The sequence below is a fragment of the Polypterus senegalus genome, chromosome 9 (assembly GCF_016835505.1).
Source record: "Polypterus senegalus isolate Bchr_013 chromosome 9, ASM1683550v1, whole genome shotgun sequence".
Lineage (NCBI taxonomy): Eukaryota > Metazoa > Chordata > Cladistia > Polypteriformes > Polypteridae > Polypterus > Polypterus senegalus.
In genome coordinates, this window is record NC_053162.1 from 137,596,004 (window position 1) to 137,740,182 (window position 144,179).

Below are 144,179 nucleotides of genomic sequence, written 5' to 3' on the forward strand. Positions count from 1 at the left end.
CGGTGCCAGATTTTCTTGTTTGAGCACCGATCCATGGTGCTCAATTATAGTAGTTTGGTTTTACAACAAATGGATTCTGACAGTTACCTTAATGAGGGTAAATGAGACTTTCACGAAATGGAATGTAAAATTCAGTGTGTATATATTTTATTTAATGGTTAAAAGCTAAAGAATACAAAATGTAATGATTACTCTTAACAAAGCCACGACTTACCATTTCAAGGTCCACTGACTCCCAAAACTCTTCCACATTTACTTTACCATCATAATCCATTGGGGTTTCTTCTATTTCACTGGCTGCAGAAAATCAGGCCAACATTAAAATCAATAAATGCTAAGAAACTAAGAAGTACACTACAGTTCTACACTTGTCATCTACCTACCAGGCATACTAAAAACTCCTTTCTTGTGAAGGTCCATCACTACTGCTGAAGGATGAAATCCACAACATATTTGCAAGAGTAGTTACATTCATGTGCTAAGAGTGCCTCAAAATGGAGGTATCCATGCAAAAGACAGTCTCACTTGGGAAACCTTTGGTTTGCGGTCAGTTCAGGAATATCTATAGCATTTCCAATGGAAGTGTGATTTTAAATGAAAATATAAAAAAAACAAACCATAATGCCAGCCACATAATTAAAGAAACTAACTGTGCACAGAAACCGTTGACATATTTTACTGTTAGGAGGCAGTTTATCTAACCTTTTCTGAATGTAGCTAAATTTAACCTAATTACAAAAACACATAATTATTCAGCAGTAGTCTAATCTAATACACACTTATATACAATTGTATCCTGTGTTCAGATTGATTGTATTGATGTTCTGCAACATAGGCGGGAATGTCCATCATTAGATTATATGAACAACGTGACACTAATAGAAAACACTGGTGGAAAAAGGTCATTTGTGTTAAAATATAGGAACCGTATTTGTCAACCTATGGTGTACATTCAGCCTTGAACAGATGAAACAGGACATAAGAACCCTCATATATGTATGTATGTTAACTCTTAACTTGGAGCAAGCTCCTTAAGAACAGACATAAATGAATGCTGAGAAGTTATGAAGACCTCCACTCCATTCCTGAAATCTATAGACCTGGCCACACAACTCACACTGTTTGCAATATGTGGTTACACCTGTAAGGGAAAAAAAGTCTAATCAGTGTTTCTCAAAGCCACCCTGCCATCACCTGAACCTGAAATACCATTGTCTTTGTTTGATTAAGTATATGCTTAAAAGGAGAAAAAATATCAGTCAGAGAATCAAATAGTTACAAATGGTGTTACATCAGTGCATAGGAACAGAATTAACAAGTACTATGTCAATTTATAAAAAACAAAATGGCACTTCATTGATCAAATGCAGCTCTATTCAAAAAGGTGTGCAAGATTTACCTTCAACAGTGCCATAGAAGGTTACAATTTTGGCTTTTGAAGAAATTAGGACAGGATCAGTTAGTGTTACAATTCCTGGACAGAGGCTACACAATGTCTCGGCTGGTATTAGGTGCTTGGGAAGGTTATAAAAGTCAGGTGGAGTGCATACTTCAGTAGGTAGGACTGCTGGAATTTGCTTTTGTGATATAGCTATGTAACCATTTTAATAAAACCATCTGCCTTTGGTGGATAAAGGGGTTCCTTTCGTACACTGTCAGATTCTGACCAGCTGGTGTCTTTTGTATTTCCTACTTTGAATTCTTCTGAGTCTTCTGTGCTCTTAACTCTCTTAAAATGTTCCCTGATAGTCTGAAAAAGATGCCATTTTGCAATATATTTATGCAAACATGACATTCGTGGTTTGGAACATGGACAGTGCCAGGAATTACACTTGATGTTATAGTATGCAAAATCCCTGGCACATTTACTGTAATAGGGCACTTTGGGCTCATACACTAATATGAACCTCTTTGAACTTTTATCATTCAGTGTGACCTCATTGCTTAAGGTAATGTCATGTTCTGTAGCTTCATGTTGCCTTTTCAAGCATTGTTCTTTTTTATGTTCACCCATCCACTTTTCCCAAACCATGTTATTTATCACTTCCTCAGTTAGGACCAGAATCTGTGTTGCCTGTTGGGAGACAATAGGAAAGAAACTGAAAGGCCATCAGTCCACTCCTTAATGCAAAATCCGAATTACACCGGCAAACATTCATTTCACATAGCATTTTATGTGTAGAACCACAGGTCTTCTTCTGAATGTGGACTGGTATTGATTCACCATGGAAAGCTTTTTCAGCAGCAAATATTCCTCTAGCCTTGTTAATACACATGCATTTTAAGATGATGTTCTGTACTAATCCCTTGCTTACAGCTTGAGTGTTTTCTCTTCATGAGCACTCAAAGGTTCTTTTTGTTCAGTCTGAGATTACAAAGAGAACATTGCACCTTTCTGATCTTGGCTTGGACACCTTATGGAATTCAGAGGGCAGAGGATGGGCAGCGACTGGTGTCATTTGCATGGAGGGCAGAGACTCGGTGGCGACTGGTGCATTGGGCATGGAGGGCAGAGGCTGGGTGCTGACTGGTGCTGTGGGCATGGAGGACAGAGGCTGGGTGGCCACAAGTACTGTGGGCACAGAGGGCAGAGGCTGGGCAGCCTCCAGTCCCATGCTGTTTTCTGGAAATAACAGCAATGGTAGTGGTCTGATCTCTGGCAGTTCAGTGAACACTTTTTGAAACCTGAAACAGTTCAAAGAAAAAAAAAGGTCAGAATTATTTTGCTAAACATTTAAAACTGTTCAAAAGAAATTCAGATAATCCTTATATTTAATAAAGTTAAAACATGCAAATCATGTCTTATTATTCTTTTAAACAGAACAAACTAATAAAAGATTCAGTCAATGATGCTTTTAAAAATTTATGAAAATATACTATATGTTGCCTGTCAATTGTAGGTAATGTAATTCCACACTTACATTCTGAAAAACTAAAGTATTTTACTATGATATTTGTCATATTCTACTAAATATTTTAAAAGAGAAAATTGGTAATACAAAGTCATGAATTAATTAATCTTAAATTATTCAAAGCTAGCTTTTCAAAAGGTGAAAAAGTTCAGAGTATACTATTTCGTCAAATAAAATCATGTATTTAAGGTGAACATCTAGCTGCATTCGATTGTATTAAAAGTGTCAATTAATCAAATTTTACAAATTACAAAATATATTCTAGAGAGCTTCACGTATCTCCATAAACCACTACTGTCCTTTTGTGGCTCTGTAAGTGGCTGATGATGCCTGCATAATCTGTTCTATTATAGCAAAAAATATAAGCATACTCCTGAGCACCAAACACAACTGTAGGTTTCTATGTGGTCTTCGATATACTTATGTGTTCCAGGTGAATATAAAATAGATACAGTATAAAGTTCTTAAAACTGACAAACATGCACGAGAACAATCATTTCACTTTATTTCAATTGAAAAAAACTTCAAAAGCAGTATTTTTGAAGAATGCAGGAGAGGTAGGCATGAAACATTTAATATTGTTTTAAGAGATCAAACAAACTGCACTATCATTGAAAGAACTTTATAAAATAATAATAATAATAACAACATGATTCTATCCTGGCTGTTCTTTTCCCCATTATTGTCTAGAATCTAATTTGAACTTTCTTAAACTGGAGGTAATTTAATATTGCATTCACACTTGCCTTTTCTTTGTAGCTACTTAATAAAATTTTCAGTTATGTACTGCAAATATATACAGCATACATAACTATAAAAAAGATCATCTAATGTGACCTAAGTATATTCAAACTTTTGACTAGCAACATTACTATAATTGAAAAACCATTATATCCACTATTAAGCGCTGCTGCCTCGCAGTTAGGAGACCCGGGTTTTTTGGTTTGAGGATTGTACACCGCGGTGCTTTATTTTCAGTAACTTGGCCGTTTCCCTGAACATCTCCGAGGTAAAAGGTGTTCCTTGGTCCATTAGGACTTCTTTAGGAATGCCGACATGTGCAAATACTCCTACTAGTTCCCGTGCGATTGCTTTAGTAGTAGCTGAGCACAAGGGAACAGCTTCCGGATAACGGGTCGCATAATCCACGAGGACTAATATATATTTATGTCCTCAGGATGAGGGCTCCAAGGGTCCTACAATATCGACCCCGATTCGTTCAAAGGGGGCATCAATTAAGGGAAGGGGAACGAGAGGAGTGCGGTCCCTCCTAGGAATTTGTCGCAATTGACATTCTGGACAAGAAATACAAAAACGGTGAACCTCCTTGTTAATTCCTGGCCAATAAAATCTGAGCTTAATACGCTGTAAAGTTTTTTCGGAGCCTAAATGGCCTCCAAGGAGGTGGGTGTGAGCTAATTCACAAAACTGCCGCCGATAGGTTCATGGAATTAACAACAGTTTCCGGACCTCCGCCCCATGTTCCGCGACCCGATATAATAGATCATTTTCTATTAAAAAGTGAGGTCCTTGTGGCATGGACTGGTGTGTGCGTTGGCCGTTAACAAGAACTACTGCAAATTTTAGGGAGTCATTATTCCACTGCTCCCTTTTAAAAGAAGCCGGTGTTTGTTTAAACTGAAAGTAAATGTCGGAGAGAGGGTCCGGTCTGACCTCAAGGGGAAGGGATTCCTCCCGAATCGTTGAGGCGCGGGTGGATGACATATTTGCCTGCGACAGACCAGGAATCTCCCCATTCTCCTCGTGGGCTTCCATATCTCTCTCCGCCGGCTGTGTACACGGTGTGGAGACAGCTTGAGACGAGTTATCCCCCTCTATAACGAGGCCTAAGTTTTTGTCAGGAGTAGTCAATAGTTTACCACATTTATTTTCTGACCAGTCCCGCCCTAGAATCGCTGAAAAGGGAGGATTGGGGTGGACTGCCATGGGAAATTTTTTTAGCGATCCTCCCTGACTCACGAAACACATGGCGGTGTTGTACATCCAGGTGTCTCCGTGAATACATTTAATACTTGTCTTTTTTTTAATTCTCTGTCACGGTTAAACATATCGGCAATCAAGAATGGAAACGCTGCTGCCGGAATCAAACAGGGCAAGGAGTTTATAACCATTAATGACTACTGATCCTGTATTTGCACATGTCAGGGAGTTAGCAAGAGCACACAAACCCCTTCCACCTACATACCGCCCCGCTCCCGGGTAGGTCGCATAACTAGTGGCCCGGGAACTCAGAAACAGGCTCCGATGTATGTGCAAGAGACTTATTCAGTAGGACATGATCTCTAGGAAATCCACTAGAGGGCCGTTCTGCTCTCCCAGATTTTGAGACTATCTCGGGTGTTTTTATGAGCGTTATAAGCTCTTCCATAGAATGGAATTCACCCCAGTCCAGCTTGGCAAAGTTTTTAGGGAGGCCTTTTAAGAAGAGACGGCAGGCTACATGTTGAACTATCTGGCAGGTGGTTAATTCAAATGGCCTTAGCCATACAGCCACCTGCTCCCAGAGGGCCATAGCCTGCTCCTGGACTGATCTCTCTGGATCAAGTACCCCATTCTTTATTATTTTTGCCTGCTGGACTGGGGATAGCCCATATTTATCTGGGACCTCAGTCCCAATGGGCGGCTCATCTCTAACCTCTGAGAGAACATAATAAGCCCTTTTTGTTTCATCCCCAGAAACCAGCCTACGCCTGTACGTCCCCTTCACATTCTCCATTTGGTAAGTTATAAGCCTGGGGTTGTATTTGAGGAGCGGAGCCTGTACTGAGTCCTTCCTGACCCCCAAACATACCCCGCCCAGAATCTTGGCCCCGGTACTTTCCCACCTGGTTATTTACATGTCCGAGCTCCGGTTTCTTCTGGGACTTCATCCTGCTGACTATGCCACTGTCATAAAAATTAGTCCAAGACATTATAAAGGTTTGGGGCAGCCACCAGTATATTGTTCTTCCCAGCTGCAAAAGGGTTTTCAAAATCAAATACACGATGTGCATATCACAGAGTCAGATACAGAACTGGCTATAGTAGCCCAGATGGAGACTTTAAAGGACTGGAGAGGAACTGATGTCAGCCAAGGGGTTGGTTTCTTTTACTCAATGCTGCTAGAACTCCTCTTCCTGCGATTCTGAATTGGAAAATTAGTTTTCAGAAAATAAATGAGTATACAAAATAAGTTAATTGGAAAATGAAAAACTAGACGTTCAAGTTCCTTTCATTAAACTATATAGTGCAATTAAGTGGTGTAACAATTTGCATAAGATGTAAAAATGACAATATACTGTAGTATAGCAATAACTAAACAGAGGTATTATAAATAATATAACAGATAAATATGAATAACATCTGTTTCAAAAATATGTATATTAAATACTAAAATGCAGGGTGTGCAAGTAAAGCTAGACAGCAAACCTAACCAAGATACAGATGCAGTTCCACAACCATTTTCTATATTTCTCAGCATTTGCAAATCATGCAGCTAAGCTATATTGTATGATACTTATTTCCAAAGAAAATTTACTGTCATTTTTATTCGACATATCACATCTGCTGTTAGCTAATGGCTAGAATCTATCAGCAAAACACTTTTATCAGCACAGTGAACAGAGCACAAAGACACAGGCTTAGCTTCAAGTTGGAATTTAGCATCACTATCAGGAAGTGCATGGGACAAAGAGAATCTCAGTTCTTTTCTACCTGGATATCAAACAGAATTTAGCCATAATACAGGAAATATTGAATTTAAATGAGCAAGTATTCTATTAAAAAGGTAAAAATTAAGATATTACTGAAAGGAAAATTTTGCAGCATTTGATAATCTGCCTACTTTGCCAACATTGATCATCATAACTTTTTTATTTGGCTGCAGATATAGTGCATATACACCAATCACTAACAGGATTAAAACCACTGAAATGAATAACTTTGATTATCTCATTAAAATGGTACCTGTCAAGGTTGGGCTTTCCCTGTGTTTCCAGTCCTCAAATCCTTAGGGCAAGGAGAAATGAACCTAGATTATATATTCAAACATGAGGTTAATGGCCATGCAGCCCAACAAAGCTCAGCAGTCCTATCCCCTGCCAGCTCTCACAACAATGTCTCATACAATGTTAATGTACCATATCTTTTTACTTTGTGACAAAAAATGTTTGTATCTTATTTCTCCTCAGAAAGAGAACAAATAGCTTTAAACTTTAAACAGTGTTTGAGAACCAATGCCAACACAATAATGTGATATAAATAATTAGAATTGTATACAAACTTTACTAACTCCTATTTAAATGTACAATACATACAATATACAAAACCCTTAAGTAGAAGAAACATGCTTTAAATATCCTATATACAAAGATGTCCTACATTTGACATAAATATAAGTCTCTTATGTACAGTTTAAGGATCCAAAGTTAACTTTAGTCTCCGGATCAAACTGGTTTACTGCCCCCCAGGCCTGGAATAAATGATGTCTAGTAACTCAATAATCTGATCCATTATTTGTGTTGTCTTTGCTTTGTGCTTAAGGTCATTATCCTGCTGGAAGGCAAACATTCAGCCCAATCTAAGGTCCAGGGTGCTATGGAGAAGGTTTTCATTAAGGATTTTATGTACTTTTCTCTGTTCAGCTTTCCCTTGACCCTGACTATTCTCCCAGTCCCTGCTGTTGAAAAGAAATTCCCACGGCATGATACTGCTAACATCACCGTTGGAATGGTATTGTGCACTTGATGTGTCATGCCTAGTGTCCTTCAGATGTGACTCTTAGAATTGAGACTAAACAGTTCAATCTTGTTTGAACTGATCAGTGTTAGTTTTCTAACAAGCTTTGTTTTTACTTTGGTTTAATCAAACCAGAGACTCTTGTTTCTCACAGTCTGAGAGTTCTTTAGTTGCCTTTTTCCAAGCAGACTTTCGTGTATCCTTTACAGAGGAAAGGCCTCTGTCTGCCCCCCCTGTCATAAAGTCCAAATTGGTCAAGTGTTGCAGTGATGGTTGTTTATATGAAAGTTTCTCCTATCACCATATTGGTTATCTGGAGTTCAGTCAGAGTGACAATTGGAATCTTGGTCACCTCTCCTACCAAGGCTTTTCTACAATACTTGCTCAGTTTGGCTGGGCATTGTGGACGAAAACTCAAACCCGACAGTAGGTGTGGTTATAAAGCAGCTTTATTTTTCAGAGTCACGGTGAGAAGAGTTTCAGAAAAGCTGACAATCAAATGTACATGACAGCGTCAGGGCTCTTCTGAACCCCGTCTGTTGGGTGGGGTCCAGTTTTATACCCCTAGAATGCGTAATTTAATATCATTATAAAATGCAACAGTCAACACTTTATTATACACAATCTTTGAGCCCCTTCAATGTCCCTTATGCAACTTGATTTCTTGGCCCCTTTTGTTATGGCGTTCAGATGTAAGCTAAGGGAAAACGTGATAAGGCAGACTCATGTGTGGAATGCTTAGACCTTGAGTCCTTTGCACAAACATTTTTCTGTTTGCTAAAACAAAGCATGCTGTTACTTGGTTTCGTAAAGCTTACTTCTCAGACATGAATTAGTACAAGGGAACGAAGAGAACATTCGTCTTCCACAGCATCCAGCTCTAGAAGGAGTCGTGGTTGTTCCAGACTTCTTGGGGACATCCAATGCTGCAGAAAACCGGTGTTCTCAGATCTTTGCCTAGACACAATACTGTCTCAAAGGCAATTCCTTCAACTTAATGGTATGGTTTTTGCTCAAATGCACATTGTCATCTATGGAAACTTCTATAGACAAGTTGTAATCAATTGAATTGGTCACTGGTGGACTCAAACAAGCTGTCACAAGTGTCATAGAAAAGGAGCTGACTACTTGTGTCAATGTGATATTTCAGTTTTTAATCTTATGTATAAAGCAGATTGTAACCATCATGCAGTCTTGTATGTATGTTATCATCCAGTTGATGCTTAGTAACCATAAGGGGGTGTCAGAGAGCCCCAGAAACAGCAATACAGTCCACAATATAAGAATATAAATACAATAAAGAGTTTTTCTTCCACAAATCACCTTCCACTGAACACCTCTCTAATAATTAGCCACAATCCTATATATAAAGCTAGCTGTAACAATCTTGCAGTCTTGTTATGTATGTTATCATCCAGTTAACGCTCTGAAAGTTTCTACTGTGCTCCATAAAAGCAACTGACAATTTTATCATGAAAAATCCATAGTATTATTAGTTTGTCATTTAATATTTGTTTTTGTTAACTATATTTTCATCTTGCATTATTCTTATTGTAACAATGGTGAAGTGGTAATAGAATAAAATCAACCTAATAATAATATTAATTTAATTGACATTTTTTTTTTGTTGTCAAAAATTCTGTGTGTAGAAATTTATTACTACACCACAAAACAAAAATTAATCTGTCAAGTTGGTTTTTCTTTTAATATTTTTCTCAAATGATTTAAAAAAAAACAACTTTATATTCCTCTCGGGCATCGCCAGGTATTTCAGCTAGTATTGATATATTTGCAAACATTTCTAAAATCCTGTTTTCAATTTAACATTTTGTGCAGTGAAATCGAGTTAAATTCACTTGAGGCCTCCAAAGGTCCTCTCAAATCGGGACAGCCACCCTATGCCTGCCTGGATAAGACATCACATCAAAAGGATTTGATCTCCCAACCCCACAGACTTGCTTTGGCCCACACAGAACTAAAGGAGTTAAAGCTTCAAAGTTACATTTAAATATTCCAAAAATATCCAAATGCCTTTCAAGAGAAGGAGAAACTGTAAAAACTTGGCTTGGAAAGACAGACTACAAAAAAAAATCTTTATAACAAAGAAGGTATTTATTTAGCAAATAGAAAAATAACCAATGCTTAAAAAATCGGACTTGCCTAAAAAGCAGACCAAAGCTAACAAGTCTCAAAACATGATCCATATATCATAAAACAAAGACAAAGTAGTAAAATGCCAAAAAAGCCAGTAATTCCAGAAACAAAAAAACAATACACTTCAATGCACAATGGTGGATTACTGTTTAAAAGCAATACATATTACATTTTAGTGTCAGTTATTTTTAAGTATGATTCATTTTAATCAATAAGGATAGAAACAAATTGTTATAGCTAACTTTTTTGGTGGTGACACTTTCAAAACAATTAAGTCTCTGAATGCACTGAATGTTATTGCAGACATACGTTCTCTTACGTGTGTGTTGTTAATTTGTAATCAACAGTAAGATGACTAGCAGCAGTGGACTCTTTACACTCCTGTTCAAAATTCATAAGCAGTGCAGTTATACAGTATATGCCTGATGTTTCTGGCTTAGAAAATATGAAATGAGGACAATGAATTGCAGTAAAATGTCTATGCTCTGTGCTTGATAAGAGAGAGATAAAAATTTATTGAATCTGTAAATGTTATTGTTCATTACAGAAACCGTAATATTACAGAAATATGTTTACTGTATAGGCTTAATGAAGTGAAATAGAATGCACATTTTAAAATATTACACTGATAATTCATCAAGCAATCACCACATTTTATATGAACTACTGGATCTCTTTATTTATGTCAGACAGCTTGAAACAAGAAAAAAATGACAGGAAGACATTCATTGAGAAATTTAATAATTAATGCAGTACAATTTTCAACATCTGAAACTTGATGGCCTTCTCTTCAAGATTATATATTGAAGAATTATATGCTAATTTTGGTTTTAAAAGGCTAATGGCTTAATCTCAAAACAAAACAAAAAAAAACACTATTAGGATGTTTGTGCATGTGTTACATTTTCCAAGCAATGATTAAAAATTTTCCATAGCAAAACAGGCAAATATTGCCATCATTTTTAGTAGATAGATTCACTGCCTCCTTAAGTTTCATGTCTATTTCCAACACGCTTACTGTAGTTTTGAACATGGTCGCTGGAACCTGTCCCAGCTAGCATTAGGCGAAAGGCAGAAACAAACTCTGAACAGGGCACTAGTCCATCACAAGGCAAATACACACACCACACATCAAACACAAATTAGGGACAATTTAGTATCTCCAATTCACGTAACTTGCATGACATGCTTTTAAACAGTCGGTGGAAATTGAAGCACCCAGCGGAAATCCACAGAGACACATGGAGAACATACAAATTCAATGTAGGGAGGGCCTAGGACACAACAAACCCTGATCACCTTACTACAAGGCAGGAGTGCCACCACCATAACACCATGCTGCCCTATTGATTGAAAAATCTCACTAATTTCCATGGCTGTCCCTAAAGGGGCATTGTGAAAATGTGGGTTCAGCTCCATACTCCTACTTTTCTTCAGGGAGCCTCTCGAACCCTACACAGTCAGTAATGTAACTGGATGAGCTGGACAATGAGGACACTAAACAAAGCAAAGGGGATGGTGCTAAAAGGTGCAATGGTGCTTTTATTTCAAACTAAACCATAAACATCTCAAAACAGTGTCCAACTGAAGTGCAGTGCTTCAAGAATGTCCATACATAAATTATCCATAAAATCAGAGTGAAATGTGGAGGTTAAAATCCCAATAAATAATCCATTAAAACGAGGTTAAAACAATAGCTAGAAGCAGTCCTTTTAAAAATTGGTGCCTTCTTTAGTTGGCTGCTCCCCTGCTTCTCCCATCCGGGCACTGCAACAGGGGAGTCGCCTACCTGCAGCTGTCTTTCTCCTGCTGGTCTGGTAGCTTTCAGAAACCTGGCTCCATACGGCTCTTGCTAGACCGAGACTCGGGTTCCCCAGTGACCAGGGTGCTCACACTGCGACTCACCCTCCCAAACCTCCCCGACTCCTGCTGTCTTCCACAGCCTTATGCGGAGATCCAACCACCTTCTGGTCACTTCTGTTCCTCTTAAGCACTCAGCAGGAGAGACCACTTCTTTCTGTCCCCCTTCTCCCAACTTCCTGCAATCACCAGTAAGCCTGCCCTCGCTAATTCTCACCGGCTCTCCTCCAGCCTTCTTCTCCCTTAACATCCATCCTTCTCTTTTTTTATCTCTTCCCTCCACACTCACGCTTCTCCATTTTATAATGGGGACGTGGCACAGGTGCACAGCTTAACCAGTTTGAGGCCCCCTAATATGGCTAAATACATACATACATAAATATATGCAGTCATTTTCTAACTCGCTTTGTCCTGAACAGGGTCACGGTGTTCTACTTTAGCCAGTCCAAGCTAACATAGGACAGAAGGCAGGAACAAACCCTGGACAGGGTGCCAGTCCATCACAGGGTGAACACACACACACACACACACACACACACACACACACACACACACCTCAACAACGCACTCAGGCAAAATAAGAATTGTCAGTTCACCTAACCTCCATGTCTTTGGGCTGTGAGGAAACCCTCATAGACCCTGGGAGAACATGCAAACTCCAAGGAGGGAGGATCCAGGACGCTAACTCTGGTGTCCTTACTGCAAGGCAGCAGCACTACCACTGTGCCACTGTGTGGCCCTGTTGATTGGAAATCTCACAAATTTCCCAAATTGTCCTTAGAAGGGCATAGTTGCTTGTGTCAACTTAGCCAGTTTCAGGTCACCTATTAAGAAAATAAACATATACAGTATATCTATAGTGTAAAATTGAAGTCATTAAAAAGTATTGCTAAATAGTGTCAATTTTATTTTCAGATAGACTGCAGTAGAAATAGTAGGAAATTTACCAATTAAGTGATGGTGGCTTTAAAATGTTATTTTCTTCCAACTCACGAAAAAAAAATGCAAATGATTGGTATTGTTAAAGATAGAAATTTCAAAACTGATATGTTATTATATTTAGAAAGGAGGGGTAACGTGCAGATCCACACGGATCCCTCAGCAAGTGTTGAGCCCAAGGCGACCACCCCATTTGTTCTTCCTACGGGATTGGCCTCCTAATTTATATAAAAGATTTGAGGTTCATGGGTACTGATTATTTAGTAAAGCTTGTGCTGTAGAAAATAAATGCAGCTCAACAACAGGTTCTTTCTTACTTATTTTATTTCCATATATAACCAAAAAAGGCTTTGGTATTTGTCCAACAAACGGACATGTGCTTTGGTTTACAACATTCCAAATCAATGAGACTTTCAAATAGTGTTCCAGTATAGTACTGTAAGTGGAATTTATTGTATTATAATATACAGCATTTCATGACATTATCCCATGAGAGTGATTTTTATAAGAGAATTACAGAGGTCAACTGAAAGTATTTCTTACAGACAGACGGAGTTTAATGTACATAAAACAAAATAAAAAAGTACAAGTGAATACAGCAAAAGAAAGAGGGGGTAATGAAAGTCTCAATAAGTATGCATCAGTTGTAGAGACACTTGACTTTCTTTTTATCAATGTAATTAGAAGAAATGGTTTCTGTTCTGAAGAATGATGAAGGTGGGGTAAATATATCCAATCATATTCATTTATTGCATTTCAATAATGCTTGGTGTCAAATAATCCTCTCTATTCTTAGAAAAAGACAAAATGGATGGAATTGTAAAGGCTTGTTAAACATTAAAAAGTGTTGCAGAAGGTTTACTTCTATAAAAATTGCTTTTTACTTAAAAATCTAAAGATTGGTTCACCAAACAGTCCATAGTTCCCACAGTTTTAAATCAAAGGACCTTAATACATATTTTCCAACCACCCATCCTCACTACACTGTATGTGTTGGTATTCACTATACTAAAAGTAAAAACAAATGAGAGCTGAAATTTTACTTTATAGATTTCTTTTTCAGTACTACCATCAAGTGAGCAGTGACAATATGGACTCACAAAAATGATTCATACCATCATGATATTATTATCTTATGCTGAAACAACTCATGCTTGTTAGTTGTGAACATGTTGATATATAACATCAATGACTGGCTTCTCAACACTGCTGAATGAAATCAGGAAGCAAAAATATTTTAAGAATCCAAGAGCAGAAATTTAAGTGACAGAGATGCAATATTCAATGTTTTTCATTCAGGATTCATTTTCTTCTCCATCATCTGGAAAAAAAACAAGAATACTTAAAAAAAAAATCGTCACAAATATAGCTTTGACACACTTTGCATGCTTGCAACATATGTCTTTAACATAATTTAAAAATAACCAATCCACCTTAATAAAAGGATAAGTGTCTGGGTACCTGCCTGGTTGCTATGTCTCTGTCATTACAAAAGATGGGGTACCATAAAACATTTTTAGTAGTAATTTGCGTTGCATTTGTAATTCCAATTCGCATCACAAACATTTACTGCTTTTTCAAACCCCATAACAAATGGCACATAACAGAGGCGTATGCATTGCATAGTGCAGTGCAAACATTAATACTGAAGTCTATATCGATTAATTAGATTTCAACCCATTTTAGACAGGTAGCACAGCTAGTTTACTATAAATACAATGTATATATGCCTTGATGTCTACTGCTAACATGCAGAAAGAACTTTAAGCAAAACTGGAAGTAAACCTAATACTAGTCATTTTGCCAGCCACAATTCTACTAAACCTGCTCATCCAGTATTTTGATGACAGTGAGATGGGGAGCAGCACTGTATACAAGAAAGAAACTTACACTGCACACATTTATACTCAGTGTATACAGGTTAATTAACAAAAAATACCATCTTTGGGAAATGGAAGGAGACACAAGACAGAACCACTTCATCACATGGCACACTTTAGAATATTGGCACAGCTGTGACATAAGCAGACCATTCAGGGCAATAAGTCCATCCATTCTATTTGCCTTGATTGGCAAAAATAACATTAAGTTAAGATCTGAAGTTCTATTTTCCATCAAACAATTTGGCAATGTATTCCATGTGTATATGGTTCTTTTTGTGAAGAATAAAATTCCTACATTTGTGCCAAACTGCAGTTTGCAACCTTCATGGTTTTGTTGCAGGTTTTATTTAAAATAACAGCTGAGATCTGCTATGCTAATTCCTTTCATAATTTTAAACACTTCAATCATGCCACCTCTTAATCTCCATTTGTTTAAACTGAAACTTCTAAACACATCATTGTTTGTGAATACAAGCCAATAGTTCTTCATAGAGCACACTCACACACACTCATATTAGTACAGTTCAGAGTCAGCTATGAACCTAACATTGTGTGCCTTGTGCTCAGTGATAGACTCTGTACCTCTTTGATCCTAAATTCAATTAGGTGGGTTTGAAAATGACAGACTCCTTGACTATTAATCTAACATAGAAGTATTTGGGTTATGACAGGAAATCAAAGTACCTGGATAAAATGAACCCCAAAATTAACCGGTGCAGATTCCTTCTGGCCATTGTGCATTAAATTCACACTAAAATATGTTGTACGGACAAAACTGGAAATTCAGATGCATAAAACTGTGCATACGCCAAGTTCCACGCACTTCCCCTTTATAAACCCCAACAAACGTGAACTTTAACGTACATGCACACGCCTACAACTCCATCTCTACTCCTCCCATAATTTTGCATATTTTAATTTGCAAATCAATATCAATAGCTTCCGTGTTCTGTTAAAAGACAATGGCAAAAGCATGTGAAAAGAAGAATGTCAGCAAATGTGAAGTGGAGACAAGGAAAAATGTACCATTTGTTGGCTTAAGCAATGGTATAAACAACAAAAGAAAATTGATGGAATGATACAGCGTGGTGTATACACTTGAAAGTTCAAGTTCAGAAAGTCGCACAGTGCCAAAATCAAAAATTAGTGGTCAGATATTAAAGTCACAGCTCACAGTCTGTTTATTCTATGTTAGATAATATTTCAAACGTTAACCCCCGTGCCAAGGAAGCAAATCCATGCAGTGATGGTGCTACTGTGCCCAGCACATCTTCAGGTGCTGGCTGCACACACCTCTGCCTTGGAACCCGCGGAGTAATCATCTGGCTGTGTGCTGATGGACACTGTTCTGGAGTTACAAAATGCAACAGAGATGTGGCCAATGAACTAAGGAATTTAAGCGCTGTACTATGTGTTATTGACCACAAATTAAGTGAATTGGTTAAAAAAAAAGATACATCTGATTACCTGTTTTTACATTCTGCTAATTATATTCAAACAAAATTGTAACACTGTCTGATTTGGCTGATCATTTTGTGGGTCAGGGTCAGGCTCATCATACTGCATCTTTTCAGCTACGATTGTGTGCCACATTATGCAGCTACATCCTTGCACAATGCTACACACTTTCTGTGGGCTATTAAAGTCAAAATGCTTTCTATTTACATAAGCAAATTCATGCTCTGTCGGCGCCAAGTGCCACAATGAATCGATTCTCTACTCTTTACTTAGCTCTTTGAGTTGAGATATTTTTAAAAGTACTGCTTTCCTTTTCCACACTAGATGCAAAAAGCACCTGTCTTTTTTATTTTCTCTCCTGCTATAGATAATGTAATGCTAGCTCATTCTTTTAGTGATTCATCCCTGGCTGATATAACTTGTCCAGCACCACTGCCTTAGCAAATTGATGTTTCCCAGTTCAATCACAGTGTAAGGCAATCTTGTATATCTGGATGACAAGCGGAATAACACCACCCCATTCAGCTTGCATGGTGCTACTCAGTGATGTTTGTGAAATACCTGATCGGCCGGGAAGTTCACACTGAAAAGCTTCTGTGGCTAAAAACCCAGAGAGTGGACAGAACTTGCAAAGAGCACAATTCCTCAATGTCTGCCTTTGTAAAGTCAACACCAGTTCAGCACACATTTCCAGAAGGATAGCTATTGGAAATCTAAATCGACTTAGAAGCTAGTCATCATTACCTATAAATTCTCACCCTCTTCTAATTCTTTGATTTGCAATGTCATCTAACAACACCAAAGCAGCTATGGTAGTTGGAATAATTTGGCCATTCCGTGCACCATTATATTGTTACAGAATAATTACAATCAATTGAATTCAATTTGTAAATTATATGCAATTAATTTCAGTGTATTTGATAAATCCTGTGTCCACACAGAAACAGTTGCACTGCTTTGATGCTGAGTGCCGCCAGTTTGCAAAACTGAGCAGAAAATTGTCAATGCACAGGGTGAGGCTGAAGGGAGAATGTACACGGCTTTAAGCCAAGTTTAATTTTCATACATCTCAAAGTGTGCGTGGAAATTGGCGTACACAACATTTATACAATGTGCCCCAGATCTGGAATTAAATCCTGTTCCTTAGAGTTTTATGGCAGTACTGTACTGCTAACTGCTTATACCGCTCCAACCAAAAAAAAAACAACTCATGTATGCCAATTAATTTTTATACCTGTACTGCAAGGAGATTTGTATTCAGATTCAGCATGGTCATCTGCAAAAAAAGAAAACAAGAATGAAAGTGGTTTCCTTTTTCAAGCCTCAGAACCCAAGATAAACATTTTAAGGGAGTCAAATACATTACACATTGTATTAATTGTTGTAAACGAGCCATGTCATAATCTCAGTTGCTCTTTATTACAAAACAATTTTGTGAACATCATTGCATCTAAAATACCTGGAAATACTTGGAGCAACAGTAAACAGACACATACATTAATAGAGAAATACTTTGAACAACATTAAATTTAGAAGAATACAACACTGATTACATGTTATATGCCATATTACATATGTATTTTTCTTTTTTACTTCCTGTGATGTTTTTAATCATCATACTTTGTGAAGTACTACTTTGATATTACCTGTCAATAAAGGAGACGTCACACCAGCATCAACGTTTAAATCAAAGCCGAAGACATCTAACTTACTCAGAGTGTACTCTTTTTAAATCTGCTGGCGAGACAGTTCTTATTGCATTTATTGTGATTGGTTTTATTTAAGGTTTTTATTTGTTTTTCTCAAATCACTGTCCTGTCCTGTTGTAATGCTTACTGTTTCTGACTTTCAGAGTAAGTGACCTTTCTGCATCTTGAAATGAATGGATTGAAGATAATCAGCAGCACCACAGATATACCCAGGGCTAGAGATTTGTCAGATATCACCACACCACAGACACTTGTCTGCACTCCACTTCATTACACATATAAACAGGGCCTGGGTGGTCAATTGCCTAAGGTCAGGTAGGATTTTTCAAGTGACTCTGGGAATGTACTCTATTGTTGGACCTGTGTAGAGCAGAGATGTTGCCAGCTGACCTTAAAAATAATATTCTTACATATTAACATTTTATCCACCAGTAGGACCACTGATAACCTAATCAAAAACATGAATGTCTCCAGATTAATGAATAGTTAGATGTACATGTTGTTTTTGTAAGAATTACTTACTGTATGAACACTTTGAAATCAAATCAGGTTTTCTTTTTTGTGACAATGGAACATCCTGACTCATCTTTACCAGAAAACATCCACATATGATATACTGTTTGACTTGCCTTATTGTTCATTTATTCAAGACATTAAGGATTTAGGGGATCCTTGCTAACATCTGCCCCCTAGACACTACTTTTTAGGCAACTTTTAGTAAAACATTTGTGCAGGAAATAACTAAGACAAAATCAATAAGTGTCTTTAGCAAAGACTTGAAGTAGTGCAGGCCACATCAGCAGACCTCTGGGATTCACCGCCTTATGGGATACGAGGGGTCACAGTTACTCCTTTTCACAAAACTTTGAAAAAATATAGGCATATAGAGTGTCTTTTTATGCTGTCTTGAAGTTGGCGATTACAAATATGATAATATTTCTGATACTTGACTCGTTACAGGTGGTCCCAGCTCTCCATCAGCCACTTCAGAAGGTTGAATATCACAATTTTTAAATATAAGCACGTAAGATATCATTTTAGATTGTTTCAAGGTCATTGATTAATGCTATGATGTTATTTTTGTTTTTGTATCCTTTACTAGGGATCAAGCCTTCTGTGGACCTTTTTCAGAGGGTGAAAAATGACAAAATTGATTACATATAAGAATATTTATGATTTAAAAATTTTAAGTTGAAACACAGCTTTTAATGTTTTAAATATCTGAAGCAACTGTTCTTGTTTATGATGTACTTCTGTCTCATGAAGTAAAGCATTGCATTTCTTATGAACACCACAAATTACAATAATTTAGACTTTATAATATTTTATTTCATGATATTGTTAACTTTTACGTTAATAATATTTCTGTTATATTTTTCACTATTTTTTGTAAATGAGTATTGCACTCAGAAATTGTAAACTGCATTAAAAGGATTTTTTTTGGAAACTGATGCATGCTGAATGTGGAATCAGTGAAAAGCACAAATACAGCTTTCAAAGTTCATGTGTATATTCCTTGAAAGATGCATAAGTAAAGTATTAAAGAGCTTTGTTATGCTGATAAGGTTACAGTCTGGTAGTGTATTATTATTCTAATTTATACAAGACAACCTATTTTAAATAAAGTGATATTCCAAAGATGTGACAATAAGTAATTACTTCAGCATACAAGCTGCATGTTGTGTTATGCACTCAATTGTTAGTATTACCTTCCTTTGTATTATTCTACATTTATCTGATCATGCTTAATATGGGATTTTCCCTTTTGGCCAGTCAATCTTGCAAATCACTGGGAGTCAGCTGTATCTGAAGTCTCCAAGACCTGTAAGGCTATGCGAGCGAGTCTGACACCCTCAAAAAACTATAGTACATAATGCTCACACTCTATCATAAATATTTCCTTTTGAGTATAATGCAGTAACACGCTTTAGATATAAACCTAATTATGGCACAATGAATACTGCATATTTTAATGACTTACTTGGCTGATAATAATCATAGATCTTGACAGTAGCTGGTTTGATATTCTTCACCGGAATCTCCTCTTCAATAGTTAAGGTGAAAGTCATTGGCTCTTTTGGCACCAGCTGTTGAAATAAACATGAAAGCATTCATCTGTATCGAACTATATGTGCTTTTCCATTTATCCGCTCAAAAACCTTCTTAATACACTTCAGGTCTAATGGTGGTTGTTGAAATATTATTCATTTCTTAATTTATTATAATGGTGATAATGAAACATAACATGACCAAACAGGAAAAGCATTTGAATTTACTCTTTGACCACATCCACAGAGAAGAGGGCTTGAAAAATGAAAGAAAAGATTTGTTTGTTGTTTGTGTTTTTTGATTTATACCATTTTTTTAATAATGTGTAGAATAAACATTTTTAAGAGGGATTTATTTGCATTTATTTATTTATTTCTATAGATTTTTTTGTTTGTTAATTTTATTCTTATTTTGTAGCACTTTGAGATTGTTAAATATAAAGCGCGATATAAATAAAATCTATTATTATTATTTATTTATTTTATTATAAGTAATATAATATACATACCTCTTCAATATAGATGTCAATATATCCATTATCCTGATCAATTCGCCTCACAGATGACATATACTTTATCTGTTAAGGAAACAAAGTTAACATAAATACCTACATATTATTAAAAAAAATTGAACATTTTTGAAAAAAAACATTATTTTGACTTTCAGCCTCAAGCATTATTTTGAGTTATGTTTCACATGGAACTCAATTTGTTTCATTTCAAGCATATCTTGTGATATTTTAGTAGTATAGGGTTGCGTCTATGGAGAATTTAAAACTTGCATTGATGTAATCTCTATTAAATTAAAATGGAACATATTGTACTAGCTAGCCCTAAGAGTTAAACCATTAAAGGCTCATGCCTATATTTTGTATTGCTCTTAATGCATGGAAATTCACCATTATCTACCTGTCCTAGGTCAGGAATGTGAGAAGTGATTTAGTGGATACAGAAGGAAGGTCACTCTTACGGGCAGGTGGTAACTATGTTTTGGTTTTAAAAATAATGGTGACAAAGTAAGGGGGCAGAAAAGCAATTACTTCTGATAAAGCATGAGAATATATTGGTGGTATGAATAAACTTTAGGAATGAGGGATTTGTGTTTTTTAAGTCAGATAATGATAAAAAATGTTCACGTGCAAAAGAGATGCTGATAAAAATTGTAAGAAGTGTACAATTCACCCAACGAAGGGTGCTAACTTTGCAACTGCTCTGTGTATCTTTGCAATTAAATCTATTCTGCTTACCATCTCAAGGTTCTGAGTATTTACTATGAAGAAAGAGCGAGTCCATTCTCCACATCATGTCCAACTACATTTGTTTCTATGGCCACAGTCACATTTATACTTATGATCACATGATTGGGAAATGTCTTGTCATCACACATTTAAAGGAATGATGACACAGTAACAGAACATCCAAATACTGGATTTTGTTAATGCTTTTTGAAAACTTTCCTTAGTGTAACAAAACCTATAAAGTGCCTGCAAGAAGATTTTAGTGCTGGGACCTATTTTTATGCCTGTTTGTTTTCTATTTAACAATGGTCTCTGTCACTGTTTATCGATGTTTGATCCCTGCTCATGTCTTGCATTAAGATTCGGCCAGTTCACATTTGTAGTGCCATCTCACTTTACATTACCACCCACAAGAAAATCGGCACTGAGTACTTTGCCAGTAGCTGAAGATGTCAACTATACTACAGGGTGGCCCAAACCTAATTATGCAATTTTCATTACGCTATAACTTATTAAGTTTATTACATAGCCTGTATCCAACTGAATGGTGGACAAGTGGGACATTACTGTACATGGAAAATCAGTGAATTAATTCAATGTAAGTCCATTTTCGTTTATTACAAGGTACTCCAAATAATTCTTTTGTCTTTTATTGTTTTCCTGCATTGCTTTAAAAGTTGTATAATTAGATCTGGACCACCCTATATTTCAGTATCAATCTCCATCATGTACAATAGACAAAACCCTTGTCAACTTGCAGATATTGCTGGTGATTTCTTCACAAATATACAAAACACTACACAAAAATAATAAAATTATGGCAGGTACTAGCATCAGAGGTTTTAAAAGTGACTAGTGTGCAAATGTACACACTTAGCTACAGTATGCCCTCTTGTCTTTGCTAAGCCATTTCCTTCATGATACAGAATTACCTCTCTCTCAGTGCTATATTAATTATTTTAAACCAAAGTCGTAGCCTAAACCTAACAAAAATTAAAACCAAAATTTGATCCTTAAAATTTCATTTGTGTTTGCTCATGTACTAGTTGTCAGAATGCTGGAGTCATTTTGTTGGTACTTTGCTCTTTTCCTATATTTTGTTGCTTTTCTCTCTCTTCAGTTTAGGAATGTTTTGATGTGCTTTGCCTAATTTTTGTGCACTCTGAGTTCTTATTTTCATTTATAACATTTTTCTTCTGTCATTTCACATATACCACTATGGCAGTGATCACATTATTCATAGAATGATATTTTTACCAGCCACATCATTCAATGACTATGTGGCTCAAAGCAAAAAAAGGAAATGAAAAAGGAAACAGCCACTTCACGGATTTATAAAATTAAAAAAAGAAAAAAAACAAAAGAAAGAAAGAAAGGGTTCATGGTTTAAATGGATGCAAGACCATGGACGGCTTTCCTGTTATGTCCCAGTGTCATATTTGGAGGATATTTCCTCAAACACTTGACTGTCCTCTAGGTATATCATCTATGAACACTGTGATGTAAATTTGTAATAAATAAATAAACAAATAAAAATTTGGAACATTAATAGGTTAAGAAATTGACTTTATGGCAGCAGATCTGCTAGTATAACCTATTCTAGTGCTGAGCTCTTCTAGTTAGATACTTATATCTTTGCCATTAGAACTTTTCCAGATCTGGCTATGATCATAACACTAAGTTTGCCTAATGTGAGTGGCCATCTTATATATCATGGCTCCAAGATGTTACAGGTCAAATGGCACATGCATCACATTTCAAAGGAACATGTCACATGATAGTGACTGGACACACAAAATCTTGCTGCCCATGAATACAAATAAACAAAAAAAGTGATTTAATGTTGTAATTGAAATCATCAACATCATCATCATCAGTGACATTACCTAGATAACAATAAAAGATATAAATAACTAAAAATAAAAATTTTATACAGCACGGAAACAAAAGTACTACTCTTACCATTGCAAGAGAGAATTTATTCACAGAATAACCAGACAAGAGTTTTATGTTTATAATGACCATGTTTGTCCTTTGTCGATTTCCATTGTAGCTAAAGATATGGAAAACAAGATAAAATACAATGTTATACATATGTATATACTGTATACAATTCAATTTTACCATTAGAGGAAGAAACAACTAATAGGAACAATAATCTTCTGTATTCAATAAATGCAAAAGAACAAAGAATAGTTTTGGTGTTCTTTATATTAACTTAATCATTCTGTACTGTATCTACCCAACCTTAGTACCATCGAACAATAAAGCACAAAGCAGGCCAACTGTTTACAGTACAAATGGAAAACTAAACTGTTTATGTATTATCAAATTGAAATATCAAAATTCAAAAGGTTTCCCTTTATTCAGTTTTTACGTGTAGTTTCTGCTATTTTGTACTATTCTTCACTAATGTTTATTTTGTTTTTTTAATATAATGCTGGAAAATTGCAACAAAGCATAATTTTTACTTTCCTTATCAATACTCAGATAAAAGTTTTTGTTCTTTACAGGCATAATTTATGTCTTTGATACAGTATTGTCATGCTAATAATACTATTATTCAAAAGTTTTTCCATCAAAGCATTTAATTCTTCAAGCCATCCATCCATATTTTCATTTTTTAACTGCCTTTTCTTTCAAAGCATCACTGAAACCAGCACTGAACAGGACAACAGGTCAGCACAGACTACACTCATACTCCATTCATACTCACATATATCTGGTTAATTTTGGTTACTTACATGTTAACCTAAAATTAAAGTCTTATGGATTTTAAACTGAATTGGACTATAGTGATAAACACCCTCAAAAAGGGGAGAATCTACTCAAATAGCAAGAAGCAGAGAGCAGTCCTTAATGTACTGATGCCGAGCTAAAATTCCTCTACTATTATTATTTATTTTATTATCCATCCATCCATCGTACAACCCTCTGAATCCGAACACAGGGTCATGGGGGTCTGCTGGAGCCAATCCCAGCCAACACAGAGCACAAGGCAGGAACCAATCCTAGGCAGGGTGCCAACCCACCGCAGGACTATTTTATTATTATTATTATTATTATTTTTCCTCTTATTTTTTGATTCTGAAACCCAATATATGTTACAGCAAAATAGACGAGTGATCATTGATGAGTTTTAAATTTGTGTCCATGGGTGATTGCTCATCTTCACTTATAAGATTTATAGGTTGTTCTATCTAGTCTGCAGGTTTCACACATTTGCTTGGGGTTTCCAGCAAAAATTATAGCCCTAGAAACCTCACTCAAGTATCAAGTTTAGAAACTTTGATGACTATAAGCTTGGAAACAGTCATGAAAGTAATATTCAAAAAGTAACTACCTGGTAGAAATGGATCATTCTGAATGCGCCTTTGTGTATTATACACCAATTACAGGGCAATACTAAAATTTACCATTCAAATCTATCTATATGTCATTTTTTGGGTGTGTAAGTTGTATTTTGACCAGGAGAAAAAAAAGTCTTTTAGATAGGACTTCTACTCTCTGTACCCTATTTGCAGATTGAAAGCACAACATTCGCTGCTGCATACACTGCTCAGTGCTACAGATTTGCAGATGGAGACAGTATGGCTAGAGGACAGTGCTAGTTGTGCATTACAGTGTATATTTCTTTTCAAGAAGTGCAGTATTAACTTTATTGGAGTTACAGGGGGAATAAGAAATAGAAAAACAAATGTTAAGAAACTGAAGTGCAATACACTGTCCTGAGTTAAACAGTACAATCTTCTTCATTCTTCAACTTCTATTTTCCGTTATAGACCAATACCAGACAAAATTAAGACATAAATGAAGGAAATAACCCACCTGACAACAATTTTGACGTTCAAGCTGTTCTTCTCACTGATGTTGCAGTTTCCTTGTGCTTCAGCTGAGATGCTGAAAGTGGTGAAGTCAGGAGGAGGAGGAATATTATACTGAAGAGACAACTGGAAAAGATATATAGCATTATAATGGAAGCTAAATGTAGCTGTACCAAAGTCTGATTTAAATGTTCTGAATACCTTACAGCTTCAACTTATTTTGCCTATCAGCCATGATATGCAGTTCTAATAGAGGGAACCTGTCATAACAACTTAAAATAATCTTGTAATGAATCTTGTTGAACCTCTGTATGCACTTTTTAATAATTCAATTCCTTCACTGAAATAGGATTTCCTCTCAACTAAAACATTCCACTTGTGTTCTTGACTCAAATCCAACATATGTTTAAAGAAATCTCAGATGCACTAATTAATAGTGTACTGGACACAGTGAACTCTTCAAAAGATTAGCAAAAACAAGGAATTGGTTATTGACTTTTGCCACACCAAACAGCCTCTCTGTCCGGTCAATATTCATAGGTGTGGATGTAGAGGTAGTCCATTCCTGCAAGTATTTAGGGATCCACGTCAATGACAGGTTGAACTGGTCTCATTACACAGAGGAACTATATAATAAAGGGCAGAGAAGACTCATTTTCCTTAGTAGACTGCATTTCTTTAATTTGGGAAATGAAATCCTTCACATCTTCACTAATTCTGTGATGACCAGTGTGATTTTCTACACTGTGGTGTGCTGGCTTTGTAACATCACTTCAAGAGAAGCCCACCAAATCAACAGACTAATTAAAAGTGCAAGCTCAGTTATGGGACCCACTCTGGACTGCCTGGAGGTAGTGGCGAAAGACAGTATTAAAAATAATGCTGCACATCCTGTCTCTGACACATTAAACTTGAGTACCTTCATCCAACAAGTTATTCAGCAGAAGTGTGTAAAGAAACGCTACCGGGACTCCTTTATACCAACAGCAATATGACTGCATAATGTCTTAGTAGGACTTGAACTGCTAAGATAGAACTTTTCTTTCTTTCAAATTTTCTTGTTTTATAGCAATTCCAGTGTGTGTTCAGACTAAAGTGTCTGTGTGTATTTAATTACTTACTTAGATATTTATGTATTTATTTATTTAAAGATCTTTTGTAAAAAGCCAAAGTTCCCCCTTTAGACAAATAAAGATCTATCTATCTATCTATCTATCTATCTATCTATCTATCTATCTATCTATCTATCTATCTATCTATCTATCTATCTATCTATCTAATAGTTATGGGGTCTTCTGAGATTGTCTACTGTAATAATAATAATAACTTTATTTCTATAGCACTTTTCAAACTGAGCAGCACTTCACGTGGAAAACACGAAATAATTATTAAATATAAAAGGTAGAAAGTCCAGCAAAGGAAATAAGAAAAAATTAAAATAAGCATCCAAAAGCAGGTAAAATTATTAAAAACAATAAAAACACAAACAAAAATAATATAAACAACTAACAAGTCATCTAGAAATCAGATAAAAATTAAGAAGCATGTACATTAAGCTATGTGATAAAAATGTGTTTTTAACTGAGATTTAAAAATTGCACCCTACCACCTAATTGCACCTTATCACCTTAGAACAGCTAGTAGGCCTCTCACAGTTTGATACAGTGTCAACAATTATGAAGCATAATCTGGAGCAGAACCATGCAAAGCCTTAAAAGTTATCAATAAAATGCCCTATATTGAATTGGAAGCCAATGAAGTGATGCTAAAATTGGAGAAATATGAACATGACATTTGGTCCTAGTAGGAAGTCTAACTGCATTGTTGAAATGGTAGTTTTTCTTTAATTAAAAGACTTTTTAAATGAACATTCTATTCTTTATGAGCTTCAGTCTGATTAATGTAGGCAGAGGCCATGTACCTGCTCTTGTTCTAGTACACCTGAACACAGCATTTGTTACCATAGACCACAGTATGCTAATAAATTGCCTTAGTCAATAGGTGGGCCTCTTGGGCAGTGTCTTAAATTGGTTTCAGTCTTATTTAACAAATAGGAAATTCTTTGTTAGTTATAGTGATTGTAGTTCAGAGATCCATGATACTGTATGTGGTGTACCACAAGGATCTAATCTGAGCTTGCTGTTATTTTCAATCTATATGCTCCCATTGGGCCAGATAATTTCAAAACACAAGGTGAACTACCAAAGCGGTGTATATGACATATAGCTTCAATAGCAATTGATGACCCTAATGTTCTGGACTCTCTTACCCAATGTTTGTCTTATATTTCTGAAGGTATGAGTAGTAACTTACTCAAGCTAAATGACGAAAAAGCTGACATCTCAGTTGTTAGTAAAAATGAAAATAATGAGGGTATTATTAATAAACTTGGTCCCTTAGCACTAAAAGTAAAGGCCTGATCAAAGTCCTTGTCATTCACCTGTGACGTTTGAATGTTGGAATAAAAACAGACTCCTAAACCTGCCGTGAGACCCACTGAGTTGAATCTTCTAAAAAAAAAAAAAAAAAAAAACGGAGGACATTTATGTTAGGCAGAATGCCCACTAGAGTGTGATGGCTTTCTTAGCATTGAAACCCCTGCAGATTGTTTTATTTCCTTAAGTTCTGCTCTTCACCACATAGTAATTTATTTCAATGTGTTTGGTTCTTTGCATGAAGAAAGACTTTCTAAGATTTTTGTGAAATCTGATCTTCACAAGTTTCCAACTCGGTCCCTGTGCTCTTGTTGCAGAATTTATTTTAAAATAACAACTGGGATCTCTACCTTCTTAATCTCTGTTTGCTTAAACTGGAAAGGTTTATCTCCTTAAGTATCTTCTCATTGCTCATACCCGTTAGTCCCGGAATCAGTGTACAGTACTCATATTTCTATTTCTAGCACTGCTCTGCCGTTTTTTTTAATATGAAGACAAAAGCTGAAGATGGTACTTCATGTGAGACATCACCAGTACTTTATATAACTTAAGAGTAGTCTCCCTTGACTTTTAATCCACACTCGATGATATATAACTTAATATCCTATTAGCTTTTTTGATCGCTTTTGTACACTATGTTGGTGTAGTTAGTAATGAGTCCCCTATGACTCCTAAGTCTTTCTCATAAGGTGTACTTTCAAATTTCAAACTTCCCATTGTGTATTCAAATGTGACATTTTTACTTCCTACATCTAATACAAAGTACTTTACATTTAGGTACCTTAAATTTCATCTATTACAAATCTGCTCAAGCCCACATGCTATCCAAGTCCCCCTGTAACAATTTATCTGAGCCTATGTTATCTCCCCTTCTGCGTAGTTTTGCATTATTTTTAAACGTAAAAGAATAACTTCTCCCAGAAAAAATGCTTTTCATATTTTTATACCCCATGTACTTTGTATTGATGGCCAAGAAAAAATCTTAATCTCACGTTTTCATGCAGAATGGAGAGAAAGAGAAAAATCCTCTCTCTCTCGGTGGTAAACATTTAATGACTCGGTAGAGGGACTACTCAGAAGCAGGACCTAGAGGTAACAGGGCTAACCATAACAACATACATGTGTTATTTCACTCCAGAATTTAATATTCCCAGAGTTTCAAAATAAAATGAATAATGTAAAGCATACATAGTTACTGGCACAATTAGCTTACACTTCGAAAGAAATTGTTTGTTTTCACTTTCCTGCCAGCAATACAAGAAAACTTGCATCTTTAAATCATGTGAAGGTTGAGGAAATCCCATCTCCCACCTCCCATGCTCACCACCTTCTAAAGAGGGACTATTCAGAGCATCCTGAACAGCTGCTTCACTGTCTAGTTTGGGAAGTTACTATCATGTATTGCAAGACCCTGCAGCGGAGATGAAAGCTGTGAAGATCATCAGAATCTCTCTTCCCTCGATCATGGTCATGTACACCACATGCTGCATCCACACACAAAAAAACCTTCCCACTCAAGTAGATCATGTCTTCTTCCTATTTCCAGTGTCATATTTACATCTGTTCATTCTATTAAGATATTGTCACATTTTGGCACAACCTGCTACTTTCTTTTGTACCTTTAGATATCATAAATGTGTACTGATTGTGTGTGCTGCACTGTTTTTGTTTGTACCACTGTCTGTCTTTGCTGGCACACATGCACTTTATGTTGCAATGTGTAGGTTTTTCTGTAGTCATATGTTCTCAGTAGCACCGTGGTCCTACAGGAATGTGGCTTCATTTCACTATCTACTATGTTAACTGTATAGGGTTGAAATGACAATAAAAGCTACTTGACTTGACATGGAAGATTAAGGTCACACCCCAGTCCAAGAGTATTTTCTCTGTAAATATTTTTATGAGTTTAATGTGGTTTGAGAACATAGTTTGATTAGGTCTCAGTGTGTTAGCATCACATGCCACTGGTTTACACATATATTTCAGTGTTACCTGCGATTTTGTCTAGTTCTTGTACAGTACATGAATAACCAGTGTGGCACTAAATTATGTTAATGTACATTCTGACATATGTTTAAGAAATCATTATTTAAACAATATAAAGTTATTCCTAGTTAACCAGTTTTTGCATTAAACAAAATCACATAAGTAGCTGAACGTCAGTTGTTTTTAAAAGTGTTCACAAGACATAAACACTGACCTGTACAAAAGCACACATGTTGCCATTAGTCTCAATGGTGTATTCTCCAGGGACTTCCTGTAGCACCTTTTCTTGATAGAGAAGTCTATTAATTTGGTCTACATGGAATTGCGTCTGAAATCCCTTTGCAGAGCTAATGGTCACCGTGCTGGACCCTTCTGGTTTGAATACTTGGGCAGCATATGGAGCCAGAGCCTGCAGTGCTACAACTGTGTCCTACAGGAGAAGAAAACAAAAACCATCCGTTCCATGTTAGGAGTTATATTGTGGATACAAAAAAAGAGTAAAACAATGAAGGAAAGTAAGCTCAAGAAGAACTAAAGGCATGGAGTGTTTTAATTATTGATGTTTTAATTAATATACCTGCGTGGATGAGAAGCCTCCTTGAGAGTTCTGTTGGTGAACAAGCCACTGAACAATCTTAGATGCGTAATTGATGTCAAATCCAGGAAGAGGGGGTCCAGACAGCAGTGCCAGTAGAACGTAAGATGTCATCTCCACTTGAACAGAGAGTTCATTATTGTTTGTTCCAGCTCGCTGCCAGTGTAGAAAACCATCTGTAGTAATAGGTGACACAATCAGGACTTGGTAAGAAACAAGTACAATATATGCTCTACTTTTTAATAACACCTTTAAATCGTAACATGCTGTGTATTTTTCAAAAGCAGTCACCTATGTTTCCTAGATTGACTGATGATACTTATATTTATTATGTTTTTGAAAGCACATAAAATGCTCTTAACCTAGGCATTACTGTTTCAATTTTAAGACCAAGAACACCATCTACAGTATATCCATTGGGTTTATATCTTTTGTGTCACTATGTGCTTTTGTTCTACCTGCTCTGTAATAATCTACTTATTACAGTAAAAAAGTGTATAATTACACTTATTCATTATATGCATTATATAGAAAGCAATCAATGTAACAAGTATGGGCATATTTTGAAGCTTTATCCATCTTCTAACATTGAATACTAGAGTATGGAATTTCTTTCTCAAATTAAAATGCCATTCTTTAAATTCTCTTAAGCCAATTTCAGCAGGAACCAGAACTTATCTGGGCGCTATCATAACAATTTTTGAAAATAAAATACTTAAAGTCCTTAATATATTACATATGTTATTTGAATGAATTAAAATTAATTGAGTTCCTGATTTATTTATGTAAGACAACTGTTGTTTGTGTTTAGGATGATGAATATGGTCCAGCCATCTGTACTCATAGATGGTGTCAAAAATATGTTACTGGGGTCTCTCAAGCCTCATTACTTTATGTCATGTTTAAACATACTGTATACTGAATATGAACATTTAGTTAATAAAGCTATATTTTAGTTCAACATTTAGACACATATCCAATGGAATGAGATTTAGAATGTTCAATCAGGTCAGAAGTATAAGTATATATGAAGGGGGCATTGACAGTTGCCTACTCATAACCATTAGAGAGAAACAGACAGTGTATAAAAATGATAATTAGAGTAACATATGATTTTCTAAAACAAAAAAGGTCTATATTTGTTTAGTATTTTTTGGGGAGGGGGAATTTTTCAAATAATGGACAAATGTGTGATTGTAAAATACCAAGTATGACATTTGCAAACCTTGGAGCTGAACAGTGGATGACCAATGACATCTATCAACCATTTGCTGTTCTAATGGAACATGGATGACATCAGAAAGAGTCTTTGTCCTGCCTGATTTCACACTGTACAGTTATTATATATGGCAATATTGAAATTAGCTTAATTCTGCACCAAATTTCACATCTGTCTGCAATGGAATTGGAAGAATACATTTTCTAGACAAAGTACACCAAAGTTGTGTTGAATGACATACCTGTCTTAATGGCTGCTTGGTCCAAGTAAGACAGCATTGAGCTCCGTGCCTCTTCATCTTTTGCCAAAGTAAACATGTAGGACAAGAGTACTTTTGTATAGATGTCAGTCACATTATCTAATGATGATCTTAAACAAGCAAGACTGTTCTTTAAAATAGAATCCTGCAAAACAAGAGGGAATATTCAGTAGGTCACCAAAGTTGTAACATGCATTGGTCAAGTTTTTCAATATGAATGAATCTATTGTTTAAATATTCTTTCTCCAAAAACACTCACTCTACTGTAAGCATGCAATGGCAAACTCTTCAAATTTGTCAATATGCAGATACATTGAATCAATTACTCACAGTGAATGGGGTGTCCAATTCCAGTAGGGCTGTAGCAATGTATGCAGTTAGGGAAATTTCATCATTTACTCCACCCTAGCATAAAAAAAAACAATTTAGGTTTACAAACATTTGGATTGTTAATGGTGAGGAAAAGGACCAACTTGTTACAAATTTTCATTGTATAATTGATTTGAGTAGAGATATGCAAAGCCACACTAGCTACCATTTTTTACATCCTGAACAGGCAGCAATTATTTGACCCTATCTGGAATTTCTTTACTCTTTTTCAATAACGCACATAGCATTTAAATCTTTATGCAACATTTTATGCAATTCTTCCTTTTTATTTACAATATGTATGTTGTCTAAGCAACACTGTTTTTTTAAATTTATATGGTATACATATATTTAATATTTAAATGAACAGGTTATTTAAGAATGCTGGTGTTTATTCAGCCTAAACCGACAGTCCCATCTATCCATTCATCTATTCATCCATCCATCCAAACATCAAATTATCTATCTATCTATCTATCTATCTATCTATCTATCTATCTATCTATCTATCTATCTATGTATCTATCTATTTTTCTTTCTTTCTTTCTTTCTTTTGGTGGCTTCTTTATCTTTTGATTAGGTGTCTTATTTACATTCTTATTTGTTTACACATCATACCTTCATTCCACTATGGAATAGTTTTCCAACATTCATAAAGCAGCCATTGTTTAGTTGATGTAACCCAAGCCACTTTTTGGCATCACTGATATCAACAGGATTAACATAAATAAAGCGGCTTGCACTGCCAAAAGACTTCATTACGAATGCTGTTAACCTGGGAGACAATGAAACAAAGAATGTGTTAAAAATGAAGGTCACACTATTTTCTTGAACTTATTAAATTCTCATGCTATTTCAAGAAAAAAATGAATAAATAAAATGTATGTTTCTGCATATATACACTAGTTAATAGTTAATAGATCAAATATTCAGATTGGGAATAACAATCTACTACATCAATAAAGTAATTTCATGTAATAATTTTAAATTTTGTTTCAGGTTATGATTTCTTTGCTTGGTTATTGCCCAATTAGAATTTTACACTTTTGTTTTAGACAAATGAGGTCAGACCATGAAAATTTGAAGCATTGTTTAAGCTATCACAAAACACTTTCAGAATTAGATATTTTTGCTTAAACTCACAAAACATGACAGGCATTCAATTAAAAACTCTGAACTTTATTGATGCTCATTTTATGTATGTCTGAATAGGTAAATTGCTTTAGCATGCAAAATGTACAATATATATATTTAGGAAATTCTACAGAGAATCCACTTAATTAATTTTAAATAAATAAATAAAATGCAAATAATTATAATAATTTGTCATGTTCTTTAAAAACTTATTTATTTCTCTTTACTGTAAGAACACAAGTCTTTTCAGTATGGCTATGATCTGGAAATACTTAAAGAAAAACAGAAATTCACATACAGTATATCCATTTATCAATTTCTTTGAAACACTGTTTTAAGTAAGAAATGATGACTAGTGTTCATTGAGTCATTACAAAATTAATGTAGTTATGAACAGTGTTAAGTATAAATTAAAAAAATGTAATTATATATGAGACATTTTTTCAAAATGCAGCCCAAGTATACTAGTGAATATAAAGAAATTAAACAGAATTAAATGAACATCCATCAAAAAGACTAACCAGGTGTTGCCAGATTCATCAGAATTTCCAAAGGCACTGTAGGATCCATCTGTGTGTTTATAGTTCAGTTCTCTCTGGTAACCTAAAATATAAATAACATGTTGCTCATAGTGAGGTTGCACAAAGATGATTTTCTGTGTTACACAGAATATTAAGATGAATTTTTTGCAGTAAATTCAAACATCTTGTTGTGAAATACTGATTAAGAAGAGAATGAGATAAAACTAGCGGGATTGTAGCCTGTCAGCATTCCTTCTCTATGTTTGGGAGAATAGTTTTTAAATTTAATTTTCCTGCTGATTTTTAATTAACCTAATAAATGCAAAAATACAAAAGTGGTAAGATATAAAAAATAATTATAAAACAAAAAAGAAGCAAGATTTGCAAATATGTTCAGTGGAGCACTATTAACTCCAACATTTAGATTTTGAAATTCCCTTAAACCAAGTCAGAGTTGCAGGAGTCACCAATCAACAACAACAACATTTATTTATTTAGCACATTTTCATACAAATGATGTAGCTCAAAGTGCTTTACAGGATGATGAAAGAGAAACAAAGACAAAATAAATTTGAATTAAAATAAGGGAACACTAAAACAAAGCAACATCCAGACTCAGGAAGCTGGCCCCATTAAACACTACACTGTCCAACCTGCACACAATTACTATTAATACAATACATAAAAAATATATAAATATATATTACAAAATATATAAATATTTACTGTGTAATTTAAAAAACAATCATTTATTTGTCAATTGATATCTAAAGTAATCACTTCAACAGTGCTTTGATGATTATGAAGTGGAGACTTATTATTTAAGCAACGGGCAGTTTAACATTCAGACCTGCTTTTAACAGTAAGATCAATTTCAATACTATACATTGTGGCAAGGACTCTGGTCTACAGACACTGAATGTTAAGTATTAAATAAGAAGAACCTACACTGACTCTCTCATAATACAGTGTGAGTAAAATTCTACAAGGTTGATATACAGTGTAACATATTTATTGCAAGGGTAATTACTTCATGACCACTGAAGTAAAGAAATTATGGGGACTGAAAGCCTAAAGAATTTTCTCATAACTTCATTTGGCAATAGAGCATTCTCATGTAGAATACATGAACCCCTGCTGGATGTTATGAAGACCTAGCATCTTAGGACCTCCCTGAGCATGCTTTAACTTTTTTTTAGCATAAATTGAGACTCAGGAGTATAGGGACACCTTGGGCCTCTAGATTAAACTCTTGGTGAATGGTCCAGTTTTATCTGAAGGCTGTGTCAGAGGTGACCTTGGGTGTGGTGTAATAGCTGCTCCCTGCCAGACGCTCCATGGAGCTTAGAGTGGAAAGATGCGTGAGACAAGGTTTAAATTAGTAGGAAGATAATGTGGCCAGAGAGTTATAAAAGAAGACGAGAAAGTGGTAGAATTAGTTGAATGAGAACTTTGTGGTCCTAGAAGTAGCGAGTTCTGGACAGAGAGCACTGGATGAGCTATGTCAGCTACTAATTACACTGTTCCCTTTAATACGAGTCAAGTGGGGTACCTAGGACTTTTTTTTATTTGTCCCAGTGATCAACATACTCTGTTGAGTATTTTGTTATATAAACTTTTTGTTATTGTTCACAAATTATTTAAATTTTTATTTGCCTAGTTACAAAATGTTATGTGCTTCAATATGGAACAAATGGCAGATTTTTTAAATTTATATATACTGTATATAATTTGCAGTGGAATGGAATGCCAAATCTGCACCACTTGTTAAGATACATACTGTATGTGGTATGGAAACATTGGCACTTTGAAGACCAATGAATTGTAACTTCAGCATTCCTTGAATTACTTGTATTACTAAGTAATGCGGAACTTAACTCACTACTTTTGTAGAAAGATTATAATTTTATGATAGTTTTTAACATAGTAATGCATTCTTACTTCAGTGCAACTTTACCCTATTTAAAAGAGGTGACTGAAGATAGTGATCCCTTTAGCAGTTGCATATATTTATACTTTGGGGAAAGGATATTTGTGTTATCATTCATCATTCAAGTTGTTATAGAATATATGCTGTGAGAGATGATAGAGTGTAGGAAGAATACAAGACAAAACAGTTTGCAGTTGAATTTTTTGGAAAAAAAAGGCACCGTTTTTTTGATGTACGACTGGTTATTTCAAGATTAGAAACACAAAACTAGCAAAAGGAAATGAAACAATATAATTTAGTCTTACTGTATTTGTCCCTACATATTCTGTAAAAATGTGCTTCTCTACAAAAGCTGCCCTGGAGCCATTCATCTTCAATTTTTTATTAGCATCTGGTTAATTGCTATTTTTAGTTCATCAATCAAGAGCTACACTCCAAATTCATAGCTATGAAGTGAGAATGTGCCCACCTGAGTTGAGAAGCGCTTTACTAAACACAGAAAAGCTGCTCCATTCATGGCTAGAAAACATTCAATTCTATGTTTTCAAATAATCTAATAAATCACTAAAACATTCCTTCTTCCTCAGAAGGGTTCAAATCACATATGGAGCAAATAAACTACATACTGTAACTTTTCACATGTGTGTGCGTTCATGTTGAAGGCTTTCACTCATCTCTACCTCCTGTTTGCCTTTCAAATCCCTTGTTTCCATTCCCCAGCACTTACCACTTTCCATGAAATTGATCGCCTTGGCTTTGATTTGTTGTGTCATTTGAGATGTTGCTTCTAAATACCGCATAATATAAATATTTGGAGCAAAAAGCAACATATTCTGTTCTCCACATCCATAAGGCATGGCAAGAAGTTGGTCAATATTTTGCATGGCCCTGCCCATCACATCACCTATTTAAGTAGAGAAAGTAAAAATTTATTAACAAAATCAACACATTTTTTTTTTCATAAATTGAAAAATATCTGAAACAAAACTTTCATTGAACAGTTGTAGTATTATGGGTTGGGCGATTCCAACTTCATTTTCACATTCTTTCTGTTACTGATAAAAAGTGATGTTACTCCTTTTGGCTACTGTACTGGATGTACAGTTCTATGTCCTCTCAGGTACCTTATGGCCTGGTAAGAGCTGCCGTTGATATGTAGAACTTTTACTGGCTTCTGTTGTCTCCTAGATTCACAGCATGAGAAATCAAACTGTAATATTACGGTAGCCCTAAGAAGCTACTGCCTCAAGCAATGAAACATAATAGTATAAACAAATAAGATGTTTGGTAACTTAGAGGAGACCATTCAGTTCATAAAACTCCTTCTGTTAGCTAGTAGCTAGTTTTTTCCAATATTGTATTCAGATACTTTTTGACAATTTTTAAACATTTCTGTGTCAATTCCATTTTCAGTAATTTGTTCAAGATTAACGCAACCTTCTGTATTTAGAAGTGCCTTGAAATCATACTAAATATAAATCCTCCTTAATTTCAACTGGTAATTTCAAGTACGAGATTCAGTGTTTAACTGGGAGAAGTTTAATCAATCAGATTTATCAATACCTTTTGCAAATTGAAGGCCTAAATTAGGCCCTCCTCTAGGCCACTCTGCTAAAGAGACATTTAAGAGATTAGCTTTCCTTAGCATGATGTGCTGTTTAGTCCAGTGGCATATGTGGCTTGTGTTTGAGATGTAGGGCTGGTTTGTCAAAAGCCTTACACTGGAGAGAATTGACTTACACCGGTGAGAAGAGTTTGTGAGACTCTCACTGTCTTTCTAAATTGAGTGACATTCACGATTGTGCATGAGAATTGTTGTAAACTCTCACCAGGCTCAGGAGGTGGTGAGAAGCTTTGAGTAGTTGAATCTACTGTACATGGACCTCATTGTGTATGCAGATGGAAGATTTCCATTTTACTACTCGCCGTCTGATTTTGACCTCAAAATATTCCACAAAAGAGAAAAAGACACATCACAGAACCAAATGAAAGGAAAGATATATTTAAAATATATTTACAAAATTAGGAAGGAGGAAATAGTAAAATGTCTTGTTTGAAGAAAAAAAGGATGTTTAAACTCCAATCTTCTGCTAAAAGTTCAACAAGATGGCAGTGCACTCTGACACATCCTTTTCACAATGTTATGGGAGATACACGAGGAATGAGTATGGCTTAAGTATGCCTCTGGGTTAATTGTGTTTGCAGTGGCCTTTAAATACAGTAATTAATGCAGTGATTATACATTTGTAAGTTTAATATCTACTCTCTATATATAAAATCCTAAGCCTAAAAGTGCAACGATTTTATGCAATGATTTTATGTGACATTTTTATATCACATTTTCGTCACACTTTAAATTGGGCTTATTTTAAAACCTACATATATATGTTTGGTATCATTCTTTTCAGAGTTTATCAATCTTTAATGTAGTGTTATTATATTTTCAGATTCTTATTCTGTTTTTAAATTATACACTAAAAAATATCAAGAACTCACGTCCCGCAAGACAAGACTTTGTGCCAAAAGATTTAACCACACCTGGGATGGAAATAAAAGACAAAGAGTAGGACAGCTGCTGTATAGGCTTTTAAATGTTCAAAACACAGTGTGAGATGCAAGCCAGCAGCTGATCAAGCAAAGAGAAGGTAAAAAACTGTATTTGTTTCCCATTGTATCACCATTTAAGAGGCAATTTCAGAGGAGTGACCACGTCTCCTTAGGGTACGTTCAGTCCCCCTCTTCACAATGCGAGCTACAAAGACGTGAAGTGGCTGGCGCGTAGTGCAGGCCAGGGGGGTTGGCAAGTGAATTGAGCAGGGGGGAACCCCCTAGTACAAATATTATTTTTTTAAAGTTAAATCTAGGTTTAACGTAACAGTGGTGCTTCCTAGCTGTGAGAGGGATGCAGAAAAATGCAGAATGCGGATAATGAAATTGGGAGATTTTTTGGGATGTAGAGTGCCTGCAATGGTAAACTGCTAAGAGGACTTTTAGTTTGTGTTTGTTTTCTATGCCTCAAACCTGCATCAAACAAATTTATCTTTTTATATTACTATGTTGCCCTCCATCAAAGGAGGTTTCTATGCACAATGAAATAGTGTTACATAAAAACTTTAAGTGTAAATATGGGCCAACACTTAAATGGTTACTTTGCCACTGGCAATTTGACTGTGTGCAAATGGAGAGTTTTCTAATACAGCGTAGGATGGGATGGTGGCTCTGAAGCTAGGAATAGGAAGGTTGCCGGTTCGAATCCCATAAATGACAGAAGTGATTTTACTCTGTCTCTTAACCTGTAACTGCTCCATCCTGGGTATGATGTTAATCTGTATCCATCCCTGCAAGCAGATGTTCCAACTTGCGGGGAAAACTTATGGGTTGGTGGCAGGATTAGCACTCCAGCCACCGTAAAAAAACACCTCACATTGTTCCAGTGTGGTGCTGAGGTGTCACCTGCTACAGGTCCCACTTAAGGGTGGTTTGTTGTGTGGTGGGAGCAGCAACATGCTGTGCCATCACGTGCTCTGAATCTTTCCCTGTCTCTCTTCTAGTACAGTTTGATTGACAACACACGCTTTGGGATTTATCCCTCATTGAAGAACTTTAAGTTTATGTTGGAAGAAAGGGATTTTCTTCCAGGGGATTATTCGGGTCTTGCATCTGATGCTTACTGGGATGGTCTTCAGCTTTATCATGACCCTGCTCTGGATAAGCAGGTTTTAGAAAAAAGATGTTTTCTACCCCTGAATGTGCAAATCATCTGAGATTGGGACATATTTAGGAACTGGTCAAGAGCTACAGAAGATGCACCAGAGTTTTGCATCAGTGAGGCAGTGCCCTACAGTATTCTTTGGAAATATCTGTAGATACTGATGGTTTGTTATCTTGTCTGATACCAACTTGTATGCCATAAGGAGTAATCTGTAATTTTACCCACTGCCACTGTCTCATTGACTATTTCCTACTGACTTTTGACTATTGCTTATTATTCAGGGTGTAGATTTTTATTTTAGATTTTACCTAGGACTGAAACCAATGCTTTAGCTGATCCATCTATGAACACATCTGGGAGGTGTAAAGAAATGCTTGTTATTTCTGGTTCACCTGAAAAACAGCAAATCGGAAAAGAAATGTAAGAGATTTTCAATTATTCTTAATTAAGAGCATATTTTTGGGTAAAAACAAACACATTAAAGGTGTATCAATGATATCTCCAGCTTGAAATGTAGATAATCTATTTTTCTGTGATTATACAAAAAACTACATAGAGTTGTAGCAGTTTATATAATTGTCTTAATGACAGATTGAAATTTGTTTGAGAAAAAACAGAATCTCCAGAAGTTCTCATTTACTACATCAGACCTCTTTTTGTGGCAGATATGAAAAACAATTGGAACTGCAGTGACCTTCATTTTTCGACAAAGTCATTAACAGAATGTACATTACTACAGACTACTTATTCCATTCCAAAAATATAATTTAATGATTGTAAAATAAAATATTAGATATTACTTTAAAATATAAATTGTGACACGTTCAAAATATCTAAATTATTAAAACACTACATGATCCCAGTTTATCCAGTTATTTATTTCACATTGTATTTCACCAACAGAGAGAATGACACACATTTCTTTAGTTTGAAAAAAAGTAAATGCAAGCAGTAACCATAAACGCTGACAAAGAATATATTGAAAAGGAAAGAGCAAAAAACTTGAAATAATTTATAATCTCACCATGAGGACACAACAGTGCATTTTCTGCAGTTGATTGTAGTACTCCCTCTGACTTAAAAATGGAAATAAAGAGAGCAAGAAAACATTAATTAAATGTTCTGGATATTAAAGTATACTTATTTGATCTGGATTTTGGTGGTCCTTAACACTATGTCACATTTTTTAAAATTTATTTTATAAGGCATAATTTTCATTTACATAATCGTAGTGATTCAGAGAAAGTCAATGGCACTTAGCGTGACATACCTAGTGACTCATTAAAAGTAGTCTGTTGGTCATTCCTATAAAATCAAACAGATTTCATTTTGCTTTTAGTTGTAGGAGTGACCTTCATACATGAGAGATGACCAGCTATGAATGTTCATCCAGAAATTCAATGCACAGAATTCAGTGATGACAAAGAAGGAACACGTGTGTTTTAGACCTTGCAGAGAGAGAAGAGAATCTCGTTGTAGTGGGAATGGTACTTGGCAGTGTGTGTTTTAAAAATAACACAGGCTCAGATGTGTGTAAGTGTGCATAGTGGCCAGGCAGATCATCTTTGAAGGTTAATAAGAAGTTCAGCTCTTCATGTCGTTTAGCCGATTGCCTCATTAGAGCAATCCGGGGTCTGTAATTAGTGCAACTGCTTCCCTAACAGTTTAAAAATGAGCCTGACCAAGATAGTGGGGAGGTATCAGATTGGCAAAGGAAAGTCAAAGACAGAAATAGAAAGTGCGAGCTAGTGCAATGAGGAGAAGACATACAGTTGGCAGCCTCACGAATGAATGAGTGGCCGGTATTCTAAATCATTCTCTGTTGAAAACGAGGGAGGAGCAGGGAATGATTGGGCAGCCTCTTAAGGATCCCAGAGACACCAAGAAGGGTGTGTGAAAGAAGGAGGCATGGATCTGAGGCTTTTGGCAGACACCAATGGAGGAAAATCTGTTTAGGTGATCTGGAGAGATCAAGAGAGAAACAAGCGCTGGTTGAGAGAAATTAAAAACAACCTGATATCTGCATGGTTTTAGACAGGGCTTTTTAACTTATTTATTAGTGTTTTAATTCTCCACTTGAACACCTGTTTTTATGGATAAAAAGTTTATAAAGAAGATGGCTCTGCACTTTTTTATTGATAGACAACTGTTTGGATTAGAAATACTTTAACACATTTGCATGTACAGTATTCTCGCTGTTATTTCCTCATTGCCCAGGCTTATCTTGGCTCATGATTATCGATGGTCCTGGATTCAAGGGAGTATGGCACCTGCAGGCCTACCCAGATGGCCACACTTGTCTGTCTTATATCGTGTGTTACGTAAAACGTTACAACAGGAGGAATAGGGAAATAGAAGAGCAGTGCTTACAACTAAACCCGTTGTAACTGTTCACCCTTAGTATAGTGGCAGCTTGAAGATAAGCACTTAGTCAATAAATGTGACATGGACACCATTTGTTAGGCATTTAAACTGATAAGGTCTGGCAAAAAGATCAGCAACTGAGGTCAGCAAATTTGATATATATCATGACTAGAAGTTGAATAATGTGGCATTGGCCTTAGACAATATAATTACTAGATTCCTATTTAGACACTTATATTTTCATGAATAGAAGATAAAATTTGGAATGTGATCATTTTAAAGTAGATTTAGGTTGTTTAATGGTTACTAAACCTGAATAATTTGATTTGATACACTGCATTAATCCCTGAGGGAAAAAGCAATAATAAGTAAATGCATAAAAAGCTTGTCTTTTCAAAAATCTAATTTTGTCCTTTATATCTCAAGGCATGAAACTCTTTTCTCTCAGGAAGATGTATGGACCAGAGGCTATTAAGTTGCACACATGTTAGAATAATGCCAACACAGACATAGACAAAAAGGAACCCCCAGTGTTCCAAACATCAGGTATTAATCACCATTTTCACTCAGTAAATCCACCTTACAATCCTTACTTTAAATAGCAAATTCCATTTAAAAAATAATTCAAGGATTACAGTACTGGTATAAACTCACAAATTTTGCAGAAAACACATTTGCAAATTATTGAATAATAACAAGATACATTCTCAACTATGTATGACCTTTATATATGTTGATTTTAAAGACTGATTAATTAACTAGGAATATAAAAATGTAAATTTTGTAAATTACATTTTTAAACGATGTGGCAGTCTTTCTTTTGTATTGCAATTCATTTTTGTAAAGGAGAATTCAGAAATTCTGTAATGCTTAGTTTTTATATGAATACATTTTTAGTTCAAGTCATTGAAATAATCAGGTATTTCTCTTGCAATTTAGAGCAATGCTGCTAAAAATGTGTTGCAATCTGAAAGGTGGAAAAATTATTCATACAAAATTTTATTTAAATTCAATCTGTCTTTGATAAGGCAATCTAATTTGCTGTCAAGAAATGAATGCAATCACAATGCATAGTGAGCTGTAAAAGTCATAAACATCAGAGATGTGTCCTGGCTCTGCTCATAGCTCTACCTTTGCACGTCTCTTTTGGCTTTTGTGCTGTCCTTTTATTATGTAAAGCCTGCATTAACTCTGCCAATAATTAGCCTCTTGATTGGCTTATTAAGTCATTTAAGTCTTAGGTCATTTGGGGCTAGAATCACACTGCAAAAAATACACATGTAAAAACTAGACAAGAAAAACTTTTAATGGGAGTTGTTTTGCTTTTATTTAGCAAGAAAATCTGCCAATACGGTAAGCAAAATGTACCTGAAAACACTTCTTAAAGTAAGCTAAATAATCGTAAATACACATTTTTGGTTATTTCAATAATTCTTAACAATAAGGAAAACAAGATTTAGTGTCACAATATAAATACTCTTCATTTTTTGCAGTATAGAAAATGTGTCCTCCTTCTCTAACACACATAAAGGTGAAGCAATTTAATATGAATTACTGTGCAGTTATCTAGAGAGTCCTTACTGAGGAAAAGGCTAAGACAGTGTTCAAGCATTTCCTTTTTTTGTCTCATTAGAATGAATGTGCTTATTTGATTTGTGGGCTATCATTTTATTTTGAATTATGTTTGAAGGCATTCTTTCTTTTGTCCATTTCTCTTGCTTTCTTTGTGACAGCAAAATGTCCAATTTGAGACTGTTTTGCCTGTAGAGGAAGCAGCACCTCTCCCCTGTTGAATCTACTAAGATTGTTTGGTCTCAAAAGCCCAAGGCAGTCATACATCCTATATTTTTTTGTATTAGACAGTAAAAGCAAACATAATATACAACTTACCTCTACTAGCAATTTCTTTATGACAACATCGGCACGTCCAGTTTCTGGCAGAACTGCTGCCTCATTTCCACACAGGTCTTCAGTGCTCAGTGCCTCAGCACGTACAGTGACATTCACTTCACCTGGAGAAACAAACTGGATTGTCAGTTATTTTGATTAAAAATCATTAGTCTACTTTGAAACAACAAAAAAAAATCTCTTTATGCATAATCTAAAATGTTTTATTTAATTTAGTATACTGATGGATATAAACTGAAGCATAGTGCCCATGAGGAAAAAGTGGAAAGTCACACTTGTCATATTATCAACATATAACTAAATAATAATATACCCATAATTGCTCATTGAGGGATGCATTTATGAGATGTGGAGAAAACTCATAATTCCTTACAAAAACTGGTTAGATTTCACCCAACCATTCATCCTTTATTGATACCAATTAATTGAATGCATGATCATAGTGGGAATACAGACTTTCCTAGCAGCAAGTGCAACACAGGAAACAAATCCAGTTTGTTTACCAGTTTGTTTGCCAGAGCACACTATTACTTAAATTGAGCCAGCATAGAATCATAAACTTGCATGTACATCTTTGAGATCTGCAAAGAAAACCCTCACAAACATGGGAAAAGCATGTAAATTTATTATCAGCAAACCAGTCGATTGATTCTGAGTGGTAATATTAAACAGTTTATTCAAATAAGACATATTTCGGAATAGGCAGACAAGAAGACAAGGATAGTATTTAAAGAACGACAGATCAAATGTTTGCTTTACCCTGTCATGTAGAATCTATACTAATAAAAGGCAAAGCCCTCACTCACTCACTCACTCACTCACTCACTCACTCACTCACTCACTCACTCATCACTAATTCTACAACTTCCCGTGTAGGTAGAAGGCTGAACTTTGGCAGGCTCATTCCTTACAGCTTACTTACAAATGTTAGGCAGATTTAATTTAGAAATTCTACGTGTAACAGTCATAACTGGAATCTACTTATGTACATATATACCGGCCATAGCTTGCAGCTCGGTCGCTGTGTGAGGCGGAGTTGCGTCTCTCATCGTCACGCCTCCCACATAATTGAGTGCCTGCCCATATAATGCCGTCCGTCAGCGGCAATCCAATAGAAGCACTCTACCGCTAAATATTCGCGGGCTTAGGGCTGTGCTTATGGAAACGAAGATGAGATGGTCAGGGTGGTGTTTGGCACAAACTCAGCAAAAGTGCGAGAGAAACTTTTAAGTGCCAGGTCTTAGCTAACATTAAATAAAGTCGTGGACATCGCATGAGATAGCACAAGCACAGCTGTGAACCTTCGATGCATGTAGTCCGAGCGGCTCACATGAACTGACTGTGAACGCAGTATGCAGACAAAAAGCAACAGCTGCAAAGAGCGCTGAACAAAAGATGCATTGCACAATTGAGAAGGCAGCAGAAGAATATGAAGCGAGTGACGCATACAAGCATATTCAAAAGTGCAGCTACTGCGGAAACAAAGCACACGGTGGAAAAAGTCAATGTCCAGCAAAAGGAAGACAGTGTCAAAAAAAAACCCGTGCATGCAGTGTGTGATGTCTCAAATAAAGAGGAAGACAAGCTGTTTATTGATGCAGTAAGAAAGGAATCGATGAATGAAACCTGTTATCTTTACAATGGTTGACAAACATGGAATATAACTTGAACACAACACATCCTCCAAATACAAACCTGATTGAAAGAAATAATGATAATCAAATCCTTGATGACAGCAACACTCATAACAGTCACAAAATAATTACATTGACAATCATGTTACGTTATTTTCAAAATGTTTCCTTTTCTTTTTCATTACTTCTTTAACACACTACTTCTCCGCTGCAAAGCACGGGCATTTTGCTAGTGTACAGGGGTTAATCAGATATATCAGAAGTGCTATGTAAGTAACTAAGTAATTTTCTGCTTGTTACTCTTAAACATGCTATATACTATTGCACTTGAGTTAAACATTCCTGCTGTAAATCAATTCTTGCTTTTCCTAGTGACTTGACTTTGTTGATGGTCATTGCAAAACATAATTTTAGAAGAAACTGTACTGTTTTGAATTCAAACAGGTAATTGGTAGCAATAATGAGAATATGGGGTATACTTTTACTTTCTAGCAGACTTGGTAAAAATGGTAGCTTCAATCAGATTTGAACGTAACGCTTTGATCTGTATTCTTATTACAAAGTTGTAGAGGGTTTAGAAGAAACACAATGTATACTGAATCACGGTTTACTTTAACTTATTTCATACAGCATTGAAGTTTACAGGCTGCACATTTACATGTCCCACGGAATGAACTTGAAGTTTTAAGCACTGCACAGAAAAGAACAGGCGAAAAGAAATAATATTATGAACTATACACAATCTCCACCTCCTGTATGTTCTGTCCATGAGAGACTGTTTTACTAATTTGTGCAAGTGTTTAAACTGACCAAGGCATGCCGTCGCTCCGAGCTTGTGTTGTACCCTTGGGCTGGTATGCTGTAACTACACTTGCCTGTTTGTGCTCTGCAAACCAGAGAATAGCTGCATGTCGTAGTCTTACCTCTAAGGGTTCACCTAAATTCTTCACATTTACCACCAAGGAAAGGTCTTTGAATTATATGTACTATGCACATGCAAGATCAACAGTCGTATCCAGCTTGAATTTGTACCGCATTTTGAGGAGTAAAAAGAATCGGATAGAATAGGGAGTACTGCGTGTGCCCACGGAGGCACTTGCTAAACCACGTCTTCTTTGACTTTGCCTAATTTTCTTTGTCCAGTTTACATCTCATTTTCCTTGCAGATTGCCACCTCCTCTCTTTTTTCTATTCAGTGCAGCAGCCCCATTTCTTCGAGCGAGTACAGAAGCAGCTTGTACAGTGGCACTCATCTGTTTATTGTGTTCATTTGCATGAACTGCACACCGCATTTCTCTTCGTGATCACAAATGATGCAAAAAAAAGATTGAGCTGCCTAATAATACTCCATTCGCTACCGCATTATTACCGACAAAAACATATGTTAGCTCATTTTATTTTTCTAAAAATTTCAAAACAAATCAATCACAGCATTTTTTGACATTTTGGGGTATTTTGTTTTTCTAAATGTCCTTTCTTAGCAGTTATCTGCTGACCTAGATGTACCACCTTGCCAAATGTCAGCTTTTTAAATAAACAGGAAATAGTGTTATTGTTGATGAGGGAGTAAATGAGTCTGTCAGTCAACGTTGTATTATATACAGTATATACAGATTTGCCATACATTCATTCACTCAGCCATCTATTTCTAAACCAATTTAATCCAATCATAGGTCTGTGTGGAGCAAAAATATATCTTTGCAACATTCAAAATAAGGCAGAAAAAAAGTCAGTCAATTTAAGAGTACACTCATACACACATTTACTAAAATTTTGCAAGTTAAGAGTCCATCTAAACTGCATGTCTTCAAAAAGTGGGGAAGTTTCAGATTATCAGAGTAAAAACCCACCCAGACAGCAAGAATCCAAACCGAGTAGCCTGGGTGGCTAACTGTTGTGCCATAGTACTGCCCAATAACATGTTCATGCTTTATTTATTTAATTCAGTGCTTATATTTTCTTGACTAAATACAGTAAAATTGTACAAATGCTGCCTCAGAAGATTAAATCACCATATTTCGTGCTTAAGAAGGAAATGTTTTTTTAACTATTTTTATTTTCTGGGTTGATAAAAAATACATTATAATAAAGGATGCATAACACTTAAACATACAATAAGTAAAATCGGTTTCATATCAGAAAGGGTTTACAGCACTATATGTCATCTTGTTAAAGAGAATAAGAATTTGTTTACATACCCAGTGCTTTGGGAATAAGAGTCCAGTGGAATATTTTGGTCTCATCAGGGCACAGGCAGCTTTTGTATTCACACCTCTCACACTCTTTTAACTGATACTCAGAAGACTCAGCTGGAGTGACCTTCACCTGTAGAGTAATGGTGAAGCAACAAGTTAGAAACGTATAATTCCATTACACGTTATATTCTATTTTGTAAATTTAAAATGAATGTGCATTCATATATTTAGCAGTTTCTCTTGTCCAAAGTGGCCAAGTGTCTGTGATGGGGGTTGAAATGGCAATATTGACTTATACTCACCAATTAATGACTTACACGTGTATGAAAGAAAGACTAAATATATAGGAATTCAATACAAGTTCTAAATCAATGACTACAGTGTCCGTCACATGCTGATATATGGCATTTTTAGAAGACACCCAGAGTAATTACAATACAAAGTACCTTTAATATTATTGTGTAGCCTTGACCTGCATTAGTAAGGAAAATTTTAATTTCCCTTCACCATAAACTTTAAAGAAGTTGGATTTGAAATTATCCAATATGTATAAATAACTATTTAAATAATTTATGATTGATAAATTCAACACTGAATAGTCTAGAATGCAGTGTGCAATGACAAAAGATGCATGACTATAAAGTAAATTTTAAGAGTAAAAATGCAAGGCTGCATGCACATTATCAATGAACTGAAATCACACAGAATGTTTTCAGAACAGGATGACTTAACCTATGAAATAATCAATAAAAAATTATTTTCTATAAGTCGGACATATTCAAGTAAGAAAACATATATGATTGCAACTTAAATCTGTATATTACTGAAATAAGCATGTATTTATTTGTTTATTTATTTTATGGTCAACTAAAACAATCTATAATGGAGCTAAATCCATGGATGTATATTGTAGTAATGCCACAAGCACACTGTTAAGACAGGTTCACACTTGAATGGGATGCAAAGAAGATTACAGTCACTGGCCAGAAGGTTAAAAGTGGTGTCTTTTCTCTTCTAAGTGAACACCCAGCTTTGAAAGACTACAGCCTATGTGCACGTCACAAATAATTGGGAGGTAATAATCAAAACTGACTAGAAGCATAGGTAGAAAAATAGAGAGAGGAGAATCGATATTGACCAGAAGGACCAACTCACTTCACTGGATGTGCTGCCATTCAAGGGGTCCTCTCTGTGACAATAGTATGTTCAGTGAAGCATTTCTCAGAGCATTGTTTTTATCTACTCCACTGCACAATAAATGGGGAAATCTGTGTTTCCAAGCTTTTTATATTTTCCTACCACTGTAAAATCATTGATTTACAAAATAAGTAAGGCAAAATATATACAAAAAACTTACCATAATGCATTGGGACATGTAGTTAAAAACTGATGCTTTCAGCTTAAATTCTTCACCCCGGACCACTGAATATGGCAGTGTAAGCTCTACGAAGAATGGCTGGAATGCTGTCAGACCCACAGAGGGCGCTAGTCCAAATCCCTGAGGAGAAGTGCAAAAAGCATCTGCCTGCCATTCAGTAATGGTATCTGGGACTGTCTTTGGAATGTCAAGTGTGCCCGTCTCCCTGGGTAGTGAGAAAAGTCATAGAATTAATAAAAGGAAATTTTGGCAATAAAAATGTAATGAATAAATTAATCATAGCTATGTTTTAAGATGTATCTTATCTAATGCAATGCATTTCACAACAGGTCATCCACGTGAAGCTAAGCATGTTTGGGCCTTGCCAGTAGGAAAATCTTGGGTTGCTGATGGAAGAGGTGCAGGTGAGGCCAGTAGTGCTGGGGACACTGTTCTGTAAAAATGGCACAGTTTTTCAGATAAGACATAAAACTGATGTCCTGACTCTCTGTGGTCATAAAAGAACCCTGAGCATCCTTCGTAAAGAGCAGGGTGTATCTCGATGTCCAGGCTAAATTGCCCACCATGGCCTAGTCTTTCTGGTCCCTTAATCATCCCCTGTCTCTAATTGACTATTTCTCTCTCTCACCCCTTCAGCACCTAATAGCTCTTGTGTAGTGCTCGTACTGGCACAAAAATGGCTGCCATCGCATCATCCAGATGGATGCTACACATTACTGATGGCTCAAGTGGCTCCCCAATCACAATACAATGCACTCTGAGAAGTGAGTAAAGCACTATATACATGAAAATATTTTTTATTATTATTATTGTCCACTAAAATTTTATTTTTGCTGGTTAAAATTTGACTTTAGTCATTTTCGATATTATGCAAAATTCATTTATTTTATTAGAAAGACTCCAGTCTATTAAAAAGATCCACATATATTACACAAATTAAATTAAGATGGCATTGCCTATTGTAAATCTGATTGAAAATTATGAAAACTTAAACTGTTTCAGTATAATTTTACTTACCCAACAGAGACTAGATCCCAAATCCATGTTTCTGGAAAGAATTTACGGATTGTCTCTTTTACAGGTTGAGGACCTGGGCCACTCATACCAGCACCAATGGAAAATGGAACTGCCATTTCTTGTATTGCTACTGGATTTAATGATAAAAATAGAATTAGAACCTTAAACATCATTTTAAATGGATACACCTACAGTTTTAATTTGCTAATAAAAGCAGATTTCATAAATGTTTGGCATACTCATTTGTACTGTATTTAGTTCAAACAGTTTCTGGAACATTTCATTTACATGTGTCCAGGCTAAGTTCCATGTATTGACATAAGGAAATCAGCGTGACTGCTGAGAGTGAGAAAAGCCATCTATGTAGATGGAAGGGTTTATACACTAATATCAAGAGCTAAGTATCTTCACCTTCTTCAATAAAGTACCTTTTCTGTTCTAACTACAAATTTACCAACAGTGTTAATTGTGGCAAAGTGTATCTGTGCTTGCAGAATACACATGGACACAAGAAACACTGCAGAAGATAATATTTGTCAGTTGTTCTACCTGAAAATCATTGATTCACAGGAGTTTCATCCACATGTTTGGTATCCGAGTCTTATACTGTATAAAACAAACCTCAAGAGTCTGTGTGCTGGGAGCAGTGCAGTGACAGTATCTGCAAACTTCTACCTTTAAATTTAAAAATATTATTGTTCTATCAATGTCCTGTCTTGGGTTCAAAGCCTGTACATGCATGTACTAGAAAACGTATATATAAAAATGTGCCAATACTTTGGTATATATTAATGGCATTTTGCTAGTTTTTATTCTACTGGAAGTATTGAATTCTAACTGGCCTGAACTGAGAATGTAGTTAGTTATTTTCAGATGAGGAATATTGACAAATTAAACTATGGTAATACACTTGTGGAGACTAGAAAATGAGTCTTGGAAATTGCCTTGTGGTTCAATTTTAACTGAAACAGAATCAAAATTTATGTGAGGCTCACTGCAACAGAGAAAATTCAGTCTCAGGTGTGCCCCAGTTGCACCAGATGCATTACTAATATGAAGAAACAAATATATAGAGAAACATAAATTAAGGACTTTTTGGTTTGGAAGTTGCATTAATAAAACTCATCTGCTCATCTAGTTTTTCTTCAAAAGAAGCAACTGTAAAACAATATGAATTCATATTTATTGTGTAGCAAACCTATTTACACCCCGCTGGGCTGGCTACTTTGAGCAGTTGTTCAAAGCTGATCCTCCGGCTAGGACGCTGGATATCTCTAGGTCCACGGTTCTTGAGGTTGATCCTCCAATTAGCTGTGAACCAGCTAATCTCACGGAGATTGCACAGGTGGTGAACCAGCTGAGGGGAGGAAAGGCTGCAGGGATCTGTGGTATCCGGGGTGAACTTCTCCAGGCTGGTGGTAAGGCGGCATTGCAAGCAATCTTTGCTTCTATTTGGTAGACTGGCATCATCCCAACTGACTGGAAAACGGGACTTGTTGACACTATGTGGAAAGGGAAGGGTGATCGCCTGGTTTGCGACAACTACAGAGGGATAACTCTGCTCTCAGTGCCGGATAAGGTCCTTGCTAGGGTCATACTCAATGGGATCCGTGATCATTTGCTCACCTAGAACAGTCTGGTTTTATGCCTAAGAAGTCTACCATCGACTGCATCCTGGCACTGAGGGTTCTCATGGAGCGCAAATGCAAATATCGGCAGAGTTTCTTTGCAGCCTTTGTCGATTTTCGTAAAGCTTTCGACTCAGTTGATAGAGCTGCTCTCGAAGTTACTGGATATCATGGCCAGCCTATACACTGGTACTGTGAGTGTTGTGCAGAGTGGAGGGAGAACCTCTGTGTTTTTCCCAGTTGATTCTGGGGTTCATCAGGAATGTGTTCTTGCTCCAACTCTGTTCAATGCTTGTATGGACAGGGTGTTGGGCAAGGTCGTGGGGTTTATTAACATTGTTTAATTCTTATAAGGTTATAAGGAAGTGTAGGCAATGTGGTTTTCCATTTCTCTGTTACTAGTTTATTATTTGTTCTATGCCTAAATGATGTTCTGTTCTCAGAGACTAAACTGAATGGAAGAAAAACAATTGAATTTTAATACTTTACCATCACTTGATATATCTTCTTTAGCCAGAGTACGGGAATAGTACACAATGGGACTGCAGATGATTGGCTTTTTCACATCTGAATTGGTAAGTAATTTTAAACCAATGCCCTGAAAATGAAAGGACATAAAATATTAATTACATAATTACATTTTTGTCTTTTAAAATTACTCAATAAATACAGCTACATTAAAACAATGACTTACATACAGTATTTATATGTTGATTAGAAAATTAGTACATAATATCTCTCTATTAAAAAAAAAATCTTGGAAGGGAGACGAGACATGATCTTCTCGGAAGACAATTTGACGACACGCGAGACTAGACATTACAACCTTAGGAAGCAAAACCCATGAGACGGTGACTTTTGCATGTCATGCCCTACTTACAAACAATTTCAAACAATTTAAACTAGCAGTTGTTGGAATGCTTTTGGCAGACACATTTCATGTCCTCCCAGCTCTTAAAATAACGACAACCGACAAGCAGAACATGCAGCTCGCCGGAAGCAGCAGCAAGCCAGCAGATGATCCGACTGCATCTCCTTAGTGTGAGTTCGGGTACAAGGCAGGAACAACACCCTAACTGGGTGCCAGCCCTAACACACAAACTGGGTCCAATTTAGCAACGCGAACAAACCTACATGTTTGTGGGACTGTGAGAAGAAACCCAGGCGAACATGGGGAGGACATGCAAACTACATGCAGGGAGCATCCAGGAGGCAAACCCCAGTCTCCTTGATACAAGGTAGCAGTGCTACAACTGTGCACCCATGCCTCCCCAGTCTATATGAATTCCTAAATAGAAATTGTATATGACTGCATTTAGAATTTTTTAACAATCAATACAATTTAAGATAGTCTTACAAGTACATTGCTAAAGTATTAGTTATCACTTACTATACTGTACTGTACAATTAAAATTCTTAAGGTCAATAATAACATTAGAATGTCAATCTATAGAGATTTTTTAAAGTATTGTAATTTCTGTCTGTATTGCTGATTTATTAACATTACATTAATTTTTGTAAAAAATCTTTTCCCTATAAAAATGTTGATATATGTCACATATTTTCTATATGTTAATTGGGGCAGAACAGTAGTAGTGCAACCATCTCATGAATCCAGCATTTTGAGTGCAAATCCCACACTCTTTAGTTATGTATGTGTAGTTTACATTTTCTCTCCATGTCTTTGTGAATTTCTACCTACATCCCAAAAGATATCTACAGTAGATGAGCTAGTTAATCCATTATGGACATATTTGGAAATGAGAGTGAGTGGACCCTGTGATGGACTGACATACTGTCCAAGGCTGTTTCCTGCCTTTTGCTCAGCATTTTTCTGAAAGGCTCCAGCCAGCCACAACCCAAAATTAGATTAAAGGGGTTAAAGAATGCTATTATACTTATAAATTGCAAAGTAAATATTTAACATTATGTTTGTATTAAATCTTTTTACATTAAGTAACTGAACTCTTTAAATATAAACTTCAAAGTTTGCCATTTAACTCTGTAATGTATTTTTACAAATAAGCTAACATTATATCATCATTAAAATGTCTCAGAATCCAGAAATAATATCTTCTGTTTTATAACTGCTTGTGAAATGACCAAAAAATAAGATATGAACAAAAATTTACTTCACTCTTTACCTGGAACACATTGAAAACATCATTTGCAGAACTGTACATGGGATAGTACATGGAGCGTTTTTGCAGAGTGCGCAGGACATGGTTTTCACAGGGGTATGGCTCATAATCATATGCTTGATAATTGTAGCCACTCATCAATTGAACTGGAAGCCTGCTGTAAACCTGCAACTCAATAAAGATATGTGTTAGGCAAGACTCTAGATGGAAAAGTGGATTTCAGCATGCAAAAGAAAGAGATTTTTAGGATTTCTACAGAAATAATACCCTTTTTACAATCTACAATAAATCAGTGACTCCAAGTATAAGTCAAATTTGACCTTGGTTACCATATTAAAATGACAAAAATATATGTGCCTCAAATGTAGTGCTGCAACTGTAATCAAGATTACATTCATGTAATGCTCAACAGTTGCAAAATATTTTATAGATAAAAAATTATTTCTTAGTGGATACAATAAGTCACAAAAGGACAAACAGAATATCTGTTAAATGATAGATTTTAATTATTTGTTTTATAGTTTTCATGTTTTTGGTTTTATTAATCATTTCTATTATTTTACATATACTGTTTAATATTTGATTACAGCTTTAAAAAACTGATGCAATGCAGTTCTAAGTACAATTATATCTGAAGTCATATTAGGCCACTGTCATTTATTTACCTTCAATTAATATTAAATTCAAATTTCAACATAGGAATGGTGACAAGTAAAAATGGCAAAGCAAGTAAAAGGTTCAACATAGCTGGTTCTTTGCCAATGTACTGTATGTTGTTGCAGTCATGGTAATCTAAAAAATGCTTCAGGCCTACCTTGACTGCAGAGGGCAGATCACTTGCATGCTATCTAGGATTGTAATTTCACCCTATAAATTAATGTCCTTTTAAGCACTATACATCCTAAACTTAAATTCTGATCAGTTACTATACATCTCCAGTTTCTGCTTTCCTCAGCTTCCACTACTTTTGCCATGCTTATTTTCTTCAACTGTCCATTTTCTGTCTCACTCTCTCTTTCAGGTACAAGAATATATCAAAACAAACTGCTCCTCCTAATGCAAGTCATTAATATCCTGAATTAGCCCAAATTCAAAATATGTTTAACTACTAGATATTTTAATAAGTGTGTACTTTATGGTTTATGTTGGTTTTTACAGTAATGGGATCCCTTCCTTAGAGACTGATAACTCACTGCATTAGATATGAACTAAAAAAGCAAATAAACTTGACTGATAGAGAAAATTATTGCAATACTTCAGCAGGAGAAACTTGGGAGGGATCACTGTTTATTCAGCAATGCTTTGCCCCACCTCTCTGATTGCAGAGAGAAAAAAAAACTTTAGCTGAGGCAACTTTTGGCAGAAATAAACCTCTGAGAATGCAAGATTCCTCCAGAATATCTTTATCATTTGTCCTTTGTGAATAATAACATCTGAATACATCCCATTTCTGACCAACATGCTATCTATTCACTCAGATGTATCTCCTAACTCTGTTACTGGTTCATTCACCTTAATTAAAGGAATCCCTTGGTACATACAACCATTTTTCTCTATCGACATTATAACTAGACATGTCCTGTTAGGACTATTCAGTTCTTCCTACTGTGAGGTCTGTATCAGTCCCCCAGCTATGTTTTCTTTTTTTTTTTCCACAGACCTGTACTCTCAATCTTGTCATCTCAATTTCATCTTAAGTCTAAGAGGGTGAGTCCTCCTTCTAGATTAAAATTCTAAATTGTTGCATTTGTTAGGGCAGCTGTCACCTGAGAGGAGTACAAAAAGACTTTTAGTGCCATAGATGTTTGCTGTGTTAATGGATTATCTTATGTCACTTTGGTTTGATGATTCTCTTGCTCTCTTGTTATGTTAAGGTTTTCCCACAGGGCTTGTTGCTTGTGTGAGCTTTCATAATAGTTAGCTGTTTCTCTTTTGGATAATTTTTGTATTTGAATTCTAGTGGTGTTAAGTGATAGTTTTCAGATAACATTTTGAATCATTGTCATGGCTAATTACTTAATTTCTTAATTGTTTTGTTAGGTTTTCTTTTAGTTTTCTGCTTTCTTTGATCCTGCATAATTTGGATTTCATACCTATGGCAATTATTACTTAATTACTTATTTCCTGCTGGAATTAGTATTAAAAATGTTTCCCCTTTAAATAATGTAATTTAACTAATGTATTGTATTAAATTTCATTTTCTCTTCACTTTCCTTTCAAGTATTTAATTTAACCCAATAGTGCATGATAAATACACATGGGTGTAAATGGTAACAAACTAAATGGAGAAATGCTGGTCTCTTTTGTCATTTCCATGTTATTGCTAATTAGGAGCAATTAAAAACCAAGAATACAGCTGTTTAAGACAAAAATAAGCAATAATGGTTAAAAAAAAAATAGCAAGACAACTAAAGTGAAGCAGAAGTGTTACTTATTAAGCAAGTACTGTAGGTTGGAATAAAAACCTGCAGCCACTGCGGCCCTCCAGGACCGTGTTTGAGGACCCCTGGTTTAGGATATTGGCCTTCCCATTTCAAGAAACAATAAATATCATCCAATAGATATCAATAGTTATTACTCAGCTCAGCAAAAGGCAACTAATATGTGTAAACCTCTAACTCTGTAGTTAATGCACATTCATGGCTGGAATTCCAAAGGTGTGAATTATTCCCTACTGGTATGCATGTAAGCTCTTATTGTACATACCGAGTTTGCAGTCAGCTGTTTGCTGGAATCCAATAAAAGAACACTCTTATCCACTGCGCTTACTGAGCACAAGGAACCAGGTTTTGCTTGCAAGTGCAGTTTTGTGTCATCCCCAGGAAGTTCACTGGAAGATGAAAACTTCAATTCTACCTGAATGTCAAACACAAATGAAATTGGTTAAATAAATCATATTACAGAAGACAGGACAAAAATCAAATAAATGTAAAATATGAATGAAGTGCATACAGAATAGAAACTCATAACTGTCTTATTTCTGCATTTCCTTCAGAAGGAGTTTGAAATGTAGTATTGTGTTTAACTAAATTAGTATAATTACAATGCCCACCCATACACTTTTTAAATCTTCTTTAATTAAGCTCTGCAGCGACAAATGCAAGAAAAGAACTACTCCTCAGTAGCCATTGCTGAACACATCCACACGTGCTTGTTCACATGCATGCTCAATGTTATACAATCCAATTTAGAATCTCCAATAAATCTATTAGCAAATAAAAGCATTAATGAGTAAGAACAGCCTTACACATTTTGTGTATAATTCTAAAAAATAAATGTAGTTGTAAATAATTATTCTGCTCAATATCAGAAACATGCCATCTTAGGAAAACTACAAACATCATCAGTTGGATTGGTGGTGAAGATCTATAATATAAGTATGAAATGAGTGGAGAGTGAGGGGATCCTTAGTTGGCTGTTGTGATGACTGGATGCCCCTTTCCCATAATACTTTCCCATAATACCCTTCTGGTAAAAGCTTTAGGTCAATTAAAACTAACACTAATAGACAGTTAATCAGTTTATTTTCCAGAGCCGTAGCCCTCACAATCCAGTAAATGTCTTCCTCGCTTATTTGTGTCCTTTCACACTTTCACTTTGATTTGTACATCTCCTATAAAATTGCATTATTCTGCAACTGCTCTTAATGCATGTTGTTAAATATGTTATTTGTTTTAGAGCACCTCCAAAGCTACCAAGTTAAATTCCGGTGCATTAGGTACTGGCAGGGTGGCACGCTGGTTTAGTGGTAGCACTGCTGCCTTGCAGTTAGGAGACCTGGGTTCGCTTCCTGGGTCCTCCCTGCGTGGAGTTTGCATGTTCTCCCCATGTCTGCGTGGGTTTCCTCTGGGTGGGCCAGTTTCCTCCCACAGTCCAAAGACATGCAGGTTAGGTACGTTGGCGATCCTAAATTGTGCTTGGTGTGTGGGTGGGTGTGTGTGCCTTGCGGTGGGATTGTTTCCTGCCTTGCACCCTGTGTTGGCTGGGATTGGCTCCAGCAGACCCCTTGACCGTGTGTTAGGATATATGTTGGTTGGATAGGTACTGGCAAATAAAAGTGATTCTGATTCTGAACTCAACCTTCGGCATCATGTTGAAAAATTAATACATAGTTTTGGAGAAAATAAAATCAGTTTTTTTTTTTACAGCCCTGGATTAACCATTAAGAAAAATAAGCACAAGTTTGGGACACAAGGCGTAGGAAGGCACTGCAGAGTTTTTTTTTACCCCCCAAGATATCATGCCCTTAACTCTTTTCATTGCCACACTCAGCTTTAGTTGAATTTTTTTGTAATTATCCTCATCTGCCATGTTCAACTTTAATCTGTATTTTTTAGAAAATTTTTTTCTTTGGCATGGTGAGTGACTAACATTTAAAAGATTGGTTTGAAGGTGTCCCTTCTTGAATTGAGGCCTTGCCGTGGCAGAAGGGCTTGCGTGGTCTAGTGATCCTCGGAGCTATGTTGGCGGGAGCTAAATGCTCCTGGTAGGGCTTCCCAAGGCAAACAAGTGTGAGGTGAAGATCCAGACTAACTCGATCCTGAGACCCCATATGGAGTTAAACCAAGGATCGGCATTTTCCCTTGCCCAGGAAAGGGTACCCGGGGCCCTACCCTTGAGCCAGGCCCGGGGGAGTGGCTTGCTGGCGAGCGCCTGGTGGCTGGACCTTCGACCACGGGTCCCAGCTGGGCTCAGCCCGAAAGAGCAACGTGGTTCACCTCTCTTGTGGGCCCACCAACTGCAAGAGAGGCCATAGGGGTCGGGTACAATGCGATATGGGTGGTAGCCGAAGGTAGGAGCTCAAGCGTTCCCACCCTTGGTTGCCGAAACTGGCTCTTGGAACATGGAATGTTACCTCTCTGGTGGGGAAGGAGCTTGAACTGGTGCGAGAGGTTGAGAGGTGCCGGCTAGATATAGTCGGGCTCACCTCTATGCACAGTCTGGGCTCTGGAACCATTCCTCTTGAGAGAGGCTGGAGAGGGGTGGGCTTGCTTATGGCCCCCCAGCTCGAGGCCTACACACTGGGGTTCTCCCCGTTGGACGAGAGGGTTGTTTCCATACGCCTTTGAGTTGGAGGAAAGACTCTGACTGTTGTTTGTGCTTATGTGCCAAACAGCAGTTCAGAGTACCCAGCCTTCTTGGAGTCTCTGGAAGAGGCGCTGCAAGGCACAGCTCCTGGAGACTTTATCATCCTGCTGGGAGAGTTAAACGGTCACGTCGGCAACGACAGTGAAACCTGGAGGTGTGATTGGGAGGAACGACCTCCCTGATCTAAACACGAGTGGTGTTCAGTTGTTGGACTTCTCTGCTGGTCATGGATTGTCCATAACGAACACCATGTTCGACCATAAGGGTGTCCATAAGTGCACATGGCGCCAGGATGCCCAAGGTTGCAGCTTGATGATCGACTTTGTAATCGTGTCATTGGATGTGCGACCTTATGTTTTGGACACTCGAGTGAAGAGAGGGGCTGAGCTGTCAACTGATCACCACCTGGTGGTAAGTTGGATCAGATGGTGGGAGAGGCTGCTGGACAGACCAGGCAGACCCAAACGTATGGTGAAGGTCTGTTGGGAACGTCTGGCGGAGAAACCGGTCAGAAAGATCTTTAACTGCCATCTCCGGCAAAACTTCAACCTCATTCCGAGGGAGGTGAAGGACATTGAGTCTGAATGGGCCATGTTCCGAGCCTCCATTGTCAAAGCAGCAGAACGGAGCTGTGACCACAAGGCTGTCGGTGCCACTCGTGGCGTCAATCCACGAACACGGTGGTGGACACCTAAGGTTCGAGAGGCTGTCAAGCTGAAGAAAGTGTCCGTATCTGGTTGACCAGTGGGACTCCAGAGGCAGCTGAGGGGTGTGGCAGCATCGGCTGTTGAAGAGGCAAAAACTAGAGCATGGGAGGAGTTTGGGGAAGCCATGGAAAACGACTTTCAGTCGGCACCAATAAGGTTCTGGCAAACCATCAGGCGCCTCAGGAGGGAAAAGCAGTGCTGCACCAACACTGTGTACAGTGGAGATGGGGCCCTGCTGACTTCAACTGCAGACGTTATTGACCGGTGGAAGGAATACTTCCAGGATCTTCTCAATCCCACCAGCATGTCTTCCTTAGAGGAAGCAGAGCTGGAGGACTCTGGTGGGATCCCCGTCCATACCAGGAGCCGAGGTAATTAAAAAGCTCCGAGGTGGCAGGGCCCCTGGGGTGGATGAGTTTCACCCTAGGTTCCTCAAGGCTCTGGATGTTGTTGGGTTGTCCTGGATGACATGTCTCTGCAACATCGCATGCGGATGACGTGGTTCTGTTGGCTGGAGGAGGTGACAGGGGAGAGGGAGGTCTGGGCTTCCCTGCTTAGGCTGCTGCCCCCGCGACCCAACCTCGGATAAGCGGTGGATAATGGATGGATGGATGGATGGTTTGGAGGTGTTATCAAATATCACATTTGGTTCTCTAAATAATAATATTTATCTGTTTTTTAAAAAATTGCTTACCATCATTGATTTCTGCAGAAAGAGGATTTTCAAAATTGAAAAGTATGGGTTTTTTTTTATTAGAGACAACATCAGATCTTAATTTGCCTTATAATCTTTAGGAAAGTAAATAAAAGTAGTTTTCAATACATTTTTGTATGTGTATTTTTTTTTACAACCGTTACAAAATGCATAAAAACTGTGGAAAGGGTGCATTTTGTTCTGTCACTTTAGTATATAAATCAATGATTATGTTGCTTACTGCTATTTAGTGTTAAACAAATCACTTGGCTAAAGTCAAGCCTAGTTTTGTTAAGTGCCTTACAGTATGAACGCTACTTTAAAGTATGCTATATATACCTTAACTAAGATTTTACACTTTCTTACAGAGAACAGGAGCACAAGGAATTCTTTTATAGTTGCCTAATAAGTGAAAAGGCATAACAGCTCAGCTATTTAACACTGCTCACAATACAGTTCACAAGTTTAGAATTTTAAGACTAAATAAAGAGGACTTACCTTATTCCTAAAACACATTTTAACCTTAAAATTATGGCTGTCTGCAATCATTTCTCCGCTTGGCAATATAGTGTAAATGAGGAATTGGGCGTAAGGTGCTATATCGGATGTCACAGCGAATTTTAAATCAAAGAATCCTTCTGAGTCTGCAAACATATAAAATGTAGAACATGTGAAAAAAGGGATGTTAAAAAGAAGCATTTAAAAATGATTAAATACAAAAATACTTTAAACTTGCAAACTGCTTATCAATTTCATCCACATAACTTTTACATCCTAAATTGTTTTTTGTTCAGTTAGACTGAGACACAAGCAGTTTAAACATGCAACTCATTGAAATACTGGTTAAAAAAATACAATGATGAATGCACTTTTTATAAAAAGAAAAGTTTTCATGTTAATCACAGTTCAGTGCTCCATTACAGCAAGTCTTTTGCTGTCATAAACCAATTTCATTGTTTCATTGATATACTTCTATATTATTTTTCTTATTATTGATCGTAGGAAATCAAGATTATTAAAATGTTCTAACAGATAAAAGGTATCTTTCCAGTTAGTCAAAAAGTGTAATTAATCACTTGACATCTATTTGGGTGGGCCTTTATATGTTAAGTCATATATTCCTCCTAAATTAGTTCAACTTATTTTGATACATAAAGTTCTGTTATTTAGACCATTTATATGTTTCTTCTATAGACATTTTGTAAAAATCTTACCCGCTCCTTTATTCAGATGAACCTGAATTCTTTCACTCTTTACAATGATTCCTTTTGCTGCCATCTAGAAATAGTTAGAAAACACCACAAGAAATTAATCCATATTATATTAAATCTTGAGTTATTTATTCTTATTGCTCATAACTGCTAATGCTGTGTAATGAATGATCCAGTAAGAAACCTCAGAGTTCCATATAAAGCACTTTAAAGGCAAAGTATAGCATAATTATTTAAATATTGTTTTACCTTAAGCATAGATAGGTGATTTGCTTATGGCCAAATACCGAGGAAGTGGTAGTGACTGAATCAGACACGATGTGGCTAACAGTTAAAGGCACATATCTATTACCAAAGATCAGACACATCTACTCTAAACAACTTCAGGCCAGTGGCATTCAGACCAGTCGCTATGAAATGTCTAGAAAAACTGGTTCTCATGCACATGAACCATAAGGTCCCGGACACTGTTGACCCCCTCCAGTTTGCCTACCGCACCAATCGATCAGTGGATGCGATAGCAATTGCCCTACATCACATTCTGCAACACCTGGAAAGTAGCAGGAACATGTGCCAGAATGCTTTTCCTGGACTACAGTTCTGCTTGCAGTACTATTCGCCCGGGAAAACTGATCAAGAAGCTGACAGATCTCGATGTCCCAACTCCCACCTGCAACTGGATCCTGGACTTCTTGACAGATAGACCACAGGTGGTGAGAATGGGAGGACAGGTGTCTGCAGAGCTCACAGTCAGCACAGGATCCACACAGGGCTGTTGCCTTAGCCCCAAACTTTTCACTCTGTACACTTATGACTGTGTCACCACCCAGGACAACACCATACGCTGATGATACCACCATCTTGGGGCTCATCGGGGGGGATGAGTCAGGGTACAGGACCCTGGTAAACAACATTCTTGTCTACAGAGATGAAAATGACATCATCCTCAACATAGACAAGACCAAAGAAATAATATCAGACTTCAGGAAGAATCCTCCCCCTCTACAGCCTCTGATCATCAAAGGGACTGAGGTGGAGAGGGCTGACAGTCACAGATTCCTGGGATTGCAGGTTACATCAAACCTGAGCGGGACTCTTAACACCACAGCCAAAGTGAAAAAAGCCCAACAAAGGCTATATTTTTTTAGGTTGCTCAGGAAAGCCGGCCTGAACCATCACCCTCTCAACCAGGCCTACGGAGGACTGATAGAGAGTATTCTCACCGCAGGTATCACTATCTGGTATGGGAACACCACACAGGCAGAGAGGAAGGCTTTGCAAAGAGTCATAAAGACTGCAGAGAGGATCATAAGGACAAAAAGAGCAGAGGGAATTATCAGGGACTCACTCCACCCAGCTCACTCTCTGCTCAGACACAAAAACTGTATGCACAATCTGAGACACAGCAGAACGGACAGCATCATCACTCACAGAACAAGGTTTTTCAATAGCTTTTTCCCCGCCACAGTCAGACTGATGGCAAAACAAAATTATTGAATATGTGTAATAACCTCACACTACCTCACTTCACTTTATTTTAACTGTGCATTACCTACAATATTTTTTTGTGTAGATGTTACCATCTTTCTGTATAGTGCTGTTATAATCTATATTATTTATTACTGTATATTGTTTTACTGTTTTTAAATTTTTTTTATGTTTTACTATGACTCAGACAGAGCTCTGCACAAGAATTCCAATGTGCTTTGACTGTTGGTTTTATACACAAATGACAAATAAAAGAACCTTGAACCTTGAAGTTCCAAGTATTTAACTCAATGTCTGATGTACCACAGAGTCAATATTCCCCTGGGCATCTGTGTTGGTAATTTTAATACAAAGAAAAGACCGACATGTTAATGGTTAATGATGCTGATTTTTGTCATGTCTCAGTAAACATCTCAGTTAAGGAAGTCATATATAAATCTTTAAATTGCCCCCAAAATGACTATTTTTATTAAATATTACTAATAAAATGCATAATTGAGGATAATAATGTACATATAAATTGTGATTTTATCTTCACAACATTAATTTTATCTTTTTTTTTTTCAATCTGTTTAGTTAAGCTGTTAGTCCAGGACATTGTTTCTGGTGTAGATGGTCACAGTTGAATCCACCTCATTCCCAGTAGGTTACGTGCACACCCAAGCAGACGATATTTACTAGAGTATATAGCAGGCAGCAGACCATTCACGACTTTGTGTCATAGATGCACTTTTTTTCTGTACAAATTTAGCTCACCATTATTATGACTTTATTTCTTTATTTTAGGTTTGGGTTGTTGGCTATAGAGAATCCTTTGTCTTTTCAAAACAGAAATGTTTGTTGCTCCGTTTGGAGTTGGGGTTGGTAGTGGTTGGACAACTTAAATGGCAGTGTACAACTTTTGCCCTGCAGTGATCAAATGGTCTGTGCTTTTCTATACAACATCTGGGGTGTACATAATCTCCATAACTGAGATGTTGGCCTGTTTGTTTAATTCTGTACTGCAGTGCAGGCCACTATTTCCCCTTTTGATTCCTGCAAATATGAATTCAATGTGCAGGACAAGTTTGACAATGGTCACATTCCTTCTATGGGTGTAACACAACAGTTTTATATATGTATGAAAGAATATGAATAAAACTCTTGCTTTGCAAGCAGCAAATCACATTGTTAAAGGAAAAAAAAGCTTTACATATCTGTGCCTGGCTCCTTAATTATAAAAAGTAAATATTGGAGCCAACACTACTGTATAAACTACACATACACAGATCAAAACGCGTAAATAGTCACTCTACTGAATGTTGAGAAAAAGTCACCAGTTTCCCTACAAGCTATATTCTTCAATTCAAAGTGCAGTTATTTTGAGTAACCACAGAGTAAGCCCTTAGACAATAGAGTGTAATAATGATTCCTGCATTATCAAGAAGTGCATTTTATGTGTCCATCTAAAGTGCCCCAGGGATAGTGACTGTATACTTGAGTGTGCCTTGCAACTAATGTTCCATCCATGTCACATTCTAGCTTTGTTCCCAATTTTTCCAAGAAAGTCACTAGTGTTCAGTGATATTGAGGTAAATAAGCAAGTTGGAAAATGCATGGTTAAACATTTTTTAAGATAAACGTATCAAGTAAAATATAAAAGCAATGCCAAAGAGATGACACATTTGACATAAAGAATTTCTGCCCACTCACATGGTAGTAGAAATCCAAGAACTCTGATCCCTCCTCAAGCTCATCCATTTCAATGATATAGCGGATAACGACTTTTGCTTCTGTTTCACAAGTTAGTACTTCATTAGTTTCTTGGATCTTCAGAAAGCTTTTACTTTTTGAGTAAAATGGATTTACAGTAAGATACGAATTACCATATGCGGGAAATATAAAGCCATCAACATATGGTTCTGGTTCATATTTGTAGTATGCCTGCAAGAAAGTGAGAAAACAGAAATTCCTAACATTTGTTTAATATCAGTCATACAAAAACAGCACAGCATATGCTGTACTTCTGCTTGCAAAAAAATGTATTGCTGTATATTTAAAGAACTAATAAGCAAGAAAGGCTTAAGTAAAATTACAGTGGTCCAAAATACAGAATGGTAATAACAATACGAATAATAATAAGAAGAAGAATGGTATGCCAACATGAGATTATCAGGAACAGCATCCCTGCTGGAGTTTCACAGGACAATATTTACTGATCAGACAATCACCTGACAAACATCTAGTAGATTGTGCACCTGTCCTTCATAACTAACCATTGATGAAAAGGCCTGGTGGTGTCAGACATATTATGTGCACAGTAATAAATAAACTGCATTCAGTCAGGTAACAGCTAAGTACAGCTGTTGTCATTCAAAGAGACAAATTAGAAGACACAATTTGTTGTATCATGCCACTAGTGAGTTATAACACCTGATACCTCAAATTAATTAATCTCCTACTAGTATAAAATAAAAAGGTGAATTCATGTGCTAAGATTACTTATAATTCCTTATAATTCACTAAGATTAGTTCATTATAAACCACAATGTCATAAGCATATGACAAAAACCTCATATGTCCATGGATCCATGCTACCAGGTGTCAACAATTAAGGCTGATGGTTACAGTGTAATGGTGCTGGGTGTGTGCATATGACAAATACTGTGTTCCTTGATGGCTTGATGCATGCCACAGGATATCTGAACCTCGCCGTTAATCAGTGCATTTATTCATTCAGCTGTGTATAAATTGATGAAAGGGCTTATTTCAGCCTGGAAAGTCCTAGAATATATCCAGGAACACAACAGTGAACTCATCTTAATGTAGTGGTTTCCAAAATAATCAGATTTCCATCTAATCAAGTACAGTAATACCTTAGTTTATGAAGTAGATCTGTCCCAGGACTTTATTTCTTTAAGAATCTTCATCATTGGGGGTATATTTAACATACATGACTAAACATAGAAGGAATATGGATATGTATTGTAATAAACCTGAGCGGGTATGGGAACCTGCCATCTGCTGTCTAATTCATTTGCTACCCTACATTGTTACTACCCTGACCTCTATTTTCCATGGCTCCTTCCATGTGACTCCACACCCTTGTTATTTATGTTCAGAAACAAACAACATTTGTCTCACCATCTCAGTTCTACGTAAAGAACCAAACCTGGATCCCTAAGGAAACTTGCTGGTGGCCACACACCGAGACTTATGGACTTTAGCAGTGGAGAAGGATCTCAGAAGTACTTGCACAACACCACTTTTTTCCCACTTTTCACCAGCTCCTCTCATGACTGGGTGCTAACCCCATGATTCTGCTACAAAGCATTACCTTTTCCCAGATTCTATCCTCCTCTGCATTTTATTTTCTAAAAATGTTGCTTTTTGCTTTTGTGGCATACTTGGAAAATTATATTTGTCAGAAGGGAACCTTGTTTTTCGATTTCCTGGATAATCCAGTTACTGATTGTGTCAGGGTTGTCTGCAGGATGTAGGTATTGCTGTCTGGCAAAGAAGTCACCGCTTTGAAGTCTGGCTGGTTGATTATATAAAAAATACAAAGCTGTGATAATAGACCTTCTCCTCCCTTGGAGGATGTGTGTATTTACCGGACTTGGATATTACATGTCTGACGCTATTGGTTTCTAATCAGCATATCTGTACTTATTCATGATTGGTAAAAATACATTTTGTTAACTTGTGCTTTCATTAATTGTTAAACCCAGGAAATGTAGATGTGCCATTGTTTAATCCGGTCGTCCAAAACTGATAATTGCAGGGACTGAAGAAGATTTAAGCTTCTGGGCAGCAGAAGGCAAGGGAAGGGACAGTCCACTGAGAACGCTGCCAAGACTCGCAGAGAGCACAGGGGCTCACTGGCAGACTGGGGTACGTGGCTGGTGCTACTTGAGGGACACGAACGGCAACACTATCCACCAGGGGGAGGAAGAGACAGCTCCACAAGAAGACGGTTGTGGGTCCAGCGGGAGAGGGAAGCCGCATGAAAGGACCCTGCAAAGCTGGCAGACGAGAAGTGAGGCGTGCCTAGGTCACAGCAACACAAGGAGCCCAGAGTTGAGAAAAAGAATGACGAGGAGACGCTGACAGGGATTCAACGATTAGACAAAACTTCTGTTGGGAAATGAGTGTCCAGTGAACAGAGTGCAGCGGTGGACAGTTGGACGATTGATTGTTGGGGTAACACAGTGCACAAACTGGACTCTGTACCACAAGAGGTTGTATCCTCCAATTCTGTTTTTGATGGACTTTTAGAGTGTGGATTGTGTGTTTTCCTTTTAAAAAAAGAAATTCGTTCTTGATATTGTTAGATTTTGTTTATGTTCATTTATCTTTTTAATGTACTCATTATTGTCTGGTGTAATAGAAGTTACTGTTGCTTTTCCTGAAATTACTGTTGTGTCTTTCATTGTGTTTTTACTCACCTCCCAATTTAAAGAAACCTGTGTGCTATTATTGCCAAATTTCAGGAGTTCCCAGTCTCTTAATAAAACTGGGTGGCGTAGTCGGATATTTGAATGGTGTCTAAGTTAGATTACCTGTAAGTGTGACCAGACACCTGTCACATATTCATCACTTTATAATAATATTAATCTATATTTCCTTAATTATGTTACTGTGTCCTGCTAATTTTGCTGGACCACAGCTAATTATTATTCTTATATTAAGTGCTTATGTTCTGTATTTTTATGGAACAAGAGAAGGCTGTCACTTAAACGTTTTAATTTGGCACGGGACAAAGGAAGGCATACCTTTACCAGACATGGAAGTATATCACTGGGTCTTTGTTTTGCTCCCCTTTTTCAAATGGTCATTCCTTACTGGTCATTTTTTCTTCTTGGCTTTGAACCAAATGTATTATTGCTGTTCCCATACTTCTTTCTATTCTTCCTATCACTTTGCTAAAATTAAAGTTTTAAGAATTACATTACATTACAGGCCCAATTATTTCTTTTGCTTTAAGAATTAGGCTGGTTCATGTTATACTGGACTGCGGTGGGCTGGCGCCCTGCCTGGGTTTTGTTTCCTGCCTTGTGCCCTGTGTTGACTGGGATTGGCTCCAGCAGACCCCCGTGACCCTGTAGTTAGGATATAGCGGGTTGGATAATGGATGGATGGATGTTATACTGGTATCTTCAAACTGCTATATTTCATAATCCAGCTCTATCTATTGAAGGTAACTCAGTGTTCTTCCCACCATGGGCAAAGGGCAGTATCTCCAAAGAGACAATTTTGATGACTCCGATCTTCGTACATTTCAGTCCTTAAAATCCATGTACGACATACATTTGTGATCATCTTTTTTTTATGTCTCCAGTTCAGACTGGTCCTTAAGGCCTTTAAAATGTCTTTATCTTTTCTATCCTCCCGCAAATTGTAGTTATTTCATTATAAAACATTTTTGTGAATGCTGTTGTCTGCATTTGATCATTTTACCCTTTAATAAATAATTAATCACAAAAAACCATAATTACAGTATCTGGGAAATAACTAAGCAGTCATGTATTATAACTTTGGGTTCTATGGCATAAAATTTCAAAGACAGAAAATATCTATTGTGTGTAAGGAAGTTTCACACTGCAGACACAGCAGGCGTATTTGCACATGGGCCATAATTTGTTTTAGGTTGACTTTGTTATAAATGAGTTTCATTTTCAGAAGATTTGTTAAGGTATTACTCTATCTGAGAGATAAAATGTAACAAGCAATTCGGAGCAGAGATGAGTTGACTATATATATTAAATGTCAAATCAAAGCTTTCACAAAGATTCAGCCAAAAATATAACATTTATAAAAAATTGTCAGAGGCATAAATCTATCTCTTATTAGAATATATGCCAACTATATTCAATTCACAATTGGTGGTAAACTTATTGATATTGAATACAGATGAATATTTACTATGGTTGAATAATTACTACATCATTGGTCAAATTAATTACTGCTACCATAAATTGATCCCAGTTTTAATGTACCTGTATGTATCACCTAATTTTCTGCCCTCATACCGATTGAACTAACAAAACTAATGTTTCAAATTAACTGAAACATCACTAAAGACAAACAGAAACATTTTATTACATATAAGATACATACCCGAAGATTAATTGTACTGTTACCCCATGAGGAAGTGTCCAGTGAGAAAACTGCATAGCCATTTGAGTCGGTCTCAAGAGTCAGTGTCTCATTTTGAGCATCCCAAGCCATGTAGAGGTACACATTTTCTTTAGTCAATGGAGAGGAATCCGGTTTAGTCACTTTAATCTAAGGAATAAAGAATTGTTTGAGATAACTACCACTTTCTAATAAAGCTAAATTAAAGAGAAATTATTAAAAATCCAGCAGAAACATGGGCATACACAATTGCTGTATGTACAGGACCTGTAAAAGTAAAGTTAGTCAGCATAGTAGACCAAGCTGTAGGTACATTCAGGAGGGTTTAACTAATGGATAACACAAGTCAAGACAAGGGCCTAGACGACCCTCTAGTGGTCACGACTCATTACTGTAGCTTTCAGTAGATACTCCTATCTTTATTTTGTTTAGAAAAATTTGCCTGAACTGAAGCAGAGCACAAAAAAATGTTTATGTTCTGCACCTCAGCAGCAGCTACACTGTCTGCACTACTCAAAACACAATCTCTATGCTGTTGCACATACAGTACTAGTGCAGGCAACGTGTGGCCTCTTCACTCCTTCTCCTCACCTGTGTGCCATGTGAGTGACAGTGAGCCACAGCCACTTCAACTTCGGCAGTTAGCCGTTATCAGGACCAGGAGTACGGACACGTGACACATAGCCTGACAAATGAACACACAGCTGGTGCCCAGTCCCCTCCTCCTCTTTAGGCTTGGGTGAGTTCAGCTAACTTGGGTGCAGTACAGACTCTAGTAAATGACTAAGTCCATCCAGGCAGCCATCCACTTGCCTTGTTTCACTGATTGGGAGGTACTAAGGTGAAAGAGTTAGCCAGAGGACAGGAGGTCTTGGAAGCAGGAGCACTGGCACTGCAGTAGGAACACTATAGCCACTATACCACCAGGGTTATTTTTAGCAAAACATACACTCCAGGACCATTTAAAGTATAGGGTTTGTTTTAGTGCATTTATAGCAGTTTTAGTGCAGTGTAGGGCCTCACCATGGACATGGACCACCAGTTGCTCTGGGTTTGGCGAAGGTCAGAGCTTTCCCATGCAACTGGGGTCTTCCGAAGGAGGATGTCTGACATGTGGACCCCCGTTTAGGTGTAGGCTCCAAGCGGGTGCAAGGGTGAAGGCAGCTAAGATGAGGGTTGGGTAGTGATGAAGAGGTGAGGGTGACGAAGAAGGAGGTTGCTGGGATCATCCAGTAGTAAAAAGAACATTAAGGATCTGATGACTGTGTGTTTTTAACTTCTAGTTTTGATGGATTTATTTTTTGTAATTTTTTAATCTCCACCAGCACCTTCATTTTATTGGATTTATTATTTATTATTGATTGAGCACTGCACTTTGAACACTGTGTGTTTTGGATTTTGTTTTAATAAAAGCACTTTTGCACTTTTTGCACCTATCCCTTGCATTGTATTTTGTCCTCATCTGCCTGGCTCATCCAGTCATGACTGACAATTTGGGGTCAAGAGGCTCTTTCTATTATAAGTGTTAGTCGTGTCTCTCAGTTAGTTTGGCTTACTTTCTATTAACACTCTGCCTTTCACCTCATATCTCCGTTAGTCTTGGTACTGATTGCTGTTTCTTCCACCCGTAAGCCTTGTCCCAGTTGTCTTTCCTGCCTTAGAATTCATGAGTCACTGGCTGTAAATGGCTTTAAGCCCCATCCCTGACATCCAGCCAATCATACAGGATTTCATCGACCTGTACAAAATCACACTGTCCTGAATGAGACCTCTCTTTGTTCTTTTAAGCTCATGAGAAAACTCTCCCTTCTTCTGTGCCTCACCGATGTCAACTATTATTTCATGCAACACTTTAGATGACACCAGCACTTTGGAAAATAGTGTCAGGTAGTTACAATATTCATGTAAACACAGAAAAATATATATTTTTTTAATATTTAATAAATTTAATAACCCAAATTAAGCAAATTTCAAGGAAGGAAACCAAAGTCCTTGGATGATAGAACATGAAGGTGTTTCCGCCCCAAAAAGGTGATCTGTCATTTAATTGTAATGAATAAAACATGCTACTAGCATGGAAAGAGAGAGGAAGTTAGGAGTACATGCTGATACATTGCTGCACCCACCTTAGGATCCAGATTAGGACCCGAGTGCAGCCATGCAACGGGTGACACCTCAGCACTACACTAGTTCAGATGGAGTGGAAACAGTGTTAGGTTTTTTATGGTGGCTGGAGTTTTTCCTTTTAGGTTGGAGGAACTACATGCAGGAATGGATGCAGATTAACGTCATACCCAGGATAGAACAATTGCAGGTTAAGGACCTTGCTCAAGATCCCAAAAGGGCAGAGTCCCTTTTGGCATTTACGGGACTCGAAACAGCAACCTTCCAATTGCCAGTGCAGATCCCTAGCCTCAGAGCCACAACTCCGCCCATGGAAAAACATGGAGAAACAATATAACAGATACACTGAGGAGAGAGTTTTAGCAAGCTGAAAGTGTGAGTTGATATTATTTCAATCAACAGATTGCATTTAGCTGATTTAGTCTTCCTTCAGAAAATTGTCTTTGGTTACCAGTGTTGAAGATAAAGTACTAGAGCCACTACCTACCTTTCCTTTGAAAGGAATTCCGCCTTTGTAGACACTGTCAGTCTCTTCAAAATCCACGTTAATCAAGACATTAGTGAATTTAAGAAGGCCACCTTCTTCAAGTTTCACGTCTTTCATGAAAGAGATTAACAGAATTGGAAAGATGGGAGATATTGTGTTAGGGATATAGCAAAGATCTTCTACATACTGTATTCATTTTATTAATACTTTGTTTATACTTTTGGTATCAAAATGAGATTTGTACTGTATGTGTACAAAATTTTCAAGCCCTGATTCCCCAAAACAAGTACAGGCTGAAGCTTATTCTGAGAACATAAGGTACAAGGCAGGATACATTTCTAAATGGGAGCCAATCATGTCATTAATTCTTGTGCTTTTAATGCTCGTTCATTCCGAGCAAAATTAGTTACCCATCAAATTTGTTGCATCTTTTTAGACTATAGGAGGAGACTTACTCACAAATGAAGAACACACAATTTAATTCGTCACTCAGTGACTAACATCTTTTCAAAGACTAGAGTGGAGGACGTTTCAGTGACATCTTTTAAAAATTGCATGAAATATTAAAAAATGTACAAAATGGATGCACCTGTTCCTTCTTCTGTCAATTCAGCATCAACCTTAAAGGAGTTTTGATACCCTGAGGAATTCAGTTTAAATTCTTGAAGTTCCACAACTTGAGTTCCACAGCCAGATTTTTCAGTCTAAAGAGAAAAAAAATGGTAGTGGTATTTCTTTATAACTTTAACAACAATAGCAATATACTTCTGAAAATAAACCCATCCATCCATTTTCTAACCCGCTGAATCCGAACACAGGGTCACGGGGGTCTGCTGGAGCCAATCCCAGCCAACACAGGGCACAAGGCAGGAGCCAATCCCAGGCAAGGTGCCAACCCACCGCAGCTGTTTGCGCACTACTTTCCGTAAATACTTATTTAACAATATTTAAAAAAAATAGATGTGCTTTGCACATTTTAAACATATGACTAGATTAATTGAAATATGGATTAGGCGACAAATAATGCAGGATGCTTTACATGGACATTTTTCATATAGTTTACTGTTGTCCAGTGTTGGTCACCATATCCAATATATCCATTCTATCAGAAATGTTATCTTCATTCTCCATGAAAGCTATAACTACAACCACAAAGGGTAACTTACAAAAAATATAATTTTTGGGTGCAGTAATATGAAAAGAATGAAGGTATAAAATATTTCTCATTGAAGTAAGGTGGCAAAAATTCCCAATTGTGTTATATTTTCTTCTCAATTTATAGTGTTCAAACTTAGGATGATAAGTATAAACAACCTGGGAATACTTGAAATAAAGAAATAGTAATGAAAAGCAATGAGGAACCATGAATATTCTTAGACTTTAATTGATCTCTTACATCTTGTAAAGCAAAGATAATATAAAGATTGTTACAGATAGCTTTAACTATGCTGTTATAAGACTGTATACTAATTTTACAACAACAAAATATAATTTCAGTTGCATTATTTTGAAAAGATTCATATTATTGTCTATAGAAGTAATTGTTAACCTGGACTTCAGATGTTTTGCTCTACATGAAGCCATGATTAAAGTATGGTGAGTGACTGTGAGGAGGTACTTTAAGAAGATGTCTGAAACAACAATAAACAAACACTGAAATAGCCAGGACAAATTCACGCATTAGCAGAAAATAAGAGACAGTCATCTTGAAGTCTGTTGTTCAAAAGACGTAATGTATGTTGCTTTTCATAAACCTAGACATGGCCTCATCTGTTGAATTCCTAGAGTTTTAAGAACCATTCTCATTGATTGATAGATAGATTAAAAAGTAATAAAAATGCATGTAAAAACAGAAAATAACTTTGAATGATGTTTTTACTCCCCCGGGTGGAATTCAAGAGACGCATAGTGTGGGGGAGGAACAATCTCCTCAGTCTGTCAGTGGAGCAAGACAGTGACAAAAGTCTGTCACTGAAGCTACTCCTCTGCCTGGAAGTGACACTGTTCAGTGGATGTAGTGGATTCCTCATGATTGACAGGAGTTTGTATAGTGCCCGTTTTAGTGTCTTAGTGTCGCTCTGCTACAGATGTTAAACTATCCAGCTTTATGATAGATAGATAGATAGATAGATAGATAGATAGATAGATAGATAGATAGATAGATAGATAGATAGATAGATAGATAGATAGATAGATAGATAGATAGATAGATAGATAGATACTTTATTATTCCCAAGGGGAAATTCACATAATTCAGCATCAGTAAACTGATACAAAAAACAATATTAAATTAAAGAGTAATAAAAATGCATGTAAAAGCAGACAATAACTTTAAATAATGTTAGCATTTACTCCCCCGGGTGGAATTGAAGAGTCGCATAGTGTGGGGGAGGAACGATCTCCTCAGTCTGTCAGTGGAGCAGGACAGTGACAAAAGTCTTTCACTGAAGCTACTTCCAGCTACGCCTGGAAGTGACACTGTTCAGTGGATGCAGTGGATTCTTCATGATTGACAGGAGTTTGCTTAATGCCCATCGCTCTGCCACAGATGTTAAACTTTCCAACTTTATTCCTACAATAGAGCCTGCTTTCTTAACAAGTTTGTCCAGGCGTGAGACGTCCTTCTTCTTTATGCTGCCTCCCCAGCACACCACCACATAGAAGAGGACACTCGCCACAACCGTCTGGCAGAACATCTGCAGCATCTTATTGCAGATGTTAAAGGACAGCAACCTTCTAAGAAAGTATAGTCGACTCTGACCTTTCTTACACAGAGCATCAGTATTGGCAGTCCAGTCCAATTTGTCATCCAGCTGCACTCCCAGGAATTTATAGGTCCGTACCCTCTGCACACAGTCTCCTCTGATGATCACGGGGTCCATGAGGGGCCTGAGCCTCCTAAAATCCACCACCAGTTCCTTGGTCTTGCTGGTGTTCAGGTGTAAGTATGATATATAGTGTGATACTGCCATAGTGTGCATAAATTCTACATGTAACGTGCACCATTTCCTGAAGTAAGATCAGTCCCTTATCAGATCACAATTATACCAAAATGTGCCAGGTTTTGTTTGGTACTATGCCGAGACCACCATTTTCAAAACGGTATGGTCCACTTGTTTTAGTCTGTGCCAGAATGCAATTGTCCTGTTCTCATCTACCTAAACAAAGTATGGGGGGAAGCTCTACAGATTTTAAAACAAGTTCCCCAAATGAAATGAAAACTCCTTTACTCACCTTAGTTGTAAATTTCTTGCAGATGTCTTTGTTTGTATCATATCCGAAAAACCAATAAGCACTCCTGCAGACACTTAATGTTATAGTGCCCATAACTGGCTTGCCATATGTATACCTAAAAAGTAAAGCTCTGTTTAAATATTTATCTTTGGCTCTTAATTACATTTCCTCCCAATTAATACAACAACATTTATTAGAATTAGCAACAAGCACAGTGTAGTTATTAATGTCATCATATGAGTCAGACAGGGTTTCTGTTTCTTTGTGAAGCACTAGTATGAGACATCAAATGAAAAAATAAAGTGAGTAAATGAAGATGAAACAAATTTTATTTAGTTTACTTTTACTTACTTTCCACAAACTTGAATACTGACTTCTGTGTCTTCAATAGTTACTATTTCTGGCATATTAATCTTAATTTCATACTTTGGCAGAACTAAATGTGAAAGAGAAAGAGAAGTCCTAAGGCATAAAAATAACGTATAAAAAGAAAGTCAAACAACCAGTGCAATAGGGAGAACACTTCTTTGAAACGGGTTAAATGGGAAGATTAAATAAAAAAGCATTCACAGTCACAATAGGATAGATACAAAGTTCAAATTGCATTCAATATCAGGTTCCTTTATACAAATTCCTCCTAAGTAATAATTAAATGAATGCATACATACATATATACATACATACATAAATACATTCTCAGAATTTGATCTAAATATCAAGATGCAAAGCACCTTGTATGGGAAATTGACATAATTGCGTTTTTTTTTTCCCCAATACAGGCAGTTATTATGCAGGACTTGCTTAAGAACACAGTAGTAGAAGAGAAGCACTCTGAACTGTTCGTAAGGCACTTTACTTATATAAAGCAAACAACTTTCAAATGTAATCTTACTTCTTTCCCATGTATTTGTCTACTTATTAGAACTTATAGAGTGAAACTGTAATTAATTTATGCCTTTGCCAGTCATTTAAATATCAGCTTCATAAACTACAAACTAAACTGTCCATCTTCTCACATTCAACTGGGTAAAAAATGTTGCTCATGTAACATTAATAGATTTAAATGAGCTCCTTTTGTTTGACTCTTTAATAAAAAAAAATCTGTAATATTTTAAAAATATTGTTTTTAACCAAAATATAAAACACTGTCAGTATAATACTGAAGTTAAAAATGAATAACCACTTAAATAAAATGCATAAATACAGAAGCTATGCAGAATACAATATGTTCACTATATACTGATCATGTGCTCTGCATCTCACCATATTCTTTAACTTCAAATGTTTGGTCAATTTTTTTTCCATCCTCCTTCCATAGTTTTAGAGAATACTTTCCAAGTGGGGCTTCTGGAGTGGTGGGGTATGATAAATCCACAATTCCACCATTGGACGATATGTTAAGCCATTGCCCAATCCGATTAGAGCGGGGATCCTGGAACAACAGATATTTAAACTGCAGAGACTGCTTTTCATGGAATACTGTCACTACTTAAAGTACTATGTTAATTCACAAAGTATAGTATAGTTATAAATGTACAGTACAGTGTATTATCTGAAATAACAAAGGCTCCTCTATTATGGTTATTATTGTATTTAAATTCACAAATATATTTATAAACATGAGAAAACTTTTCCTTTACAAACAAGTTAGGGATGTTCAGTTTCTGCATCAATCTATGGGTAACCAAAAAGAAGAAATTTGTAAGCACTCGATATATTAAACAGAATTACTGTATATAGAATTCTGATCAGTGAAGCTTATCTCACGCTTACCAACCTTTTTACTAGACATCTAGTTTAATATTGAAACTGTAGTATACCATATGTCATAATTTCTTAAACACAAAGCCGCCATGTTGCATTCTTTCTCTTTACTCCAAATATTCCAGTCCTACCATATTTGTTTTGTATGCATACTGTATATACATTTTAACCTAATGGCTGTGTGACGGTGCGGGTCAGCTCCTTGCTCTCTCTTTATTTTTGGGAGCATCTTGAATCTGACACCATCGATCACGTAACAGGATGAGCATGGTAGATGATGACAAAACACACATGAAGCAAGGGGATGGTGTAAAAGTGATCAGTGCCTCTGTTTAAAACCAAGTGCAAAACAAGTGTTCAAAAAGTGCTCAGAAAATAGTTTAATTAATAAATAATCCATAAAAAGGTATATCTGTGGAGGTGCCTTCTTTCTCACTGAAGGCTCCTCTGCTTATTCCATATTGGCCTTGAAGCAGAGGAATCGCCCTACTGACAAATGCAGCTGACCTTCTGCAGCCCTTCAGCTTGCTCATACTGGTTCCTTCTGCCTCCTGCCCTCTTTTCTTTTTCCCTTTAATCTCTGTCTTTTCTTTTTCTCATGCCTTTTTCTTTTATCAATTCTTCCCTCTTGAACTTGCGCTCGCGCTTCCCTTTTAAAATGGGGACATGGCACAGCTGAAGCAATCAGCAGCTCCTGCCATCAATTAGGGTCACAAACAATCCTTCACCTGCGCACTAAGCATAAGGCTGTCCACTCCTGTATCGCACACAGGAGCCACTCGCCATGCTACCACGCTCCACCACACAAAGATGCGAATGTGGCGATTATTTATTTAAAATGGCAAACAGCCGCAGACGTCACTTTACCACAGGCTGCTGCATTATCCAAAACTACATTAGTATAATATAGAATATTGTGATTTGGGTGGGTTAAGTTTTGAACAAAATGATTAGAGTAATTATACTTAATATAATATTTTCTACTGAAGCAGACTCACTAAAGGCATATGTAAAACACACAAGTCTTTACAAATATCAAAGTAAAACCAGGGTACCTTTACAAAAGCCCACCAAAATAGGGCAGAAAAATACAAATTTCGAAAAGTATCTGGTCAAGAAATTCAAACCCAGATTGCTGAGGTGGCAGTTTTACCCACTGTGCTACCCATGTGTGATTTGTTATTATTGAAAGCTATGCACACCCCAAATTGCTAAATGAGCAATTGAATTATTAAAACTTGAAAGATTAATATAGATACATTAAACTGCACCTTCCATAGTACTATAGGAATTAAATCGCTACTATATCATTTCACAACCTTATTATTATTATGGAAGAAAATAATAACACACAAATGCATGCTTCAATAAAAGTAATTCATTGTGAGAAAACTTTAAATGTAGTAAAAACTTAAATTGTTCAGCGTAAGTACTAGTAAATTAGAGTATTAACAGAATATATAAACTTAAATGATTGTCAGAAATAATCACAGAAAAAATATTTTATTTGACTTACAATTAGTTCCACTGTGGTGTACTGAAAAATAAAACATAAAACAATGATTAACATTAGCAAGACTCACGATAACTTACATATCAAGCTACTCTTGGAATTCCTCTGCAATCATGTAGTAATATGATTGTTATCAATTATAGCTCATGAATCAACAATACCAAGCTCTACAGTAACTACAACTAAGTTTACTTTACTTTGTCTCTCAAAGAATTAGTTTAATTTTAAAAATATTTTCATCATTCTTACCTTTTCATTAATTGGAAAAAAATTTTCATCAATAGCAAAAATACGAAATTTAACTGAAAGAAAAACAACAGTTTTGTGAGTATAAAGTCACTTGATCATTTGTAAACAATTACAATCAGTTGCAATGCATTACTTCTTTCTATTCAAACACTGAAATTACTGCTAAAAAACTACCATAAAGACATGCTAGGTGCATAGATATTAACAAGCTGTGCTTCCATCAAAAGCTGCAAATCTTTTAAACTGTTATGCTGAAAGCCCACACTGTATCCAGAGAAGCCCCTCCCTAGACTGCCAACTTACCACCCTGGAACTGTCTGTTGAATGTGGGCTTCAGCATCTTCAAAGCATACAATCCTAAGTGTTTTTAAGAATGTGATGTTGTTTTCCATTGTGTAATGCTGCCAGCTACTTTGCAAATTTAAAACGTGTTTTAGGAAACACTAGACACAATCCAGCAGATGTGCTGTACTTGTGAATGCAGAGGCCAAGCTGTGGATGAATAATCTTACCAAATTAGAAGAAGTCAAAGGCATACTATCGTGAAAACAATCACCTAATGTGACATACCCAACTACACTTTCCACTATTCCCTTTTAGCTGGTGTACAGAGCAAATTAAACTGAGCAAGGGAAGTACATAAATCTCTACCAAGAGCGACAAAACATGGGTTACGCTTGGGTAGCTTTATATATGAGATCAACCAACTGGAAATAAATCCATACATATTGTGAGTTAGCCCATGAATTCTGTGCTAAGTCAATGCAAGTGGCATACATTTGCCTTTGAAAGTAACAATTTGACTGGACATGTCTAGCTGCAAAACATACTGAAGATTCATACGGAATATTAGTCATCTGAAATAGAAGGGGTTATTATACTGTAATGAGATGATAGAAGTCTGCAGTACAAATATGCATACTTATTTTCCACATTCTCTAAAGATCATATTCATATGTCCCATCAACCTAAGCTGCCTGGTTGGACTGTCATTCATCTTCAGTCCACCAGCTCATCCTTAAAAGTGATCAGTCCTTAGGCCAAGTTGCCTGAAAAAGGGCCCTAAGCCGCCTCAAAAGCTTGCATATTGTGATCTGTCAGTTAGCCAATAAATGGCGCCATTTTGCTTTAACTCTCATTGCATCCATCATGGCTAACACGGTACAACACCCTACGACTTTTGCAGTCGTGAAAAACAAAACTCAATAAAGAGATTTTAGGGGAATACTGCTCCGTATAGTCTTTTTGTTTATAGATGTAATCTATACCACACTGGTAATATCAATTCCACTGTAATTAGGCTTATTGTTCACATCACGCTGGAGGAGTGCACAACATTATTTAAAAATGTGACATGTTGCATATTTTTTCACACAAAGATATACTAAAACCCAGTATTGTGCACATTACTGTGTTTTCTCCTCAGAAAAACTCACTACAAGGAACCGTATCCCCCCTCCCCCAAAAACCATTATCTAACAACCGCATTATCCTAGTTGAGGATATGCACACTTCTGACGATTTTTTTTCCCACTACACATCTTTAGTTAAATACTAAATGACATTCAGACACATGTAGATATAGTGCATTAAAACATGAACTAAACATGTTTCTTCTTAGTGTGAATTAAATGATTTTTGCTGGAAGCAATGGCAATGTGATTTTTGTTTTCCAAAACACTGAGTTTTGCTGCAAATTCAATTTGTGGAAATTGTTCCACTTATCACTAGCTATCATCAACTCAGATGATTTTGTTTGAAAGGCAAGTGTGTTAACCATTACATTAACATCACAATCTAGGTGGTGATGTTGTTTGGTTGACAGATCACACTATAGTATCTCATGCCAATGTTTCAAATTTGAGCTGCCAAGGCCAAAAGTTAAACAGTACATTAAAGGCTGAATTATGGTACCCAATAGATTTGTTTTGCTTTATAGATTTATAGATAGGCAGTACTATATATAGCAAATAAATAAATAGGCACACACCTGTTTGTCCTGGTTTATAGATCGGTTTGTCTGTCTGTATAAAACTCATAGGTGTTAATGAGGAAATAAGCACTTTTTTCTCATTTACAATCTCAAATGTTTTTCCTTTCAATCGTACTTCAATACTGCCTACAAATTCATCATTCACCTGTGGAACCTATAGAAGCAAAACAAGAAAAAACACAAAAAATGAACAAAAGTAAGGGAAATATCATTTGTTTTATGATAGTATGATAATAGACCAAGAGTGAGGTTTTTAATCTACAGTTAGATTAGATTAAAACACTCAGTAGAACTAAATGGACTTGGTGGGCACACCTTTGTCTCTCAGGCCCTGTCCACAATAATAAGATTTTATATAAAAATGCATACATTTGTCTACTTTTTCAGCCTTTTATTCACACTACTGTACTCTGTTGGTTTCGACCCCTGTTAATTTTTTTTTATTTTTATGAAACTGTAGCATTAGCATTTTGGTGTGGATGAATGTAAACATGGTTTTCAGAAAATTATACTTTAATTGCGCTTTAATTGGTTTGTGCTTATTTTGTGGCCCTTCCCCAATTGAATCCTGATCATAACAACAACACACGTTCCCTTATTGGTCATTAGTGCTGATCAGTGAATTTTGCCAAAGCGTTATCCAGAGCATATCTGTTGCGTTCACATTCACCCTTGTTCGTTGAATTATTTTCTGATAATTCATCTGGTTAAGGAGAACTGTTTTTTTCAGTGTCCTATAATGCTTTGTGCGGCCAGCACAACATCCCCCAGAGCTGTAACAGCCAACATTGGATGGGACCACCCCCTGGGTATATAATGCTAATCATCTGCATTACAGACTGGTTACGAAGCTTGCACAGCTCTCAATATGTTCTTTCTTCTTTGATCTCACAGAGGCACGGTCACACAGTGGTTGGCACTATGAAGAGCACATGATCACACTCACAGCAGATTTGAACTCTGAGAGAAACTGTGGCTTAGCAGAGAAAACACATGCAGATATAAACAGAATATGGAGACTTTATGGAAACCAAAGGTGCTAAGGTAGCTGGTGGACTACTATAGCATAACTATTCATATCAGTTTTTTTACATTTTCTGTAAAAATAAATCCTATAAAATGTAAAGCCATAAAGTCACATTAATACTGTGTATAGTAGGTGAACTCAATTTAAGGATCTTAACAAATAAGAAAATTATGCAGGTTCTGAAATTTTATTTTTATGAAGCATACAGCATAAATAACGAGTTATCTGTGTTTGTTGCCAAATGTGTAGGTTGATCTTCAAGTTCCACATCAATGTAAGAGAACGAGGCCTGACAAAAACACAAGAGACTATGAAATAATAATAATATCAAAAGATTTATTACTATTTACAAGATATTTTAATATTTTTAATAGAAGAAAAAGTGCAAAGCATCAGCACAGTTTGGAGAGCCTTCAGCACGATTTCAAAAAAAAAAAGAGCCAGTGGCTTCAATCATGAAACATCACTTTGAATTTTTTGCCTTTGTTTTTTTTTTTTCCCTTTTCTCCCAGAGTTGAATATTTTTTCCAAAAAACTCTGTTTTCTGAAAAGTACATAAAGCAATAGTTTCTCACATAAGTCAACATAAAACATCTGTTGCTGCATGCATTGCCATTGTGCACTACCGTGGCAGCAGCAGTGCAGGATGGGTGGGGCAGTAAGCATCGAGCTGAGCTACTACCAGACTGTTTTCTAAAAAGCACACAAAACAATAGTTTCTCACATAAATCAACATAAAATGACCTACATATTTTTTCTGACTGTTGACTACAATTTCAGCATTTCCACTTAGTTTTTTTGATGAAATTTTGAGTCATGGTGTACAGCAGTACAGCTCAGGTTGCCTTTTTGGCAGCAATCAGTCAAGTATAATTTGCTGATGTTTCCCTAGCCCTCAGGGACACTTTAAAGATGATTGCACCATTATAATCCAGTCAAATCTAGTTCAGTTAGTCCATCCCCATTTACTTCAATGAATTTCACAGTGTGGCGATATTCGTGAACACTTCTGTGTTTTCTCCAAACTTGAGGTGAAGCAAACACCACAGAGTTTGCTCATCACTATTGGACATGGAAGAACACATTTTCTAACATTACAGGCATAAAAGAGTTGCTTTCCATGGTGCTTGTTATGCTGCTTGCCTGTATGCATCTAAAATGCATTTTGTAGTCTGAATGCTGCATTCTGTACAAGTGTATAAAGCAAATTACTTGCCAGTCGCTACAGTTTTATGATAAATCTTGTGGCCAGTGTCACTACTGTTGTAATGAAAAATGTATAACTCTGTGAAAATTAGATTGTGAATAATTCAGCTGACACCCTGTAATCAACGTTTACTACTTAGATGTAATCTGATCAGTAAGGATCAGAGCAAAACTAACAATAAGGCGCATACCGAAGTGTATGTGTAGAAAGAGGCTGAACTCACAATATTACAGGACAATGACACAAAACCACAATGCAGTAAAGCGAAGATATACATGCACACACATATTTGTTTATTTACTTATTTCCTTTATTGAGTTAGTTTAACAAAAGGTACAAAATGTAATCCAATTACTGTGGACTGCTTATAATTAATCATGTTGCGAATTAATTTAGAGTTAAATATTTCTAAGCACTTTTTTTAAGTGTTGCTTTAATGTTTACTTTGTTCTTATTTAATGACAAGATGACAATCTCCAGATCTGAAGACAGTTACTTTCAAAGGTAATCAGTGCATTAATGTGACATAATGGAAATGCGCTGCAGCTCATGCTATCAGAGTCCTGCACACAATGATAGTTTTGAAAGTGTATAAAGCACAGAGGATTCTGATGTTCTTTGGTTTCTGGGTTTTTCAACGCACAGTCCCATTAAGGAGTTTGCCAATGATGTGCCATGCGCAAGGTAGATGAAGGTCTACATCATCAGTATGTAAATGATGCACAAACTCCAGTGTAGATGGAGATCAGTTTTGTTTAAAAACTCCACCGTCCCTGAGCCACTAGCATTGTTCTGTCTATCTCCACTGTATTAGAATAGCAAGGACACAGGTGCCACCTTAGTAGTGATCTACCTAGTTGTGTTCTGACTCTATGCAACTTTCATCTTTCTTCAGCCACCTGATGCATTTGTAACAACTTCTAAAAAAAGTAATCCTCTGAATTCCTGATCTTGATATTTCTTCCATTTTACCAACAAATATAACTTAAAATGCTGAATTTTCTAGACAACACTATTTGTCCTACAATTAAAATACCATTTCCAGGTGGGAGAAATAAACCCCACAGACAAGTGTTTGTAGCGGTCCAAAAGAAAAAAAGGTTTTTTTGCTCTTCTGCCTTAGCTGGACATGCACACTTAAAAATAAATGGTCCTCGAACAGAAAGACAACCATGTGTCAACAACCCACAAAACTTGTTCAAACACTTTTTTTTTACTTTCTTAATAATTTCTGCCCCTAAGCATCCTTGTGGCTGCTTTACTTGAGAGTGGCAGATGGGACTCCTCTGCCCGCCCCTCTCCACAGCACTCTTAACAACCCCATTTGCATGGCTTTTAGGACACGCTGATTCGGTAATTTACAGTTACAATATTAAGGTTATTTTACTTTTACTTAACAAACACATGTAAACCTTATCCAGCCATCCATTATCCAACCCGCTATATCCGAACTACAGGGTCACGGGGGGTCTGCTGTAGCCAATCCTGTGTGGGTTTCCTCTGGGTGCTCCAGTTTCCTCCCACAGTCCAAAGACATGCAGGTTAGGTGCATTGGCGATCCTAAACTGTCTCTAGTGTGTGCTTGGTGTGTGTGTGAGTGTGTGTCCTGCGGTGGGCTGGTGCCCAGCCCGGGGATTTGTTCCTACCTTGCACCCTGTGCTTGCTGGGATTGGCTCCAGCAGACCCCCATAACCCTGTGTTAGGATATAGTGGGTTGGTTAATGAATGACTGACTGACTGACTATATCCCAGTCAATTCTCTCTATACTTTCTATCCATTTCTGGATGACAGTGGGTGGAGCTTATCCCAACAGCACTGGGGTTACCAATCCAAAATAGGGTATAAACATCTACACATAGCAAACAACATAATCTGTACATTTTTGGGATTTGGTAAGAATACCGGAGTATGTATAGAAACACTCTTGAAAACATGAGAACCTCACACAGATATAGTTGTTACTATGGCACAGGATTCTAATCAAGTCTATTGGAGCTGTGAGGCAGATGTGAAACTTTATTAATTATTATTTTATTTCAGAAGGCAATATTTGAATGTACTAAGTATAGGGGTGGGAGGTAATCCTAGATGAGATGCCCAGCAATGCTATCTTCTCATATACTACATTATCTATGTAAAACATCCATCCATCCATTATCCAACCCACTATATCCTAACTACAGGGTCACGGGGTTCTGCTTGGAGCCAATCCTAGCCAACACAGGGCGCAAGGCAGGAAACAAACCCCGGGCAGGGCGCCAGTCTACCGCAGGGCACACACACGCCCACACACCAAGCAAACACTAGGGAAAATTTGGACTCGCCAGTGCACCTAACCTGCATGTCTTTGGACAGTGGGAGGAAACCCACGCAGCCATGGGGAGAACATGTAAACTCCACGCAGGGAGGACCCAGGAAGCGAACCTGTGCCTCCTAACTGTGAGGCAGCAGCACTACCCACTGCGCCACTGTGCCACCATGTAAAACATGTAGTACTTATTAATTCATTTATGTATAATACATTATCTATGTAATATAGGTTTGTGATAGTACATATTTATTCATGTATTAAGCTAGTCATCAAATCATTCTGATTCCAAAGTTCAATGTTGTCCCCTAGCTGACTATCCAACCATTAGTGAGTCCATAAACCAGCCTATGCTTCATAAAAATAACTTGAAAAATAAGATGGATATATGGATGATTTGCCATTAAATTTCATATTTATTTAGGCTGAATAAATGAAAAGGTATCATATAAAAAGGGAAAATTATCATGGGCCTTTTGAACATGAGCATTGATGACTATCAATGTCCTGTTTATATAAATAGTTAAGTATAAAGTCTTTATTTGCACAGCTCTCAAGCTGAAAGTCAATATTTATGCATACAGTATTTGTTCAGTACTTTTATGTACAAAACTTATCTGTTTTGAAACCATGAAGTTATGAACGAATGTGACTGTGTCCATAGCTGTTATTTTAATTGAAATTGGATTTAACCCAAAAGATGGTCTTAGCCCAAAATGGAATTACAGACTAAAATAATAATAATACATTTTATTTATATAGGTGACCAAGCATGAAGTGTAAAAACTGTTATATTTTAGATTTTCACCTTTAGCTTATTTCCTTTTGCTTTATTAAAAATGTAGTGCACCTGAAACTATTGCTTATATAAAGTCCTTAGTAGGCCTTTAACATTACACAAATAATTTTGATTTTGCATCCTGCATTCTCTTGATCAAACACCAAAGATTCAGCCTAACACACAAGCTATCAAGGTCCAGGTGGAACTCTGAGAATCTACCTTTGATTTCAATACTGGATTTCTCCCTTTTAGGTTTGTTTTAATTGTCCATTATATCCCCTCTTCTTCATGAATAGTGTCTCAGAGGCCACACCCTCCAGTTATAACACTTTATTGAGGTGCTGCTGCAGAACATGAGACTGTAACCAGATGCTAGATAAAGGCGAGTCTCAGTGAAAAGCTGAGACATTGTGTGTTTCACACCTTGGCAAGTGGTCACAATCTGTAGAGTTAAGCTTTGTTCTAGGGGGAGTTTTCTTCCAAATTTGTTCTTTTGTAAAATGATCAACATCTATCAGGGTGGAATTTTGAGTTTAATTGAATTATTTGGTGTATGTTTCAAGAATTAAGACTTTTGGCTAACATAATGCAATATACCATTACATTTGTTTTGGTGCTCTGAAAGGAAAATATCAAAGAGAAAACAAAATCAGGGTAGAATGTGTTATTCAGTAACAGGCACTATGAGAATTTATCATTTCATATTAGTTTTTCGTCAGCTACAAAAAACAAAATCTGTTCCTTTAAGTATTAAGTGAAGATGGAGCTGAGTCAGAAAGCGAAGCTCTCAATTTACCAGTCGATCTACATCCCTAATCTTACCTAGGGTGATGAGCTTTGGGTAATGATTGAAAGAATGAGATTGCGGGTACAAGCAGTTAAAATTATTTTTTTCTGCAGGGTGGCTGGGCTCTCTCTTAGAAATAGCGTGAGAAGTGCAGACATGTGGGAGAGAAGCCAATTGAAGTGGTGCAGGCTTCTGATACAGATGCCTCCCTGTGGAGGTTTTACGGGCACTACCAGCTGGGAGGAGACCCTGGGGAAGAACCAGGACTCTCTGGGAGGATTTTATCTCCCAGATGGCTTGGGAACAACTTCGGATCCCATAGTATGAGTTGGCATACTGTGGCTGGAGAAGAAGACATTTGGTCCTCACTGCTAAGACTGTTGCTCCTGCGACTCAGCTTTGGATAAGTAGTAGAAAGTATTAGTTGCCTTTATACAAGTTACTCTCAAGTGTTGTATTTATTTTGCAACCATTATAGATCATGTTATACTTTACTAAAATACACAGATCTTCTCAAATGTGCATAAAATACACAGATCTTCTCAAATGTGCATGTTAGTTTCCAATAATGCATTTACACACTACTTTATTGGAAACTAAAAAAAGCACATTTAATTAGAGTGGAATAATAGATACTTAATCATAGTTTATATGTTTCCAAGCAAAAACATCCTTGTGTAAACTGAAACTTGCAGAGACATACATTTTACGTACTAGAATTGAAGCAGGACATTTGAGAATGTTGATATACATTCATTTTTGTCATTTGACTTACTTTGTTTTCAGATACTCCCTACTGGCTATAGGTCTGTTTGAGCCAAATGCAATTTGCATATATTTCCCTGCTCCGCACACACACTCTTAAATATTCAACCAGGACATAATATGACTTTATCTAAATTCTCTTATAACAGATTCATATTTTTCTCTACACTGTGAACAAGGTAACAAGTTATTCATGATAGGCTCACCTGAAATTTAATGCACTTGTAGAGATCTTTCTCCTTAACCTTTTCCTCCAATAAAGTCAGATTTTCTGTTTCCATCTTCAGAGTTACAATGAATGAAATTGTTTCATTAGGGTTAAGGAGATGGACGCTTACTACCCCAGTACTACCTCCAAAAATCTGAGAAGGAATTGTCACCACATATGTCCTGGGAGAACAAAAGAAAAACAGAACAACCGGTTACATTTTCAGCTTAAGAAAAAAACTTCAGCTTTTGCAGCTATAAAATGGCATTCTGTAGCAGCTCCAGTAAAGTGTGAGTTGCACTCAGATACAAAATATTTGTGACAGAAACGTTCTTACATTTCTCCCTCACTTGCAACCAGACAGCCATGAAGTTGCAGACAAAGCAAAAGAACCACCTTCCACATGGTTGCCATTTAGCAGTGATCTTCCCTAAGGTGTGATGGACACTGAAGGCTGAAATCAGAAATGAAGCCCGAATTTATTCACTAAGCCTCTGAGAAGGCTTTGTGAAAAAAAAAAAAAATCTGTATTCTCTCACTCTCCTACTGCCTCCCTCTCTTTCTCTGATCCTCCCACTCCAATGTCGTCAAATCCCTACTCATTTTGTAATCTCACATGTATCTGTTACTGTTGCAAAATACAATTCAATAGCTCTTTAACCAGGATTATCTATCGGTGGGGGTTGTCTGTTTGCTGTGTACTCAAAATGTTAAAAGACAGTCACCAATACTTGCATAAGCAACAAATAGAGGACTGACTGTAATATTTTAACATTTCCAGTAAAAGCTGTCTTCAGAAGCACGAACAGGATGTAAACCGGGCACACACTTAATGCCTGCAAGAAAGCTGCCTATGGTTTACCTTTACAGAACGGCAAACATTCTTCAGACCTTAATAACCAATGCCTTGTTTTCAGTTCTTGCGAAACGTCGGAACCACATGAGATCTTGCAAAGAAATTTTTATTTTATAAAAGACCATGAATAAATTACAGTTCATAAACAAGGGTTTCTATGATAAGACGGTGCTTTAGAAACAGTCTTAACAGACAAATCCCTGCTGATTTCCCCAGCACTTTCAATACTATCCAGCTTTCCCTGTCAAGGGGTAAGCTCAGAGATATTCTGGTGGATGAGCCCCTGATATCCTGGATAGTGGACTTATCTGTCGGGCAGGCCACAGTTTGTAAGACTCAAGGACTGTGTTTCTAATACAGATACGAGTAACAATGAAGGCCCATAAGGAACAGTCCCATCTCCTTTTCTTTTCACTCTGTACACCTCCTATAAATATAACACTTTCAGACTGCACTTATGGGATGTATTGATAAGGGGGATGCAACAGAGTATAGGAGCCAGATGGACAACTTTGCTTCTTGGCGCAAAGAGAATTATCTGCTCCTTCACATCAGCAAAATCAAGGAACTAGTTATTGATGTTCAGCACACCAAAGAGCCTCTGTGTCCAGTCATTATGCAAGGAATGAATGTAGTGGGGTCCATATCAATGACAAGTTGGACTGGTCTTGGGACACAGTGCAACTATATAAGAAATGGGAGAAGTGGCTCTTTTTCCATATGAGACTATGTTCCTTTAATGTGGGAAGTGACATCCTTCACATCTTCTATAACTCTGTGATGGCTAGAGCGAACTTCAATGCAAGACATTTGCATAATGCCTCAATGAGCCTGGGACTGCCAAGTTAGAAGTTTTTTTTTCTTTTTAAGTTTTTCTACCTTTTTAGTCATTCTAGTGTGTTTTTCAACCATAGTGTATGTTGGCATATATTTATCTATCTATCAATTGTTGTGGAAAAAACTTTCTTCTGTTTTCAAAAAAATCATTATTGGAGACTAGATGAAAATCCAGAATGTTTCTTTATTTGAAAATGTATAGGTACACTATTACCATTACCTTATCTAATGCATTACATCGTCTGACTCTTAATATGCAGGATTCTATCATCTTAGCCAATCAACTACAGCCACCAGTAACTTTGTATATGTGCTGATATATTCAAAACATTGCTTCGTCAATAAGGATGTCCTATAGGTTTTCCCATTGATCTTATCACTGCTTCTTAATAGGAGTTTTTGGGCTTTCTCACTAGTTTGTCCTCGCTTTCTAAGGTGGTCTTCATTACACAAATACTTCATTTTAACCTTTGCAACTACCTTGGTGGCTCCACTACATGAGGCAAAAGCTTCAAGTGCCCAAGCTTTAAGCTGCGTTTAGTTAACCCCTTAGTTACCTTCAGTCATTTTCCTTATGCTTTTAATAATCCATTGTTACAACTTCATTTAAGTATTAAATTTTAAATGCTTATATTAAACTGTAAAAATTGTCATGTATTTATTCAAAAAATTTGATTCAATATCTATCTATCTATCTATCTATCTATCTATCTATCTATCTGTCTGTCTGTCTGTCTGTCTGTCTGTCTGTCTGTCTGTCTGTCTGTCTGTCTGTCTGTCTGTCAGGAGGTACCCAACTATAGAAATGCAGTGATTTCAAAGTGTTCATAAGTAATTCTTATGAACACAAAAGGAAATATATATAACTTTTGGTTAAGGTTCTGATTTTGTGCACCAAGCCTATCAATTCAATATTTTTATGTTTTTGGTTTTTTTTTGTGTGTGACTTGTTGTGTGACCCTGAATAAGTCAGTTAACATTCAGCTGTACATCTCATTGATTAATTTGAGATGAAGGTCACTCTATAAACTCAAAATGATAACATAACATTCATATGGTGCTTTTCCACTGCATAGTACGGCACAGCACGGTTCAGTACAGCTCGCCTTGGTTCGGCTCAGTTCGGCTCGGTTTGTGTTTCGACTGCAGTTTAGTACCGCTTTAGAGTGGGCGGGATTATTCACGTGTCGTTATAGTTGCGCCGCCTCTACTGCCGTGACATCATCGTAACGCGCCACAAACAAACACAACAATGGAGCCGTAGCGCCAAGAGCTAGCGACCTCCTGAAAACTTTTCATTCGCGTCGCCCCATCCAGCTCTCGCTGGATCCGCTCCTCGGCTACCAACGAGAGGAACGTCTGTACTTCCTCAATAGACCACGAAACAGCCATTTTTGATTAAAACAAAATGATGCGTCCGAACCTTCGCTGGCTGTGCTAAAAATCTAGCGGGTCTGTTGTGTCTCGTGTCGCAAGATCAGTGACGCAGTAATGATGATTTTCTCCGGCCAACCAGTGACCAGCAGAGTTTACACGTCATGTTTTGGTAACGGTTCAGCGCGCTTGGAACCTCGGCTGAGGTGGTACTAAAAAAAGGACCAGGTACCAGGTACTGTTCCCAGTAGAAAACCCCCCAAAGGTCAGCTGAACTGAACCGTGTCGTGCCGTACTATGCAGTGGAAAAGCGCCTATAGACTCATTTTTGGTGGTCGCTGCATTCTAATCTGTAAGGATCATTTGCTAAGGAAGAACTAACCCTCAGCAGAACACCAGTACGCTGTAGGTCCCAACCATTTGCACGTCCACACTCATAGTCACAATTTATTGTTGTAAATTGTTGTGTGAAAAAGTCCAAGTTACTGAATGCTCTATCACCATACACTCTAAAAAGACACATATAGATAGATAGATAGATAGATAGATAGATAGATAGATAGATAGATAGATAGATAGATAGATAGATAGATAGATAGATAGATCTCTGTTGTTAATTTATTAAGTAAAAAGTAGGTTCAGAAGCTGATGTAATAAGAATCAATATGCATAACATTTAGACTCAGGACCCTGAATCTGTAAAGCAACAGAAAAACTGCTTAATCCATTGACAAAGAAAAGGAATGCATTTTTTTATTATAATATTGTCAGGTAGACTTGCTGATTATAATAACAAGTACTTCAGTTAAATGTTTTCCAGACACCTCTGTTTGAGTGTGAATCTTCTGGCACCAATCAATCTTTGACATGACTAGACAATGGAGTTAATGAATAAAGATGAAGTGAAAGGGAGGGGTAGAGAAGATTTATCAGCTCCAGGAGATTTTTGCATACAAAAACATCACACTCCCACCTAGACATCTGAAAATCTGCTAAATGCTAATGCTTCTCTAATGCTGGATTCTTTAAGCACTTTTTCCAATGGACAGCCTTAAAAGGAATGAATGATTGATAAGGTGTCAAAGGAAAGAAGGTCCTTTATTACACAGCATGATGAAGAATTTCACAACCCCATTGTATACACTCCAACACATACACCACTAGCAGCTCTACAGTTAAAAGCCCAGTTAGATTACTGGTAAACAATTTATAAACTTTATAAATATATCTGCCACATGAATAAACTAATAAAAGATTAAAAAAAAGAATACAGTGTATTCAGATCCTTTCACTTTTTTCATATTTTGCTATGTTGCAGCCTTATGCTAAAAATCATTTAAATTCATTTTTTCTACATCAGACAACAATACCCCAGAGCTAAAATAAGATCTTAGAATTTTTTGCAAATTTACAAAAATAAAAAAAACCCTGAAATATTACATTGACCCCAGTTTTTAGGCACTTGACTCAGTACTTAGATGAAGCATATTTGGCAGTGATAACAGCCCATAGTCCTCTTGGATTTGTCGCAATAAGCTTTGCTTTGGATTTGGGGATTTTTTGATATTCTTTTCTGCAGATCTTCTCAAACTCTGTCAAGTTGAATGGAGACTGTTGATGGACCACTATTTTCAGTTCTCTCCAGAGATGCTCAGCTGGGCTCAAGTGAATTCTCTACCTACAAGGAGCAGTTCGTACTCCCATGTAACAGATAGCTGTGCTCTTCTGTCATAGTTCCAGTTTTGACCCTTGCAGAGCTAGATAGAACGTGTGATTTGGGTAGGCAACCCTGTTGAGTCCTTAAGTGCCACCAGAGGGCACTTCTGGGAGAAGATCTCCCTATTTTATGGAGTTTCCACATGATTTGGAACTGCTTCCAAACCTCCCTGTTTAATAGAGGTTCCACATGAAACAGAAAATGCTTCCACTGTGCAATGCTGTGGTACTGGAAGTACTCTCTGGTCTAACATTAAAGAAGTCCCTTCACCTAAACATGAGAGTTGAAGTTCGGAGGAGATGGACAAGGCTTGCCTGAATGGATAGAAAGGAGGAAAAAATGATATTGATTTGTATTGTGTTTGCAGGAAGAAGGAACCTGTGAAAGTATTTTTTTTTTCGAAAATAAAAATTGCTTTCTTTTGAATCAGGGAATGTAGTGCTGTAGTTGTGTTTGAGATTTGGAACTCAGTGATGTCCTCTACAGTTTATACCTCACTCTTAGTTTCATCAGAACAGAGAATCTTGTTTCTTGCAGCCTGATGGTCCTTTATGTGCTTTTTTGCAAACTCCATGGCTTTCATTTGTCTTTTACAGAAGACAGGTTTCCATCTAGCCTCTGTTCTAAAAGCACAGATCAGGGTAGCGTTGCTGTGATAGCTGTCCTTCTGGACGTTTCTTCCATTTCTATACAGGCTCTCTGTATCTCAGCCAGTGTGACCGATGTGTGCTTGGTCAACTCTTTTACCAAGACTATATTTCATGATTGGTAAGTTGAGTCATGGTTGTTTCAAGCTTCTGTCATTTAAGGATAATGGAGGCCATTGTGATCTTGGGTAAGTTCATTGCTGCAGATTTTTTTTTAGCCATTTCCAGATACAGTTTCTAAGCTCTGCAGTCACTTTCTTTAATCAATGGCTTGATTTTTTCTCTGATATACATTGACAACTGATATACCTTATAAAAATGGGGATGTGCTTTTCCTAATCACATGCAATCAATTGATTTTACCATGGTGGACTCCAAATGAGGTGTATAAACATATCAATGATGATCAATAGAATGGGATGCATGTGAGCCAGATTTCAAGTGTCATGACAATGGATCTGAATACTTTCATTAATGTGTCAGTTTTTTATTTTTAATAAATTTTCAAAAATTTCTAAAATCCAGATTTTTCTTTGTCATTTTATTGTATTAATTATTGCATGATGTGGGTGAAAAGCATTTAAATGTTTTTAAATTTGGGCAGCACGGTGGCGGAGTGGGTAGCACTGCTGCCTCACAGTTAGGAGACCCGGGTTTGCTTCCCGGGCCCTCCCTGCATGGTGTTTGCATGTTCTCCCCGTGTCTGCGTGGGTTTCCTCCCACAGTCCAAAGACATGTAAGTTAGGTACATTGGCGATTTTAATTGTCCCTAGTGTGTGCTTGGTGTGTGTGTGTGTGTGCCCTGCGCTGGGCTGACACCCTGCACAGGGTTTGTTTCCCGCCTTGTGCCCTGTGTTGGCTGGGACTGGCTCCAGTGGACCCCGTGACCCTGTAGTTAGGGTTGGATAATGGATGGATGGATGTTTTAAATTTTTTGTCGGTAGAAGATGTGAATGCAAAAACAATGGAGATCCTCAACAGTATTTCAGAAAATGATCTGTGGATTTGCTTTGAACATTGGAAGCATCATATGCAGCCGTGTGTCAACTCAGAAGGGAACTCTTTTGAAGATGATCATAGTTAATTTTCTAAATTTGTTAAATAGAAACAGTTACAGTCACAGTCTCTTTTTGTGCCCCTAATATACACTATAGAGTCCTGTTCTTTAAATTAGGAGCCCATTGTTATTTTCTTTTTGTTTAGTTCATTATTAAAATATAACAAAGTTATCTGTTGTTGTCCCAGTGAAAATGTGGAAAAGAAAAAAAAATTACAAATTATAAATTACCAAACTTTATCACCCTTAAGCTTACTGCATTAATACATAACTAAAGATAGAATTATAAAGCATCTTGGTATTTGTATTTGTATTCTACTTTTTTTCTTTCTGGTATAAAGAATCCACATTCAAATAGATAAGTCAGAATTCACCATGTCAACAATAGTGAAGGGAATACTTGAATAAAGAGAAAGTTACGTGTAATAAACAAGAACAACAACAACAACATTTATTTATGTAGCACATTTTCATACAAAAAAGTAGCTCAAAGTGCTTTACATAATGAAGAAAAGAAAAATAAAAGACAAAATAAGAAATTAAAATAAGACTACATTAGTTAACATAGAAAAGGAGTAAGGTCCGATCGCCAGGGTGGACAGAAAAAACAAAAAAACTCCAGATGGCTGGAGAAAAAAAAAAAAAATCTGCAGGGGTTCCAGGCCACAGAACCACCCAGTCCCTTCTGGGCATTCTACCTAACATAAATGAAATAGTCCTTTTTGTAGTTAGGGTTTTCACGGAATCACTTGATGTTGATGGTCATACAGAATTCTGGCTTTTAATCCAACCATCATTGTTGGAACATCACGGTGCTTTGAGTAGAAGGACACTGGAAAAGGAAATGGAAGAGAGAGTAGGGGTTAATACAGATTTTAGAGCCACCATGAATAATTATGATAATGAGTTGGATATACAGAGTATCAGGATTAAATTATAGTGAAGTTATAAAAAGGCCATGTTAAAGTAATGTGTTTTCAGCAGTGTCTTAAAGTGCTCCACTGTATTAGCCTGGCGAATTCCTATTGGCAGGCTATTCCAGATTTTATGTGCATAACAGCAGAAGGCCGCCTCACCACTTCTTTTAAGTTTTGTTCTTGGAATTCTAAGGAGATACTCATTTGAGGATCTGAGGTTACGATTTGGAATATAAGGTGTCAGACATTCCGTATATACGATGGGGCGAGATTATTTAAGGCTTTATAAACCATAAGCAGAATTTTAAAATCAATCCTGAATGACACAGGTAACCAGTGTAGTGACATCAAAACTGGAGAGATGTGCTCAGATTTTCTTTTCCTAGTTAGGATTCTAGCAGCTGCATTCTGCACTCGTTGCAAACGATTTATGTCTTTTTTGGGTAGTCCTGAGAGGAGTGCGTTACAGTAATCTAGTTGACTGAAAACAAACACGTGAACTAATTTCTCAGCATCATTCAATGATATAAGAGGTTTAACTTTTGCTATGTTTCTTAAGTGAAAAAATGCTGTCCTAGTGATCTGATTACTGTAATATGCGATTTAAAATTTAGATTACAGTCAACAGTTACCCCTAAGCTTTTTACCTCCGTCTTGACTTTTAATACTAATGTATCCAGTTTATTTCTAATAGCCTCATTGTATCCGTTATTGCCAATCACTAAGACTTCAGTTTTCTCTTTATTTAATTTGAGAAAGTTACTATTCATCCATTCTGAGATACATGTCAGACATTGTGTTTGTGAATCAAGAGAATTGGGGTCATCAGGTGCTATTGATAAGTACAGCTGTGTGTCATCAGCATAGCTGTGGTAGCTCACGTTGTGCCCTGAGATAATCTGACCTAACAGAAGCATGTAGATTGATAAGAGCAGCAGACCCAGGATAGAGCCTTGTGGAACAGCATATCGGATATCATGTGTCTTTGAGTTGTAATTACCACAACTAACAAAGAATTTTCTCCCTGCTAGGTAGGATTCAAACCAAGAAAGAAATCTTTCTTTCTAACTCCATCTGGTCAGGACAATGCCAAAAGTGATGTAGCTTGAAAAACAAAGCTGTACATAATGAGCCAACAGAGATTTTGCTTTATAGATATAGATATGGGCTCACTTATTACTTGGACTGCGCCTTCTGTATGAAATTTGACTGTTCTTTCGTCTTCATGAAGACTTCTTCAGTTTTCCTGCAAAAGCTAAATAATGTGCCATTAAGGCTGTTTGGTGACTTTAAAGTGGTTAGAATTAGAGAATAAAGGTGTGTGTGATAGATTGACTCATTAGGTTTCAGCTCCTGCCTGTTGGTTTCAGACTGACAGAGCAGACATCTGATTAACAGCTGTTTTTTGTGATACTGAAGTATTAATAAAATCTGTCAGTTGAGCTTTCCAGTATTAGTGATAGTGCCTTTAAAAGACTGGAGAATAAAAAGGTTACAAAGTAAACAAAGGTGCAATTTGAAATAGGAATTAAACATGGTACAGAATTATTTCAGACTATTAAATTACAAGAAAACAAACTAACATTGTTTCAGTAGGTGCAAGAAGATAGATAATTCATGCAAAAGAAGAAAAATTGCTAGATGGACGGACCTTCCAGCCAAGGAGATGGAAGGAAATGAAGAAAATGTGAAGGCCACTCATAATAATTGTATCTTGGTAACTCATCTATTTCTCATTTACTATTATGTAACAAGATTTTAACAAAGGCTTCTTTGGATCTTCATAAAACTTACAAAGCATCAGTAAAGTGTTTATTCATTTCTGCAATGTGACCTACTAAAAAAACTTCACTTTCGAGTGATCAGAGGTGGCTTAACTGAGACACATTTCTTTTGATATTATATGTTTAGTATAAGACATGTGAATCCTTCATATTACCAATTCATTTTTACCATCATGTTAATATACCACACTGCACAGAGATGAATAACCTAATAACTGATGTTTTATGAGTGTTATGAAGACCAAACTATGCCTCAATTAAGGCCTTGTTGCATAAGAGTAAATTAATAATAGATACATTTTTGCAGTACCCAAACTAAAGTATTACTGTTATTTTTAGTTAGGCACTTATTACTGCCTGCTCAACAAACATCACCAATTAGCCTGTGTGTAATTTTCTTTGGAAAAATATTTCAGACTAAATAAAATCCATCCATCCATTTCCTAACCCGCTGAATCCGAATACAGGGTCACAGGGGTCTGCTGGAGCCAATCCCAGCCAACACAGGGCACAAGGCAGGAACCAATCCTGGGCAGGGTGCCAACCCACCACAGGACACACACAAACACACCAGGGCCAATTTAGAATCGCCAATCCACCTAACCTGCATGTCTTTGGATTGTGGGAGGAAACCGGAGGAAACCCACGCAGACACAGGGAGAACATGCAAACTCCACGCAGGGAAGCGAACCCGGGTCTCCTAACTGCGAGGCAGCAGCGCTACCACTGCACCACCGTGCCGCCCTAAATAAAATAATAAATAAATAAATATATATATTTGCTGTTTATTTAGTTCTATATTTATTTATTAATTAATCTATTCAATTAGTGAATTGTCAATATTTGGGATATAGATCTTTTTATTTATTTATTATTATATTAGAGGGCTTTGCCCCATGCTCGTTTTGCTCGTCCATCACTGGGCTGGTGCTACGCGCTAGCCATTTTGCGTTTCTGCCACTCACATTTGGGGATGCGGATGTATAATTGAAACAGATTGTTACTTTCATGGGAATACTTACATATGCATAATAGAACTAACTATTTTATATTACAGCAAGTAACGCATATCTGCCCGTGAGTGAATTTCATTTCTTTCTCTCTAATAAATAAACTGATTTTTTGAATGTTTGTCTCTGTGATTTGTTAATTTTCTTTGTAAAAGCTTTTTTAACAGGAAACTGTTAACGTTTTAATACAAAAGGCATATCAAGATCTCCATTGGTGTCTAATGTCCTACATTATCTTTCTTGGATACATCCTTCTTTCAACAGTAATTTGGGTGGCGGAAGACCAGACAGTGTTTACGGTTATAGATATTCTTTGGGATAGTGTAAGTTCATGTTTTCATCTTTCGCACGATCACCACCAACTGTTTCAGCATAGTCTATTTATACGCATTTAACCATTTTTGCCATGTATCCGATCGACAATTTTCACGATAATTCGTTTGACTTCACTGTTTCTCCTGTGCTAGGATTGCCTGTGTACTAATTTTTTCGGTTGAATACCCTTCGGGATGAAATTCTTCAATGAGATTTTGACATAATAAGTCTTCTTTATTTGGGATCTTAAAGTGAGTAAAACATAAAAATTTATAAGAGCTGAGAGAGCAGTAACTGTGTCTGTCAAAAGCATTCACACGAGTTAGAGCTGTGAGGATGGTGTACGTGGTCGAATATGGTTTATAGGAGGGCGGGACTTGATAAAATCTCACCGCAAAAGTCTTGTCTCACGGGACTTAAAAAAATCTCTTAGAAAAAGTCTTGTCTCGTCAGTTTTCTCTCTCTTTAGATGGGATGTTATTTTCCTATAAGGTATTTATAGATCATTTAGAGGTGCTACTTATCAAGAGAGAGAAATGGAGAACTGGGATTCAATTCAGTCATCAGTGTATATAGAAAGGGTCTTATTTATGATCACTGTCTATCTCAACAGCTACAGCCTGACAGGGGAAATGGAAAGAAAGGGATTTGGCACTTGAAATGCATATTGTTAGGAAACAGACAAAATCAAATTCATACATATAGGTGGACTTTATTTTTTATACAAGGATGGATAGGATTAGAAATGAGTACATTAGAGGGTCAGCTCAAGTTGGACAGTTGGGAGACAAAGTCAGAGAGGCAAGATTACATTGGTTTGGGCATGTGCAGAGGAGAGATGCTGAGTATATTGGGAGAAGGATGTTAAGGATAGAGCTGCCAGGGAAGAGGAAAAAAAGAAGGCCTAAGAGAAGGTTTATGGATGTGGTGAGAGGGGACATGCAGGTGATGGGTGTAACAGAACAAGATGCAGAGGACAGGAAGATATGGAAAAAGATGATCTGCTGTGGAAACCCCTAACGGGAGCAGCCGAAAGAAGAAAAACAAGAAGAAGGAGGTGGATTTTATTCCCTTAAAAAAATTAATTCATTGCAATATACCCAGAAATATGTGAATTTATCTTTCAGTATAACATATAAAGCAACATATATAGTTCAAATATATACTTTTAGAATTTTCCCAAAATATAAGAAAACATACATTTTATTTAATATGTAACAAGTATATGTATAAAAAAATTAATTCATTGCAATATACCCAGAAATATGTGAATTTATCTTTCAGTATAACATATAAAGCAACATATATAGTTCAAATATATACTTTTAGAATTTTCCCAAAATATAAGAAAACATACATTTTATTTAATATGTAACAAGTATATGTCCAAATATATTTTGTTTTAGATGCTCCTACAGCATAAGTAGATTTCAGTTTGCATCCTTGTTATGCAGTTAATAATTTATAATTTATGCTGTGTCAGAGTGCAATGTGATCTAGAATATATTTCAATATAAAAAACATATATCAGATATCTTTTGGATGATATTTTCAATGGCAGGTTAATATATTTTTAAAATATACTGTGTCATGCACATGTGTTTAGGAGACATCTCAAGGGCACTCAGAAAGTAAACGATTGCACCCCAAGCAGAGAGATGGTGCTGCCATTGATCATCTCTCCTTTTTCACCCACAGATCCAAGACTCACTCACCTGTGGAAGTTCCACTTTCATCCACAGAATAGAAACTCCACAGGAAATTGATTTTGAGTTTGGAACCAGTTATTGAAGACGTCAGAGTGCTCTGAACGAACTACCAATAACCCACACCCCTTGTCAACACCTTTGTGTGCTGTTTAATTTCAATTTATTTTCTCTACTAATTAAACACATTTATAGGCTAGTACCTCAACCCTTACGGTTTCTTCCTTTATTGTACCACAACTGCAATGCACAAAAAAGACATATTTTGAAATGTATAGTCTAAAATATTATAACTACTACACTTATAGAATATTTAAAATGTTTATTGTAATAGTTTTCTAAAATACATTTTACAGTATATTCTGAGTATTTCAAAATATATTAATACCGGTATATTTTTTATATTTTGAAAATATATCACAATATACAAAAACCGCAGTAATTTACAGATTTGACAACACATCTCTGTATACTACAGGATATTGCAATACTGAGCTATTCAAAATGAAAGAGCTGATTTCAAAAGTTTATTTCAAACAAACTGTGTAAGACAAAAACAAATATTCTTAAAATATTTTAGAACATACTATAAATTATATCTATATTGGTAATAATATACTTCTCAAAAATACATTTTAAATATATTTCATTTTTATAACAACGTGCTGTTGGAAAATAAATGTCTTTATTGTATGCAAAATAAACTCACTGCATTTACTAAATGACAGCTTTTATTTAAGTTCAATATGATTGCAAAGTGATTAGTACTTCTGCATCTTTGCTAATAAATCTCAGGATCGCATTCTAGCCAAGTCACTTTCTGTGTGGAGTTTCATTCTCTTTGTTTCTGCGTGTGTTTCTTTTTCTCTGAATTCCCTCTCAGCTTGTAATTACAAGGGTGTGAAACTGAAAAAAGTTACATTGCCATTTCTGTACGTATAAACTAGTGGAGCCAGGAGTGATGGTAGCAAGATGTGCAAGATAATGATGAAAAACAATCATATGACAATTACAGAATTTCAGGGGATGTATACTTGAGGCAAACCATCTTCACTACAAAAAGCGTAGTAATTGGGCTGTATTGACTGGTGACAGGGGAAGAGTGCTGTATATTGCCTGGCCCCTTTGGCTTCAGCAGTCCAACAATGGGCTTGTTGGACTATGAACTATGCTAAAGTTGGTCCCTGGGCACACTGTGGCTGCAGGTTTTTGTTCCAACCAGCTTCTGTTTTTAATTGGATTCCTGGGCCAATTAAGTGAACTGTTATTTCCCAAGTTCTTTGTTTTGGGAACAATATAGAAATTAAAAAACTAAGTTTAGTTAAAAAAAAAAAAAAAATTAAAATGTACCAGGCAGTTATATGGGAATAATATATTTTTTTCTTTTTAACAAAATTTTCATCTTGATTTTTATTATACTTTTCCAATTGTTCTAATTGCTTAATTAATCCATTATTTACTAATTAGTGTGTCTGAACCTCAAGTAGTTGCAGCCTTTGATTATTCTGTGTTGTTTGCCTGAGTGTCTGCTCTGCTTGTTTTTAATTGTCATTAATTAAATACAATGAAGGGGGAAAACTGCACAGAAAAAAGCAAAATATAATGACATCAACAAAAGAGAGTTCAGTATTTAAATCTATAGCAAAAGCAGAAACATTTCTAAATGTCTTATACATGTAAAAATCATGCTGCTGTGCTTTTCTGAATGTCAAATACAAGAGAAAAAATTACCAGCTAATTAAATGAGCTCAGTGTTAAACGGTCTTTTCACTGATTAGGAATCTGGTTGGAACAAAAACCTGCAGCCACAGTGGGTCCCCAGGGCCGAATTTGGGAAGCAATGCTGTATTGTGGTGCCAGACATCATCAGCCTGCCTTAAGGAGATGTCCACCAGGATTTCCAGAGGGCATTCAAATTATTTGGTGATTTCTGCAGTTTGTATCTGCTATTGATTGGAGCCATATTTGCATTATTCCCCTCTATGAAATTAGATAAAATAATAATACAATTATGTTTTACCCGTAAAAGGTGTTCTTGACTACTGCTTCTGGTAATGGCATTTGGGAAATAAAGTCCAGAGTCAAGATGTTGTCTATATGGAGTTTGTAGGCCTGTTCCTTGTCTTGCACTCACTTCTCCTAAAATAGGCTCAAGCCCCAACCTTGTCACCCTGAATTGACTCAATTGTATTTGGGAATGTTATTTCAGCTTTTTAACTTATTTTACATAGTTGCCTAAAAATGTTCAATTGTAATTTAGATTAAACCTGCAGTCTAAATAACTAGCCAATATTTATTTTTTATTCTGTTTTACAATTGGCACATCCATGTACTTAGGCCATTTAAACAGTTTTGCCAATGTCTGCAATGGATAAGCTGGATGATGTCAGTGTTCTTAGGAGATCAAATGCCCAATATCTGGCAAAGAGGGGATAGCTGCTACATCAGGTAATTATTTGTTATATTTGTTAAATAAAACACACATCTTATATTTTACTATTGTAAAGAATATGCAGGGCTTTATAGTAATTTAATCCATCCACCTAGTAACAGATAACAAAACACCCAATTGTATTTCCTATTCTCTGCCAAAAAGTGGCAGTAAAAGGTATATAGTTCACATCTTTGATATTATTTATTTCCTTGGTGCACAAAAGAGATTAATAGCATTCAAATACCAATCATAATGCAGCTGGTGGATGAAAGTATACTGTACACAGGTACAGGTGACCTGACATAATGATAGATACAGCTGAGCTGCACTGACTATGCAATGCACGCTTGGATGTGGTGCTTATCTAAATGCTTTGATGTAGACATTTATATATTTCTAATCATTATGATTTCATGTTGCACACTCCACAACACCTATGAGATACATGGTGAAACCTATGAAGAAATAACAAAAGCTGCTGCTCTTTATTTTGACAAAATGGCAGAGGGCAGGGCACAGATGCTGAGAGTGAGAGATGTCCTGACAAAACTGTTTTACAGGCAGTGTTGATGTACAGCCACATTCTAGAGCAGGGATGGGCAGGTTTGTCCCAGGAGGACTGGCATGTAGGCAGGTCTATAAAGTAACATCTGGGTGACAAGACTCCTGGGCCAAGCAGTTTACATATTTTGTCAAGTAATAAAAATATCAGAATTGCCAAACCCTTATTCTGCAGTGAGCATTAGCTTTGGAATGCAACGCAGCAAAATCACCCGTGTTAAATTCACTCTTACAGTGTCATAATGACTCTAAATTGAGTGTTTATAGAAAGTGTTGCTGATCAATTGGAGCATCTTAGTGAGACATTCACGAATCGGATCGAAATAGCCGAACATCTAGCTTCCAGTGCCGAGGAAAGAGCAGTAAATGCCAGTTCGGAATGTAAAAAACTCGGAGAAAAACTTGGAGACAGACTGGCTGCTTTAGAAGATGGCAGTAGAAGGTATAATGTCAGAATTGAAGGCCTGCCGGAGAATCGAGAAAGTTTAAACCCTGTGAAATTCGCAACTGAACTTTTTTCTAAAATAATCGGGGGCGACTTTAAAGCAGAATCTGAGATAGCAGCGGCTTACCGCGTACGCGGATCAAACACCGTCAGACCCCGACCAAGATCTTTTATAGTTCGTTTTGAACGATTATCATTTAAGTTAGAGGTGATGGAACTCCTCAGAAAAAGGAAAATATTATATATGAAAATTGCCACATTCGCGTCTTCCCTGACTTCTCTCCAGCAACAGCTATTAAACGCGCAGCCTTCTATAATATTAAACAGCGGCTACGGCAAGCCAATGTCAAATACGGCCTCCTGTATCCGGCAAAACTGAAAGTGGAATGGCAGGGTCATTTCTATGTTTTCGCTAGCAAGGAGGAGGCAGAAAATGAGTTAAGAAAGCTGATCCCGGGACTATTCTGATACATAATTGTGAGTCATGGCGGTAAATGATAAAGCTAGGATTAATAATCTACTGTCTGATCTATTTGTTTTAAAATACGGGTTTTTTTATCAGCATATATTCTCATATTCTTATTATTACTTACTTATTATTATTATTACTTACTTATTACTTATTATTACTTAGTATTACTAGGGCGCTAAATGTTTATGTTTTATTGTGCTTAATTACGTTTTCCTCCTCTTTTTTCTTTTCTAATTATTTCATGTGTACCCTAAATGAGACTGTTCAATATCATACCCTTGGTTTACTGTTATTGCTATTACTGCATTAAGACTTGTTATGCTTGTTTTGGACACATCTTTAACACCATCACCTGGGTTTATTATCTGGGGATATCATCTTAATGCACTAAAATTGCTGAAGATTATATGTATGTGTATGTGTGTATGTATGTGTATATATGTGTGTATGTATATGTATATATATATATATATATATATATATATATATATATATATATATATATATATATGTATATGTATATATATATATGTATATATTAAGTGCAAAATTCTTTTTTCTTTTTTTCTTTTTCCTCTTTTAAAGACTATATTGGTAACAGATATCTCTATCTTTTAACCTTAAAGCGCCACTGCATGGGGGCTTGATGTGCTTTGGACGTGCTCTGTCTCTGGGTATGTCAGAGGACTGGGACTGCATGAAGTGGGTTTTAGCCTCACCTGGGGAGGCAAAAAGGGAGGGTGGGGGTTAAGGGGAAGAGAAAGAGAGCAGGCTTGATCTATATCTAATCTATCATCTCAATCTTTATAATTATAACTATCAACGTAATAATAAGCTGCATGGCAACAACTCTTGGGGGAATAGGAAATTAAAACCTAAACTATCTCACTTCCAGTTAAGACTATAAATGACATCAAAAACTCAGAATCAGTGTCTCCATGATGGGACAGTTAACTTCGTAAGCTGGAATGTTAAAGGCCTGAATCACGAATTAAAGAGAAAGAAAGTACTTTCTCACCTAACAGGTCTAAATGCTAAAATAGTATTTTTACAGGAAACCCACTTACTAAGTAAGGATCAGTTCCGGCTGCAAAAGACTGGACTGGCCAAATGTTCCATTCTAGTTTTACAAAGAAAACTAGAGGGGTGGGAATTCTCATACATAGAACAGTACCATTTGTAGCATCAGATGTAGTATTGGATCCTGAAGGGAGATATGTGATGGTCATGGGAGACTTATCTAACTGTAAAATGATTTTGATAAATGTTTATGCACCTAATGTTGATGATAAGGAATTTATACAAAATTTATTTGCATCCATTCCCAATCTGAACACTCATAAACTTATAATGGCTGGGGACTTTAATTGTGTTCTAAATCCACTTTTAGATAAGACTTCCTCCACAGGGGAACGCAACTAACACCGCAAAGATAATTACAAAGTTTATAACTGATCACAACTTATCAGATCCCTGGAGGTTTTTAAACCCAAATTCAAGAACATATTCTTTCTACTCACCAGTACATCATTGCTACTCAAGGATTGATTACTTCTTTATAGATAATAACTTCTTGCCTAAGATTAAATCTTGTAAATACGATGCTATTGTTATTTCAGACCATGCTCCGATGATCTTGGAGCTGAAATTACTAAGCCCCATACACTCACCCCGCAGATGGCGTCTCAATCCGCTTCTATTAGCTGACGAGAATTGTACTGAATTTATATCCAAACAAATCGAATTCTTTCTAGAGACAAATACATCCCCTGAGATCTCTGCAGGAATACTCTGGGAAACTCTTAAGGCCTTCTTAAGAGGACAGATTATCTCATATCTTTCCCACAGAAATAAATCCGAAGCGAAGAAAGTAGCAGAGATAAAAAGTAAATTACTAAAATAGATGAAGAACATGCCAGACTACCAAGCGAGACTCTACATAAGAGGAGGCAGGCTCTACATTCAGAATTAAACCTCTTGACAACTAAAGAAACCGAACAACTAATTTACAAATCCAGACATCATTATTATGAACATGGAGAGAAAGCTAATAAGCTTTTAGCGCAACAAATTCACAAGCAAGATGTACGCAACGCAATCTCGGTAATTACTAACACGAATGGAGATAAAATCATCGAACACAAAAATATAATGTACACTTTTAGAGACTACTATAAATCCCTATATACTACTGAGTTTAAAGAAGACAATATACAATCTAATGCATTTCTGGATAAATTACAGATACCACAAATTGACGCTTTTAGTGTGGAGGAACTCGATAAACCTCTGTCATTATCAGAATTACTGGATGCTATAAAGTCACTCCAAGGTGGAAAAGCAGCAGGCCCTGACGGCTACCCTGCAGAGTTTTACAAGAAATTCTCCGCTCAGCTAGCTCCCTCCTATTAGCAACATTTACAGAAGCCAGAGATAACCAATCTCTTCCACAAACCTTTCGCCAAGCACTAATCACTGTCTTTCCAAAACAAAATAAGGACTTATTACAATGTGCATCATACAGACCAATTTCACTTCTGAATAACGACGTTAAAATACTCTCTAAAATCATAGCTAGAAGGATGGAGAAAGTGCTCCCTCGTAATATCACAAGACCAAACTGGATTTATTAGGGGCCGACACTTATCTTCAAATCTTCGCCTGTTTAATGTAATATACTCACCAACTAAATCAAACACCCCAGAAATATTATTATCATTGGATGCAGAAAAAGCTTTCGACATGATTGAATGGAAATACCTTTTTACTATTTTGGAGAAGTTTGGGTTTGGCCCAACATTTGTGCATGGATTAAATTACTGTATACTAACCCAGAAGCTTCAGTTTGCATCAATAACATTTGCTCAGACTACTTTAAACTAGAACGTGGCACAAGACAAGGATGCCCTTTGTCACCACTGCTGTTTGCAATTGCCATTGAACCACTGGCAATACATTGTCGAAATACTGATCAGATAAAGGGGATTAGCAGAGAAGGACTGGAACAGAAAATCTCATTATATGCAGATGACATGGTACTGTATATATCGGACCCAGAAAATTCTGTGCCTGCAGTCTTAGCAGCACTCACAGAATTTCAAAAGCTCTCTGGTCTCAGAATTAATCTGAATAAAAGTGTACTCTTTCCGTGAATTCGCAAGCATATAATATTAGATTAGACACCCTTCCTTTTATCATTGCAGAACAGTTTAAATACCTCGGGTAAACATCACAAGTAAACATAAAGCTCTTATCAACAAAATTTCGTCGTCTGCATGGAAAAAATTAAACAAGACTTGCATAGATGGTCAACCCTTCATCTCACACTAGCTGGAAGAATTAACACTGTTAAGATGAATATTCTTCCTAAGCTCCTTTTTATTTCAAAACATACCAATATACATTAATAAATCGTTCTTTAAGCAATTAGATTCAACAATAACCTCATTTATTTGGAATTCTAAACATCCACGCATCAAAAGAGCGACCCTATAAAGACAAAAGGCAGAAGGTGGCATGGCTCTACCTAACTTCCAGTTTTATTACTGGGCAAATATACAGTCGATAAGAACCTGGACACAAATAGAAGAACATACACAGGCATGGACCGCAATAGAAGTAAAATCCTGCAGTACTTCTTTGTATTCCTTGCTCTGTGCTCCAATAAACACACGTTATCGGCAATACACTAATAACCCAATTGTGCTCCACTCACTTAGAATCTGGAACCAATGTAGAAAGCATTTTAAGACGGAGAAGCTTCTTTCTGTGGCACCCTGCAAAAGAACCACCTCTTTCAACCCTCACAAACATATGCAGTTTTAATATCTGGAAAAATTTGGAATTAACTTGCTTAGAGATCTTTATATAGACAACGTCTTTGCATCCTATGAACAATTACATTCCAAATTTAACATTCCAGCTACAAATTTCTTTCACTATCTTCAAATCAGGAACTTTGTTAAACAGAACCTTCCAGATTTTCCTCATCTTGCACCCTCATCCACGCTGGAAAAATTATTGCTCAATTTCAAGGAGTTAGACTCCATCTCTACAATATATAAAATCCTTTTACAATCCCTTCCTTTCAAAGATCCAAGAGGACACTGGGAAAATGACCTCTCAATTAATATATCAGAAAAGGAGTGGAAAGTAGCAATGCAGAGAATTCACTCAAGCTCCATATGCAAAGCATACAATTATACAACTCAAAATTATATATCGAGCACATCTGTCTCGACTAAAACTCTCCAAAATGTTTCCAGGGCATGATCCAACCTGCGAACGTTGCAACCAAGCCCCAGCCTCACTGGGTCACATGTTCTGGGCCTGCACCAAATTAACATTATTCTGGACAAAAATTTTTAATTACCTCTCAGACAGTCTTGGACTCACAATCCCTCCTAACCCATTAACAGCTGTGTTTGGGGTTCTTCCAGAGGGTCTTAAAGTGGAGAAAGACAAACAAATTGTGATTGCATTCACTACACTGTTGGCACGCAGACTTATTCTGATAAACTGGAAGAACCCAAACTCTCCTCTTTAAGTCAGTGGGAAACTGATGTGTTATATTATTTAAAATTGGAAAAATCAAATACTCAGTTAGAGGATCTGTGCAGACTTTTTTCAAAACATGGCAGGATCTAATCAGTAATATTTTGAAATGAGTTTATAAAGCACAGAGAATTTGTTGATTTAGGTATTTTTTACAAGCCTTAAATTTTACACCATTTGGCTTGCTCTCTCTCTCAAGGGTGGGGATCGATCTGTTCTTAGCATAATTCTTTTTTTTTGTAAAAACTTGATTACTATGTATTGATTATAATAAAATTAATAAAAAAAAAAAAAAAAAAAGAATTTTATGTGAGTGGTATGACTGAGGTAAATGATTACAGTAATCCCTCCTTGATCACGGGGGTTGCGTTCCAGAACCCCCACGATAGGTGAAAATCTGCAAGTAGAAACCATATGCTTGTATGGTTATTTTTATATATTTTAAGCCCTTATAAACTCTCCCACACTGTTCATAAATATTCTCCGCACAGTTATACAGTAAACCCTAATTTATTGCGGTTAATCCGTTCCAGACTCTACTGTGATAAATGAATTTCCACGAAGTAGGATTCTTTATTTATAAATCTAATATTTTCGCAGTTAGAGCATAGAAAACCTGTTTACAACCTTCTAAATACGTTTTTTGACATTATTAGAGGCCTCTAGACATGAAATAACACCCTTTAGTCAAAAATTTAAACTGTGCTCCATGACAAGACAGAGATGACAGTTCTTTCTCACAATTAAAAGAACGCAAACATACCTTCCTCTTCAAAGGAGTGCACGTCAGGAGCAGAGAATGTCAGAGAGAGAGAGAGAGAGAGAAAGAGACAGAGAGAGGGAAAAAAGCAAACAATCAAAAATCAATACGTGCTGTTGGCCTTTTAAGTATGAGAAGCACCGTGATAAAGCGGCAGCAAGGAAGGGAGCAATGTGAAGGTAGTCTCAGCATTTTTTAGAGGAGCGTCCATATCCTCTAGGCAAACAGCCTCTGTGCAAACAGCCCCTCTGATCACACCCCCTCCGTCAGGAGCAGAGAATGTCAGAGAGAGTGATAGAGACAGAGAAAAGCAAACAATCAAAAATCAATACATGCTGTTAGAGCTTTTAAGTGTGCAAAGCACCATGTGGGTATATCATTGAGGAGTTTTATTTAATACGTAATACGTGCTCTGATTGGGTAGCTTCTCAGCCATCTGCCAATAGCGTCCCTTGTATGAAATCAACTGGGCAAACAAACTGAGGAAGCATGTACCATAAATTAAAAGACCCATTGTCCGCAGAAATCCACGAACCAGCAAAACATCCGTGATATATATTTAGATATGCTTACATTTAAAATCCACGATGGAGTGAAGCCGCGAAAGTCGAAGCACGATATAGTGAGGGATTACTGTATGTTGCCATACAAGTTTATTTTTAGGTGCATTCTCATATAATGTGCAAAGCACCTATTGTGATAGCCCATGTATTCATGAAAAATACTGCTGTCTTGTGGACCACTTTTTTTAATGTACCACTCTCATTCTTCAAGGAAATTTCTCGAGACGGGTTAATTTCCATTGAGACATCTTCAATATATTGTACCATACACAGTTTTAAAATTTCAAGCTCTCTCATTGAAAAACATTGATGAATCTGTCTTAAAACGAATGAACATTCTGTGCAACTTCAAGTAGAAGTAAGTCTACTGTTATAATTGTACCTTGACAGTGGTTAAACAAACTTTTGTATTTTGTATATTTTCCTCTTTTCCTCAATGATAGCTGCTACTGATGGCAAAGAGTTCCCCAATACAAGTTAATGATCTACCAGTTGATTGTGAGCGCAGGTAGGACCTATCTCCCTAAGCATGCACTGGATAACAATCCTCCATCAGCTATTCCATCGAAGTGTGCATGAAAACTGCTGCATCAGGAAGTTATTTCTGCTTTATGAAGTCTTCCCAGCAGCTTGAGCACAAGCAGAAGAGAATCAATGCATCAGCAGCTCAGTCCTTCAATGACTTTAAGTCAAAAAAGGCAAGGTAAATAACCTTACCAACCATAAAAGTATAAATGGTGCTTACAAAGCTCCAAGAGGAATCCCAAGCACCCCCAACACTTTTGAGGTAATATACAGTACATTGTAATCACCTTGGTGCCACCAAGTCCTCAAACCTGAGACACAACTATACAGAAACAGTTACAATATAATACAATGCAATTTATTTTTTGTATAGTCCAAAATCACACAAGAAGTGTCGCAATGGGCTTTAACAGGCCTTCCCTCTTGACAGCCCCCCAGCCTTGACACTCTAAGAAGACAAGAAAAAACTCCCAAAAAAACCCTTGTAGGGAAAAAATGGAAGAAACTTTGGGAAAGGCAATTCAAAGAAAGACCCCTTTTCAGGTGAGTTGGGTATACAGTGGGTATATTGTGTGATTTTTTTGAGACCCCGACAAACCCCCACATGTTAGTGACTGACCTGGCCTTGTCTGCACTTTCTATCTCCTCGCTTGTGCAGAAATGCTATCTGTTCTTTTGATCTGAGATAAGAATGCAAGACAACATCATCACCACAACTTTCATTCTGCGTGTGTTTGAGTGACAGCTCCAGTTTGAATAAATGCTTTGAGAATGTTTCTGTCTTCACAACAATAAAGCTGATTTTTTCAGAAACATGGACTTTTCTCTTTCTCTCTTTGTGTGACCCACACATCCCATTATATTTGAGAATTAAACATACTTTGTACTGTCAGAAAGAGAATGGGATATTTTAATACATAATGAATACATAAGGCCATCTGTCCAAGGGGTGAACTATGTGCACAAAAGAGGGAAAAATATGTTGTGATGTGCAGGCTCATTGCATCTTTTCTGTCCATCCATCCATTTTCTGAACCAGCTTTATCCAGAGTAGGTTCACAGGGAAGCTGGAGACTGTCCCATCAAACTTTGGGTGCTAGGCAGAAACAATACATGGACAGGGTGCCTGTCCTTAGCAGAGTACACACACACACACACAAGCACACATTAGGGCCAATTTAACAATGCCAAGACACCTAACCTGCATGCCTTTGGACTGATGAATTACTAGAAGGCAGGGAGACACCCTGGTCTCCTTGTATCATCTCACTAGTTTTTATCGATTTTGGAAATGCTACTGCATGTCTTAGCAAGCACTGACACTGCTGTTATCTAAAAGAACGATACATGTTTGATTTTGGGTGTGTTATATTATTAAATTATGATATTTTATCTATTTCATATTACTTTCCAAAACTTATTTTTCATGCCATAGGAGAATTAAAGCATCACCTTAAAATGTAGGTGACTTCAGAGGTGGCATTAACTAAGTAGTAACTTATGCTTACTCATAAAATGGATGTATAAGATGGGTTTTAGTAAACACACTAAAAAGTTGCTCGTACATTAGGTATGTGCATTGTAAAGCTGTTTGTTGATCACTGCACTTCATTTTTTTTTCAGGAAACTGTGATGTGTGAGTCCCTGTCTTGCACCCCAAAACACGAGGCTGAGTTTCATTACTTTAGAAAAACCAACTTTATTCCACTTGAAACAGGAACAGCAGGGTTATTTATTGTAGCAGAATCTACCACTCTCCTGTACACAAACACAGCAATCAGGCATTGCCGTGGTCAGATTAATGGCCAAGTAATCCTGTTCCCTGCATTTATAATGTTCCTTACATCTCCCATCGACGGCAAGTGCTTATACCTCTACTGCGATCGACTCAGATCTGCTTTAGCTGCGAGCCACTTCCGTGTTCGGAGTCCACAGCTGCCCCGGAAACTGATAAACTGTTCTCAATAGACACACCGATTGCATTTCGGGACAATCTTCAGCATGTCGTTCCATTAGGGGGAGTCCCAAAAGAGTTTAGAAACCTTACAAAAACGCATCTCAAAAAAAAAAGGAACTGCGATGTAAAATTAAATGTTGTTAGATTATTTAATGACTACAGTATCTTCTAGAAAACTTTGAATGTTAATCAAATGCTAAAAATCATTTGTCATTCAATATAAGATTGTGGACCACAACAACTAGAATGACTCAACTATTAAGGATAAATAACTGAAATGTAGCATTTTCTTTTATTGTTTCCAGCATGGAAATAACCTTTATGTTTTATTTTATTTATTTGTTTTTTACACTGCAAATTAACACATTACTTCTAAAAATCTCAGGCAATAACAAGGCACAGCACAAAACATTTGTTTTAGTCCATTCATTCACAGACAACAAATGCAGAACTTAATTTTTTGGGTCGTTTAGTAAAGAATTTATTTTATAACACATTGAGTTTATATCAGTTTATTGTCATTAGTTGGATCTTTTTACATAATAAAATAAATGATAATCTGCTTACTTTTCATTCTTCCAATTATTTAAAATTTCACTTTCTGAAAAGTCTCACATGTTTACTACATTTATTTTCTTTATTTGTAGGCACCTTTCTAAACACTCAAGGACACTGAACAATAGATAAAACACACATTATAAACAAAACTAAAATACAAAAAATTAAAATCAGACAGAGCAACTGTAATCAAAGAGAAAAAGCAGTCTTAAACAAATGAGTTTTAAGTTTAGATTTGAAAAGTGAGAATGATTCAATATTTCTAAGCTCAGATGGTAGTGAGTTCCAGAGCTGGGGAGCAGAGCAACTGAATGCTCTGCTCCCCATGGTGGAAAGATGGACGAAGGGGACAGTTAAGTGGATGGAGGAAGAGGATCTAAGGGTACAGGAGGGAATGGCAACATGGAGGAGGTCAGACAGATATGGAGGAGCAAGGTTGCAGATAGCCTTAAAAGTTAACAGAAGAATTTTGAATTGAATACGGAACTTAACTGAAAGCCAGTGAAGCTGCTGCAAGACAGAAGTGATATGGTGAATAGAACGCGTTCTAGTAATGATGCGGGCAGCTGAATTCTGGAACAGTTGAAGCTGATAAAGAGATTTGCGAGAAAAACCAAAGAAAAGGGAATTGCAATAATCCAGACGAAAAGTGACAAGGCTATGAGCAAGGATAGCAGTTGTATGGGGAGTGAGGGACGGGAGAATACAATCAATATTACGCAGGTGGAAATATGCTGCAGACCGGGAGATGTTATTGATGTGGGACTGAAAGGATAAAGTACTGTCAAGGATGACACCCAGACTCTTAACCAGTGGGGAAGGGGAGACATAGGAATTATCAATAACAAAGGAAAAATTATCAGTTTGGGATAATGTTGATTTTGTACAAATGAGGAGAACCTCAGTTTTGTCACTATTTAATTTAAGAAAATTTGAAGAAAATCAGGATTTGACTTCTGCTATGCAATCAATAAGCAAGGAGGGTGGAAAGGAAGCAGTAGGTTTGCTAGTGAGATAGAGCTGGGAGTCATCAACATAACAGTGGAAGCTAATGTTATATTTACGAAAGATATTTCCAAGGGGAAAGAGATAAATAATGAAAAGGAGGGCCCCAGAACAGAGCCCTGGGGCACACCTGAAGTAACAGTGGTGGGTTGGAATGTGAAAAGTTTAAGCTGAACAAACTGAGTGTGGCCTGAGAGGTAGGATCTGAACCAATCTAGTGGAGTGTGGGTTAATAGAAGATTAATGTTTGGATTGAGCCATGGCATTTATAATTTAGTTGGGTCCAAAAGATGTGTGGACCCAAACTATAATGAAAAGTGACAGATCTTTACATTTGTGACAAATAAAACAGAAAAATAAAACACTAACTTTATTTAATGCTTAAAAATATATACTATTTATATTTGATCTGCTTAAAACCAGCTCATATATTATCTGCTGTTTCACAGGTATTCTCTGATCATTAATCTTTAATACACAGTAAAATAACAGCAAATCATAAAGGAAAAAGGAGTATGGCCTCTAGGGTATTAGACTTTAAACCACAACTCTGTTAGTTTATTCTCTACCTCCTACTCACTGTGCAACCTTGAGCCACTCAGTTTGGCTGTGCTAAAGTTGTAAACAAATGTAATCTATTCTGATTGTAGCTGCTTCTTTTGACGGTCCCCAAATCGAGCAGCTTCTGTGTTGGCAAGGTAGGATCCATCATCAAAAGAGTCAAATATGTAACAAAAAAAATCCACAGTTGAATAAAGTTCATTTAAAAAAATTTTGTGAAAATATAAAAATAATAAATCACAAAATTTCAGAAAAAAAAATATCCCATAGAAGATTTTTTACTGCTCAAACGTTGATCTTTGATGGCTCATAGACATGAAATAGCGTGAGATTCTCATTTATTTTCATTTAAAAATTGACTTTTTCACAGATGTTTCTCCTAAAATTTCTCAGGAGAAATAGCTTTAGACAAAAAGAAGACATGAGATACAACTGAGATAAAAGGAGTCATAATTGAGTTTGAAAAACCATGTTGTGCTTTATGAGGTCACTTTCTAGTCTTAATCTCTTTTAAGAGTTTACTTATTATTGGACTGATACCTTCATCCAACAACAACATCATTTATTTATATAGCACATTTTCATACAAATAATGTAGCTCAAAGTGCTTTACATGATGAAGAAAAGAGAAAAAAAAGACAAAGTAAGAATTAGAAATAAGACAACACTAATTAACATAGAATAAAAGTAAGGTAGGAGGAGGACAGAAAAAACAAAACAAAAAATCTCCAGATGGCTGGAGAGAAAAAATAAAATCTGCAGGGGTTCCAGGCCACGAGACCGCCCAGTTCCCTCTGGACAATCTACCTAACATAAATGAAAACAGTCCTCTTTGTATTTAGGGTTCTCATGGAAGGACTTATTTTAAAAGCAGTTTTTTAAAGTGCTTCACTGTATTAGCCTGGTGAATTCCTATTGGCAGGCTATTCCAGATTTTAGGTGCATAACAGCAGAAGGCCGCCTCACCACTTCTTTTAAGTTTAGCTTTTGGAATTCTAAGCAGACAGTCATTTGAGGATCTAAGGTTAAGATTTCGAATATAAGGTGTCAGACATTCCGTTATATAAGATTATTTAAGGCTATGTAAACCATAAGCAGTATTTTAAAGTCGATTCTGAATCACGCAGGTAACCAGTGTAGTGACATCAAAACTGGAGAAATGTGCTCAGATTGTCTTTTTATAGTTAGGATTCTAGCAGCTGCATTCTGCACTAGTTGCAAGTGATTTATGTCTTTTTTGGGTAGTCCTGAGAGGAGTGCGTTACAGTAATCTAGTTGACTGAAAACAAAAGCGTGAACTAATTTCTCGGCATCCTTCAATGATATAAGAGGTCTAAATTTTGCAATGTTTCTTATCCAAGGTGTCTTACGATATTTGAGCTCTGATCAGTTACCTTTGTTTTGTTTTTCTAATTGGAGCATAAGCAGATGAAGTCACTTTCTAACGCTCCCAGAGTGTCACTAGTAGGACTGACCCACAGCCTCAGGGACTAATGGCCAAAGTCTTAACCACTATTCAACACTGTCTATCTTTTCTTGTAGAAAATGATCTAATTGGATTACAGCAATTTAAATCAGAACAACTAATAGCATTATTTAGAAGCAAGGACTACAGATATCTAATTTTAGTGAAGTGTTTTATTATCACAACAACTGTTCATGCTTTTCACATATATTACTGAGCACATAATGCAAATACTTTTAAACTGCAAAAAAAAAATGTCAAGACACTATTTGGAAAGTCTGAGCCCATTCTGTGATCTCTGCTGAAACACGAGAGAAGACACATGTGAATACCAAGGAATTTTTTTTATAAGGAGAAAAATCTGAGAAGCAGGAGACAAGGAAATTTCTTTCTGATCTCATTGTTGTCTAGGAGAAACCGAAAAGATATTAAGAAAATCCCTTTTTTGATTAATCATTCCTATGGTATTACACATGGAGCATAAAAGGCAAAAGTGAAAAAGGTTTCTTCTCTGTTTCATTAGAATCTTAGCTTTTTAATATTAAACTTCAGTTACTATACTTAAAAGTTGTTTTACTTTACTATGGTAAACTTACATTAGCTTCACTTCAGTACGCTCAGTGCACTCCATACGATTTGAAACTGTTTGCCCTAGTCTCTAGTCAGCATGACATTGCATTTACAATTTACCTTGTAGGAGTTATAATAGAACTTTCCATTGACTATGTACTAATATACTGTATTGGCAAACATTTGAACATAACTAGGAAAGTACTTCTATCAATTTAATGTTACTTAACTAACTTTCAAATGGCTCTTACACTGATCTTGAATGTTTCTTTGGATAAAGGTGCCTACAGTTTACTGCAGCTCAATAAAATAATAAAATTAGACCCTAAACCTTACACCAAATTGATATTTAGTGAAACAATTGGTAGAGATCAATAGCATTATTTTAATACCTTAAATTTTAAATTAATTAATTGAACTGAGCATAATCCTCTATTACAAGGAAATGTTGAAGAAATGTCATCAAAAATTAAAAAATAAATGTATAACATGTAATCAAGACTCTCTAATTTAAATATAATTCATGGAAAATATCCTTAATGATACTACACTAGCCAAACATTAATTTTAAGGCTTCTGAATCCTACAAAAAATATAATTTCACTACCTGTACTCTATGACTAGTGTGGGACATTAAATACCTCTTAATTCTTTTAGGAAATTTTGCATCCCTAAGTCTTGGGATGCATTAATCAGTAAATGCAAAAGTAAATGATTCAGTAAGTATTGCTTTATTAAGGCAAGTGCAATGGTAGTTAATAGAGTCAATTTCCTTCCAAACACCAAGTGCAAGTGTTTCTCTTAAGTATTAATAATAGGTTATTTAGTGTAAAAGTTGTCACATAAGTGTGCAAGGGAGGCAGCTAAAGGGCCTGAATGAGAGTAATTCCATGCCAGACCAGGGGGTAGTGGAGTGCACTAATTCTTTCTCTCACTTCTCTGCAGACCAGTTATGGGAAATTCCGCCTGGCCCTGATGATATCACTTCCAGTTCCAGCCTCATTGACACCACTTCCGGTTCTGGCCCCAGTGATGACATCACCTTCAGTCACAGCCTCTATGACGCCACTTCCGGTTCCAGCCCCAATTATGAAGTCACTTCCACAATTCTCCTTTAAAGCCACCATCTTTGTGCCAGACAATCAGTTCTGTATTGGATTCAAACCTGTACACATTGTACATCCTTTAAACTAATTTTGCAGCCAGGAAATAATATATGGGTGGCTGCCTCAAGCCTTTTTCATGTCTATTCTTGTGACAAAGTTAAGATTATGTCTTTCTCAAGATTACAAAGTTAGGGACCCTTTGCAGTTGTGTTGGCTTTGGTGGTTGCAGTGAAGTTCATTCTGCAACATAACTGTAAGTGAACTGCACTTTTCAGTTCTCAGCCCTGTTTTATAATATTTTGGAGTGATGGAACTCGACCAAGGACCTTAATACGTTGGAGGCAGTCACGGCACAATGCAAGTCATATAGTGTGATATACCCAAATTGTCCAACTAGTTTGTGACTTGCCTTGGTTTAATTTTGTCTTACCTGTATATTGTAGAAGCAAGACCTTTAGACATGAAAGTTAAAAAGCAATTATCACTCAGCCAAAAGTATTAATTCATAAAATAGAGCAATGAGGAGTGCAGGTGTTCTGGACCTACCTGACAAACAAAAGAAAGCTTCTTTTGTCTGATGTTACATATTTTATGTACCATGACAGAGTGGAAAAAGAGAAGAGACTGTGGCTGAATTTGCTGTACCTAAAACCTTTACATGATCACTGGATCTGTCAGGCAGCACATTACTGGTCATCATAGTTGTGACACTATGGTAATGTGCATCATCGTACAGTTGACCATTTTGACACAACCTGTGAGTTCTAGTCATGTAAATTGACATTATTGGCAAATGAAATTAGCATTTGCAGGCTTTACATTTGACATCTTCTCTGGCTACAAGTTTTGTAATGTGACATCTGCTTAAAGCTCTAACACCATATACTGTACTAGGAATAGATATCTGGAACTGCAGGATGAACTTTAAGGGTCAAGGTCAACACTACCTCCATATTTCTCATCCCTTAGCCTGGGAAAGGCAGAATGATAATCTATGTATCTTTCCATGCTCATGTTTACACAACTGTGGTTTTCCTCACAAATCCTAAAGATATACTTGTTGGTAGAATTAGGTCTATATGAGTGTGTAGGCCATACAATGGAGTGGTGTTCTGTTCACGATTAGTTTGTTCCTGCTTAAATGTCACACACAACCCTGAATATAAGAATGTTTTGTGATCTCTAGAATGATGTTATTTTACAGAAGAGTGTCCTCTTACTGTTTCTTTAGCTCAGAATATAAGTCTGCAAAGCATAACAATATAATGTAGTTACTTCTTTGAGAAATGAGAGTCAGGTAATTAATTATAGGGAGAACACAAAGTAACATGAAAGGAAAAATAAATAAAAGCATCCCTCGGCTTTCCAAAAATTAATATTATCATGGTCAGTTGTTTGGTCAGAGATAGCACTAGCTTTTTTGGCACCTTTGATAAAGCTGTACAAGCTGTGCCCAATTCTTATATTTCTGGGCATAGATAAGCATACAGTATGTAGAATTACAAGATTCCGGATTGTGCTTCTAGCAGGCTTATACCTCTATATGTTTTTAATATCAGAATGTTTGGTCCCCTTGCTGTTTGGAGCATAGCAATATCAAGTACTTATATTACTTATTTATATGCTGCCCTAGGTGGCTGCCTAGTTTGTCTATAGCCAGCCCTGTATGTGGGTTGACTCACTCACTTTCCACCCTTTCCTTCTTACTTTCCACCACTTCATTATATTTCTAGCTGGAAGCAGCTTTGAATTCTCATTTAAGTGTCATATCCTGGTCAAGCCCTAGAATCACTTTAGTATTACCATATCAGAATGCCATCTGGCTGTCCTTGCTATTAACCCAAAGCAGATTTTCCTCTGACCTTGTTTTTCTCTTGAATAGGTACAAGACTCCCAACTGTTCCGGTTAGGAGCAATCTGCTGCCACCTGCCAGCCTATGTTTCTGTGGCCTCATGCCATCCCTCTGTGCTTTGGCATGTCTATTGGAAAGTCAAGCATGCAGCACTCAGCAGGAAGTCAGCAGTTTGTATTTGGCATTACCCAATGCCCTGTACATCCCTGAGGAATGCCACAAGATTCCTTCCAGGGATCCACACCCTCTCTCTCGTATTTATCGGTCTTGTGCCTTCACTGTATGAAATTTCAGAAGTCCATTCATAATTTAAGGGTATATTGCCTCTGTTTACAAAGAGCATATCTCTGCCAGGCCATAACCTGTCCTGTGTCACATCTATCTTTTGCCAGGCAGGCAGGCCCCTCTGTAGAAATAAATCATTTATTAGCATTCTATGTAGAGCTGTCTCTTTCTAAAGAAATTGCATTTAAATTATTTATGAAAAAAACAACACGTAACTCCAAAAATATTTGATTTTTTGAATGCTTTATTTCAATATATTAAATTATACATTTTAAATTATTAGAAACAAAGTGACAATTCTTTTTTAGAGCCTATAAGGAGAATAGTAGACAATGTTATGGTTAGTTAAAATTTCATTTTCTTTGATGTCAGAAGATTCTAACAATTCAATGAAAGGAAATTAAAGTTAAAAAATTAATCCATCCATCCATCCATTTCCTAACCCGCTGAATCCAAATACAGGGTCACGGGGGACTGCTGGAGCCAATCCCAGCCAACACAGGGCACAAGGAATATCTTTTTTAATATGTGACATAGGATACATTGATCAAAGTTGGCAAGTATAAAGAAAATTGAAAACACTCCATATTGTTTGCAGTTATTTGAAACTGTAAATAATACTTACAGATTTGTAAAGAATACAAAAAAGTGGATTCCAAGTTGATTCAATGTGAAACGTTGCCTGTGAGTAATGGTACAGGCCAGGGATTAAGAGAGAAACTCACACTTACAGGATCACTTGAATTCAGCGTGACATTATAGGATGTAGAACACTTAACAGTGTGGTAAGTCCTATAAATAGGATGATCTGCATCTCAGAAGGGCCACAGGCAGGAACACTAACACAAGTGAGAAAGAGCTGTGACCAGCAAGGAAACATGTCGTGTTCTTGCAGAAGGCAAGAGAGCAGACAGCCCAGCAGATGCCAGAGAAGATGCCAATGAATTTTAGATGACAGAATTCCTCCTTACAGAATATGGTCCCAGGTCAGGAGAAGTGGGGCCTGTTTCCTTTATAAAGAGCAGGTCCAATGGTGTCTCAGGCATGAAAATTCTGGTGAAGCCATATCAGGATTTTCATGTATGTGTGCAAAGTTTACTAAGGTTAAAATGAATTTACCTAACTAATAATATCAGTCTTTATTTTGCTGGTGACTAGTAAGTCAAGCAAGTTCACACAACTTTATTATTACAAAAAAAAGTCAGCCATACAGTGGAATGCTGTTGCCTGTTCTGTCTCAATTGACATCAGATCACTGTGATACCCTCTGACATTGTCATCACCTGACAAAACAGATTTAAAAGTTAAATAAAGTGAGTGTCACAAAAAGACCTACTATCCAGCAAATTATATTGACTATGAACTGTCTAATTTAAAATTGCAAGTTTAGAATAAAATTACTTTGAGGTAAAAAAGGACAGAACACACTCTGCATGACTCTGAGGTTGTGAGGTAATAGCGCTAACCTCCATGTAGTCAGGGGTTGGCTTGACAGTACAAGGTTGACAAACAGTTCAGAATTCACCAATTCTAAACATGAGCTATTTTATGACCAGGACTCTGCAATTCCTTGAAACAGGAGCATTATACTGCTGGCTTCTTTTAATAATAATAATTCTTTATATTTATATAGCACTTTTTTCAATGCTCAAGCACTTTACTTAGTGAGTGGGAAGCCTCTTCAACTACCACTGTAGCATCCACTTGGATAAAGCAATTGCAACCATATTGTGCCAGTAGACTCAACACAAATTACCTGTTAGGTGGTGAAAGGGTGAGAGATAGCCAGTTAGAAGCAGGGGATAATTAGGGGACCAGAATGACTAGGTCTTGGCTGGAAATGTAGCCAGGACATTGGGATACACCTTACTTTCGAGCTTTTTCAGTTGCAGCTCCAAAACTCTGGAACGATTTGCCGTTGCACGTTAGGCAGGCTCCTTCGCTAGCTGCCTTTAAATCCTTTTTAAAAACACATTTTTACTCTCTGGCTTTTAACCCAGTATGATATGTTGGCTATTTGTATATTTTTTATTAAGAATCTCCTCAGTTCTTATGTGATTATGTTTTTCTGTTTCATTTACCGTTTGGTTTTGTGTGTCTGGTAATTTGGGTTTTTATTGTACAGCATTTTGGTCAGCCTGGATGTTGTTTTTAAAGTGTTTAATAAATAAATAAATAAATAAATAAATAAATAAATAAATAAAGGATGTCCAGATATCTTAAATCACGACAGAGAGTCAGGACCTCAAATTTACATCTCATCCAAAGGACTTTACCATTTTTACAGCATAGTGTCCCCATCACTGCACTGGAATATTGGGATCCATATTCAAACCACAGGGTAAGCGCCCCCTACATTCCCCAGTCCCAATCCCGATCTCGCCAACATCTCTTCAAGCAGCCAACCAAGTTTTTCCTGGTTGGTTACTCATCCAAGTACTGGCTGTGCCTGAGCACGCTTAGTTTCAGGTGGATAACCTGTCCCTGAAGTGCACTTAAGGTTCCTTGGTGGCTTTTATTTAAATTTAGCACCATCTGATGGTCTTTCTTTTCCTCATTATGATCAATATGTCATGAACATCCTTCTTGGCATAGATCCGCTTCATTTTTAGACTTTTTGTATGAATTTGCTGGATAGCACTGCATTCCCATAACTGGGAAAAGATTGAACCAGAAGTACAAGCTCCAGGCTCCAATGGCTTGTAATTCAAAATGCTCCTGGTAGAGCCATGATATATTCCTTGCAATATTTATTACATTTACACGGTTCCTGATTGAAGGAAATGAAGCCATGTTGTCAATCTAAAGCAGACAACCCACAAATGTATGTAGCTGAAAGGAGAAATTCTACCTTTGTGAGAAGTAATCAAAGAAGGATGTTAAAAATGACAATGGGCCAGAGGATTTATTGAGGTTAGAATTGAAAGTTGGGTGAGGACAGATCACTGGAGAGAGGAAGAAAGACAGAAGAGACAGAGAGTGAGAGGAAGAGCTTTGTAGTCTTGGGAGGTGAGCAGGTGGGTAAGCTGCCTTAACTAGTAAATGAGATATATAAAGCCAGATCCAGTAAGGCAGCAGAACGTTATTATTTTTTCTTATCTTAGTACTTAATTTATTATATTAAGTTTGCTTTATTAATTAATATTGCTTGTGGCTTTATGAGGAACATCACCAGGGAGCACTCTGCTCCCGGTATTCAGAAGCAGTATCTGTTTGGCCAAAGCTAGGAGTCTCCTGCTAGCTCAAGTTGAAAAGAGTTGGCTTCTTAGAGCCATTGTAACGTAGGCATTTGTGACTGGCCAACAGCAGTTACCACAGTGTAAATCTGTGAACTGAAATGGCATGTGACGCAAGTTCACGGCAATACATCGCTCTTTATCGAGCCTCACAGCACTAATACCTGTTTATTAATACTAATTGTTAAATGTTATAATAATATGTAATTATTCTAATATTAACAATAGTTGGCAATGGAGGAGAGGAAAACAAAAACTCCAAATTAACAAAATTCATGGAGAAAATAAACAAATGCAAAATTACCTATCTGTCCTGTGTCAAGATGAAACTATGTGTATTTTATGTTTTATTATTGTTTTTGTTTATTTTGAGTTATTTTTCATATAATATGTGATTAATATTGGTGTACTGTCTCTTTGAATATGAGCATGTTTCATGTTCATTGTGGGCGGAGCTCCCCAAAGAGGCAAGGCCACCAGCACATCTCATTTTGAAACTACCGCCAGCCGTATAAAGGTTGTGGAGACAGGCAGTTCAGAGGAAATCATTGTGAAATTGTTTGGCCTGTATTAGCTGTTTATTGTAAAATTTTCCTTTTTTTATTATTTTGTTTTGTGTTAGGGTTCTGATTACTGGATTGTGTTTTTTAGAACTTGTTTACTGTGAATTCACTTTTTGGGAAATCCCTCTAGTACTTCTGTTTGCTTTTTGGAGCCTTTGTTACATTTTTTGGTATTTTTAATATAAATAGTCATTTTATAAAGATTCTTTTATTAGCCCATCTTTACTCCAGACAAGGTTTATGATTACCCTTCTCTGGTGGGTATTTTTGTGATTTTGAAAGACATTTCAAGTTATTTTGGGTCTTCATCTCTTTTAAGCATACAAAGCCTGAATCAGGTCACCCATTCATCCATTACCCAACCCGCTATATGCTAACTACAGGGTCACGGGGGTCTGCTGGAACTAATCCCAGGCAACACAGGGCACAAGACAGGAAACAAACCCAAAGCAGGGCGCCAGCCCACCGCAGAGGGCACACACACACACACACCAAACACCCACTAGGGACAATTTAGAATCGCCAATGCACCTAACCTGCATGTCTTTGGACTGCGGGAGGAATTCCTTTTTCAAAGAAGGCCCAGCCTAGCCAGTCAAGCCTTTGTGAGCCATTATTAAGGCCTCAGACTTTTCATGGAGGCTCCATTTTGTGATACTACATACTGACCTGCTGTAAAATAAGATACTGTGGTGTTGCAGTATCAACAATCATTGAATTTTAAGGAGCTTTGGGTTGGAAATTTAGTAGGGGAAACTAGTGCCACAGCAAAACATAGATAAGAGAAATAGTTTAGTAATAGTTATACATTATATGCCTGGGGACCACCTTCCTGGCACTGGTGAGTTAAGCAGTTCCACCCCAGGAGACAAGAGGGGGCACTAAAAGTCTACGTGACCATCATCATCAGGTCCTTCCATGAAAACGCTAAATACAAAGAGGACTGTTTGACTTATGTTAGGTAGAATGCCCAGAGGGGACTGGGCAGTCTCTTGGTCTGGAACCCCTACAGATTTTATTTTTTTCTCCAGCCTTTGGAGTTTTTTTGTTTTTCTGTCCACCCTGGCCATCGGACCTTACTCTTATTCTATGTTAATTAATGTTGACTTATGTTTATCTTTTATTGTGTCTTCTATTTCTCTATTCATTTTGTAAAGCACTTTGAGCTACATTTTTTTTGTATGAATATGTGCTATATACAGTAAATAAATGTTGATTGATTGATTGATTGACTAACATCTTCTCTTTCCCCTGTAGCATCAAAAGACCATCTAAGGATGTTGCCTAGCTCTGCCTACAAAGCTCAGAGGTGATTCCGCCCTTTCTATCACCAATGACATAAAACAGGGTCACCCAAAGAACATGGCATCACTTGAGAGGAGGACAGAGCTTCAACACCATAGCTAGGTCTAATCCTAAAACAAGGCTGTTAAGAACCATATTTACTTTCAATTTGCCTCTGCATAGCTGTGTTTTTTTTTGTTTGTTTAAATTTAAGGGGGTAACCCAGTTGGTGCCCCAACTTTTGCCTGCCTGCACTAGTCTGCTTCACCACCACTCTGCACAGTTCATAAAGACTGCTAAGCTTCTGTTTTTGAGCAAATGACTAGAAGACAGAGTAATACAAACAGCCTAATACATCACTCTGATAAGAGTAAATAAGGCTGGATTTAAAAGCAGAGAACATTTAGACATGTTTCACAACTGCAAAAAGATTGTTCCACAGCTTACTTCATACAGTATTTTTTTGTTCTTGTAATTTTTACAAAAACTATCTTATGATCATAATGTATGTTCTGTGATGTACTGTATATTTTAGTAAGTTTGGTCAAGTAAATTTGATCAACATCACTTAAAGTTTTGTATATGTTTGAAGGCAAACCTTTAAACTGGAAGCAAGTGTACAGAAAAGGAGTGTTAACAATAATAATTTGTAGTCCTTGTAATACTATACACCTAGAACCTAGAAATAGAGGATTATGAAAAGTGTGAGTGAGCATTGCAGTTAGTTATGTTTATGAGGTATTCATATGGGAAATAGCTTTTTACTGTTTGTTTGGTCCTTCAGTTTATTTTTACAAAAGTTAATAGAATGTAACATTATGTTGTTATGCTAGAGCTTTTGGTATCAGTGACCTTGCAGTCTCTGTGATGACACAGCACAGGGGTCCCCAACTCTGGTCCTGAAGGGCCACCGTGGCTGCAGGTTTTCATTCTAACTATTTTCTTAATTAGTGAACTGTTTTTGTTGCTAATTAACTTCTTTTGAGTTGTTTTTGAAGACTCAGACCACTGAATTGATTCTTTTTCCTCAATTATCAGCCAAACAATAATGACACACAAAATGAGCCAAAACATGACCAGCAAACTGTATTCATCATAAAATATCTGAAAATAAAGATGAAGGTCTCAGGAATACTGATCTGCTCAGGTCCCCATAACATTTTATCACTGCTCTTTGAAAAGAGAAAATCAACAATTCCACAAATGTACGCTATTGCACAATGTGTGCAGCAGCAAGCCATGGAATTAAAGAACGAGTTTAATTAACAACAAGAATCAGCACCTAATTTAGCAACTTTTTTTAGTGAAATTAGTTGGCGTTTCAGGACCTGACTTATTGTGTCTTCTGTTGCTCACTCACTTCACATTTTGTTTCTGTTTGGGTGAAATTTAAGGAAAGAAGTTAAATAACTCAGAGGGCCAATCTAAATAAAAAACAAGTCAATTAAAACAAATTCAAATGAAGTTAATTATCAGAAAAAACAGGTCACTAATCAAGAAAAGGGTTAGAATGAAAACCTGCAGCCACTGGGGCACTTCAGGTCTGGAGTTGGGAATCCCTGACATAGCGTAGGCTGCATATATCTACACCTAGAATTTTATACTGAAACAATGCATCGGTTTTCCTTTTGTCTTTGGTAGCTTAGTTTGAAACGAAAAATCACTGCAGTGAGGTCCATTTCGGTTTCAAATTTTGACTTTGGTTTTTCAACTTCTTATTTTGGTTTCTTCCCTTTAACTTAGTGCTCTTTGTATTCCTGGTATTGATCTCATCTTGTCTGACTGTATATTTTTGTCTCCCAGTGACTCTGCGCTCACAACTGCTTACAATACCATAAGTAAATCACATGCACTGCAATGCCATTGTTCTCATGTTCTAATGAAAATGATGGGAGAATAGAAGAAGCTCCACAGAATCAGTTTCATTTTTATTTAATTCCCCATGCCTTTTTCTCCTTGAAAATAATGCCATGTTTATAGTTTTTACTGAAGTTTAAATTACTGTGAAGAAGTATGTTTTATGATTATTGGCTGATTAGTTTTTCATTTTATACATTTTAAACTGTATTTCTTCATAAACGCAATGCAAAATGTAGTGGTCTTATATTTAAGAAAAATATTTAATTTGTATAATATTTCATCTGCGGTGGGCTGGTGCCCCACCCGGGGTTTGTTTCCTGCCTTGCACCCTGTGTTGGCTGGGATTGGCTCCAGCAGACCCCCGTGACCCTGTAGTTAAGATATAGCGGGTTGGATAATGGACGGATAATATTTCATAAATAATTATTATTAGTAGTAGTAATAGTAGTAGTAGAATTACAGATTCAGCTAATTTACTGTATTCTTTGTTTCTATGTTATGGCCAAAAATAAGACATGATAGTGTAGGGCAGTAATTCTCAACCTGTAGGGCGGGCCCCCCTAGGGGGGCGCAAAGTAACAAAAAGCGGGGCACGAAGATGTGAAAAAAAGAAAACAAGAATCAAAAATATGAAAAAAAATCTGTTGAAACCAAAACAAATTAACTTAAACTATTGTACATTCTGATGCTAGAACAATAAATATAGAGTTAGATAAATGTCGATAAAAGTTAAGTAGGTATAATAAAATATGTATCTACATTTCAAAAAAATGTTAGGGGGGCGCATTTAAAACTGTTATGAAAACTCGGGTCACAAATACTTAAAGGTTGAGAAACGCTGGTGTAGGGGTTAGTGCTGCCATTTCACAGATTGGCCTCCTGGATTTGTATCCTACGTCTGGTTGTTGCTTATGCGTAAATTGCATGTCTCTCTATGTCTGTGTGTTTTATTCCCAAATCTCCAAATAAATTAAAGATAGTTAAATTTGTCTGAGTGTGGATGTGTGAGTGAGTGGGCTGTGAGATGTTCTGTTGCTCAATTCGTGATTGTTACCTGCCTTGTGTCTAATGTTACAAGTTTGGCTTCAGCCTCCTTTGATCCTAATTTGGATTAAGTGAGTGTGAGATGTTATGTTGTGTTCTGTTTCTCACTTATGAGATTGCACACCATGTTTTAATACTTAAAACATGCTAAATATTAAATTATCCATTTACATTTATTTCAAGAACAGTTCCATGCCAGCATGAGCAGAATGTGCAAACTCTGTGATAGAACTGGACAACAACCACGGCCCACCAAATTAGCATAAGTAACCATTGAATCAGCTTTAAACAAACTCATGACCGCAGGCAACTAACAAAACAAATACAGTAAATAAGGGATACAGATAATATTGTGAACAGGTAATTCTATCAAGTTGTATTAAAGACATTCTGGTCCAGTTACTCATTATGTTCACTACAATAGATCAAAGACGTTTTCTCATTTAATTTGAGAAAGGGCTCAGCTACTTGATTATCCATGAGAGATCAGTAACCAAGTTGATGTTGTCATGAAACACAGAGGTAAAAGATAATGACTCCTTGTTAGTGATGTCCATGCACTGATTCAAGATAGAAAGAATCACATTTGAGATTGTGGCTCTTTACTGGAAAAGAATGGCTTTCCATGTTCATGTCTGGGGGGATCAGCTGTCTCAAGTGGAATCCCAAGTGGAGGAGGCCAAATACTTGAGTTTTTTTTCATAAGTCAGGAAAGTGTAACCTTGTTTGACCACTCAATTAGTGCAAATGGGAGACATTTGCAAATATTGTACCAGTCAGCTTGGTATAGTGAAACATACTGTAAGTTTTAGGGTAAATCTTTTAGTTTATTGGTCAATCTAAAACTCCACTCTCCCCTATGGTGAAGAGCACTGGTAATGGCTTCAAAAATGTGATTTTGGGTACAAGCAAAATAACTGAGGTTTCTACATGATTGCAGGACTCATGGACCTAAACAATATGCATAAACGGTGGAATAGTTCTAATGCTCCTCAAGTGGTTCTCTATTAAATGGGATACCAATCAACTTCCACTTACAGGAAACCTAGAGACAAACCCAGAAAAAGTTAAAAAAGTGTACATCTCACAGATGGTCTTGGAACACCTGGGAATTCCTCAGATTGTGTGGGAGGATATTTCCCAAGAAGTCTGGTTTAACCATGCCAGCTAGTTTCTGCTACAATCTTCATCAGGATAAGTAGATGATAAATGGGTGAATGGGTAGGTTTGAGATTTGTAATGTTTATCTGGAATACATTATTACCATATTTGTAGACATGATTAGTCAAAATAATAAAATGGAGGGGATTTGACACTGATAAACCAATGTCAGGCAATATGCTATATTGTATTATAACTATACAGGGATACATATTTATTGCAAAGTAGCAATCAAAGGAAAAAACATAAAGGAAGGAAAAGTTTAAAAAATAATGTATTAGTTAAAGTAGAGGGGGAATTGCAAGTACTTTCTAAACTAAAGGTCAAGCAAGAAAAAATGTCCTTGTTTTTGATATCTACTGTTTCATTTGTTACGCTAGACTGTAATACTCTCAGTGCTGTTTTGATGATGAGGTAATGTAAATTTTCAATAAAACTGCTGCACTCATTTCAAAAGTAATTGAGAAGGGGACCCTAGGTGAAGTCTTGATTTTATAAAGAGTAAAATACAGCAAAATGTAGATTTTTTTCTAAATTTTAATTACAATGTTCTCTGTGTTCTTCTTAAACCAGCAAACATTAAATTAGCTTCATAAAGTAAAAAAAAATACATCTGGCAGATTGTTAGTAAAAAAACAAATCTTTAGCTCACATTATACTTGTGCTTATCTCCCTGCATTAGCTACCTGTGAGTTTTAGGATTTCTTCCATTTTTCCCTACAAGGTTTTTTTTTTTGGAGTTTTTTCTTGTCTTCTTAGAGAGTCAAGGCTGGGGGGCTGTCAAGAGGCAGGACCTGTGAAAGCCCATTGTGGCACTTCCTGTGTGATTTTGGGCTATACAAAAATAAAATGCATTTTATTGTATTTTAAGATTTTATTAATGGTACATTAGTCTTCATATGGTTTCACCCTTTAGCTTATTAGCTTTTATGAGACGCAAATATTTATCAAATTGTTGTTTGCCCCTTGGCCAAATTTAAAATCTAGTGGAGATAGAGCGTGTGCTGTTATTGCTCCAAGACTCTGAAGAGCCTTCCTTTTAGCATTAGATCATCTAATTGAGTTTCTTTTATTATGTCACATTGAAGATTTCTATGAATAAACTTACATTTTTTTTTATTTTATAAGCTGGTTTATTGTCTTTAAATGTGTTTTATCTCTTGCTGTGATTTTTCTTAATTGTTAAGTGCTTCATGCATTATGCTTGAAAAGTGATACTGTATATAAATAAAGTTTATTTGTATATAGACTATAGAGCATATGATAGAGGGATGCTGAGAGAACTGTTCAGGTGGAAAAATACAGTTTATGTAGGGCTTGAACATTGCAGGCAAATCTGTACAGTATATATGCTCATTTTCTCTGTACCATTAGAAAATCCCTACAGTTTCGTTATCAAAACTTTTTTTCCCTCAGGTTTGAGATGAAAGATTTGTCATAACCAATTAATGGATAAAATGGATCACCAAAGCTTTATTCATTTATTAATTAGATATGCTGTATGGTAATTATTAAAATAGTAAAATATTTTTCAAGTACGCACATATTATTAGAAATTCTTTTAAATGCAGGAGATGACAGTGGTTCATCCTGCACTTGAAAATAAAATACAATAAACCCACACATTTCTCATTCAAACTGTCATTCACAAAACACAAATATACATTGAAAAATATTGCTTTTGTTTATTTCTTGTGATTTTTAAATATTTGCGGGCACTAACTTAAAAAAAGATACTCCATCATGTAACATTTTTTCACAGGACACATTTTTTACCTGTCAATTATATTTTTTATTGTTTTTTTACACTACATTAATTGAATATGAATTAATTTTAACGATCACTTATTTAAATTTAGTATGTTTTAATATAAACATTATGGTTAAAGACAAACAGTGAAAGGATAGAGCTTGGTACCTAAAACATCCTCAGACCAACTTGGCAAGTCCAGATTAAGTGATGCTACCACTGCATTATATTAAGGTTGGTTTATCAAAGGCCTGTCAAAAGATGGAGCCTGTTTTATGTATCTGTGCTGATGGTTTCCAAGTTTGGCTGAGGGTAAACTGAAAGAGGGCATTTTTACTTCGCCTGATATTAGAAAACTGATTTCTGATGCAGAATTTGAGGATGTAGCAAAAAACCTGGAACAAGAGGCTTGGGTTTCATTCAGAGAAGTAATTTTACATCTTAGGTAGTAGCAAAGATCTAAAAAAAGAAATTGTGAAATATTTTTTAGTCAAAATGAAGGCATTGAGTTGCAACATGAGTCCCACAGTTTACATTTTAGATCTCTTTTCTGTAAATGTTGCAGTGGTGAGTGAAAAAAAGGATGAAAGATTACATCAGGGTATCAAGGACATGAAGGGAACACACAAGGAATATTGAGATGTCAATATGATTGCAGGCTACTGTCAGGTGACGAACCAAAAAAAAGCGTACAAAGGATGGGCAAAGTTTCAGATCAAAAAAATGAATAAGTGAGAAAAACTGCAGAAATTGTATGTAAGTCAGTGACTATTTATTGTTGTTTGCTTTACATATGTGGTAACAATATTAGACTGACTAAATATTTTCATGTTAAATTGATTTAGATCAATATTATAAATTATGTAATTTGCTTCAATTTTAATTACATTGCTTTTCAATTTTGTACTTAAATGTGACGTAATGGAAACACTCTAATTATATTTTTATTGGGTTAATGAATGCAAATAAAAATGATGATTCATAAAAACATTTCTATGAGTTAAATTTTTAGACCTGTGTAATTATTTTCAGGCACAAAGTAGGTTCTTTGTCCCCACCTACTGGCAGGAAAGCAGCTATGCCTGGTGACAATTTTAAAATTCTGCTTTCAGCATATTTAGTCACTAATGTCATAGCTCCACACACCAGTACAGTATTGAGTATGCTAAGGCTACAAGGTATAGACTCAATATTCCAAGGGAAAAAAATACTGTGGGAAGCAGTCTTTAACTCTAAGGCTCCAAACTCCAAAATGATCTTATAGTAGCTGAGAGACCATCATCAATAATAACATTTAAGTCAGCAGTGAAAACTCCTTTTTATAGTCCAGCTTATTTTTACTAGAGCATTGACTCAGGCTAGTTGTATTGCTTTAACTTGTTAGCAATTTTTTGATTGGCTACTATTGTACGTATGTTTCTACCCAGGGTACTGTATATTTTTAACTATTGCTTCATTATATTTTGATTTTTCACAAGTTATGCAAGAGTAAAATGGCATTTTCCTTTTTCATTTTCAGACACGTTAGAGTTTCCATCCAGGCAACAGGAGAACAGACCGTTTTATTAAATATGGAACCCTTACCTGAGAAGGCACTCAATTGGAAACTGAGTTTTGGTGTATTTTGTATTTGGTGTTTTTGTTGTCTAGTTATTTGTACTACAGTAGCCACTCTGAATTTTCCCCAAAACCTGCAAGATAAGACATTCTTTCTCTAGATCTATTTAGACATAAAGGAACTCTCCTAAGAAACTATTATGATCCTACTAATGGGGACGCAGACCTTGAAACAAACAAAAAAAAAATAGACTAACCCTCTGTATAGCTCTGGACCTACTGAGCAGGTCTCACTCCAGGATGCCTTGCTCCAAACTCAACAGGCAGGCTTATGGCCTGTTCAGGCCCAAAAAGAGAATAGGATTCCTGGGATGAGGTCTGTCTAGTGGGATAAGACCTGTTATAAAGGAAGGTTTGCCCTTTTATGTGTGAGCTTTCATTTTTTTTTAAGATGTTATTCCAGTTTTATGCTTTGTTGTGGCAGAAATCACAACATAATGCAAAACACTTAAAAATAACAATGAGACATAAGAAGTGATTTAGTATAACCTGAGCTACGGACTACTGCTACGTGCTTTTATAAATCAGGTACCAGACTTTCACTCAAAATTAAATAATGAGAAGAAATTATTTTTATTTTTAAAAAATGAGCTGGATTTGAAATATAAACTTAAGAAGGCCTTCATATTTTTTAATTGTGTTTCTGATTTACTGTAAATGATGACAATGAATATTAAGATTTAGAAAATAATTTGCTCACAGACTGTGCTTCTGATAAATATGAGTTGAATGCCCAATTTACCAATACTATTCAAAGAGAAGTCTCACCCAGATCTGTGATTTCTACTATATTGATTGATCCACCAAGTCAAGTTTCGCAACTGTATCTTTTGAGCCATCCAACATAAGGTATGGTATTACTTCTGTTTAATCCTTTCCTCCTAAGTGAGCTGTTTTACTTAAAGTGTCACCTACCCCTTTATCTATTACCTTTTGCTTTGGACTTCCACCTCCAGTACCTGCCTTGGACTGTTAAAAATACACCACCCACTCCATTTTGAGGTTTGGGTGGTAAGAAACACACACAAACAACAGAATTTTTGTTACTCATTAATAAACCAGAGAGGGATCAAAGGTCCACCTCTCATCATCCATGACTTGCTTATCATTGCTGGCAGAGAGACTTTTTGTTAATGAAAATTATTTTAATACACAGCTGTGTGCCATGAGAATGCATCTTAGTGGTATCATTCCAATTCAGAAATAATGTCACATATGTAGAAATAATGTAAAAATGTGTTGAGATTTCAATGGAAAACACTTGGGAAGTAGATAAATATAGAATGAGAAAATTAAGTAAAAGTAAATACACAAGTAAAAGGAAACTTTGCTTCCCCACTGGGTCTGCCTATATAGGATTTTTAGAATTAGCTTCTCTAATAGCAAATGGAAAGATTGTTGACGAGAAGAATAGAAATAAAATGTTTATTATGTTCTGTTTATTCACAGGCTGCTTCTCTGAAATGGTTAACATCTCATGGTCTCCTGGAATTTCATATTATTTTTTTAAATGGGCCTGAATGCAGAAACTAATCTCTTAAGATTTTAAGCAATTAAGCAATAGAATTCTAAGTGCAATTTTCAAAATATGTATAATAACAAATATGAGGGTTACCTGGTTAGCTAAGTGTTAGCTGTCCTGGGGCCCCTCCTTTTCATTATTTGCCTCCTTCATCTCGGCAATATCTTTCGTAAATATAAAATTATCTTCCACTGTTATGCTGATGACAACCAGCTCTATCTCAGTAGCAAACCTATTGTTTCCTTTCCACCCTCCTCGCTTATTGATTGCATAGCAGAAATCAAATCCTGGTTTTCTTCAAATTTTCTTAAATTAAATAGTGACAAAACTGAGTTTCTCCTCATTGGTACAAAATCAAAATTTTCCAAAACTGATATTTTTTCCTTTGTTATTGATAATTCGTCTGTCTTCCCTTCCCCACAGGTTAAGAGTCTGGGTGTCATCCTTGACAGTACCTTATCTTTTCAGTCCCACATCAATAACATCTCCCGGTCTGCATATTTCCACCTGCATAACATTAATCATATTCTCCCCTCCCTCACTGCCCACACCACTGCTATCCTTGTTCATAGCCTTGCCACTTCTTGTCTCTATTATTGCAATTCTCTTTTCTTTGGTCTTTCTCGCAAATCTCTTTATCAGCTTCAACTGGTCCAGAATTCAGCTGCCCGCATCATTTCCAGAACCCCCTCTATTTACCATATCACTCCTGTTTTACTGCAGCTTCACTGGCTTCCAGTTAAGTTCTGTATTCAATTCAAAATTCTTCTGTTAACTTTTAAGGCTATCCACAACCTTGCCCCTCCATATCTGTCTGACCTCCTCCATGTTTCCATTCCCTCCCATACTCTTAGATCCTCTTCCTACATCCACTTGACTGTCCCCTTTCTCTGTCTTACCACTATGGGGAGTAGAGCATTCAGTTGCCCTGCTCCCAAGCTCTGGAGCTCATTACCATCTGAGATTAGAAATATTGATTAATTCTCACTTTTGAAATCCAAACTTAAAACTCATTTGTTTAAGACTTCTTTTTCTCTTTGATTACAATTGCTCTGTCTGATTAAAATTTTTGTATTTAGTTTTGTTTATAATGTGTGTTTTATCTATTTTTCGGTGTCCTTGAGTGTTTAGAAAGGCACCTACAAATAAATAAAATATATTATCATTATTATTATTATTAAGAGCAAAGACAAAGTGAAATTAGTTGTTGGTTGGGTAAAGTCTAATACTATCAGAGAACAATGCTTTGGATATATTTGCAATCTGAAGAATTTTTCATAATTATGATAGACAGCTTCAAGATGAACAGAAATATCATTTTAAATTGACTGCATCATGTAGGAATTCACAAACACATCAAATTATCTTTTATGGAATATAGTGTTTTTAATCACTTAATGAGGCTGATTCCTTGCATTCATTTGAGTTAAAAAGGTTTCACTGCTGATTTTTGTTTGTACTTGGCATCTGATGCTTCAGACTTCACTGTCCAACAAAAACTGGCTAGCATTGATTTCACAATGTTCATCACTGACACTACCAAGATTAGCTAAGAAGTTCAATTGTGAATGCAAAAAAATGATTTTTTGCAATATGTTGTAGTTCATCATTTTACATGGGTATGGGCAGGAGTGTTCTTTCATCAGATTAGCCAGCTCAGCACTGACTCAGTTGTACAATGACCAATAGGATGGAGATGGCTTGCTAGCTAAGGTTTCCAGGACTCTGTGTCTGGCTTGAATCTGACTATTTTTGTACAATCTGGCCGTGGTTTGACAATTAGCTGATGGACAGATATTGTTGTTTTTCATTTTTGTTAATTAGTTTCTATTTTGTTTTGTTGTGTTTTAACACATCTGTATCCTTATATGTGATAGTTCAGTATTTAGTGAAATAGTGACATAAAGAGTTGCTGCAGTGCTCCACACCTGCATTGGGTGAGGAGAGCTATGCAAGAAAAAGGTATTTTGTGCTATTGTATTATATTCCTGAGGTGACAATGATAGCTCTGTGAAGAAGGATTAGTTGTGTTCTGTTTTGTGTATTGTAATTGTTTTGTGTATTGTATGCCTAGCCTACCTGGAAGGGGGTCTCTCTCTGAATTTACCTTTCCCAAGATTTCTTCTATTTCTTTTCCTACAAGGTTTTTAGGACTATTTTTTCTTGTCTTCTTAGAGAGTCAAGGCTAGGGGGCTATGAAAAAAATATGACATGCTAAAGCTCATTAAGGTATTCCTTGTGTGTTTTTGTGCTTTACAAGAATAAATTGTTGTTACTGTTGTATTAATGAAGCATGTTGTCAGCCAGGTGGATGTATTTTGGTGTTGCAAAGATAAGTAACACCCTTGAATGCCTTACATGTGATTTTCTCTGGCCCCAGTTACAGCTCTTTGTACCACTGGTCATTGAAGGCATGCATACCTGATTTATAGACAAAAAATGGCTTCCCTAATCTTGGCATCAGTTATTCGTGGAAACATCTATTTTAGATATCAAAATCCATCACCTACCTTGTTCATCACCTTCAGGAAATTATTCATCAGTCCAAGTTTTATATGAACAGGAGGCAAACATTTCTTTCTTGAGTTGACAAGTGGTTTATGTGCCACACTTTTCTGCCCTGGAACAACATGTTTATGGAACAGAAAGTCCTTTTTAATGTAATGAGACTCTTTACCATGGTTGTTCTAGTCACAAATAAAACAAGAGTACTTGGTTTCTATGAGCTGCATTTATTTTTGATCACCACATATGTTCCAGTTGTAGTTATTGCATTGAACATGTGTACTCATAATATGAAAGGAAATCATAAAGACAGGCAATAAAACTGTATATGATGGGAAAATGTAGAGGTGATTTTTGTGATCGGCAGTCCAAAATTCATGAGATCACATCCAAAAATGTTCAATAAGCAAAATATATGTTGTCCAGTGTAGTTACTGTTAACACCCTTGAATGTTAACAACTTGGGCAGAAACAGAGGGAAAGTTCTCTTTTGGTAATGAAATTAATTAATAGATTACTTTAACTTGAAACAACAGGATCAGAAATTAGACAAAAATACCCCCAGTAGTCTGTGTCTGGCTTCAGCTGCTAAGGCTGGCACTACAGTATATAGGATGGTCCAGATCTAATTATGCAAATCCAGATCATCTGGATGACTTTGATTTATGTAGGGATGATTCCAGATTCTTCATGTCGTCAGTTCGCACACTTCTCGATGGTCTGAGATTTTTCAGGTGATTTTCTATGTAATAAGTTTAATAAGTTATAGCGTAATGAAAATTGCATAATTAGATCTGGACCACCCTATATTACCAACTATGTGTCGGACAACATGTCACACTTAATGATTGCAGTTGCTGGACTGTATAGCATTGAGAATGCCAGATTGCTTGACTAGAAATTGCAGATTACACAACTTCAGAGCACTGTTTCAAATTTCCTGTTACACTGTGAATGTATCAGAAGCTCAACACATTTTCACAGTCAATCAAAGTGCCACTCTTTCATTGTAAAGAACAATACATTGAATAATAATAATGACAAATCCAAGCAGCTACACATAGCATAAATAAGAGGACAATATTACTCAGAACTAAAACAAAAGAAAAATAACAGAAGAAATCAAAAGATTGAAAATAATATTACAAAAAACTACTTAGAATGTAATAAAGAAAAACGAAGAGTTAAGACAGGTAAACGTTCAGTTTTGAAAGAAGACAGGCAAGAGCAGTCTTGAATGCTGTGGTGATGAATTCCTTCATAATTGATTAGTCTGTGGGACCATGCAGTGCCAAATGATTTAAGTACACATGCCTAACTTGATAAGATGGGGGCAGCTAGACTATGCAAAGCTCTGAGGTTGATAAACAGAATTTTGTATTCAACACACAAAGAAATTGGAAACGAATGTAACTGATAAAGCACAGGATTAATGTGTTCAGTAGCTCAGTGTAGCTCAGTGTAAAAAAGAACTTTGCAGTTGTGTTTTGAGTTGTGATCTCTAAGGAGATCAATATTGTGGAGGTGGAAAGTGCATTTTAGTCAGTCAGTCATTTTTTAACCCAGTTAGTCCTGAACAGGGTCACGGAGTGTGTTGGAGCCAATCCCAGCTAGCATAGGGTGCAAGGCAGGAATAAACCTTGCACAGAACATCAGTCCATCGCAGGGCAAGGGCACACACACACACACACCCATTCCAATCATACGTATGGCCAAATTAGTATCACCAACCTACCTAACCTGGATGTCTTCAGACTGTGGGAGGAAACCAGAGCACATGGGGGGAAACCCATGCAGACACAGAGAAAACATGCAAAATCTACGCAAGGAGTACCTGGGATGTAAACCCACTTCTTCTTACTGTGAGGCAGCAGCACTAGCACTGCTCAACCCTCCATTTTTAGAAATTGAGCTTATATGTGACTCAGAGGTAAGTGCTGAGTCCAGTATTATACCAAGATTATGAACAGCCTGTGACAGATTTACAATGACATTATCAATATTAATACAAATGTCTAATAACCTAGAAGTCATGGATTTTGGGTCAATTAATATAACTTTAGTTTTGTCATTATGTAAACTGAGAAATTTGTAGGAAATCCGACTATTCTTAATACAAAAATAAATCTGAATGTCATTAGCATAACAGTGAAAACTGAGACTACAGCAGTGGATGATTCGGCCAATGGGGAGGCACACCTTGCATATCATGGGCAAAGAGGGATTTCTGATATCTAACAAAAGTAAAGTGCTGTCTACCGTTAGATAAGGTGTGAACCTGGAAAATGATGTGCCAAAAATATCAACTGAAGAGAGCCCAGACAGAAGAATATCATGATTTACAGAATCAGAAATAGAACTCAGGTGTGGTAGAAAGAGAATGTGAAGTGCACCAGTATAAGCAGAAAGGAGGATATCATTTAAGTCTCGCAGACCAATCTGTGTTGGCTGCAAAGTTCCATGAGCCTCTCCTCCAGAACACCTGTTTTCCTTTGTTTCTTGAGGCTACCATTGCTATTTCCTGCTTTTCTTGTAGATTTTATTGGGGCTTTCACCGTTTTTGTCAACGCTTACATGCACAACAATTTACCCATAATACTTCTAATAACTCAATCCTATTTGATTTTTGTTGTGGCTAGTCACAGAGCACTATGGCTGAGTTGCTGGTTATGTCACAGTACATCAACTACCACTCCCTGACATGCAATGTGTCTATTCATGACTTGTTAAATTATGCAATGGAAGGCTAAAACTGAAAATATAATCTAGTGTGATATGAGCTGAAGGAAGGCAAGATATAATAATGCAGCATCATTCATCTGTCTACAGACAGTATATGTACAATACATCATATAGAACCAAGTAATGAGTAGCTCTTGATCATGTCCTGTGATAGCTTTCTCTCTGCTGTTTCATTGCTATTACCTTACTATTCCTATGGTTTGCCTTTTATTATATTCTGTCTTAACTTGAGTTTTTTTTCATGCCTGCAATTGATAATTTGAGTGAAACTGTAACTATTCTTCGAGTTTTAATTACTTGTTTTCACAAAATACCAGCTTGTACCACATTAGAAACAGTTTGTTTAGCAAGGATCAATTGATCCTAAAATCAAAGTTGGTCAATGCCTTGTTGCAAAAACTGGTTGAAGCTTGTATTTGTACTACAAATAAACTGGAAAAATGTTGTTTGTTCATGTTTGCATTCTGAATTTATGTAAACAATGTCATCAGAGTTGAGTCCTTGAATCCCAGCCATTGTGCCCCTTCATGTTAGCCTTGAAATGTTACCTGCACTACTTTTATACATGGGACAATTCCAAAAATAAGGAAAAACATTATTGTTTGTGCTATGAATAAACTAAACAAGAGGTGCTTTCAAACTTTAAGTTTTTATTTACTAGAAAATTGTTAAAATCCTGTAAAACCCTTCATGGACGGTGGATTGATTATTTTTGCACCTTGCTTCATTTTGTAACAATACATCCCAGAAAGTTTCATTCGGTAAGAGTTTTATATATTCTCTATACACTTTATACTGTTAGCTGAATTCTGAGTTTATTTGAAGCATATTATTGGACTTGATATATTATTCTTATTTATTTGGTTGATTTGTGCTCTTTCATAATATTTTGTTAGTACAGTTAATGTTAAGTGTGCTTGCTCTTCCAGTATAGCTGATGTCTCAGTTATTGATAGCTTTGTATGTGCAGACATTCCTGTTACAACTGGGCCCACCCACAGCTCATGTGTGTACGCAATGGGGAAAATTATTTGTTTAAATGACTTTCAGTGTGACATAGTAGTGAATGATTTATGTGTGTCTAGTAAGTGACTTTGCAGCACCCCAATCACAACCATAATTACACAAGTTTCAGGTGCAAACAAATGATTTACTGTGTACAAATACTGTACCTCTCACAGGCTTCTCCAAAGGTCGCACAAGCACAGTTATAAGCAAACGTCTTCTTCCTTCTCTCTGTCTCTTTCCTCTTCTCTACTCCTCCTCAGTGAGCTTCACCCTCTTCCACCCAACTCTGACTCCTTGAGTGGTTTCCTTTATACTGGACCTAGGAGTACTTCCAGTGCTACCACATCGCATCCAGGAAGCACTTTTGGATCAAGCGGAACCTCCCTAAGAGGAGGAAACCTCCTCCCCATAGCTACCTCTGGCAGCTCCCACAAGACACAGCAGGGCTGCCCTTGAGAAGTCCTCTTTCACACTTCCAAAACCAAATGTCTTCTATGACATGTGCATCATCTTGACTGTAACTAACCAAGTTGGGTTTTTATATATCATTGTGTCATAGGTACGTTTAAAATGTATCATTACCGAGGAAAACAAAATCCAGGTAATTGCAGGCCTATGTTTGGAAAAAGATTTTTGTTGAAAAAGAAACAAAATTAGCACACTAAAATGTATCATTAATACACACTAGGGTGATGCAATGGTTTGAGCTGTCTTTTAATAGCACATGAACAGACAACATTTGAATTTCACAGTGAACTTTCAAGTAAGAAACTGAGAATCTGATGAATGGGTTAAATAAGCTGTTCTGAAAAGATTATCCTCTGATTTTTAAAAAGTATGGAAACCCAACAATTTTTTACATTAGTCATGGTGCCTGTCAAAGTCAAGTAATATAATAATTTAAAAAGCAAGAGAAAGAGTAAACTCATAAGATATATGTTTAAACCAGTCAAAGCAAGCAAAGAATCCTCACACTAGGTGTACTTGAATTTAAAGCTAATATCTGCAAAGAAGGAAAGGTTGCACAGTACATCCACTTAGGGACACCAAACCTGCAGCATGCTGCCATATGTATACTGAATGGAAACATAAAGGGGAATATAATGTACCTGTACAACATGACATCAAGTTAATTAACACATTTAAATCATTCAAGGAGTCTACTAGTACTTGAGGGTCCAAATTAATGACAGGTTGGGCTGGTCCCAGTAAGAAAGTGCAGAGCAGGCTCTTCTTCCTCAGGAGACTGTGTGCTTTTATTATGGGAGGTGACATCCTTGATATCTTCTATAACACTATGATGGCCAGTGTGATTTCCTATGCTGTGGTGTACATCACTTCAAGAGAAGCCCACCAAATCAACAGGCTAATTAAAAGGGTAAGCTTAGTTATAGGACACACTTTGGACCCCTAAGATAAAGTAGCAAAGGAGAGAGTTAGGAAAAAAATTGAGTGCCATTATGAACAATGCTGTGCATACTCTCTCTGACACACTAAAACAAGACAAAAACAAAAACATTACCCTTAAAACTAAAATAAGCTAAAAAAATGTCAGAGATTAAATCCCCAAATATAAAAACCCCAAATAAAATACATATAAAAGGTTCTGAACAGTATACATTGGTTTACACCATGCCATGGCACTTCTCAAGTACTGACTTACTCTGAGATTGATCACATGCATTTATTTACAGTTGGAGCACAAGCACCCTAAGTAACTTGCTCAGGGTCACACAGGATGTAGGTGGTTGGAACTGTGACGTAAACCTTCCAGTTTAGTCTACAAGACAAACAAATAAACAACATATAGTGTTAAAAAGACTTATTAGGTCTTAAAGCTAATCTGAAAAAAGAGATAATTACAATAGACCCTCACAGACGTTTGCATCAACCACATGATTCTAACCATAAATTGATTCAAACCATCTCTCTGCTATAACATAACATGATATAACATAACAAACTTGTTTAATCTAATTCAGATCACAGAATCTGGAGCCTGTCCCAGCATCATCAGGAGCATAGCATGGTAGGCATGCCCGACTACTGCAGTGCCCAATCACACACTCTTCCATACTCATGCAAGCCCAATTTCATATTGCTAATTGGATGTCTTTGGGGATGTGGAAGGAAAACCAGAGTACATGCTTCACAACTTCCACACAACACAAAATAAATATGTCCAAAGATAGGAAAAAAAAAAGTTGAAAATGCACAGGGACAAATGGAAAAGTTTTATCTAGAAATGAAACACAAGAAAGTAAAAACAGAGATAAAAATCTCACTACTCCTTACGGGCCTACATTAATCGTCTAGTCTGAATGATCGCACAACTGTCGCTAGAGATTGCATGGTTTAAGACACATCCAAAAACCCTTCATTCTTGTTAGGCTTGAGTGCATTTTCTTTTATTATTATTCATTTATAATCATTGTCCAAATTATGCTAAATAATGCTGGTAAATAGTGTTGAGTACTCTATTCTTAGAATTTGTAGGCAAGGAAAACAGAAGGTTTAAGGTAAGACTGTTATACTCACTAATCAAATCACTTGACAGTGGCAATGTGTTGCATGTTGATCAACCTATCCAAGTACAATTTTCATTGTACTCTGTATGTTAGAACATTAGAAAATTGAGATAAGAGCTAGATCGTATTGCCCAGCAATATTGTCCATCCTATTCACTTAGATCATCCAAAATAAAAACAGGTTGAGATTTAAAGGTCTCTAAAGTCTTGCTCTCCACCACACTTTTTGGCAATTTGTTCTTTTCATTGTGAAAAACTTTCTAATATTTGTGCAAAATCAGCCTTTAGCAAGTTTCCATTCATCTCCCTTTGTTCTTGTTGCAGAATTTATTTTAAAGCAAGGACTAGAATCTATTGTACTAATTCCTTTCATAATTTTAAACATTTCAATCATTTCATCTCTTGATGTCCCCTTGCTTAAACTGGAAAGGTTCACTTTCTTCAGCCTCTCCTCATAGCTCATACTGTACCTCTTAATTACGGAACCAGCTTAGTCTCTTTTCTCTGGACATTGTCTAGTGCTGTTATGTCTTTTTCGCAATATTGTGATCAAAACTGAACATAGTTCTCCAGCTGAAACCTCACTAGTGAGCTATATAACATAAGTATAACCGCTCTTGACTTGTTTTTGATTGTTTCTGTACACTGTCTGGATGTAAATAATGATTAGTCCACTGTGACTTCTAGGTCCAGCTTATAAGGTGTACTTTCACGTTTCAGACCAGCTTTTGTTTATTCAAATCTAACATTTTTGCTTGGTACATGTAATACCTTACATTTGCTTACATTAATCTGCAACAAATCTATGCCCAAGCCTATGTATTATCCAAGTCCCCCTGTAACAGTTTAGCTGATTCTACATCATTTGCCCTTTTACCTAGTTTGTTATCATATGTAACCTTAATAACCTTATTGATTAAATTCTTGTTCAAACCATGTATGTATATTCAAAACAGCAGCAGTCAAACCAATGAGGAACACTAATTTTAACATCAAATAATTGAGAAAATGTTCTCCTCACCATTACCCTTTGCTCCTATGTTTGCGTGAATTTTGTACCCACCTATACACCTTGAATTACCACTTCTTTTAGTCTGATCGATAACCCCTCAGGGAATGCCTTAACAAAAGCCTTATGAAAATCAAGATAAATAATATCTTATCCACCTCTCTGATTGAATTCTTTAGTTGTTTCCCATAGAACTTCAGCATATTAATGAAACAATATGGTAATATTGAATTGTACATGTGACAATACAGCAATTACTCTAGGAGTGTTTACACATCAATAACCCAGTTATTCTCAGAAACCTGGCTTCTAAAATGTCATGTAAACCCTTATTCCAGTTAGAGAAATTGTTTTAGTGGCATCTGAGAAACCAGGTTCACAGAGATGAGCAACCTGATTATGTGGTCATGTAAACTCTTAACTGGGCTACTGTTAAGGGTTTTTATCCTGCACGTGTCTATTGCACTCTGTCAGACTATGCTTGTATTTGCTTTTCTCACACTTTCAGCAGCCACAGGTAGTAGCATCCACAAAATCAATTTCCAGAGGCATATATTTGGGTGATCACATTATTCCTTCTCCTGTCTGAAATACTCTGTCTCAATATTTCAGAAATCAGTGAATTTACTGTACATTGATTAGTAGAAGGTACAGCGCTAAACTCAGCAACACAATCTCAAAAGCAGTAGGGTAACATGTTGAAAGTAATGTGTATTACATAATCTGATTACTTTTTAAAGTAACGAGCAACCTAACGCAATTCTTATCGTATTGAAGTCAAAATATCTGCATTATTATTATGTCAGCGGCACCAGGTGTAAGGCAATAAACACATGTACTTGGGGTATTGTAGGGCTGAATCACACGTTGCACAGCAGAAGAGAGAACAGAAACCTATAAATAAAGCATCGATTTGAGTAAACATATTTATAAAACACATAAAATGATCACAGGTGTAATGCTTATTTTCAGGTTCACGGTGGCCACTGATGATGTTTAACTCTTTTTTGAGCAGTTTAATGACATCAAAGCATTATAACAAATGAGAACTCCAGAAGAATGCTTGCGCATGTAAATGCAGATTTTTAAGAAAACAGGTTTCTACTTTGACCAGGTTATTCACTGTAAGTCGCTTATGTGTGTGTATGTAAATACACTGTCTATAAAGATTAATGCCTTAACGTTAGCACCCGATGACACCGAATCTCTCGATTCACTAACACAATGTCTTACTTGTATTTCTGAATGGATGAATTGTAATTTTCTCAAGCTAAAACTGAAAACTGAAATTGTAGTGATTGGCAATAATGGATTCAATGAGATTATCAGAAATAAACTTGATGCATTAGGAAAATTCAAGACGGAAGTAAAAAACTTAGGGGTAACTGTTGACTGTAACCTGAATTTTAAATCGCATATTCATCAGACCACTAGGACAACATTTTTTCACTTAAGAAACATAGCAAAAGTTAGACCTCTTATATCATTGAAAGATGCTGAGAAATTAATTCACACT

General features: G+C 36.5%; 1 protein-coding gene across 2 annotated transcripts; it reads right to left on the bottom strand.

Annotated features, from left to right (window-relative positions):
- Nucleotides 1–12,908: 12,908 nt before the first annotated feature.
- On the bottom strand, nt 12,909–87,431 carry LOC120535858 (alpha-2-macroglobulin-like protein 1). Of its 2 annotated transcripts, none has more exons than XM_039763977.1 (36): nt 87,278–87,431; nt 86,939–87,122; nt 79,854–80,010; nt 77,864–77,916; nt 77,618–77,638; nt 75,601–75,769; nt 74,689–74,773; nt 74,338–74,452; nt 71,693–71,807; nt 71,104–71,213; nt 68,475–68,642; nt 64,068–64,298; nt 60,891–60,954; nt 60,175–60,320; nt 55,894–56,043; nt 53,191–53,352; nt 51,536–51,644; nt 49,419–49,545; nt 48,381–48,606; nt 47,027–47,153; nt 43,177–43,298; nt 39,947–39,998; nt 39,231–39,314; nt 35,938–36,114; nt 33,281–33,362; nt 32,244–32,400; nt 31,587–31,661; nt 31,239–31,401; nt 29,761–29,954; nt 29,398–29,613; nt 24,767–24,888; nt 22,901–22,991; nt 20,210–20,278; nt 19,634–19,739; nt 17,178–17,219; nt 12,909–13,923 (listed from the first exon to the last, which is right to left on the bottom strand). In XM_039763977.1, exons 1-36 carry the CDS (start codon nt 87,352–87,354, stop codon nt 13,898–13,900), a joined length of 4,374 nt encoding a protein of 1,457 aa, XP_039619911.1. In that variant the 5' UTR covers nt 87,355–87,431; the 3' UTR covers nt 12,909–13,897. The 2 variants fall into 2 exon arrangements, with proteins under 2 accessions (XP_039619911.1, XP_039619910.1); XM_039763976.1 differs by having other exon boundaries at nt 49,419–49,548.
- Between the last annotated feature and the right edge of the window lie 56,748 nt (nt 87,432–144,179).

Coding starts and splice junctions, on each gene's coding strand:
- LOC120535858 (XM_039763976.1), bottom strand. CDS start 87,354: ATGGCAACCATGTGGAAGGTGGTTCTTTTGCTTTGTCTGCAACTTCAT. Junction 74,774..75,600: donor ATTTGAAGTTAAAGAATATG/GTGAGATGCAGA, acceptor TTTCACATTTAG/TTCTGCCAAAGTATGAAATT. Junction 60,955..64,067: donor TCTTGGATTTCTACTACCAT/GTGAGTGGGCAG, acceptor AACTATTTCTAG/ATGGCAGCAAAAGGAATCAT.